Source organism: Sphaerodactylus townsendi, linkage group LG15 (genome assembly GCF_021028975.2).
Source record: "Sphaerodactylus townsendi isolate TG3544 linkage group LG15, MPM_Stown_v2.3, whole genome shotgun sequence".
NCBI lineage: Eukaryota > Metazoa > Chordata > Lepidosauria > Squamata > Sphaerodactylidae > Sphaerodactylus > Sphaerodactylus townsendi.
Genome location: NC_059439.1, coordinates 37,943,236 through 38,082,855, shown reverse-complemented (window position 1 = coordinate 38,082,855; position 139,620 = coordinate 37,943,236). Strand labels below are relative to the sequence as shown.

General features: G+C 57.1%; 4 protein-coding genes, 1 long non-coding RNA gene and 2 other non-coding genes across 7 annotated transcripts; 4 read left to right on the top strand and 3 right to left on the bottom strand.

Moving 5' to 3' along the window:
- The first annotated feature begins 23,032 nt into the window (after positions 1–23,032).
- Positions 23,033–24,074, top strand: LOC125444434 (solute carrier family 35 member G3-like). The gene is given in 2 exon segments (XM_048516844.1): positions 23,033–23,950; positions 23,952–24,074. Coding segments are annotated over 2 exon segments (1,041 nt in total).
- A 13,500-nt stretch (positions 24,075–37,574) lies between these two features.
- LOC125445351 lies at positions 37,575–39,125 on the bottom strand. Its single transcript, XR_007246288.1, has 2 exons — positions 38,844–39,125; positions 37,575–38,003 (listed from the first exon to the last, which is right to left on the bottom strand). It is a non-coding gene; the product is annotated as an uncharacterized LOC125445351 (long non-coding RNA).
- A 9,862-nt stretch (positions 39,126–48,987) lies between these two features.
- Positions 48,988–75,418, top strand: POLR2A (RNA polymerase II subunit A). The gene is given in 32 exon segments (XM_048517215.1): positions 48,988–49,370; positions 50,453–50,585; positions 50,677–50,813; positions 52,710–52,883; positions 54,568–54,849; positions 55,589–55,750; positions 56,383–56,603; positions 56,688–56,820; positions 58,168–58,292; positions 59,505–59,715; positions 59,972–60,181; positions 60,333–60,501; positions 61,518–61,612; positions 62,372–62,575; positions 62,670–62,892; positions 63,504–63,687; positions 64,561–64,732; positions 65,961–66,066; positions 66,234–66,439; positions 67,339–67,563; positions 68,554–68,800; positions 68,902–69,002; positions 69,948–70,052; positions 70,435–70,617; positions 71,241–71,375; positions 71,377–71,457; positions 71,574–71,760; positions 71,869–71,982; positions 73,131–73,280; positions 73,373–73,696; positions 73,753–74,269; positions 74,303–75,418. Coding segments are annotated over 32 exon segments (5,898 nt in total). The 5' UTR covers positions 48,988–49,280; the 3' UTR covers positions 74,595–75,418.
- A 1,757-nt stretch (positions 75,419–77,175) lies between these two features.
- Positions 77,176–77,247, bottom strand: TRNAG-UCC. Its single transcript has one exon. It is a non-coding gene; the product is annotated as a tRNA-Gly (tRNA).
- A 3-nt stretch (positions 77,248–77,250) lies between these two features.
- On the top strand, positions 77,251–87,197 carry TNFSF12 (TNF superfamily member 12). Its single transcript, XM_048516843.1, has 8 exons — positions 77,251–77,418; positions 78,335–78,982; positions 81,250–81,288; positions 82,718–82,802; positions 83,405–83,467; positions 84,265–84,300; positions 84,621–84,745; positions 86,042–87,197. Exons 1-8 carry the CDS (start codon positions 77,251–77,253, stop codon positions 86,291–86,293), a joined length of 1,416 nt encoding a protein of 471 aa, XP_048372800.1. The 3' UTR covers positions 86,294–87,197.
- TRNAL-UAG lies at positions 77,411–77,492 on the bottom strand. Its single transcript has one exon. It is a non-coding gene; the product is annotated as a tRNA-Leu (tRNA).
- Positions 87,198–88,982: 1,785 nt separating the features above from the next.
- Positions 88,983–118,746, top strand: WRAP53 (WD repeat containing antisense to TP53). Its single transcript, XM_048516841.1, has 7 exons — positions 88,983–89,717; positions 94,272–94,383; positions 96,533–96,680; positions 114,152–114,518; positions 115,580–115,683; positions 116,404–116,547; positions 117,506–118,746. Exons 1-7 carry the CDS (start codon positions 89,466–89,468, stop codon positions 117,678–117,680), a joined length of 1,302 nt encoding a protein of 433 aa, XP_048372798.1. The 5' UTR covers positions 88,983–89,465; the 3' UTR covers positions 117,681–118,746.
- Positions 118,747–139,620: the final 20,874 nt, after the last annotated feature.

Here is a 139,620-nt window from a genome sequence, read left to right as displayed (position 1 = left end):
TAGGGTCTGTCATGATAGAGCACAGGTGTCAACTTCACGGCCCTCCAGATGGTTATGGACTACAGCTCCCATCATCCCCTGCCAGCATGATGCTGGCAGGGGATGATGGGAACTGTAGTCCATAACATCTGGAGGACCGCGAGTTTGACACCTATGTGATAGAGAATATGAGTCAGGGGACAGATAGAAAGGCTGCATTGAAGACATAGGCTTGGTACAAAATCCCTTCATTTATACCCTACTTTTCTCTCCAATGGGGACCTTAAGGGGCTAACATGATTTTCCTCTTATCTTCCCCCGTGATGGAGGTTCAGTTGACAGTATGGGACCGCCCCAAGGTCGCTGGGGGGGGGGGGGATTCAAGCTTGGAGGGTCTCTTCCATCTTAGCACAGGGTTCCCCATCATTCTTTGACATGAGGATAGTGAGCAGAACCCCAAAATAGCTGCCACAGGAAATGGAACCAAACCCAAAGTAGCCCCAAATAAAACACCTGCCTGGCTTCCTCCCATAATGGAAATTATGAATGGGAAATGAAACCATCCACTGCACAGGTGTCAAACTCGTGGCCCTCCAGATGTTATGGACTGCAGTTCCCATCATCCCCTGCTAGCATGATGCTGGCAGGGGATGATGGGAGCTGTAGTCCATAACATCTGGAGGGCCGCGAGTTTGACACCTACGATCCACTGACTAAGGAAAGCCCAGGGGTTTACCAGGTCTCTTGATCCTACAGCAGAAGACCCTTTCCTATGAAAAGGAACAGCCGATAACACGTTCGCGAGGGTCCCACACGTTTTCTGAAAAGCGTGCAAAGCGCCAAGGAGGAAGTTGTGGGCATCGTGGTGCCCATGGGGACGACGTCGGGGAATGCTGGCTGACTCCAACACTCTAACCACTATGCCACACTGGCTTCCAAAAGAAAACAGGCACTACTGTATCTCCCGCCTCACTCATGAGGACTAGAAACAGGTTCTAAAAGGGAAGAAATTAATTTTAATTCCAGGTGTTTAGAAGATGGGAGACAGGCTACCCTGACAGGTAAAGACAGCGGCTTTTGAAAGGTTCAGCATCTTCATTTCACTTCTGTCAAATGAAACAGAGATAGCTAAATTGACCAGGAATTGTCTGTTCAATAGAATTCCTGGTACCCATTCTGAGATCTTTGACAAGACCGGATTAAAACCACAACAGTTTTGATAAAACAGAAGGCTAATATTTTCCTCTGACGTCGCGCGAAGAAAAAGTTTTTCTTATCACGTCTTCCGCCGAAATATTATGCCCGCCTGCCATTTTGTCAGAAAAGTTACACACGGTCACAAAGCCTACAAAACTTTCCACGTTTAATTAAATAATAAAAACTTAACCTTCTCCCACCCCCTGCCCTGACACGATAACCTCTAAATGCCAGTAAGTGGGAGCAGATTGGCAGGGGAGAAATAAGTCAACCCCAAAGGCTCCAATATTCAGGTCCCTGGAAAACCGTAGCTGTTGCCGCCGATATTTCGACGGCTCTACAAACATTGTTTTGTGCAGCTGCGTTCTCCAAGGTTGCACAACTGTTGTGTTCCGCAATGTCGCTCCTTCCACTTCGACTCTCTCGAGTCCACTAGTGCTTACCAGAGTGTGCCACGGGGAAGGCCCACGCACGGACTCTGCATGGCACGGAGAAACGTTCTCTGCAACCTTCGTTGTGCAGCGTCCACGGAAGACCAGCAATTTCATTATTCGCTCTGGGCCGCAAATCCCCCTCCAAACCGAAAGAAAAAGGAAACCGGAACAAATCCTGGGTTCCAATCCAGCCTCCACTGCTCGGTGCCAAGACTACAGGCCTCCCGTCCAGAGAAGAGCAGAGAAACAGATCCACGAACAAGCGACGTCATTCCACTTCACTGCAGGATCGGAAACGCTGGCTGCCGCCTCCTGCCAGAAGAGCCACCCCCTCCTGCCCGGCAGGAGCTCAGGCGCCCAGTCTTAGGGGGATGGCGCACGCCTGCCCCATTGCAGTCCATGCCCCCTGCAGCCCCCTACGAGTTTTCCAGCATCTCTGCACGGGCCGAGGCTCTGGGCTTGCACTGCAGAGGGAACCCGATCCCCTTCCATTTCCGGAGCGCCTGTGATCTCAGCGGAGCCAGCCGTTCGCTCGCTCCTCCCAAGCTTAGCAGCAGAAGAATGCAGCGGGCGGGGATGGTGGAGGGGGGGGGGCTTGGTAGCTGCCAACAAAAAGCAGGCCGCACTCTCCAAGAGCCACGGATGGCTGTGTTGGTGCGGCGTGACGCTTGCTGTGTAACGGATCTAGGTTGTGGGTTTACTCGGAGGGGCAGGCTGCTGCAATCCATTTGTGCAGGCGTCAGAAACCGGAGCCTCTTTCAAGTGTGTGTCAACATTACAGCTGGCTGTAACAGAAAACGGGGATGGGATCTGTCACGCTTCCACAATCTGGCTGGACTAAAGTCTGTGGTTCTCCGGTGGTAGTTAAACACTTTCAAGTCGGGGCCGACAAATGGCGGAAACGGCCTTGAAAATTGCAGCTGACTTGCGGAGGAGACTCTGTCGGGCTTTCAAAGCGAGAGGGACGTCTGCCTCTGCGTAGTGACTCTGGACTTCCTTCGCCGTTTCCCGTCCAAGTACTTAACAGAGCTGACCTTGCTCAGTTTCCAAGAACCGATGAGATCGGACTAGCCTGGGCCGTCCAAGTCACAAGTATAGGAAGGAAATATATTTCTACACGGAACGGGAAAACACTACTGAATCCAGGCACCATTGTGGATTCAGAGGAGGTTTAGGTTTGGGGGCCAAGCAAAGCGGAGACCGCCATGCTCCGTCAGGAATGCCCTGCGCGTACTGCACAATCACAACAGCAAGAGTTTGCACATTGTGTATCCAGAAGGCATGGCGTTATTGCACAGGGCGGCATGTGGTCAGGAACACAAGAGTCAGACAACCAAGTTATGTTGCGACACGCAAGCCACTGCGTCTTCCAGAATGTCTTGTACAGCGCACTAGACGCGACAAGCCTCGAGGTAGTTTGCGGCAGGGGAGAACGTACAGCAAGAAACGGAAGCGACCGAAATATACATGTCAACACAGTAAACAGACACCCAGCGCGGTATAGTGGTTGGGCCAGCAACACACTCTCAGGCTAACCTACCTCACAGGGTGGTTGTGAGGGTGAAATGGAGGAGAGGAAAATAATGTAAGGTGTTCTGGAGAGAAAGGAGAGGTATACAAATATCTCAATAGAAACGCACAGTGTGCCAGGGGGACGATTAAAAGCCATTTGGGAGAAACTGACAAGATCAGTCTGATCCGAGAGGTCTTATCCAAGGATCGGTCTGATCCAAGAGGAGCAGCAGTGGTGTAGGAGGTTAAGAGCTCAAGTATCTAATCTGGAGGAACCGGGTTTGATTCCCAGCTCTGCCGCCTGAGCTGTGGAGGCTTATCTGGGGAATTCGGATTAGCCTGTACACTCCCACACACGCCAGCTGGGTGACCTTGGGCTAGTCACAGCTTCTCGGAGCTCTCTCAGCCCCACCTACCACACAGGGTGTTTGTTGTGAGGGGGGAAGGGCAAGGAGATTGTCAGCCCCTTTGAGTCTCCTGCAGGAGAGAAAGGGGGGATATAAATCCAAACTCTTCTTCTTCTTCTTCTTAGACAACCCTGGGGTAAGTTCAGGGTGAAGGCCAAAGATCTGAAAGGATTTGCGTCTGGAGAGACTGCAAAGCCCTGAGTCAGAGCGAAGGAGAGCGTGCTTGCCCATGCGTGTCCAGGAGCGACCGGAGCAGCAACCGGCGGGCCGGGGGGAGGCGTCCAGCCCAACTCGATGGGACTGCAGCTGACCCAGGTGACATCAGCCACGGTCCGCCCAGCCGATGCTACTGCAAAGCTCATAAATGAACCTAGTGGATTTTTTTTTCTCTTTCCTTACAAACAAGAGGAGAAAACTGCTCTGAAGCCAAAGGAAGTGGCCGGGCATTCACAAATCATTAACCGAAAAACAACACCAGGTGTCACCATAGAAACACCAACACTGTTCGGTCTTTTGCTTCCCCGGCCCTCAACAGAATGACGGCTTTCTTTCCTTCCCCCCCCCCCTTTTTTTTCAACCCTCGCAAAGCCGAAGACGCAGCTCAGCCGTCTTCCTGGCAGCAGCAAACAGATTGACCGGCGAGGGACGTCAGCCGCTGCCACAGAAACGCGAGCTCTTGAACTTGGATCCTGGGAGGGCCGAGAAAGGGACTCGATCTCGTGACAAGCCGCAATTTGCAGCGCCGTCGCTCGAAACGCCAGGCCTTCCCGTGCCAAGGATCACAGCATCCGCAGCAAAGGAGCAAAGTCAAGGAAAAGGATTGAATGAGCCTGTTGTCGAAGGCTTTTAAGGACATCATCAACTGGCCGTTGTGGCTTTTCTGGGCTGCGTGGCCGTGGTCTGTAGTTTTAGTTCCTGGTGCAGGCAAAACGCTAGCAGCTGAAACGACCAGACCACGGCCACGCAGCTCAGAAAACCCACGCCTGAATGATTATCCGCTGAGTTGCCTAGGATGTCATCAGCCCCCTCCCCACTTTTGCAGTTCCAAAAACAATTAAAAAGACAAAACCCACCCGCCAGTCTTTAGAGGGACACGCCCTCTGCAAAACAGGGTACCAGCAAACACCAAACACACCGCTACACACAAACACTCAAACTTCCCCAGGCAATCATGAAACAAACAAGGGTGCGAAGAACCGGCAGAAGCCAAAATGGTCAAAGGTCTGGAATCCATGCACTACGAGGAGAGACTTAGGGAGCTGGGGATGTTTAGTTTGGTGAAGAGAAGGTGAAGAGGTGACATGATGATAGCCCTGTTTAGATACTGGAAGGGGCGTCATGTTGGGGAGGGAGCAAGCTTGTTTTCTGCGGCTCCAGAGACTAGGACCAGGAGTCATGGGTTCAAGGGGAAGGAAAAGGGATTCCACCTAAACATCAGGAAAAACTTCCTGACAGTCAAGACTGTTCGACAGTGGAATTCAGTACCTCAGAGGAGTGTGTGGAGTCTCCTTCTTTGAAGAAGAAGAGTTTGGATTTATATCCCCCCTTTCTCTCCTGCAGGAGACTCAAAGGGGCTGACAATCTCCTTGCCCTTCCCCCCTCACAACAAACACCCTGTGAGGTGGGTGGGGCTGAGAGAGCTCCGAGAAGCTGTGACTAGCCCAAGGTCACCCAGCTGGCGTGTGTGGGAGTGTACAGGCTAATCTGAATTCCCCAGATAAGCCTCCACAGCTCAGGCGGCAGAGCTGGGAATCAAACCCGGTTCCTCCAGATTAGATACACGAGCTCTTAACCTCCTACGCCACTGCTGCTCCTTTGGAGCTTTTTAAAGAGAAGGTGGGTGGCCATCTGTCAGGAGTGCTTTGATTGTGTGTTCCTGCATGACAGGGGGTTGGACTGGATGACCCTTGGGGTCTCTTCCAACTCTATGATTCTAAGCCTCCCCTCTCTTGCCCCTGAGTTCCATCAGCAACCCCAAAGGAAGCTCCAATGCGAATTCTACACCACCCAAAGCCCCCTTGTCAAATGCGCCTCTGTGCTTCCTGAACCCTACCCACGAACGTATGCTTTGTACACTGGTGCCATTCCGTGAGGTAAAATGGACTAGGGCCCGGGAGGGCCAGGTTTGAATCTTAGCTCCTTCATGAAAGCTTGCTGGACAACCTTGGGCCAGTTATTAGACTCCCAACCTAGCCCACCTCACAGGGTTCTAATGAGGATAAAATACAGAAGGGGCGAACTTTTCTGGAGGAAGGGCAGGTGGGAAGGTATCCAACGAATCTATAATAAACAGTAATGTATTCTGGATAGCTACGGATACGATATCTCCTGAGCTTTAGATGAATTCTGGTAACCATAGGTTCACAGAAGAGCGTTCGCACATTCCAGAAATTCAAGACTATTGCCCACCAGACAAAAAATTACATAGTAAGTTCAGCTGGACAGGGGCATTAATCTGTTTGTTTGTTTGTTTGTTTGTTGATTGTTTGTTTGGATTTGTAGACCGCCCCATCCCCAGCAAAAAATTGCACTCTATTAACTGTATTGTCAAAGGCTTTCACGCTATCGGATTCAATTGGATAGGGATTTTCTGGTTGTGTGGTTATGGAGCAGGGATCTTGTTCTTGACGTTTCAAAGGCTGTAATTGTGGCTTTTTTTTCGGCATCTTCAGAGGTGTATCGCAGAGGGAAGTCTGTTGCACACCGTGTCCACTGCAGTCCAGAAACAGACTTCCCTCTGCGATCCGCCTCTGAAGATGCCAGCCACAGATGCAGGCGAAAGGTTAGGAACAAGACCCACCAGACCACGGCCACGCAGCCCAGAAAACCCACCAGAATCAGTCTATTAACTGTCTGCATATACTCAGAGCTGGATAGCCCAGGTGAGCCTGTTCTTGTCAGATCTGGCCTTTGGGTTGGGCGCCATCTGTGCATGCATCTGGGCATGTATTTTTATCTGTAATTTCTGAAATTGCTGCTATAATGTATTTTAATGAATTTTAATGTTTTATCGTTATATTGTATTTATGAGACCTTATATTGTATTTGTTTTATGTCTCATTGTACACCGCCCAGAGCCCTTCGGGGGTTGGGGGGTCTATTAAGCTGAATAATAAATAATAAATAATCATCATCATAAGAACATAAGAACATAAGAACAAGCCAGCTGGATCAGACCAGAGTCCATCTAGTCCAGCTCTCTACTACTCGCAGTGGCCCACCAGGTGCCTTTGGGAGCTCACAGGCAGGATGTGAAAGCAAGGGCCTTCTGCGGCTGTTGCTGCTCCCGAGCACCTGGTCTGCTAAGGCATTTGCAATCTCAGATCAAAGAGGATCAAGATTGGTAGCCATAAATCAACTTCTCCTCCATAAATCTGTCCAAGCCCCTTTTAAAGCTATCCAGGTTAGTGGCCGTCACAACCTCCTGTGGCAGCATATTCCAAACACCAATCACACGTTGCGTGAAGAAGTGTTTCCTTTGATTAGTCCTAATTCTTCCCCCCAGCATTTTCAATGAGTGCCCCCTGGTTCTAGGTAGTATTGTGAGAAAAAGAGAGAAAAATTTCTCTCTGTCAACATTTTCTACCCTACGCATAATTTTTTTTATAGGACTTGGACTCATATCCCCCCTCAGCCGCCTCCTCTCCAAACTAAAGAGTCCCAAACGCTGCAGCCTCTCCTCATAGGGAAGGTGCTCCAGTCCCTCGATCGTCCTCGTTGCCCTTCTCTGCACTTTTTCTATCTCCTCAATATCCTTTTTGAGATGCGGCGACCAGAACTGGACACAGTACTCCAAGTGCGGTCGCACCATCATCATCATCATCATCATCATCATCATCATCATCATCATCATCATCATCATCATCATCATCATCACCACCACCACCACCACCACCACCACCATCATCTTGGAAGCTAAGCAGGAATGGCCCTGGTTCGTATTTGGATGGGAGACCACCAAGGAAGCCCAGGGTTACCATGCGAGCCAGGCAACGGCAAACCACCTCTGCATGTCTCCTACCTTCAAGACCCTAAGACAGAGGCCCACAACCTTGGTGAGCCTGCAGGCACATTTGGAATTCTGAAACAGCACGGTGGATGCAACAACAAAATGGCCGCCGCAGGGGGCACGGCCAGCCACAACATGACGGCCTCTGCTTGACTTCAGTACCACAGTGTAGATCAGGGATGGTAGACCTATGGTGCTCCAGTTGTTCATGGACTACAATTCCCACCAGCCCCTGTCAGCATGGCCAATTAGCCCATGAACATCTGGAGCACCATAGGTTGGCCACCCCTAATGTTAGATCCTTGTGGTGCAGCCGCAGCTGCAGTCAAAGCAACACGTTTAAATAAAGCTGCCCAGTCAAGCAAATCTCCATTAGCCAATCGGAAGCGCTACCTAGGCCCACGCACTTCCCAAGAACACTGGGTGGGAGCCAGAGAAGGTGTTGGCGGGCACTCCAGCGCCCACGGGCACCACTTAAGAACATACGAAGAACATAAGAACAAGCCAGCTGGATCACACCAGAGTCCATCTAGTCCAGTTCTCTGCTACTTGCAGTGGCCCACCAGGTGCCTTTGGGAGCTCACAGGCAGGAGGTGAACGCAAGGGCCTTCTGCGGCTGTTGCTCCCGAGCACCTGGTCTGCTAAGGCATTTGCAATCTCAGATCAAAGAGGATCAAGATTGGTAGCCATAAATCAACTTCTCCTCCATAAATCTGTCCAAGCCCCTTTTAAAGCTATCCAGGTGAGTGGCCATCACCACCTCCTGTGGCAGCATATTCCAAACACCAATCACACGTTGCGTGAAGAAGTGTTTCCTTTGATTAGTCCTAATTCTTCCCCCCAGCATTTTCAATGAATGCCCCCTGGTTCTAGTATTTTGAGGACTCCTGCCCACTTTGAGGACTCCTGCCCTACGGGGTCACCATAAACTGTCTGTGACTCAATGGCGCTGTCCACCAAGGCAGAATGGCACAAACCAGCCTAAATCTGGCCAGCTGACCCTCGCAAGCAGGCACTGGGGCGCATGCCAACCCAAGCACCTCGGAGGAAGGAGGGCAATTTAAGACTCATTCACTCATAACAACACTCTCAAGCCTTAATCTGACATCTATTCGTTGCTAAAAAATTTCCGCTGCAGTGGCTGCTGTGTTGGATTAGCTGTGGGGAAACCCAGGTGAAATTCCGTACTCCACAACTAAGTTCAACGGAACCTGTTACTCCCTGAGCCGGACCTACTTAACAGGGTTGTTGTCAGGATAAAAGAGGGAGGGGGAAACTATGTACAGCAGCCACGGTTCAGCGGCAGGCTATCTATTTTGCATGCAGGCTATCTCAGATCCAGTTCACCAGCACTTCCAACAAAAAGAATTGGGTCGCAGGTGGTGAGAAAGGTGTTTTTCCACCTGAGAGCCGCTGCCTGGCCAAGGAGACGAGGATGCCCTTCAGAGTCGGGGCAGAGAGGAAGGTGGTTTTTGGAAGTGTTTTGATGAATCTCTTGGCTTCGGGACGAGGCTCAGACGCAGCTGCTTTGGCTGCATTTCCTCTGGGCATCCAGCCCTCCGTCTTTTCCTTGGCTCCCTTGATTTCTCCCTCCCTATCTCGCTTTCTTCTCCGTCATACTAATTCATCCTACAAACCATCCCGACTGCAAATAACAAGGAGCCGAGCCACGGGCCGTGGAAACCGCCGCTAACCTACATCGGATAATTCTCACTCTCGGAGCCCATCGCTCCGGACGTAGGGCTGTGGCGACGGCCGGTCTGCAAGCGCCTATTCCAATCAAGCAGAGGCGTTCCTCCCATTGGGCAAAGTGGGCAGTTGCCCTGGGCACCGCCTTGTGGGGGGCGCAAAAACTGCAAGTTCGTTTGTGGGACTTTTTATATTTTCAGTGTTTTTCTGTTTTTGGCCTGCAGAGGGTGCGGTTTTGAGGATAGCAGCACCAAAATTTCAGGGGTTTTTCAGGAGAATGTCCTGATGATATCACCCAGGTTTGGTGAGGTTTGGTTTAGGGAGTCCAAAGTTATGGACTCCCAAAAGGAGTGCCCCCATGCCCCATTGTTTCCAATGGGAGCTAATAGGAGATGGGGGCTACACCTTTGAGGGTCCATAACTTTGGACCCCCTGAACCAAACTTCACCAAACCTGGGTGGTATCATCAGTAGGGTCTCACAAAGATACTCTGAAATTTTGGTGCTGCTTTCTTAATAATTGCACCCCTGACAGCAGGCACGTCCTGACAGCAGGCATTTCCCCAGATTTTCCTTTTAAATCCACCCCCTTCCTGCCAATGCTTGTTTTCTTTCTTTCTCAGGTTTTGCCCAGGGCTCCAGTTTGCCTAGGTACGCCACTGCAATCAAGGGCACGAAGGACGGTTCCGACGTGCCACGAGGTTCACTCCTCTATATGAAACAATCAGCTCTCCAACTGGGGGTGGGGGGTGGGATTCGTGCGTGACGGTCGAGAGAAAGAATCTGGGCCAGGAGCCCTCCCCGGGGCGTTCTGGGCCTCCCAGTTTCTGAATCAGGCCTGAACCGACACGCGGCTGGGAAGATTTCCACAGAGGAATGACCTTTTCCATCGGAGACGGGTTCCCGTTAGCAGCGAGAAGGCGGCCTGACTCACAGCAGTGGCAAGAAAGAGGCAGGACTCAGCCGACAAACAGAGGGGGAAAGAACAAGGGGGGGAGGCGGAGACGGCAGCGCGAGGAGGATGATCGGAAAGGCTGGTCGGGCTCCACAGGAGAGAGAGACGGCGCTGCCCCCCTGTCCCTGAAACTGCCCTCAGCCGAGGCTGGCATCTGAGCAAGATGGCTGCCGCAAGGGCTACGTCAGCAACGCTTGGCGGGATTCCCCGTGGGCATGTGCTTGCGCAACAGCGTTCTATCCTGGGAGCTTACGCACATTTTAGAAAAAAAACAACACAGTGTCTGGCAGCTAAGAAGCTTTCCAAAAATCTATCCTCCCATCCTACCTGTTTTCTTATTTTGTCTTCGGACTGAACTGCACGCAACCGACTGCTAGGATGCGAAATTCGGGGCGCTCATCTTGGGGGTGCGGAACAGAAATAGCGGAACACAGGCTGGACCGCAATAAAATGTACGGTGGGTTTTTCTCTAGCTGGAACGGCAACGTGTGTCTTGAAAGTTAAAGTTTACAACGTACTCCGGCCAAGAAGCGCCGGCCCTTGCGTGGAGCTAATTGGCTCATGTGATCCCAGGTGCGGCAAAAACTATTTTTATCTAAAGAATGGCTGCAGCTTCAAGAAGGCCTCTGATGAGAGCATGGACGCGCACACGCACGCATTCACACACACGCATCGCAACTGGTGCCTGAAAATGTTACGACAAGCAGCACGGCCGGCATGACGTAGCGGTTGGAGTGTCTGTCCAGGATGTCGGACAGCGAGGTTCGAAAACCCACTCTGCCAAGGAAGCATGCTGGGAGACCAGGGGCCAGTCACATGCTCTCACTCCAGCTTACTCCACAGGGGTGTTGTGACGGTAAAACAGAGAAGAAGAAAAGGAAGAAGAAGAAGAAGAAGAAGAAGAAGAAGAAGAAGAAGAAGAAGAAGAAGAAGAAGAAGAAGAAGAAGAAGAAGAAGAAGAAGAAGAAGAAGAAGAAGAAGAAGAAGAAGAAGAAGAAGAAGAGGAAGAGGAAGAGGAAGAGGAAGAGGAAGAAGAGGAAGAAGGAGAAGAAGAAGGAGAAGGAGAAGGAGAAGGAGAAGAAGGAGAAGGAGGAGAAGGAGGAGAAGGAGAAGAGGAGGAGGAGGAGTTTGGATTTATATCCCCCCTTTCTCTCCTGCTGGAGACTCAAAGGGGCTGACAATCTCCTTGCCCTTCCCCCCTCACAACAAACACCCTGTGAGGTTGGTGGGGCTGAGAGAGCTCCGAGAAGCTGCGACTAGCCCAAGGTCACCCAGCTGGCACGTGTGGGAGTGTACAGGCTAATCTGAATTCCCCAGATAAGCCTCCACAGTTCAAGTGGCAGAGCGGGGAATCAAACCCGGTTCCTCCAGATTAGATACACGAGCTCTTAACCTCCTACGCCACTGCGTAGGAGAATTATTGTCAAAAGCTTTCACAGCCAGAATCGGAGATGCCAGCCACAGATGCAGGCGAAATGTCTGGAGAAAGTGCCACTGGAACACAGCCATACAACCCGGAAACCCCACAATACCCTAGAGGAGGATTATGTTAGCCACCTTGGGTCCCCACTAGGGAGAAAGGAAGGATATAAAGGAAGTAAATAAATAACAAATAAGTCTTGCTTGCAAGTTTCCTTCTCCATTTGCTACGAGGCCCATATCACCCACACATTTCTTCCACTTAGAACATGGACCGGGAATGCGCGAGCTACGCATAGGTGCTGTACAGATTTCAAAGGGTGGGTACACGAAGCCGGCACCCACCCTGTGTAGTCAGGCACCGTCAGGGCGCCCTGAGACACAGAAGAGTCATTTGGACCTATTTCCCAAATCTAACGCCTCAGAAGTGAATACCGGACGGAGACATTTTAAAGCCAAAAAAGGGAGTGTTGCGCACATGGGTAAACCCATTACGGAACAGCGTCAGAAACGGTCCCTCAAAGAACAGGCACAACCGTTCCGTTGCTCACCCTTTACTTGCGTCACGAGCGGGGGGGGGGGGCAGGATTTTGTGTTGACGTCAATCCGGTCTTATTCTTTTCCCACCCCCACGCTCAAATCTGAGAGAAAAGCCCCCCCCCCCAATAACACACAAAACTAGGACCACAGGCAGCACCGCACAAAACCCACCTGACGCCTTGTTGTTTTGCTCGACGCAGCAATACAGCTGGGCATCGAGCGCAGCACACCGCGGCGCCGCTATGCACAAAACGCAAAGCACCGTTCGCAAACGTGTGCCCAACAGAGAGCATCGCGCACACACGCACATTACCCACCGCAGGCTGCAACGGTACGTCCACCCGAAACCGACTTCTCACAAATAGACGCATGAGCGCCGCTAGAGAGTAATTGCTAAATGTGACTCTTGTACGTGTGCGGCGTGGCCCCAATTTCAAACCTGGAGCCACCAGAGAGTCCTTGAAAAGTGTGCGTCGAAGGAATGGCAGGAGGAACAGAGAAAGAGGCCTATCTGAGGAACCCGGGCCACGGAAAAGCCGGGGCATTTGAAGGATAAAAGGCATAAGGAAAGGTTAGCAGAGGTCAGGCGTCGTGGCGGAAGACGCGCACACAAATAGCTTCACGCAGGAGGTGGAAGGCAGGGCGCGGCTCGCCGTAGGTGCCAGGTTCTGACAGGAGATCAAAATGTACCTGCGTGAGGGCAGTGGGGGGGCGTGGCTGCAGGGCGTGTCCGTGTGCTATCGGGGCGAAAATGCACGAAAAGAATGTGCTTGTGTGTGTTTTCGTGAGGAAATCTGGAGCAACCGAGAGCACAGAAAGCCAAAAAGGGCCCTACGGGCGTGAGAGATGCACACCCGGGGAAAAGCAAAACATATGTCAATAGAAAGCAAGTTCCGGGAGCGTGGCGGCGAGCCGTGGCAGGAAAGACAAGGGAGCAGTTTTCTGCGACGCAGCTGGCAAAATTCATGTGCCGAGAAAACGGGGAATGGCTCCCTGGAATCCAGGCCCACTTTACTCTCTCCCCCCCTCGGCCACGTGCGCCACAGCCTGAACACGGAAAATATTCCCCCAGTCCTGGCTCAGAAGCGCACGGCGGCGTGTCAGTGTGCCAAAAGCCCAACCGAGGAGAAGTAAACACCTTCCCACATGGCCGACCGGGCCCTCGAGAGGCAAATGTCGGGGGCCACGAAAGGCGGGAGAGCCGGGAGGCACGGGCCAGCTGTGGGCGCAAGCAACCCTCTTTCAAAGGCGCTCGGGCCACAGCTGGGTGGTGACCCACGCCAAAAACGACTCCTGTGGGAGGCGCCCCTTTGATTTCCTGCCTCGGGCGCCACAACATCTTAGGCCGAGGAAGAAAGATGAGGAGGAAGGCAGCTGTGTGGGGCACCCTGAGGTTCTCCATGGGGCCGGGGGCCTACACAGGTGTGAGTTGCTGAGCGGTGGGCCAGTGTGGGACACAGGTGGGGGCCAGCGAAGGCCACAAAAGGAACCACAGGGGGAAGGCAGGCCGTTCAGGATGCGGAAGGCTAATTCGGAGCGTACATGTGTGCGCATCATGCGGGCTCGGGAGGGGAGACGGGGTGCAGGGGAGGGTCTGTGGAGCGTGGCCGCGCAAAAGGAGCCTGACGTAGAGTTGCTGGAGTGCTGAGAGGCTACAGGGGGGAATAGAGTGTGGGAGAGGGGGGTGAGGATATGCAATTGAGGCATGAGGAGGGGGGGCAGGCTGTGAGAAACAGCCCTGGCCAGAGGTGTGTGTGGGGGGGGGGGCGGGGGGTGACAGCAGAATACAACACGGGCCAGGACTGCCCAGGGAGGTTGGGGGTCATCACAGGTCGATAAAGCCCCACAGGTGGGCGTGAGGGGGGCCCAAAGGAAAGGGGGGGGTCTGCAAAGGGGGCCCAGAATCGGAGAACTGGGGTGGGGGGGAGGAATGGAGCCCTTCTCCTAATGGGGTCACCCCTCACTGTGCCCCCCTCCCCCACCAGCCGTGTCCGAAGGCCTGTTGCAGGTTGCCCCCCCCCGCCCCAGTGAGCCTCGTTTGAAGCCCCCCGGAGGGAGAAGTCCCAGGCGCCCGCCCCCCCCGGCCCCCCCCCCGGCAACTTCCTCCCCAGGGGCCACAACTCTCTCCAAGGGGACACGGGGGCGCCCTCCTAGATCGCAGCCAGGAAGGGGGGGGGGGCTGTCAGGGATCCATCCCCCCACCCCACCCCCCACACACACAACCGTCCCCGATACACTTGCGCATCACTTGCCGGAATCTTCCGCCCCCCACCCCCGCCCCCCCGCCATCGGGTGGGGGGGGAATCAAAGAGAGGGGCGCTATGGGTCGCCGCCTTCCAGCTGGCCTGCCCCACCAGCGCGCCTCGCCCCGTCCCCAACGCGCATCAGCCCCAGCAGTCGCCCCGAGTGGACCCCGCGGCAGACCCCCCCCCCCGCTCGTCCCACCCCCCACCCCGAAGGCGCAGGAGAAACTTTCCACCCGGTCCAGGGCGCGCGGGCGGGGCAGAGGTCGGGCTTGGCCCGGTTGGACGGCTGGCTGCCTACCTGGTGGGTGGGGGCGCGGGGAGCGTCCGGGGGCTGCCCAAGATGGAGGCTTCTCTCCCCGCCATTCATGCTCGCAGCCGGCCTGGGCGCCCGGGCCCACCAGCCCCCTCCCCCCAAGACGCCGCCGCCGCCGCCGCCGCCGCCGCCGCCTTCAGCCCAGCCGCGCCGCCGCCGCCGCCGCTCGAGCCGCCGCCCCCTCTGACATCACCGCCGGCCTCTCTCGCTCGCTCTCTCGCTCTCGCAGGCCCCGGCCCGGCTCGGTGCGCAGCAGCTCCGCAGGACACCCCCTGCCGCCCCCGCCCCCCGTCGCCACGCCCACGTCGCCCCCGACGCCTCCTCCTCTGCCCCTGCACAGAGCGCCACGCCCCCCACCCCCACCCCCCGGGCGCGGGGTCACCTTGGGCCGGGCCTACCTCCCAGGGCCGTTGTGAAGGTCGCGCCCCTACCGGGGGGGCAGATGCGGGGCCGTCGTCGAGGCGCAGGGGAGAAGGGAGCGCGCCGCCTTTCTCGCTCGGGCGCCAGGCGGACTCTGGGAGCGAAGCCTCAGAGAGAGGGGGGGAGGGAGGGAGGGAGGGGGGTCAGCGCCCCCCCCCCGCCGGAGCAGACCCGCAGCCAGAGGCCCGATGGCCAGCGACGGGCGGAAAAAACCCGTCGGCCGCCTTCCCCGCCCCCCCCCCCCGCCCAAACCCAGGCGGTTGATGCAGCATGCACACAATGTAGTGCCGCCCCCCCCCCCCGCCCCGGGGACCTGGCTGCTCCCCTCTTCCTTACCTGGCACTTCTCTGTCACCTGTGCAAGAGCCCGCCAGCGGTTCGGGGCGCGGCACCACCTGCCGCCATCTGGAAACGCGCGGAACATTTTTGGGCCCTCCCCCCTCCCCAGAGGAGAAGTCTGGATTCTTTTCTTGTAAAAATATGTGGATATTATACAAGGCTCCGAATATTATTTCATGCGCTCCTGGACTTTCCCTGTGCCGCTGGCTTGCTGGCCTTCACGGGTCCCCTGCAGCTTCTGCAAACACCCCCCCCCCCCAAATCATTTGATTTATTACGCCGCCCCACAATATGTCAAAACTGGGGAAAGTCACAATGTGGCAGGAATAGCAGCAAATCTGTTTCCTCTTTCTGGGAGGGGGGGCGTTCCTTAAGGTGGGGGCTGTGGCACAGAAGCCACAAATGCAGGCAGTTGTCGATTTTGCCCAGTGGCCGAATGGCACCTGTGGTGGTGGAGCAGAGACACTCCTCCCGCAGATAAGAGGGACCGAGGCCATGAAGAAGAAGAAGAAGAAGAAGAAGAAGAAGAAGAAGAAGAAGAAGAAGAAGAAGAAGAGGAGGAGGAGGAGGAGGAGGAGGAGGAGGAGGAGGAGGAGTTTGGATTTGAGACCTCCCTCTCCTGCAGGAGACTCAAAGGGGCTGACAATCTCCTTGCCCTTCCCCCCTCACAACAAACACCCTGTGAGGTAGGTGGGGCTGAGAGAGTTCAGAAGAACTGTGACTAGCCCAAGGTCACCCAGCTGGCGTGTGTGGGAGTGCACAGGCTAATCTGAATTCTCCAGATAAGCCTCCACAGCTCAGGAGGCAGAGCGGGGAATCAAACCCGGTTCCTCCAGATTAGATACACGAGCTCTTAACCTCCTATGCCACTGCTGCTCCTTTGAAGGGCTTTGCAGGTTGATAGCCAGGGGAGGGTCTCCTGTGTGGAACCCGGTATTCTGGCCCACCAGTCACTTTCATAGAATCATAGAGTTGGAAGAGACCCCAAGGGGCCATCCAGTCCAACCCCCTGCAAAGCAGGAACACACCATCAAAGCACTTCTGACAGAGATGGCCATCCAGCCTCTCTTTAAAAACCTCCAAAGAAGGAGTCTCCACCACTCTCCGAGGCAGTGAATTCCACTGTCCAACAGCCCTGACCATCAGGAAGTCCTTCCTAATGTTTAGGTGGAATCTCTTTTCCTTCCCCTTGAACCCATGACTCCTGGTCCGAGTCTCTGGAGCCACAGAAAACAAGCTTGCTCCCTCACCAACATGACATCCCTTCAGATATCTAAACATGTCTATCATGTCACCTCTTCACCTTCTCTTCACCAAACTAAACATCCCCAGCTCCCTAAGTCTCTCCTCGTAGGGCAGTGGTTCAAAACCTTCCTAATGCCGCAACCCTTTAATACAGTTCCTCATGTTGTGGTGACCCCCAACCATAAAATTGGTATGTATAAAATATAAAAAGACCGTTTCCCGATGGTCTTAGGCCTTACCTCTTTTGTAAAGGGTCATTCGACCCCAAAGCGTCACACCCCCCCCAGGTTGAGAACAACTGTCGTGGGGCATGGATTCCAGACCTTTGACCATTTTGGTGGCCCTCCTCTGGAGTTGTCAATATCCTTCTTGAATTGCGGTGCCCACAACTGCACACAGACTACCAGGTGAGGTCTAACCAGTGCAGAATAGAGAGGGACGATCACATCCCTCGATCTTGACACCACTATTGATACAGCCCAGAATCACTTTGGCTTTCTTGGCCGCTGTAGCTTAATGCTGGAGAGTCCAGTCTCCAATGCCGCCATTTTCTCCAGGGAAGTTGGCATCTGACGTCCAGATGCTGTTCAGGAGATCGCTTATAATATTGGGACATCTCCAGGTACAGCCTGGAGGATGGCAACCCTAGTTACAGGGCAAACTGCTAGAGCCCAGGTCTCCAGATAGCCCAGGATCTACTCCCATCAGCCCTGCCAGCAATTGGCCGTGCTGGCAGGGGCTGATGGGAACTGTAGTCCACGAACATCTGGAGAGACGCAGGTTGCAGACTCCTGCATAGTGCCACAGAGAGATGTGGAGGCTGTGCTACTCCCCCCTCCCCCCCCGCATTTAGTTGCGCCCCCCAGGGGTAACTTGGCCATGAAAAGAGAATGCAAACTGCTCCTATGAGTTTACTGAGCTGCAACAAAGACCAGCTTAAAGGGCACCCCTACACTTGTGTGAAAAGGCCCCTTCCGGAACTACCCCCGTATACCTGATGGAGGAAACTTGAATTTGATTTGACTCATGTTACATTCTCGTATGTCAATAAGAGTTATTAAGGTTCAGAATAATGGAAAGGGGGTTTATTACATTGGGCATATTACCCTGCTTCCCCGAATATAAGACATCCCCTGAAAATAAGACTTGGTAGAGGTTTTGCTGAAGTGCGAAATATAAGGCATCCCCCGAAAGTAAGATGTAGCAAAGTTTTTGTTTGGAAGCATGCCCGACGAACAGAACACAGAAAAATAAGACATCCCCGAAAATAAGACATAGCACATCTTTGGGAGCAAAAATTAATATAAGACACTGTCTTATTTTTGAGGAAACACGGTATTACACGAGATTGACATTCCACTGATTTGTTTATTTGTATCTTTAAAGATTGACAAAAAATACTGATCAATGTAATGCATATCTTTTCTTTTTAAATTGTTTCTATTTTTTCCCTTTCTCTGGAACTTTTTTTTTCTTTTTAAACTCATTTTTCTTTCCTTCCTTTTCTTTAGTCTATATTCTTTGTAATTTTGACTTATTTGAGCTGTTTTTATCTTCTATGTGTTTTTGAAAACCTAATAAAGTTTTGTTGTAAAGCAGAATTACCTCTACAACAAGTTTAGCCTCCAGTCTGAAAAGCAACCAAAACATTTGGCCTCCAACTCTGGCACGTCTCCAGTGAAAATGAGCTCGGTCCTCCAGAGAACTGGACTCCACAGGTTCCCCAAGAGCAAGCCATGACGCCAAAACTGGTTTAAGCCCTAGTGTAAACATACACAGCACAGCCGCTACAACACTAGCCTGTGAGGCCCTCTCTCTGCGAGACTGCTACAACACTAGCCTGCGTGAGCAGCAGTGGCATAGTGGTTAAGAGCAGGTGCATTCTAATCTGGAGAACCAGGTTTGATTACCCCGCTCTACCACTTGAGCTGTGGAGGCTTATCTGGGGAACCAGATCAGCTTGTGCACTCCCACACACGCCAGCTGGGTGAAATTGGGCTAGTCACAGCTCTTCGGAGCTTTCTCAGCCCCACCTACCTCACAGGGTGTTTGTTGTGAGGGGGGAAGGGCAAGGAGATTGTAAGACCCTTTGAGTCTCCTTACAGGAGAGAAAGGGGGGATATAAACCTTCTTCCTCTTCTTCTGTTTGATTCACTGATCCTCTCTTTTCACTCAAGATTGCCAGCATCTGACCCACCTATTCTATGTCCACCCTTTGTGGTACCCATCTACTTCTCTGCTATTAAGCTGGTCATATTTTAACTTTGCTTTTTAATAGTTTCAACGTTGTGCGTCAGGAAGGCTGATTTTTAATGGTTTTAAACTGCGGTTTTGTTATGTCTGTTTTAAACTGCTAGCTGGCTTGGGCGGAAAGGGGAATACAGAATGTTGTAAATAATAAAATTATTTATGTATTGATGACAAGGACACTGTCTCATCGTTGCCATAAAGTATTCCATTTCATTGTTTTTTTAAGGCCCTTTGAAACTGCTCCTGTATACCAGTGGTTCTCAACCTGGGGGTCGGGACCCCTTTGGGGGTCGAACGGCCCTTTCCCAGGGGTCGCCTAAGACTCTCTGCATCAGTGTTCTCCATCTGCAAAATGGATAAATGTTAGGGTTGGGGGGTCACCACAACATGACGAACTGTATTAAAGGGTCACGGCATTAGGAAGGTTGAGAACCGCTGCTGTATAACTTGACCCCTCAGAATTGGGCAGGTGAGCTTTTGGTTACCTTGGTGAGCTCCCAAAGGCACCTGGTGGGCCACTGCGAGTAGCAGAGAGCTGGACTAGATGGACTCTGGTCTGATCCAGCTGGCTTGTTCTTATGTTCTTAAGGCCATTGCTTTCACCTCCTGCATGTGAGCTCCCAAAGGCACCTGGTGGGCCACTGCGAGTAGCAGAGTGCTGGACTAGATGGACTCTGGTCTGATCCAGCTGGCTAGTTCTTATGTTCTTAAGGCGATTGCTTTCACCTCCTGCCTGTGAGCTCCCAAAGGCACCTGGTGGGCCACTGCGAGTAGCAGAGAGCTGGACTAGATGGACTCTGGTCTGATCCAGCTGGCTTGTTCTTATGTTCTTATGTTCTTACCTTACCCTTAGTTCAATATAAATTTTTGATTTTTAAAAAATATTGCACTGGGGTAAGACAGATGGTAATTGAAAAGATACTGCCCCTCCTCCACCTTGGGAGGCTCTGTATGAACATTTCTATTTGAAGATGGCCCCTTGGTGGTCAGATTTTAAAATACTATAATTAGAAGAAGTTCAAACACTGAAGTCTTCGTCACTTTTTGGATTCCAACACTGCACACTCTTGTTTTCATAATCTTTCTAATCTCAGCATCACCTGTTGTTGAAATGTTTACAAATACTCAAAGGAGAAACAATTCCCACCTTCTAGCACAGTGACCTTTTCGAGACCGAGTGCCCAAATTGCAACCCAAAACCCACTTATTTATCGCAAAGTGCCGACACGGCAATTTAACCTGAATACTGAGGTTTTAGTTTAGAAAAAATGGTTGGCACCGAGGCGTGCGTTACTCGGGAGCAAGCTTGGTGGTAGTCGGTGGCTTTGCTTTGAAGGAACCGTGCAACTCTTCCAACGGGTGAATCACAACCCTAGGAGGGTTTACTCAGAAGCAAGCCCCATTGCCAGCAACCAAGCTTACTCCCAGCTAAAGGATCGCACTTTAGTTCTTCGCATGAAAATCAGTGGGGTTTAACAGGGCGACCTACACTGCCTCCCCAAAACTAGGTCTTAGGTTTAATACTAATAATCGAGCCCAGCAGCCCAGGCCAGCCTAGATGTGCGGGGAGTGGGGGCGACTCTGTTTGCGTGTGCCCACAGAGAGGGCTCTGAATGCCACCTCTGGCACCCGTGCCATAGGTTCGCCACCACTGTTCTAGCACAAAGGGCTTCCCAACCTTTTTTCCACTTGGCGTCTTCCTTGGCAATCCATTTCTCTAACATTGCACTCCCACACTAGCAACCCCATTGTGTAATTTTTTTTTGCATGCTCCCAAAAACTCTGGTGCATACCCCGGGGGTATATGTCCCCCAGGTTGGGAACCGCTGTTCTAGTAGATTCATGTTCTCATGAATCTACTAGACTTCCCCCCCCCCAATAATTATTTATGTTTGGTCTACATATGTGTGCACACACATGAATAGGCAGTGGTGGGAAAACACAACAGCTCCTATTCTGCCCAGTTTTCCATATCGCAAAACATTTCCTTTGCAAAAGACTCCCACAGATGTTAATACACAGTGAAATGCCCCCCCCCGCCCCCCCAAAAACCCTTCCCATATGATCTCAGCATAGAAAAAGGTCCCCATGAGCTCTTGGGAAGTGATGTCACAGAAACCTGTGTGACATCACAGTTCCTTCCAACAGGTGAGCTAGACCAGGTGTGGGGGGTTTGTTTGTACGGTGGCTGCAGAGGTAGGAGCTGGCTCTTCCGTCCCCCTCCCCTCCCTCTAAGCCCCACCCCTTCTAAAATTGTATTTAAGCAGCAGCAGTGGCGTGGGAGGTTAAGAGCTCGTGTATCTAATCTGAAGGAACCGGGTTTGATTCCCAGCTCTGCCGCCTGAGCTGTGGAGGCTTATCTGGGGAATTCAGATTAGCCTGGGCTCTCCCACACATGCCAGCTGGGTGACCTTGGGCTAGTCACAGCTTCTCGGAGCTCTCTCAGCCCCACCTACCTCGCAGGGTTTGTTGTGAGGGGGGAAGGGCAAGGAGATTGTCAGCCCCTTTGAGTCTCCTGCAGGAGAGAAAGGGGGATATAAATCCAAACTCTTCTTCTTCTGAAATACACTTGCTTGACAATGGCATGGGCGGATTGTAAGAGGTGGCCCTGAGACCCCAAACCTCCGAGTTTCCTCACAGGCATTTTGTGCCAATGCAGAGCGTTTCACCGGGTTGGCCTGCAGGAGAAAGGCAAGATCCAGTAGCCCCCATGAAGATCAACTGGGTTTCCCGGGTATAAGCCCTTGAGGATCTGACAAAGAGAGCTTTTGACCCCTTGAAAGCTAGTACCTTGGGGGATCTTGTTGGGCCTTTAAGGCGCTTTTGTGCAAGGGAACGAGGTTCCAGCTTGCAAGAGCCTTTTCAGGAAGAATTTTATTTTACTGTTCTTTGTTTATAGCCTGCCTTTCTCCCAGCAGGGACTTGACGCAGCTTGCGTCGTCCTCCATTTTTGTCCTCCCAACAACTCTGTGAAGTAGGCTGGGCCTGAGAGAGTGTGCGAGTGACCCTTTCCGTCCCCACAAAAGACACCTTGGGGCTTTCCCCACTTACCTTCTGCTGCGTGCTACTCCGGGAAAGTAGCGCGGGGTCCAGCGGCGCTCCCCACTTGCAAGGGCGGTAACCATGCAGCCGCCTCGACGCTGCCGCTCTTGCACCACCTCAGTGCGCGTCATTCCTGGCGCTGAGGAAACGGCACGCCAGGAATGACGCGCGCTGAGGGGGCGCGAGAGCGGCGCGCAGCAGAAGGTGAGTGGGGAAAGCCCCCTTGTGAGGCAGGTGGGGCTGAGAGAGGTCTGAGAGAACTGTGACTGGCCCAAGGTCACCCAGCAGGTAGCATGTGGAGGAGCGGAGAAGTAAACCTGTCCAGATGATAGTCCACCGTTCTTAAATATTGCATCTGCTGGGCTGTCTTCCACAAGCCTTCGATCATATGGAGAGCCGTTAGAAAAACCCACCACTAATTTGTGCTCTTCCAGCTGTGAACCGTCGGACAGGATTTGCACTCCAGATAAAGAACCACTATCAGTTTCGCCCAGCATGGCCAATTGGCCATGCTGGCAGGGGCTGATGGGAATTGTAGTCCATAACATCTGGAGTGCCAAAGGTTCACCACCACGGATCTGGGAGAATCCCCACTCTGCCATGAAGTCTGCCGGGTGACCTTTGGCCACGCCCTCTCGACCTTATCTACCTTGCAGGATTGTTGTGCAAGCTGCACCGCCACTCTGAATTAAAATTCCAAAGGTAGCTAGCTCCAAAAGGTTGGGGACCGCCCCCTGAGCTGCCAACACCCGAGTGGCTTCAGAGCAAAGTATTTAAGGGCCCAGCCATTTCAATTTGCTTTATTACTTGTAGAGCACGTTCGTCCCCCACAACAACCGCCCGAGGTAGGCCACTTTTAATTTCCATTCCACACATGGAGACTGAAGCACCCGAGACTACCACAGAACCCATGACAAAGGTGGGGTTGCAGGGCGGACCACGGATGTCTTGATGCTGTCCATTCTCTCCCCCCAGGGTGGCTGCGTGGTTCCACAGGGCACCGGGCCTGATCGTCCACCCTCTGCAGCAAAGGCCAGGATGGCACTAGACTTTAGGAGCCCCCTCCGAGTCGCTCAGTCTGTGACAGACCTCTTACGGTTTTCTCCTCCGTGCTCCCCCCCGCCTCCTCCCCCCCGCCCACCCTGGAATCGCTACCGCCCGTCGGAGAGCATGCAGGGCCTGCTGATCGCTCTCTTTGGGGGCGGCGTGCCAGCCGGTTTTGCCGCCTTGTTCACCCGCATGGCCAACGAGGCTTCGGGCATCCCCTCGCTGCAGATCCTCCTCTTCCGCTGCATCCTCCACCTGTTCTTCTTCGGCTGCATCCGCTTCCAGAAGATCCCCTGCTGCGGACCGCCCGAGTCCCGCAAGCGGACCTTCTACCACGCCTGCGTCAACATCATCTCCATCGGCTTCGCCTATACCTCCTTCATGGTGGTGCCCAGCGGGAACGCCACCACGGTCCGCAAGGGCTCCTCCACCATCTGCTCCACCCTGCTGGCTTTGTACGTGGAGAAGAACCACCTGACGGGCTACGACTGGTTTGGGCTGGCGGGCAGCACGTTGGGGGTGGTCATCATGGTGGTGCCGGACTTGCTGAACCTGGACAAGAGCACCCAACTCTACGACGCTCTGGGCTACCTCCTGGCTTGCATGGGAGGGGTGCTCTTGGCCTTGGGCCTGGTCATCTTCCGGAGCTTGGACTTCCCAGCGAAGCTGGTGACGGTGACGTTCCTCTTTGGCGCCGTGGGGAGCGTGCTGTGCCTCCCGGCCATGTTCCTGCTGCAGGATCCGGTCCTGCCCGAGGACCTTCTGACCTGGACTTGCGTGCTGTCTGCATCCCCGCCTGTCCTTCCCAGCGCCAGCTAATGGGTGATCTAAAACCCACCTAGTCTCTTGGTGTGGCCGCAGGTTGCACTCCAAGTGGTGGTGACTCTGCCGGCCCAGTACCACGTAAGCGTGGTGGGAGGTGGTGACCCCCTTCGACATCATGGGGGCCGGGGTCATCCTGGGAAGCATCGCCATCATCACTGCCCAGAATATCAGCTGCGACACGCCCCAGGATGACGAAGGGGTGGTGTGAACGCTCACGGCAGCAGCGTCACAAGGGAGAAGGCGGAAGAGCACGGAAAGGTGGCAGCCGCATGCACAGAGAGCAGCAAGCTGAGCGGCGTAGCAGGTCCTGGCCACTGTTTGCGGGGCCAAATCACAAGGCGTGTAGCAGTGGACGTTTCCGGTCTGGCCCAGATCACGAGGCAGCGTGTAGCAGTGGACGCCTCGCCCGGCCCAGATCACGCAGGCAGCGCGGCAGCGGGACGCTCGGCTCCGGGGCTGACCAGGCAGCGCAGGCAGTGGGACGCTTCCGTCTGGGCCAGATCAATGCAGGCAGCGTGGTAGCAGTGGACGCTTTCCGTCTGGGCCCAGATCACGCAGGCAGCGCAGGCAGTGGACGCCCGGCCCGGGCCCAGATCACGAGGCAGCGTGTAGCAGTGGACGTTTCCGGTCTGGCCCAGATCACGAGGCAGCGTGTAGCAGTGGACGTTTCCTCGGCTCCGGGCTGTATTCCCAGGCAGCATGTAGCAGTGGACGCCTCCGCCCGGGCCCAGATCACGGCGGGCAGCGTAGCAGTGGACGCTTCCGCCCGCCAGATCAGGCAGCGTAGCAGGACGCTTCCTGCCCGGGCCAGATCACGCAGGCAGCGCAGGCAGTGGACGCCTCGGCCCGGGCCAGATCAATGCAGGCAGCGCGGTAGCAGTGGACGCCCGGGTTCTGGCCCAGATCAATGCAGGCAGCGGTAGCAGTGGACGCTTCCGTCTGGGGCCAGATCACGCAGGCATGGCAGTGGACGCTTCTCCGGTTCGGCCCAGATCACTTGCGAGGCAGCGTAGCAGTGGACGCTTCCTCGTCTGGCTCCAGATCACGGGCAGCTGCGGTAGCAGTGGACGCTTCCGGGTCTGGGCCAGATCACTGGTGCAGGCAGCTGCAGGTAGCAGTGGACGCTTCCCGGGTCTGGGCCCAGATCAATGGTGCAGTAGCAGTGGACGTTTCCGGTCTGGCCCAGATCACGAGGCAGCGTGTAGCAGTGGACGTTTCCGGTCTGGCCCAGATCACGAGGCAGCGTGTAGCAGTGTACGCCTCGCCCGGCCCAGATCACGCAGGCAGCGTAGCAGTGGACGCCTGCCCAAGCACTCCACGAGGCAGCGTGTAGCAGTGGACGTTTCCGGTCTGGCCCAGATCACGAGGCAGCGTGTAGCAGTGGACGTTTCCGGTCTGGCCCAGATCACGAGGCAGCGTGTAGCAGTGGACGTTTCCGGTCTGGGCCAGATCACGAGGCAGCGTGTAGCAGTGGACGTTTCCGGTCTGGCCCAGATCACGAGGCAGCGTGTAGCAGTGGACGTTGCCGGTCTGGGCCAGATCACGAGGCAGCGTGTAGCAGTGGACGTTTCCGGTCTGGGCCAGATCACGGTGGGCAGCGTAGGCAGTGGACGCCTCAAATCTGGGCCAGATCACGCAGGCAGCTGCGGTAGCAGTGGACGCCCGGGTCTGGGCCAGACTTCCAGGGCAGCGGTAGCAGTGGGACGCCTCCTCGGGTCTGGGCTACAGATCACGCAGGCAGCGCAGCAGTGGACGCCTCCGGGTCTGGGCCAGATCACTCTGCAGCGTGTAGAAGTGGACGTTTCCGGTCTGGGCCAGATCACGAGGCAGCGTGTAGCAGTGGACGTTTCCGGTCTGGGCCGATCACGCAGGCAGCGCGGTAGCAGTGGGACGCCCGGCCCGGCCCAGATCACCAGGGCAGCTGCGGTAGCAGTGGACGCAGCCTGGGCCAGATCATGGAGGTGCTGTAGCAGTGGACGTTTCCGGTCTGGGCCAGATCATGAGGCAGCGTGTAGCAGTGGATGTTTCTGGTCTGGGCCAAATCACAAGGCGTGTAGCAGTGGACGTTTCCGGTCTGGCCCAGATCATGAGGCAGCGTGTAGCAGTGGATGTTTCTGGTCTGGGCCAAATCACAAGGCGTGTAGCAGTGGACGTTTCCGGTCTGGGCCAGATCATGAGGCAGCGTGTAGCAGTGGATGTTTCCGGTCTGGGCCAAATCACAAGGCGTGTAGCAGTGGACGTTTCCGGTCTGGGCCAGATCATGAGGCAGCGTGTAGCAGTGGATGTTTCCGGTCTGGGCCAAATCACAAGGCGTGTAGCAGTGGACGTTTCCGGTCTGGCCCAGATCATGAGGCAGTGTGTAGCAGTAGACGTTTCCAGCCCGGCCCAGCAACACCCAAACTAGGTGACAGGGTTGGACTCTCCGTCTTGATTACTAGGCCTAAGTTACTCAGCCCCCTAACCTGCCTGTAGTCTCTCCTGCAGAACTGGGACCGTGGGGAGAAATCCCCAGCCACAGAGCGGGAGGGGGCCACAGTTTTTTTTAAAAAAAATAGTAAAAAATAATAACAGATCTCAAACAGAAATTGAAAATATTGTAACAATGGTGGCAAACCAACTCAGAAGCATCTGCAAAGGGTTTCCAAATATGTTTTAAAAATGTCGAAGGCTTTCACGGCCGGAATCACTGGGGTGCTGTGTGGTTTCCGGGCTGTATGGCCGTGTTCTAGCAGCATTCTCTCCTGACGATGCCAGCCACAGATGTAGGCGAAACGGCAGGAGAGAATGCTGCTAGAACATGGCCATACAGCCCGGAAACCACACAGCACCCCATCTTTTAAAAATGTTCACGTGCAATCATCATCTCTGTGTAGGGTTCTCAGCCTCCGGCGGGGTGGGGGACTGGAGGAACTGCTGGAATTGCAACTGATGTCCAGACTACAGAGGTCACTGCCTTGGAGTGTGGTGGAGTCTCCTCCTCTGGAGGTTTTTAAACAGAGGCTGGATGGCCATCTCTGTCCAGAGCGCTTTGATTATGTGTGTCTGCATTGCAGGGGGTCGGACTGGATGGCCCTTGGGGTCTCTTCCAACTCTATGAGCAGCAGTGGCGTAGGAGGTTAAGAGCTCGTGTATCTAATCTGGAGGAACCGGGTTTGATTCCCAGCTCTGCCACCTGAGCTGTGGAGGCTCATCTGGGGAATTCAGATTAGCTTGTGCACTCCCACACACGCCAGCTGGGTGACCTTGGGCTAGTCACAGCTTCTCGGAGCTCTCTCAGCCCCACCCACCTCACAGGGTGTTTGTTGTGGGGAGAGAAAGGGAAAGAAGTTTGTAAGCCCCTTTGAGTCTACTTGCCTCCTCCTCCTCCTCCTCCTCCTCCTCCTCTTCTTCTTCTTCTTCAGGCCAATATGGCTGGCTTTGGTGGAAGCCGATTGGCCCTGCGGCTGCCCACCAGCACCTCCTGATGCTTCCTAGAATGGTAGAGTCAGCCTAGGGGAAGGCTTTCTGCGGCATCCCGCCATTCATCTGCCTCTGTTTAGTTTTGGTCCCTCCTCCCCCCTGCCCCCTCCCCCAAGAACACCTCAAACAAAATCCAGCGCCAAAGGGCTAAGGTCAGGTTCCCTGGACTGCGTTTATGTGGGGACTCAGCAAGTTCTGGATTCTGTGCAAACAATTGAGAGCGCCTCCGTTCTCTCTCGGTTCAGCTGCCTTTTTCTGCTGAATAAGATTCCAGCAGCAGCGCCAACATAATTCCACCTCGAGAAGGTTGCTAGGTGTGAAAGGAAGATGCCCCAATTTCACTGCCTGCCGCAGCTGGCTGCAGTCAAGAGGAAAGTTCTCTTCCAGCGTTGAAATTGGGGTGGGGGGAGATATCATATCAGCGGGCTTTGTTTGGATGCTTTGGAGCCTGGATTTTTGCAGAGGGGTCTTGCATGCATCCTGGAATGTCCTTACTACTACTACTAGTCCTTACTACAACACTCATGAAGGCAGGTGGGTGTACCCCCACCAGCCGCCAGACATTTAATTCAGAAATGCTTTTCTATGCCCTTCTCCTCTCCAGATCTGTGGGTGTGGATTTGTCCTTGTGAACCCACAGCCCACGGGGTAGATTCTGCAGGTACGCTGCGGGCAGAGACAACCTGGGAATCAGGACTGTACCACATTATCAACATCTCAACATATGGCATATGGGTTAGCACAAGCTAATCTAGTTCCCGAGAGAAGCCTCCACAGCTCAAGCAACAGATCAGGGAATCGAACCCGGTTCTCCAGATTAGAGTGTAGCTCTAACCACTACACCACGGTGTAGCTCTCCAGTCACGCTGGTGGGAGACTGGTCGAGCCACAGAGAATAGGGGAAGTAGAAGAAGAGTTTGGATTTCTATCCCCCCTTTCTCTCCTGCAGGAGACTCAAAGGGGCCCACAATCTCCTTGCCCTTCCCCCCTCACAACAAGCACCCTGTGAGGTGGGTGGGGCTGAGAGAGCTCCGAGAAGCTGTGACTAGCCCAAGGTCACCCAGCTGCCGTGTGTGGGAGTGCACAGGATAACCTGAATTCCCCAGAGAAGCCTCCACAGCTCAGGCGGCAGAGCTGGGAATCAAACCCGGTTCCTCCAGATTAGATACACGAGCTCTTAACCTCCTACGCCACTGCTGCTCCCCCTTTCCTCCCGTAGGTACTACGGTCCCAGACCACTCGAGGCCTTAAAGGTTAATACCAACAACCTTGAAAATGATCTGGAATTCAAGTGGCAACCCGCGCAATTGGTGGAGCACATTTCAAGTTCATGCTCACACTGGAGTCCCACAAGGACTCTCACAACCGCAATTTGGACCTGTTTCAGTTTCCGGAGCATTCTAAAGATTGGGATGTTGGGTTCCAAAGAATGCGAAACCTAAGTCTGGTTTTGGAAAAGAAGTTCTGTTCCCACAAGACTCTCCCCCGCCCCACACACACACAAAGAGACTCAGAGAAGCGTCAGCTGTCCCCAGAGAGCAGGATCCACACCTTTAGGGGGCCTTCGAGCCCACCTCTGCTCCCCAGAGCCCAGGCCGCCCTGCTCTGCACAGGGAAAGCGGCACAAGAAAAAAGGGGGGGGGAACTCTCCGGCCTTGTTTTGCCGCCACCCTGCCCTCTGGCGGCTCGCTGGCTCGGGAGCCGAGCGAGCCGGAAGAGCGCCTGACATGCACAGCCAGGCAGCGGTCTGGAAAGTTCACAATAAGCACTTCTGTTCTTCCTGGCATTTCATCTCTTCCCTGCAAGATCAGCCGCCGGGCGGGGCTTGGCGCGTCCTGCACGAGTTCCTCCCCCCCCCCCCCCGGAACCCAGAGTCCCTGCGCTGCTTTCCCTGCACGCTCTCAGGGCCTTGAAGAAGAAGAAGAGTTTGGATTTCTATCCCCCCTTTCTCTCCTGCAGGAGACTCAAAGGGGCTGACAATCTCCTTGCCCTTCCCCCCCTCACAACAAACCCTGTGAGGTGGGTGGGGCTGAGAGAGCTCCGAGAAGCTGTGACTAGCCCAAGGTCACCCAGCTGGCATGTGTGGGAGTGCCCAGGCTAATCTGAATCCCCCAGATAAGCCTCCACAGCTCAGGCGGCAGAGCTGGGAATCAAACCCGGTTCCTCCAGCTTAGATACACGAGCTCTTAACCTCCCACGCCACTGCTTTGGGTTGGAGAAGGGCTTCACGCCAGCTGGGTGACCTTGGGCTAGTCACAGCTTCTCGGAGCTCTCTCAGCCCCACCCACCTCACAGGGTGTTTGTTGTGAGGGGGGAAGGGCGAGGAGATTGTCAGCCCCTTTGAGTCTCCTGCAGGAGAGAAAGGGGGGATAGAAATCCAAACTCTTCTTCTTCTTCTTTTGCCAGGCAGAAGTTGGAGAAGGGGGAGTTCCAGGGGAGCCCCTAATCCCTGCCTCATCTTTCACTCAGGAACACCACCCACTGGACCCAGCCTCTGTGGCCGTGATCTGAAAATGCTAACCAGTCCTGCAATAATGGATCCCAGGTTGCTGAGAAAGAATATGAGAAGCGTGTCAAGAGATTTAGGGAGCTGGGGATGTTTAGTTTGGTGAAGAGAAGGTGAAGAGGTGACATGATAGCCATGTTTAGATATTTGAAGGGATGCCGTGTTGGTGAGGGAGAGAGCTTGTTTCCTGCTGCTCCAGAGACCAGGAACAGGAGGAATGGGTTCAAGGTGACGGAAAAGAGATTCCACCTAAAAAAACCTTCCTGATCGTCAGGGCTGTTCGATGGTGGAATTCACTGCCTCGGAGAGTGGTGGCGTCTCCTTCTTTGGAGGTTTTTAAACAGAGGCTGGATGGCCGTCTGTCGGGAGTGCTTTGATTGTGTGTTCCTGGACTGCAGGGGGTAGGATTGGATGGCCTCCTACGCAGCAGTGGCACAGGAGGTTAAGAGCTCATGTATCTAATCTGGAGGAACCGGGTTTGATTCCAAGCTCTGCCGCCTGAGCTGTGGAGGCTTATCTGGGGAATTCAGATTAGCCTGGGCACTCCCACACACACCAGCTGGGTGACCTGGGGCTAGTCACAGCTTCTCGGAGCTCTCTCAGCCCCACCTACCTCACAGGGTGTTTGTTGTGAGGGGGGAAGGGCAAGGAGGTTTTCAGCCCCTTTGAGTCTCCTGCAGGACAGAAAGGGGGGATATAAATCCAAACTCCTCCTCCTCCTCCTCCTCCTCCTCCTCCTCCTCCTCCTCCTCCTCCTCCTCTTCTTCTTCTTCTTCTTCTTCTTCTTCTTCTTCTTCTTCTTCTTCTTCTTCTTCTTCTTCTTCTTCTTCTTCTTCTTCTTCTTCTTCTTCTTCTTCTTCTTCCAACTCTATGGTTCTATGATTCATTGTGTCCATGCAAAAAGAGTTCTTGTCGCTCTCACATTTTGCAGATACATTTTGTGCAATGAGAACAGGAAGGGGCCGGCCCCGTCAAGTGGCCCTCAAGGGGAAGGAAAAGTAGTCTGTGGTTCACCGAAGCAACAGCCGAGCTCTGGGAGGCCCAGTCGGCCTGGACTGAGCCTTGCAGCAAGCAGGGGTGTGTGTGTGTGTGTGTGTGGGGGTATTTGCTGTGTGAAGCTATCTGTAGCTTTGGGGGGTTGCCTGAAATGTCATGAAGGATTTCCACTGGTTGCACCCAGCTCTTTCCTCGATCCAGGCCGCTCAAGGGGCTCCTCTAGGGAATCTACAAGAGTTCTTTAGCTGGAATGGCCAGAGCCTGAAGGTGGACCTGCCAAACTGGACCTCCTCTGGAGTTGCTACCTACAGTCCTGGGCCAGGCCTCCCGAGGGCCATCCCCACCAAGGGGACCAAGCGGTGGGCCTGAGACCCCCACAGAGCCCTGGAGAGGGTGGAAAAGATGGCTCTCTGCTGAGAAACTGAATCTCAAGGATTATGGGCCAATGACGAGCGTTAATCCTTGAGCACTCCCAGATACAGTGGACTGAGCACTCCCATCAGCCCCAATTGGCCATGCTGGCAGGGGCTGATGGGAATTGTAGCCCATAACATCTGGAGTCCCAAAGGTTCGCCACCATGAGTGAGGAAGAAGGAGGAGGAGTTTGGATTTATATCCTCCCTTCCTCTCCTGCAAGTAGACTCAAAGGGGCTGACAATCTCCTTTCCCTTCCTCTCCCCACAACAAACACCATGTGAGGTGGGTGGGGCTGAGAGAGCTCTGAAGAACTGTGACTAGCCCAAGGTCACCCAGCTGGCGTGTGTGGGAGTGCACAAGCTAATCCAGTTCCCCAGAGAAGCCTCCACAGCTCAAGTGGGGAATCAAACCCAGTTATCCAGATTAGAGTGCAGCTCTAACCACTACACCACGGTGTAGCTCTCCAGTCACGCTGGTGGGAGACTGGTCCAGCCACAGAGAAGAAGGGAAGAAGAGTTTGGATTTCTATCCCCCCTTTCTCTCCTGCAGGAGACTCAAAGGGGCTGACAATCTCCTTGCCCTTCCCCCCTCACAACAAACACCCTGTGAGGTGGGTGGGGCTGAGAGAGCTCCAAGAAGCTGTGACTAGCCCAAGGTCACCCAGCTGGCGTGTGTGGGAGTGCACAAGCTAATCTAGTTCACCAGATACGCCTCCACAGCTCAAGTGGCAGAGCTGGGAATCAAACCCAGTTCCTCCACGAGCTCTTAACCTCCTACGTCACTGCTGCTCCTACAGGGGCCTCTACAGCTGCCTTCTGCTGAGTCAGACTCTTGGTCCATTCAGCTCAGTATTGCCAACTCAGACTGGCAGCTGCTCTCCAGGGCCTCAGTCAGAGAGAGGACTTTGACATCCCCTCCTGCCTTCCTGGTCCTTTTTAACCTGGAGACGACAGCAGGCATTGAACATGGGATCCCTCTGCATGCTACCTCTGTGACACAGCCCCTTCCCACAGAAGCAGCTTTGGGGGGGGGGTCAGTCTCAAGGAGCAGCAGTGGCGTAGGGAAAGGAGATTGTCAGCCCCTTTGAGGAAAGGAGATTGTCAGTCCCTTTGAGTCTACTTGCAGGAGAGGAAGGGGGGGATATAAATCCAAACTCTTCTTCTTCAAAGCTCACGGCCCGGCTCTCCCCTCCACCCCGGCTTGCTTGCAAATTGTGCACCAGTCTGCACAGGCCTCGAGAAGCGGCACACCAACACACAGCCCAGTTGTGGAGAGGCAATTCTTGGCAGGTTGCGCTGCACCCGCCGCCGCCGCCGCCGCCGCCGTTCACCACACTGCAGCCCAACCAGCCGCGACCGCTGATCTTTTCCACATTCCAGAGTCATGACTCAGCACCTGGAAAGACTCGAGGGCTGGAAAACAACAACACGGGGAAGCTGAAGCGTTCGGCTTGCTTTCTGTTTGCCCCCCTCCCCCCTGTCCATTTTGGAATCATCCTTACAGCCCCCCCCCCCCATCCCCACCTCAGCCAAAGACTGGCTGTCTCTGCCAAGAGGACTTCTGGGCAGCTGCTCAGCAGGCCATGGGGCACAAGTTCCACCGGAAGGGCATTTGCTTGCAATTCTTGACTAGCACATTTCCACCTGGTGGGATGGGGGTTGCCGAATGGGGGCCCGGAATTGCCACCGCAGGGGCCTGGAAGAGGGTCTGGGGCTCCCAGCACCTCACTCCAAGAGAGCCAGCGTGGTGTAGTGGTTAAGAGCAGGTGCACTCTGATCTGGAGAACTGGGTTTGATTCCCCTGCTCTGCCACTTGAGCCGCGGAGGCTTATCTGGGGAACCGGATTAACTCGTGCACTCCCACACACGCCAGCTGGGTGACCTTGGGCGAGTCGCGGTTCTTTGGAGCTCTCTCAGTCCCACCCACCTCATAGGGTGTTTGTTGTGTGTGGGGGAGGGAAAGGAGATTGTAAACCCCGTTGAGTCGAGAGAGGGGGGTATAAATCCAAACTCTTCTTCTTCTTCAAATGTCACCAGCAGTACCGGAAGCCCCCCCCCCCCCGATGCTCTTTGGACCCAGGAGCCTGAATGGAGGCACGTGGCCCGGAGAAGTGGGGCCTTTGGCTCCCTGGGGGGGGGGGGGGACCCGGCCTTTACCTGCCCTCTGGGGCAGGCTTACAAAAGAGCAGGCCATAACAGGGCATGATGGGTCTCCTTCCTTCTCCTTGTAGGAGTCCCTTTGCAAGGACGGAGCTGGTTTCTCCAGAAACCCAGAATCCGAGCTCCGGACCGCACACCCAGGGGGGCCAGCGAGCGCTGGGGGCGGCCATTTGGGGGGTGGAGCTCGGGGAGGGCATCATGGCACAGTCGTTGTCCCCCCCCCCACCCGGAAGCAGCCCTAGTTTTTTTCCAGGGGAGGGGCGATGGGGGGGGGCCATTCCAACAGCTTTACCAAACCTGCTGCGGCCCCCTCCCTTCCCCTCCCCTGGGTCCCTTTCAGCCGGCCCAGCCCCGGGGGGGGGGGGGGAGAAAAACCCCGGACGGGCAGGCAGGGAGAGGAGGCCTCGCGGCCATTTGCAGGCTCGGCTGGGCTGGCTCCGGTCCAACCGGGCTGGGATGGCCGAAAGCTCCGCCGGGGCTTCTGCGGAGAGAGCGCGCCACCTGGCGGACAAAGGTGGGTCCGGCAGCGCCAGGGAGGGACGGAGGGGCGCTTTGGGGTCCGCCCCCGTCCTTGCGACCCCTCCGCTCGGTCCAGCTCCCCCCCCCCCCGCGTCCTGTCTCAGAACAGCTCCTGTCTGTCCTCCCCCAAGTGGGAGGGCTCTGCTTGGCCCCCTCATCCAGCAGGGGGCTCCTGCTCCCCCCTTTCTGCTCCCCCTCCCTCTGGCTTCCTCACCCCAAATCCCAAACCCCTTGGGAAAAATCCAAGAGCTCCCCAGAACTGTATGACAAAGATGCGGAAATCGGGTCCAGCGGACCCCCTCCCATAAAAGAAGAGTTTGGATTTATATCCCCCCTTCCTCTCCTGTAAAGAGACTCAAAGGGGCTGACAATCTCTTTTCCCTTCCCCCCCCCCCACAACAAGCACCCTGTGAGGTGGGTGGGGCTGAGAGAGCTCCCCAAAGAACTGGGACTAGCCCAAGGTCACCCAGCTGGCATGCATTGGAGTGCACAAGCTAAGCTGGTTCCCCAGATAAACCTTGAGTATAAAGTCAATAGATAATTCATACACCGTTCATAAAGATTATTCATAAAGATATATTGTGATTATTGAATTATCTATTGACTTTATACTCAAACTAATTGCCTATACCAATTAGTTCATTGCCTTGTGTCACTATATATACAGTCCATGTTTCCTAGGCTTGGCTGGCCTCAGATTTTTTTAGTATTGGTTTGACTGTATATATTTGCTGATCTGTTTAATATCCCCAGATAAACCTCCACAGCTCAAGTGGCAGAGCGGGGAATCAGACCCGGTTCCCCAGATTAGAGTGCCCTGCTCTTAACCACTACGCCACGCTGGCATACATTGGGATGGCACTCTCCTGAGGCTGGCCATTCCCCAAGGTTACATGCTCCTGGGTGGGTGGCAACTTCCTTTACTGGGATGGGCCCAGTACTTCCTTTACCTTTCACCCCAAACCCTAGAACTTTGGAGCCTCCAGTGGGGGGTGGGCAGCAGGTACCAGATGGGGGAAAGCAACTTTTTACTCAGCGAGGGATTAAAACGTGTAATAATTCACTGCCGGCAGATGTCGTGATGGCCGAAGGCGCTCAAAGGGGATTGGACAGATTGGGGGAGGATTATTATTTCAGCGGCCCCACATTCAGAGCGGACACCCTCCAAACCCCACAACCAGGAGGCAACCTAAGGGGAAGGCCTCAGCCCCCCTGCCCTGTTGCTGGCCCTCCAAAGGAACCGGTTGGCTGCTGTGTGAAACAGGATGTGGACTGAGTGACCCAAAGGTCTGATCCAGCAGGGCTCTGCTCTCATTCTTAGTGCTTTATTTAAGAACATAAGGACGAGCCTGCTGGATCAGACAAGACCATCTAGTCCAGCACTCTGCTACCCTGTTTCCCCCAATATAAGACATCCCCGGAAAATAAGACGTAGTAGAGGTTTTGCTAAAGTGTGAAATGTAAGGCATCCCCCAAAAGTAAGACGTAGCAAAGTTTTTGTTTGGAAGCATGTCTGACGAACAGAACACAGAAAAATAAGACATCCCCTGAAAATAAGACATAGCGCATCTTTGGGAGCAAAAATTAATATAAGACACTGTCTTATTTTGGGGGAAACACGGTACTCACAGTGGCCCACCAGGTGCCTTTGGGAGCTCACATGCAGGATGTGAAAGCAAGGGCCTTCTGCTGCTGCTGCTGTTCCCGAGCACCTGGTCTGTTGTTGGTCTATTTCAGAGGTAGGGAACCTGCGGCTCAAGAGCCACATGCGGCTCTTCTGCCCTTGCACTGTGGCTCCACGAGCCGAGCCGCCAGCCCCATCCTTGCCCGCCCTGCAGGCAGCAGGGCGGGCGCACCAACTGCCCGCTGTCGGCTGGGCCGCGCTGCAGGCTTCCCCTCTCGCCCGCCCCGTTGGAGCGGGGCGGGCACTTTCCCGGTGGCTGGCAAGGCCAAGCCGCCGGCTTCATCCTTGCCCGCCCTGCAGGCACAGGGTGGGCGCATCCATGCGCTTCTCAGAATGAGTGGAGTAAAAGGTAAAAAAAAACCAATATATATAGTGTTATCTTTATTTTAAATGTCAAAAAATTTTTTGCGGCTCCAAGTGTTTTCTTTTCCCATGGAAAACGGGTCCAAATGACTCTTTGAGTGTTAAAGGTTCCCCACCCCTGGTCTGTTGCACCTTTTCCAAGAATCTCTGGGCAGGTTCTCCCCCGGCCATTTTTGTTATGACCGCTCAAGTCTGCTATCAATTTTATCCCCATAATAGGTTAGTACCCCTAAGAGACAACGCCCCTCCCCCCCACACACCTCTCCTCCTGCTTTAACCCTTGTTCATTTGTGTTCTGTTTTGGATAACACATCCAAGATCAAAGGAGAGGTAATCTACAGGGACCTTTTAAGCAGCCCTGCTACATACAGATGCAGGCGAAACCTTAGGAACAAGCTCTTCCAGACCACGGCCACGCAGCCCGGAAAAGCCCACAACCACCAGTTGAGTCCAGCCGTGAAAGCCTTCGACAAAATATTGATAACTTTGGTATCTGACCAATGGAGCTTTTGACTCTTGAACGCTCATGGTCAGAAGAGCTTGCTGGCCTCCGTAAATTAAGGTACTGCTGACTTGAATCCAGCTAACGGTGCTCTCCTTTGGAAGCAGTTACACTATTGCCTGGAAGTTTCCTTGGCCCCATACAAAATCCCCATTCTTGTTATTTTTTTTTTTTTAATGCTGTGAATGGAGGAGGACTTGGAGCCCACAGTGGCGTAGGAGGTTAAGAGCTCGTGTATCTAATCTGGAGGAACCGGGTTTGATTCCCAGCTCTGCCGCCTGAGCTGTGGAGGCTGATCTGGGGAATTCAGATTAGCCTGGGCACTCCCACACACGCCAGCTGGGTGACCTTTGAGCCAAAGGTCACAGCTTCTCGAGCCTCCTCTCAGCCCTGTCACCTCCACTCCTTCTGACAGGGTGTTTGTTGTGAGGGGGAAAGGGCAAGGAGATTGTCAGCCCCTTTGAGTCTCCTGCAGGAGAGAAAGGGGGGATATAAATCCAAACTCTTCTTCTTCTTCCTTGTGTGTGAATTCACCACCTTTCCTCAAACTTCCAAACACGCCGGCATGCCCAGTGAGGCTGAGGCCCTAACCAGCATTAAATGCAAGTGGAACTATTCTGGATCAACATGTTGTAAGGGTGCAAAGCATACCACCCCACCCACCCCCAATCTCCACTCATTCTTTTCCAAATCAGTACTGGGCTTCCTTCTATCTGGCTCCATAGCATCCAAGCCAGGCTTTCATGGGCCTTTCTCCAGCTCCTGTTTTGCTCGAGGGAGCAGCAGGTTACAATAAGGAATTGAACAAAACCCATCTCTTAGCACAGTAAAGTGGTCTTTCCAGATCCAGCAACCGGCTTTAGCCCCCAGGTGACAGCATGGGGTCCAGAACTGAAGCATGTGACAGGAAGCAGGGGGGGAGCAGGGATGTGGGCACCAATCAGAAAGGGCCACATCACAGGAAGTGCCCTCTTTGTGAAGAATGAGCAAAGGAGGAATCATCTCCATTCACTGAGGGCCTCGTCGTTGCTGTCCTGCAGCCAGCAGGAGTCTTGTAACTGGGTGTTGTGCCTCTGCTCTCTCCAATAAAGCACACTCAAGGGTTAATGAAATTTAACGAGTTTATTGACAGAGAATCTGCGAAGGATTACACAACTGGCCGTTGCCAGGACTGACGCGCAGTGAGCATAGCGAAGAATAGACGCCTGGGTGAGTTCCCTCCCCCACCTCTCCTCCCCAAAAACAAAACCGTTGCTGGACACAGAGCTCTCCAAGGTCAGAGGAGAAGATAGCAGCATTCTCAGGTGCAAAAGCCGTTACACTAAAGCAGGGTGCCAACATATCCCCGGAGGCGTGGCAACACTGAGGCAGGCCTCGACAACGCACAGCTGCCCTAACTCAGATCTCCTCAAAAGGGACTGACTCCCTCATTGTCTGCCGCAAAAATACATCTGGGGGGCACTTTGTAACCCACCTCAGGGCTCCAGCCCGAGGGACAACGGCCACTGCTCTCCCAGGCTGCCCAACATCCGCTTTGAACCACAGAGAAAGGCAGGATATAAATATTTTAATAAGAAGAAGAAAAAATAGAAAGAATAATGGATAGCATGAAGAAGTTAAAGATTGAAAAATATGTGGAACTAGAAAGAAAGGTTTTACTTAAATGGTATAGAACCCCACTACAACTAGCCTATATGATTAAAGGACTAAGCCCAAAATGTTGGCATTGTGGAGAAAAAGGAGCATATTATATACATATGTGGATAGAATGCAAAGTAGTGAAAAAGTTTTGGGAGAATATTCTGAAATATGTAGAACTATTGGTAAAAGTAAAAATTGATGTAAATAAAGATTTATTAATTGTGGGGATAATAGAGGATATCAGAGAAGTTTGGAACCAATGTACAAAATAATGATTAGAGCAGCACACGCAGTGTTGGCGTTGGGCTGGAAAGATAATAAAAAATGGACAGTTTCAAAATGGTTGGAATATATTTGGGAACAAATACAGTTAGAGATATTTAAGAGACTGACAAAAAACATTTTATGGAAAGAAAAAATAGAAGATATCATGAAGATATGGGCAGTGTATGAAAAATGGATGGAAGAAGCCGGATTTAACGAAGAGCCATGGAGTAAAAGAATAAGAAGAATGAATCTCCTACTGCTTGCATGAAATAACCAACAGAAAGAAGGGGAGAGGGGGGAGAAAATGGAAAAAATGTATAGATGGAATAAAGATATTAAATGTAACAAATGTACAAATATACAATAAAAATTATTAAAAAATAAATAAATATTTTAATAAAAATATAAATGCATGAGTAGTCCCTACCCCCACTAGCCGCCATGCATTTAATCCACACACTCACCTCCAGCCCCACTACAAATTAGTCTGCTTTTTGGCTGCCTCTTCACCGAAGCCCCTGTGGTCCCAAACTTCATTCATCAATACCAGGAAGCGCTTTGATGTAACTGGCGCCTGTCCATCCGTGCTTGTGTCACCAAAGTATCTGACACAGCTGTTGCTTCCGCTCCTGCCAAAGAGCCGCAGATCACCTTGGAACGTCAGAGGGCGCACAGCTTCTGCTAAAATAATGCTTTTGAGTCGCTTGTCACCTGTTTGGATAAAGGCAGAAAGTATCTTGAAAACAGTTTCCTGGTTAGTTGCTGGGAATTTCGGTTATACATTTAATGCAGCATTCTCTCCTGACGTTTTGCCTGCATCTGTGGCTGGCATCAGATCCTCTGAAGATGCCAGCCACAGATGCAGGCGAAACGTCAGGAGAGAATGCTGCTAGAACACGGCCATACAGCCCGGAAACCACACAGCACCCAAGTGATTCCGGCCGTGAAAGCCTTCGACAATACAGTTTCCGCTTTCCTGCAGCAGATGGAAATCTCTTCCTTGGCACGCAGTAAGATCAAAGAAGTTCTCTCAAGTCTTGGGCAGAACCCAGGGCGAGATCTAGCAACATTTTCCCCTGGCACAAGAAATTGTCAACGGGCACAGTCAGCAAAAGGATCCTTCTGCCCAGGGAAAAGGACTGCAAAAATGGGCGTGCAGGATTCAGCCCCAAATTTTCAAGAGCAGACTGTGATGTGTTCATGGCACCTCTTGAACCTGCCGCCATAACGGTAAAGGTAACAAAGATGTAGGTAACGTCTAAATAAGCACTAGCACATTAAACAGGTCACCCACTAGGTTTGGTATTTCTTATTGAATATTGAACGGTATTGATTATTGAATAGAAAAAGAGAAAAATAATTGATGTGATGATACAACAGTGAATGATGAAATTCTGTTGATATGAGATAGATATATGATTACAATTGTATGTGATGAGCATTGTTCCTTAATATGTAAGAAATACCAAACCTAAATTGGCTGCCTAGTGGGTGACGTGTTTAATGTGTTAGTACCTCTTGAACCTTTCCGATAAAAATACCTCTGAGATATGGAAGCCCCTGGGCCTTTTTGGTGTGCCTTCAACTACATCTCTTTTAGCAATCATGGCTGTCGCTAAAGACACAAAAAAACAAAATGTCCCCTCTGTAACACACAATGGGCATAAAATCTCAAAGCCCTGTTGCCAATTTTAACAGCTTGGTCTCTGCCAAGTCCACTGATACTTTCACACAGAGCCGTTAATAAAAAGGTTTCCACTTTTCCATCCAACGGTCATTAATTTTTAAAAGCAGTCTATGTGACTGGTTTTCTTCCTGTCAATGGTACTGCCTACCATAGAAGTGCTTCTCTTTAAGTAGTGCCCCTGGCGTGGTTTGTGATCTAGGGCTCTCTTTTACTTTTGTTCCTCTCCTGCAAGTCTTCATATGCACGCCTCTGCAAACGCAGCAATGTACCCCAAAATTTCCTTCAGCCCTTCCTTTGGATAAGATCTGGTTGTTCTGCGGTTGCTGGTAGCCTATCAGAAGCACTTTGAGCTTGCTTGCACTTTTGAGTCACTTGTCACCTGTTTGGATAAAGGTGATGATCCCTAAATCACATGACCACGGCCACACGGCCTGGAAAACCCACCACAACCACCTAAATCATACGTTCTGCTCTACCTTGATTTGTGAATGTGTCAGTCTTCCAAGCTAGCCAGGCTGTGGAAATGGGAAAAGGCTTTCCCCCGACACTGAGAACAATTCCCTCAAACTGGTTCTGGCCGGATGACCCAGACGCAAGCTAGACCAGGGGTAGGGAACCTGCGGCTCGAGAGCCGCATGCGGCTCTTCTGCCCTTGCACTGTGGCTCCACAAGCCGCGCCGCCGGCCCCATCCTTGCCCGCCCTGCAGGCAGCAGGGCGGGTGCACTAACTGCCCACAGTTGGCTGGGCCGCGGCGCTGGTTTCCCCTCTCGCCTGCCCCGTTGGAGCGGGGCGGGCGCTTTCCCGACGGCTGGTGAGGCCGAGCCACCGGCTTCATCCTTGCCCGCCCTGCAGGCAGCAGGGCGGGCGCATCCATGCGCTTCTCAGAATGAGCGGAGTAAAAGGTTAAAAAACCCCTATATATATAGTGTTATCTTTATTTTAAATGTCAAAAATTATTTGCAGCTCCAAGTGTTTTCTTTTCCCATGGAAAACAAGTCCAAATGGCTCTTTGAGTGTTAAAGGTTCCCTACCCCTGAGCTAGACAGTCCACACGTGTCAATACATGTCAAAGGAAGCACATGTGGCAACAGTAGTTATTCCTTTTTTTCCCTTCATTACCAACATGTACGCTTATATACCTGCCGAATAAGAACCCATTTCACACATGTTACTATGGAGAGAGCCCTACCTACCTTGGTTCAGGCCTAAAAGACAAAAGGCAAATTCAGGTATTGTTACCCAAGGAGGAGACACGGTCTCTCAAGATAGTGGGGAATATTAGCTTAGAGCAGACTGCTGATTAATGGAGCAAGAGGCTGGGTATGGAATCTTTAGTAGCAGTGTACGTGGGGATCAGCTCTCAGAAGAAAATCCACAGAGAGGAATCGAATGCAAACCTGACCATTTTTAATTGTAGGGACAAGAGGTTCACAGGCAGTGGTGGGATCCAAAAATTTTAGTAACAGGTTCCCATGGTGGTGGGGTTCAAACAGTGGTGTAGCGCCAATAAGGCTGGGTGGGGCATGACGTGGGCATGGCCGGGCATTCTGGGGGTGGGGCTTTCCTGGGCGGGGCTGTGGCAAGGAAGCAGCCACTGTGCCAGTCCTTGGGCGGGAAACGAATGCACGCAGGCGCAGGCTGCCACGCACGCTGGTGCACCTCCTGCTAGACTGCTTCCATTTCTGTGTGCTACTGCTGAGAGGAGGGCCGTAACTAAGGCAAAAATCACGTGGCAAAATCACCAATTAGTAACAGCCTCTCGGCACACGCAAATAATTAGTAACCTACTCTCGGGAACCTGTGAGAACCTGCTGGATCCCCCCTGTTCACAAGCATTTAATTCAATTCAGCAAACATACACACACAGAGCTCCTAAGATATAGAGAGGATGGAAAACAGATTTGGAATACAAAAAGGGTATGGGATATATGGGTAATACGACCTGATCGTGAAGTGAAGAAGATCCAGGGTTCAGAGATCAACAGCCAGCATCTGGTTCCAGGGCGGTGCAACGCGTGGGGCACAGTAACAAAGACGGAAAGGGGTCAATGAAACTGGGCAAATGGCCCTTTGGGGGGATAGGATATTTATAGAGTGAAGGACCACCTCCGGGGGTGTCAGGACAAACTCTCTGAGGTGTCCGGATGGTTTGTTTGAGACACAATGGGATGTACTGTAAGGTTGTCAGAAGAAGTTTGTTACAAGAGTATCTGGGTTAAGATAATCAGGGGAAGCAATGACATCAGGAGTCTTCTTGTGGCTGAGAATGAGTATCTATTCAGCAGGATTACTGTATCATGTTGAGGACACACTCTTCCTTGGCTGTGTAGCTAAAAATGTGCTGATATAGCAAGCAGGCTGACAGCATGAGAACCGGAGGGCAATTCTTGTAGGTTTCTCATAAGTAGACCTGGCCATTGCCAGAGAATGGGCTCCCCGTCTCTGCAACACCTGCGTCACCCTTTAGGCTGACATGCGGGCAGAGTTACCTGTGAGTAAACATCTCCCCCTCACACTGCTATACCAGAACGGTATGGTAACAGTATCAGTTGGTGGACCATAATATGGAAGAAAACGGTTACTCAAAAGGGAAACAATTTCCCTATCCTACTCAGCCTTAAAGTCTCCTGCACACATTCAACAGCTAGATTGTTTGCTTCTGCCATTCGTTTTCGTTTAGTTCTTGTTCATCACAAAACCAGGGGCACCATCTGGAAGTCAGATATATGGTCAACTCGTAATATTACTTTTTTTCCAAGTCTGTGAGGCTCATAGAACAGGAAACCAGAAAAGACTTACTTCTTTGCACCCAGTTCCAGATCGAAATGTTTGCCTCCCTAGTGAAAAGGTTTCCATATTACTGCTTTGGGCAAAATCTGCAGAGTCCAAACAAAAGGGAACCCAGGTTGCCAAAAGACTCTCTTAGTTCTGTATAGAGCTTAAAGCACAAAACGGGATGCTGCTGCTGCTAGAAATGGCAAAGTTAATAAGAACATAAGAACAAGCCAGCTGGATCAGACCAGAGTCCATCTAGTCCAACACTCTGCTACTTGCAGTGGCCCACCAGGTGCCTTTGGGAGCTCACATGCAGGAGGTGAAAGCAATGGCCTTCTGCTGCTGCTGCTCCCAAGCACCTGGTCTGTTAAGGCATTTGCAATCTCAGATCAAGGAGGATCAAGATTGGTAGCCATAAATCGACTTCTCCTCCATAAATCTGTCCAAGCCCCTTTGAAAGCTATCCAGGTGAGTGGCCATCACCACCTCCTGTGGCAGCATATTCCAAACACCAATCACATCGCTAAGTGCGTGGAAGAAGTGTTTCCTTTAATTAGTCCTAATTCTTCCCCCCAGCATTTTCAATGAATGCCCCCTGGTTCTAGTATTGTGAGAAAGAGAGAAAAAATTTCTCTCTGTCAACATTTTCTACCCCATGCATAATTTTATAGACTTCGATCCTATCCCCCCTCAGACGTCTCCTCTCCAAACTGAAGAGTCCCAAACGCTGCAGCCTCTCCTCATAGGGAAGCTGCTCCAGTCCCTCAATCATCCTTGTTGCCCTTCTCTGCACTTTTTCTATCTCCTCAATATCCTTTTTGAGATGCGGCGACCAGAACTGGACACAGTACTCCAAGTGCGGTCGCACCACTGCTTTATATAAGGGCATGACAATCTTTGCAGTTTTATTCTCAATTCCTTTCCTAATTATCCCCAGCATAGAGTTTGCCTTTTTCACAGCTGCCATGCATTGAGTTGACATTCCCATGGAACTACTAAGTTTCCAGTATGTAAATAGCCCCCTTCTGTTCCTCATGTCAAAAAGCTTTGCTTACAGTCCCTCCAAAAACTTAAACTCCCCATACATGATAAGACTCTCAGGGCTGCTCTCTCCAAACTTCCCTACATGCAATTTGCTCCCTTGGCTTCCGAACCTGCCTTTCTAAGCTGACCCCAGGGCTTAATGCCAATGGACTTCCTCCTCCAGGCCTAGCAAAGCTGCCATGCCCCCCTCCCCCCAATACACAAACACACACGAAAGCAGGCAAGAGCCAAATGCTTCCAGTCTTCATTCTCTCTGCATTTTCCTCCTTGATTCCTTTCCACCTCCTCTACGAAGGCCAGGCACCCCCACCCCTTGAGTTGACTGGACCCCCCCTCAAAAAACCATACAGAAATCCATGGAAGGTTACAAGCACCCTGACCCCCACCCAAAATCTACCCCTCCTCCCCCTGCTTCCTTTATGCTTCCTCTGCAAAGCCCAAGAGACCCCCCCCCTCAAAAAACCATACAGGAATTCATAGGTTAAAAGCACCCAGACCCCCACCCTAGATCTACCTCCTCCTCCCCCTGCTTCCTCTGCGACTCCTCTGCAAAGCCCAAGAGACCCCCCTCAAAAAAACCATACAAGAATTCATAGAAGGTTACAAGCACCCTGACCCCCACCCTATATTTTCCCCTCCTCCCCCTGCTTCCTTTACGCCTCCTCTGCAAAGCCCAAGTGACCACCCCCACTCAAAAAACCACACAGGCACCCATGGAAGGTTACAAGCACCCTGACCCCCACCCTATATTTACTTCCTCCTCCCCCTGCTTCCTTTACGTCTCCTCTGCAAAGCCCAAGTGACCCCCCCCTCAAAAAACCACACAGGCACCCATGGAAGGTTACAAGCACCCTGACCCCCACCCTATATTTACTTCCTTCTCCCCTTTCTTCCTCTACACCTCCTCCGCAAAGCCCAAGTGACCCCCCCTCAAAAAACCACACAGGCACCCATGGAAGGTTACAAGCACCCTGACCCCCACCCTATATTTTACCCCCTTCTCCCCCTGCTTCCTCTACGTCTCCTCTGCAAAGCCCAAGTGACCCCCCCCCCCAAAAAACCACACAGGCACCCATGGAAGGTTACAAACACCCTGACCCCCCCCCCCATTTGCATTCCTCCTCCCCCTGCTTCCTTTACGCCTCCTCTGCAAAGCCCAAGTGACCCCCCCTCAAAAAACCACACAGGCACCCATGGAAGGTTACAAGCACCCTGACCCCCACCCTATATTTACTTCCTCCTCCCCCTGCTTCCTTTACGTCTCCTCTGCAAAGCCCAAGTGACCCCCCCTCAAAAAACCACACAGGCACCCATGGAAGGTTACAAGCACCCTGACCCCCACCCCATATTTACTTCCTCCTCCCCCTGCTTCCTTTACCGCCCTCCTCTGCAGTTCGCGACCCTCAAAACCATTAGGCACCATGAAGGTTAAAGCACCACCCCACCCTATATTTACTCCTCCTGCTTTTCCTTTACGCCTCTGCAAAGCCCAAGTGCCCCCCCCTCAAAAACACACACAGGCACCCATGGAAGGTTACAAGCACCCTGGATCTCTTAATTCTATATTTACTTCCTCCTCCCCCTGCTTCCTTTATCGCCTCCTCTTAAAGTTTTAAGCGACCCCCTCTCAAAAAACAACACAGGCACCCAAGCGAAGGTTACAAGCACCCTGACCCCAATCCCTATATTTACTTCCTTCTCCCCCTGCTTCCTTTACGTCTCCTCTGCAAAGCCCAAGTGACCCCCCCCTCAAAAAACCACACAGGCACCCATGGAAGGTTACAAGCACCCTGACCCCCACCCTATATTTACTTCCTCCTCCCCCTGCTTCCTTTACGTCTCCTCTGCAAAGCCCAAGTGACCCCCCCTCAAAAAACCACACAGGCACCCATGGAAGGTTACAAGCACCCTGACCCCCACCCTATATTTACTTCCTCCTCCCCCTTCTTCCTCTACACCTCCTCTGCAAAGCCCAAGTGACCCCCCCCCCAAAAACCACAGGGTAACCCATGGAAGGTTACAAGCACCCTGACCTCAATTCTATTTACTCCCTCCTCCCCCTTCTTCCTTTACGTCTCCTCTGCAAAGCCCAAGTGACCCCCCCTCAAAAAACCACACAGGCACCCATGGAAGGTTACAAGCACCCTGACCCCCACCCTATATTTACTTCCTCCTCCCCCTGCTTCCTTAACGCCTCCTCTGCAAAGCCCAAGTGACCCCCCCCCTCAAAAAACCACACAGGCACCCATGGAAGGTTACAAGCACCCTGACCCCCACCCTATATTTACTTCCTCCTCCCCCTTCTTCCTCTACACCTCCTCTGCAAAGCCCAAGTGACCCCCCCTCAAAAAACCACACAGGCACCCATGGAAGGTTACAAGCACCCTGACCCCCACCCTATATTTACTTCCTCCTCCCCCTTCTTCCTCTACACCTCCTCTGCAAAGCCCAAGTGACCCCCCCCTCAAAAAACCACACAGGCACCCATGGAAGGTTACAAGCACCCTGACCCCCACCCTATATTTACTTCCTCCTCCCCCTGCTTCCTTTATTGCCCCTCTGTAAAAGCCCAAGTGACCCCCCCTCAAAAAACCACACAGGCACCTATGGAAGGTTACAAGCACCCTATATTTACTTCCTCCTCCCCCTGCTTCCTTTACGCCTCCTCTGCAAAGCCCAAGTGACCCCCCCTCAAAAAACCACACAGGCACCCATGGAAGGTTACAAGCACCCTGACCCCCACCCTATATTTACTTCCTCCTCCCCCTGCTTCCTTTACGTCTCCTCTGCAAAGCCCAAGTGACCCCCCCTCAAAAAACCACACAGGCACCCATGGAAGGTTACAAGCACCCCTGACCCCAATCTCTATATTTGCATTTCCCTTCCTCCCCCTGCTTCCTTTACGTCTCCTCTGCAAAGCCCAAGTGACCCCCCCTCAAAAAACCACACAGGCACCCAAGTGAAGGTTATAAGCACCTTGACCCCTAATTTATATTTACTTCCTCCTCCCCCTGCTTCCTTTACGTCTCCTCTGCAAAGCCCAAGTGACCCCCCCCCTCAAAAAACCACACAGGCACCCATGCATAAGTTATAAGCACCCTGACCCTCACTCCTATATTTATTTCCTCCTCCCCCTGCTCTCTTTTTATTGCCCTCTGCAAAGCCCAAGTGACCCCCCTTCAAAAAACCACATTAGGTACTCCATGGAAGGTTACAAGCACCCTGGACTCTATATTTACTTCCTCCTCCCCCTGGCGAGCTTTACGTCCCCTCTGCAAAGCCCAAGTGACCCCCCTTCAAAAAACCACATTGGCACCCATGGAAGGTTACAAGCACCCTGACTCCCCAATTCTATATTTACTTCCTCCTCCCCCTGCTTTTCCTTTTTACGCCTCTTCCAGAAAGCCCAAGTGTTCCCCTCAAAAAACCACACAGGCACCCATGGAAGGTTACAAGCACCCTGACCCCCACCCTATATTTACTTCCTCCCCCCCCTGCTTCCTTTACGTCTCCTCTGCAAAGCCCAAGTGACCCCCCCTCCCAAAACCACACAAGCACCCACGGAAGGTTACAAGCACCCCGCCCCCCACCCTATATTTACTTCCTCCTCCCCCTGCTTCCTTTACGTCTCCTCTGCAAAGCCCAAGTGACCCCCCCTCAAAAAACCACACAGGCACCCATGGAAGGTTACAAGCACCCTGACCCCCACCCTATATTTACTTCCTCCCCCCACCCCCGTCCTAACTTGTCTCGGGCCCTCAAATGCCATTCCTGGACATCTCCAAGTCCCACAGAAGATTGTAGTATTTTTTAATCTCACCTCCCCGCAAAAGGCTCCTCAGTCCCTGTTCCCCGGTCCCTAATTTCTCCCGCACCAGTGGCGAAATTATACCGCCCCATATCAGACACCCCCCCCCCCCCCGGTTTCCCGTGCCATTAGACCCCCGCCCCGCACCACGACCCCCCCTGTCACGCTTCCGACCTGGCCGTTTCTCCCGGGCCAGCCGACCCACATTCAACCATCTCCCCCTTCAGCTGCCCCGCGCCGTACCCCCAAGACGGTTCCGGGGCGCCTCGGCGCGACACTCGGACCCACTCCCCGAAGTAGGCCCTAAAGCCGCGCCCTTTCCTCGACCGAGCCCCGGCAGCCGCGCGACACCCGTCGGCCGACGAAACCACGCGAGCCGGAGGCTTTCCAGGCCGCTCGCCGGAGAGTTCCATCCGCCTCGGCTTCGTTCTCGACCAGAGCTGGCTGTGATAGGACGCCCGGCTTTCCCACCCTCGGGCCTGTTCGGAAACCTCCGGCAATTTCCGTCGCTCAACCCACATCCCTCCGCCCACTTATCTTTGGGAGGCAGGCCTCTTTTCCCCGCCCCTGCGGCGAGCTTCTTTGCAGACTGTACCATTAGCAAGGGGAGGGGGAGAAGTGTAGAGGGACCTCTTCTCCCCACCCCCCTTTAGGGGTGCCAGAAACACAATGCAACCAAAATAAAGGAAAGAAAGTCTGCGTGCAACCGGTGGGTCTCGCTGTCCATGCATAGGATCGGGACTGTGCAGAACTGCACGTGTCTGGAGATTGTCCTGGAAAGCATAAAATTAATGCAACGACTTGTTAGAATTAAATGATCCCCAGTTTCGAAGTTGCAGGAATGGGGGCTGGGAAGGGTGAGTGTCTCGGGAAACACAAGTTGCAATGCATTCGACCGTACAAGTCGCTGTCCAGCACTTGCTTCCAAGCACAAAAAGCACCAAAGGGATCTGGCGGAAGGAGCTTGCAGTAAAAGCTCCCGTCCCCGATCGCCTTGTGGGTCTGCAAGATGCTGCAATCGAACAAAAAGAGACCTGCCGAAACAGAGAAAAACACAGAAGGCTTCCAGCGGCCCCCCTCCCTCCTGGACTTGGTACGGTCCTCTACTCCTCCAGGGGACGGCCCCCGTTCTCTTTCCTCGTTCCTTAACGAATTTAGCATAGTCACGCCTCCTTGAGGACGCAACTGCAGGACCGCCCCCTTCCCCTTGCTGCTTGGCTCCGGCGGCCCCGTGGAGGGGGGCGAGTCTATATAAAGCGACGCTTGAGCCCGTCTCCTCTCAGTCGCTCTGAGGAGCGCCGCGGAGGAGGACCGGGGGAGGGGGAGAGGCGGCCGGACGTGGTCGCGCGCGGGAACCCGGCGGCGGACGGGCGCCCTTTTTCCCCCTCCCGGGGGCGGAGCGCCGCCTCTCTGCGTGTGACGAGTTCCGTCCGCGAACGGCGGCGGGTTCGGTCTTCGGCGGCGGCCGCCGGGAGCGGAGCGGACCGGGCCTCCTCGGCTGAGCGGCGGACAGGGGGCGGGGCTCTTCCTGCCAGCGTCTGAGCGGCGCCCGCGTCACGTGACCCGGCGCCGGGAAGAGCGCCAAGATGCACGGGGGCGCGCCCTCCGGGGACAGCGCGTGCCCGCTGCGCACCATCAAACGCGTGCAGTTCGGCGTCCTGAGCCCGGACGAGATGGTGGGTGGCCCCCTCCGGAGCCCGGGCTCGGGGCCCGCCGGCCCTCCTTCGCCGTTGCATTGGGAAGCATCCACCGGGCGTCCAGATGGCTGTGGGGTGGCTGGAGAACAAGGGGATTCGCGCCCAAGTCAGGGGCTTTGTGGGGGGGGGGGTTGCCAAGGGCTCGCTCTTGGGCCACTGGAGCAGTGCCACGTGCAGCTGCATCTTGGGGGAGCGGGGGTGGGTGGGCGCTGTTGGAGATGGTCTGTGACCCCCCCCCCCCGCTTGTGAAAGGGCCAGAAGGTTTGTACTGTATATCCAATGGTCAGCCCCTTGCCCCAAGTTGTATCTCCAGTGGTCAGTCCCTTGCCCCAAGTTTTGTATCTCCAGTGGTCAGCCCCTTGCCCCAAGTTTTGTATCTCCAGTGGTCAGCCCCTTGCCCCAATTTTTGTATCTCCAGTGGTCAGTCCCTTGCCCCAAGTTTTGTATCTCCAGTGGTCAGCCCCTTGCCCCAAGTTTTGTATCTCCAGTGGTCAGCCCCTTGCCCCAATTTTTGTATCTCCAGTGGTCAGACCCTTGCTTGCCTCCAATTTTTTGTATCTCCAGTGAATTGATCCCTTGCCTGCCAGTTTTGTATCTCCAGTGGTCAGCCCCTTGCCCCAAGTTTTGTATCTCCAGTGGTCAGCCCCTTGCCCCAATTTTTGTATCTCCAGTGGTCAGTCCCTTGCCCCAATTTTTGTATCTCCAGTGGTCAGACCCTTGCTGACCCGTCTTGTAAGCCCTGCCCATGCACAGCCAGATGTGGCTGTTTGCAAACTGTTGTCTTTCTTCACCCCTTTAAAACAATTCCACAGTTTACGCGAAACACAACAGAAACTGACGACTCTTCAGTAGGGGCACAGCTGGACTCAGCCGTGTTTCTCGTCTACTCTTATGGGCCTTTTTGTACATATGGAATTTGTGGGTCCCATTTTGGGTTGAGCCCCTCGGGAACGTGATCTGAAAAAAGGGTTTTTCCCGGCAGAGCGATCCCATTTCTGAAGAGGCTGTCACCATTGTTGTGCCTTGATGTACAATCCTGTTTTTGTTCTTCCGTTGCTTAGAAAAGGATGTCCGTGACTGAAGGGGGAATTAAGTACCCTGAGACGACAGAAGGGGGTCGCCCCAAGCTGGGGGGCTTGATGGACCCTCGCCAGGGGGTCATTGAAAGGACCGGACGCTGCCAGACATGCGCAGGTGGGTGGCTTGGGATTGTTTGGAGATGGGTGGGTGGGACTGTCTCCCTAGATGTCGCCTGATGGTGCCCCCCTACTTTCTTCTTGGGCAGGTAACATGACTGAGTGCCCCGGCCATTTTGGACATATCGAACTGGCCAAGCCTGTCTTCCATGTGGGCTTCTTGGGCAAGACGATGAAGGTTCTGCGCTGCGTCTGCTTCTTCTGCTCCAAGCTGTTGGTTGACTCTGTGAGTGCAAACTGTCCTCGGGATGGGGCTGACCCTTGGCCTTTTAGTGACCCACTCGCCTTACTTAGTGCCATTCGGCAGCTTAAAGAGGAGGAACCAAAACCATGAGTGGCCCAATTTGCAAAAGTTTTTTTTGCCCGGCTGCCTTTGGTGATTCTTAATGGACCAACCACAGCCAGGTGAACGAACAGGTGCTCATGCATCCAGTGTCCAAGTCTTGAGGTTGTCCGTTCCTTTCTCTTTATAACTTCTGAATCTGCTGTCTTCATATTGTCATGCCGAGCCCATTTCTATCTCCTCATTGTTCTGTCTTGGTGACAGCCTAATATATGTGAGAAGAAGAAGAGAAGAAGAGTTTGGATTTATATCCCCCCTTTCTCTCCTGCAGGAGACTCAAAGGGGCTGACAATCTCCTTGCCCTTCCCCGCTCACAACAAACACCCTGTGAGGTGGGTGGGGCTGAGAGAGCTCCGAGAAGCTGTGACTAGCCCAAGGTCGCCCAGCTGGCGTGTGTGGGAGTGTACAGGCTAATCTGAATTCCCCAGAGAAGCCTCCACAGCTCAGGCCGCAGAGCTGGGAATCAAACCCGGTTCCTCCAGATTAGATACACGAGCTCTTAACTTCCTACGCCACCGCTGTGAGCCCAGTTAGAGCTTCCATTTTCCCCATCAACTGCCACTCTAGCAGACATGAGGAGGAAGGGTGGATGGCTTCTTCAGTGGAGTGGTTGTTCCTGTTCCTGGTTTGTTTGTTTGCATGATCAGAGTAGATCCTTATCTCTCCCTGATAAGTGCTTTCCAGTCAAAGACGAGTTCTGAAGAAGCCTAGGAGATCCTTGTATGTTCTCACTGATTTTTTTTGGATAGGGATTGGGGAGTGCTACTCTGCATACACAAACAGCACATGGACAGTCCCAGAGGTGACGGGAAGGAATGAACTTTTGAGTGATTTTTCAAGACTTAATTGATACTGGTGGGTTCAGTTCAGGCAAATATGGCCCTGAATTATCTTTAAAAATTTAATTTCCTGCCTATTTGGTGCTCAGAGTATTTCTTTAAAAAAGTAATGCAGCAGGAATATGACGAAGACATACTAGTGGCAGAAGGAGGGAAAATATTCACAAAGGGGAATTGACACCAAATCCTCCACAAACTGTCTGGGGACAGTATAGCAGCAGGCTCAGGCCTCTGGGAGGTCAGGTTCTATACCCTGGGCTTCTCTGGAGCTTTGAGAGCAGGGCCTCCAGAAAGCAGCAGGGGTTTGGCAAACCTCAACCCTGCATGACTCACAAATTCACCTTAGTGAGGGTTCTTGTATTCAGCTGTAATTTTACACTCAATCCACAAATTCACATAAAGGATCAGTTTAGCGATAGGGCATAAGGAACCTGGTTTGGATGATTCTGAGGGTATAAGAACACAAAGACATTGCTGGACCAGACAAGAGAATGTCTTGTTCAGGATGTTTTTGTCGGGATGGGGGAACCAACAGGGGCCAAATAGTCCACCAGGAATTGGCCAGTGGGCCACAGCAGAGACCACAGTTTCCCACAAAGTTCCAGGAGCCAGTTCTGAATGCACACGTATGGGCAAGGCAAGGTGGGTGATAGGTGTAGTGGTTAGAGTTGCAAATTAGGATCCTGGACAAACTCGGGCTCAGATCTCCACTTCTGCCATGGAAACTCTCTGTGGCTGTCCTGAGCTGGCCTACCTCATAGGTCTGTTGTAGAAAAATTGGGGAGGGAAGAACGCTATTCTAAAAGCAACGTTGAGTCCCAGCAGTGGAGAAAAGTGGGATAGAGATAAATTTCAAATGCTTGTTATGTGGTATTGTGCGGGGCGCAAAAAAATGAGACTGGGAGAGTTCTGGCTCTGACTTTGATCCCCTGTTTTGCAGAATAATCCCAAGATCAAAGACATCCTGGGCAAATCCAAAGGGCAGCCCAAGAAGCGCTTGACCCACGTCTATGACCTCTGCAAAGGCAAGAACATCTGCGAGGGAGGAGAGGAGATGGACAACAAGTTTGGAGTGGAGCAGCCGGACGTAGATGAAGACATCACCAAGGAGAAGGTCAGAGGCGGAGGGAAGAGGGGGGCCTTAATTGGAATACCGTATATACTGGTGTATAAGTCGACCCGCATATAAGTCGAGGCACCTAATTTTACCACAAAAAGCTGGGAAAACTTATTGACTCACGTATAAGTTGAGGGTGGGAAATGCAGCAGCTGCTGGTAAATTTCAAAAATAAAAATAGATACCAATAAAATTACATCAATTGAGGCATCAGTAGGTTAAATGTTTCTGAATATTTATTTCAATGTTTTTGAATATTTATTTTAAAGAAAAACAGTAAACTGGCTCTGTAAGTGGAAAAGAGGGTCAACAAGAACAATATAGTATCAACAAAAACTTTAAAAGTACAAAAATCTTAGCTCAATCAGCAACCAAGCTAAAACACAAGAGTTAAAATCCTTCAAAACTGGATTCCTCATCATCATCTGTATGTCCAAATGTAACTCAACTTAGATTTTAAGAGGGATATTATCAGAAATGGAAAATCTATTAGCTTCCATTGTAAACAATGGGGGATCGGGTACCCTTTTGGGGATCAATAACTTTGGATCCCCTGACCCAAACTTCACCAAACCTGGCTGGTATCATAAAGAGACTCTCCTGATGAGACCAGCCAGGTTTGGTGAAGTTTGGTTCAGAGGGTCCAAAGTTGTGGACCCTCAAAAGGGTAGCCCCATCTACTAATAGCTCCCATTGAAAACAATGGGGAATGGGGGCACCTCCTTTGGGGGTCCATAACTTTGGACCCCCTGAACCAAATGTTACCAAACTTGGCCGTTATCATCAGGAGTGTCTTCTGAGGGTACCCTGAAAATTTGGTGTTGCTAGCATAAAAGCTGCGCCCCCTGCTGGCTGGCAAAGTAAAAACACACAAAAAATGTTAATGACCCGCATAATAAGTAGAGGGGAGCTTTTTCAGCATTAAAAATGTGCTGAAAAATTCGACTTATACATGAGTATATATGGTAATATATTCTTATACTGGAGCCATAAACCTGTGCTCAAAATATTTTGGTCACTCACAAAGCTGGAAATGGCTCTGTTACTGTTTATAGAGAATCATGATTAGTTCCTTCCTAGTTTAGCCCTTTTAGCTTCATAATTATCTTCATTCATGATGTCTAGAACCACGCATAACTAATGCTTTTGTTTGCCTTTCACTCCTCAAACGCTAAACATTCCTGCAATAGGCTACCTAAAACGGGACCGTGTATTTTGCATTTTCAGTAAGACAAAAAATGAACCTCGCGTGATCCCCTGAGGTTTTGTTTGTTTTATTTGAAATGTTTATAAGCCACTCCAGGTGGTTTACGTTGCGGATCATAATGGAATATAATGGAATACATAAAACACATTAATTAAAAACACTCCGATAAAATTGCTGACAGGCTGAAGAACTAATCAGATGCCTTCATGCATAAAATTGCCTTCAGCAGCCTTCTAAAGGTTGAGGGGACTGGGCCTGCTTCCCTGGGGAGGGTTTTCTGGGACTTCCCCTAAAAGGAGCCATTTCAATTATGTTTTGGTGTGCTGCCTCAGATGTGTGTCTGCCTTTTTGTGAATTCTTCCGTTTGAGAAACTGAATCGAGCATCTTCCTGAGGTCCAACGCGTGAGCGGCTTCTCGGGGGACCGAGTGTCACTTATCAAACTGCCACGTCGGTTTCGTTTCTCATCCCCCAGGGTCACGGTGGTTGTGGGCGTTACCAGCCAAGGATCCGACGTTCCGGCTTGGAGCTCTACGCTGAGTGGAAGCACGTGAACGAGGACTCCCAAGAGAAGAAGATCCTGCTGAGCCCAGAGCGCGTGCATGAGATCTTCAAGCGCATTTCCGACGAGGAATGCTTTATCCTTGGCATGGACCCCAAATACGCCCGACCCGAGTGGATGATCTGCACGGTGCTCCCGGTCCCTCCGCTGTCCGTTCGGCCTGCTGTTGTCATGCAGGGCTCTGCCAGAAACCAGGTAGGTGCCTGGCTGGACTGAAGTGGAAAAGTGTTCATTTTAGTGCCTACCGAACACCCAAGGTAGCCTGCTCTTATCAGATTTTGGAAGATAGCCAGGGGCAGCCCTGGGAGTCCACCAAGGAAATCCAGGACTGCTACACAGAATCCGGCAATGGCTGGCCGTCTCTGAATGCCGCTTGTCTTGAGGAACCCTCCTGGGGTTGGCTGCAATTAACATTACTTTCCACCATTATGTTTCAGTCTGGGCACAAGAAAATTCAAATAACCATTCCTTGCTAGTAATCGAAACTGACAAGGAAACTCTATGAAATGAATGTGCTACGTCCAAAACAATATAAGATTCACGAACACACGTGGCACATAGGTGCTGGCTCAAGCAATTTATATTACCTGTTAGTTACTTGTAAAGTATGCCAAATTGTTGGCTATTAGACTTATCAAACTATTATATCTCCATAACACAGATATATCTCCACTTTAAATCCAATTCATGCAACAATTTTTTACAAGACAACCTTCTCTCAAGTCCATAATCCTGTATTTGTTAAACCAACAATGTCCATAATCTTGTAAATATTATTGCGTCATGTCTCTTAGTTGTGAATTTTTTTTCCCCAGTTGATCTTCAGAGCTACACAAATCTCTGGTTAATCCTTGGGGGTGGGAGAAGAGTGCTTGAGGTTTGCTTGGCTAGGAATACCCTTCTGCAGTTGATCCTCCCCCCCCCCCTTTCACAGGATGATCTGACTCACAAACTGGCTGACATAGTGAAAATCAACAACCAGCTGCGGCGGAACGAGCAGAATGGGGCGGCCGCGCACGTCATCGCGGAAGACGTGAAGCTGCTGCAGTTTCACGTGGCCACCATGGTGGACAACGAGCTGCCTGGGCTGCCACGAGTAAGTCTCCTGGACCCCCGAGCCAGCAGAATCATTCACCATCCTGAATGAGTTGATATCTGCGCAGGTGGTCACTATACCGCTCACGCCCAGTTCCGAATCATTTTACGAGCCGATTGAATAGCACTGGACCAAACAGCGATCCTTGTGGGACCCACGCTCCAGATCGTTTCCTTGTATTGCAGGAATTATCTGTCTGCTTCCTGCCATTTAACTAACTCTTCTATAGGTGTCAAACTCACGGCCCTCCAGATGTTATGGACTACAGTTCCCATACTGTAGTCCATAACATCTAGAGGGCTGCGAATTTGACACTAATCCATGGGAGGACCCATCCTTTTATCCCATCACTGCTGTTGCTTGCTTAAGATAAGAAGATAAGAATTAGCCTGCTGGATCAGACCAGAGTCCATCTAGTCCAGCACTCTGCTACTCGCAGTGGCCCACCAGGTGCCTTTGGGAGCTCACGTGCAGGATGTGAAAGCAAGGGCCTTCTGCTACTATGTGGAAGTTCCTTGTCACAAGTCCTTCCCAGACTTGGTGTACCAGGATATTCCCGTTAAAAGTTGTGCTTTATCAGAGATGGCTGCTTTGCCCTCGATTATCTCTGTACCTTCCCTTTCGTCTCGTAGGCGATGCAGAAATCAGGGCGGCCCCTGAAGTCCCTGAAACAGAGGCTGAAGGGCAAGGAGGGGCGCGTGCGGGGAAACCTGATGGGCAAGCGGGTGGATTTCTCCGCCCGGACAGTCATCACGCCGGATCCAAACCTATCCATCGACCAGGTGGGCGTGCCCCGCTCCATTGCCGCCAACATGACCTTTGCTGAAATCGTGACGCCCTTCAATATTGACAGGTGAGGCGTCTCCAGCACTGACATCAACCTGTTGGGGCGCCGTTTCTGGCCCGCGTGTCCGCTAACGCCTTTTGGCCCTTCTAGGCTGCAGGAGTTGGTGCGAAGGGGCAACAGCCAGTACCCCGGGGCAAAGTACATCATCCGAGACAACGGGGACAGGATCGACCTTCGGTTCCACCCCAAGCCCAGCGACCTCCACCTTCAGATCGGCTACAAGGTCAGTGTGGGGCAGCAGTTTTGGGCTCAAGGGGGGAATTGAGAGGAAATATCGGTGGATGCCTGACCAGGGGGAGAATTGGGGAGCCCACGTTGCTTTCCCTTGCGAGCTTTTTTGTCAAGAAAGAGAAGACTTGCCAGAAAGTGGTAGATCTGTGTCTCTAGGGCCCCTTCCGCACATGCAAAATAATGCGTTTTCAAACCACTTTCACAACTGTTTGCAAGTGGATTTTGCTAGTCCGCACAGCTTCAAAGAGCACTGAAAGCAGTTTGAAAGTGCATAATTCTGCATGTGCGGAATGAGCCTAGGTCTGTGGTGGCGAACCTTTGACACTCCAGATGTTATGGACTACAATTCCCATCATCCCCTGCCAGCATGGCCAATTGGCCATGCTGGCAGGGGATTATGGGAATTGTAGTCCATAACATCTGGAGTGCCAAAGGTTCGCCACCACTGGCCTAGGTAAAGAAAAAGGCAACCCTTTGAAATAACGTCTAAATAAAGTGCAAGGGTTGCGGGGAACCAACAGGCACTGCAATGGAAAACGTATTTTAAAGTGTTCTTAAGGAATTCAGTTGTGTGGGAGAAATCTATACACCAGGTTGCAAATAAATCCAATTACTACTTACAAGAAAATATGAACGGGAGAATATGGAAAATCTAGACAGCATCGTAGCAAGTCAGCCAAAAACCAACAAGTGGGAAGCCAGACGAATAAGACGCAATGGCTTCTAGCAGGACGTTTTGACTTCTCTTCTTCAGATGGATAAATGTTATTTTTCTCTTCCAATATGAAATGTGTTTTTTTTTTCCCCTTGGATTAAATTGCTGGTAAAACTAAGAGCAGAACATTCTAGTTTTTGTCTGATAGACTCGCACATTGTTTTCTTGCCGGTAGTGATAAATTTTCTCCCATGCAATTGGGAGAATGTTTTCTGAATAAATTTTAAAAATATTTTCGGCTGCAGTCGGTACCCCCCCCCCCCCTTTAGATCTGTGTTCCTGCTACTCGGCAGCATTGAAATGCATCCCACACACTGTAGCTGTGGCGCTTTTGAGGCGCAGCTCTTCCGTTCCTCCAGGTTTTGTGGTAGACTACGCAAAATAATTTTGAATAAAGACTCTTTCCATTGCTGAGCGTGCTGTTCTTGATTAGTTTCCGTTACTCTTTGTGTTGAAGATGCGTTATAAATGTGCAGTTGGTACATCAGGTACGACATTGGCCGAGACCCGACTGAGTCCCTTTCTGCTTGGCTTGAGAGATGAGCCAATGTATTCTCTGCTCCCGTGTCTGTTCCTGCCCTTCTGAGTAAATAGCCACGCTCGTCTTGGCTTATCCCCTTCCAGGTGGAACGACACATGTGTGACGGAGACATTGTCATTTTCAACCGGCAACCCACTCTGCATAAGATGTCCATGATGGGGCACAGGGTCCGGATTCTCCCCTGGTCAACCTTCCGCCTTAACCTCAGGTGAAGGAAAGAAGTCTCTGTTCTTCTGTTCACCTTTTACACCAGTTGTTTTGGGAGGAAATGAAGAGGGAATACAGGTGGTTCTAAGAAGAACTTGGGAATCGGAGAGCTAGGAAAGAATGCTGAAGGGAAATTTGGGGGGCAGCAGCTGAACTTTCAATCTGGTATTTGTCTCAGTACAGCCAGGGTGGGGTGAAGTCTAGTCTGATGCAAAATTGAAAGGAATTCCCTTTCTGGATGCTGTGCACACTTATGTTAAAAAGAGTTGGTAGAAACACACCTGAAGAAGGTAAAGAGTAAGAAGAATTTGGATTTATACCCCACCTTTCTCTCCTGTAAGGAGACTCAAGGTGGCTTACAAGCTCCTTTCCCTCCCCTCCCCCCACAACAGACACCTTGTGAGGTAGGTGGGGCTGAGAGGGTTCCAAAGAACTGTGACTAGCCCAAGGTCACCCAGCGGGAATGTAGGAATGGGGAAACAAATCCCGTTCACCAGATAAGAGTCCTCCGCTTATGTGGAGGAGTGTGGAATTGAACCCAGTTCTCCAGGTTAGAGTCCACCTTCTCTTAACCACTGTGCCACACTGGCTGTGAAAAAGAATTAACAGTGCATCAAATTTCTCCACAGCACATAAGCAAGCTAGAATTATGTTTTACATCAGAGTTGCTGTACAGACAAGGGAATTGTCCTTTTGGAGCTGAATGTCCAACTTTTTGGTATCTTGTGTAGATCCGTCTCCTCCCACAGAGGGCTTCCACAGATTTGCCTTCATAACCCACTCAATTCTGTGTCCCACTGAAGGGAATTGTACCTTTGTCAAGTGTTGGTGCTCAGAGTAGGAACAAAAACCACAGGTCCTTGGCATGCACAAAGTTCCACTTTCGCCCCCCAACGACCGGGTCTCCGGCTGCAGGCCTTGGGAAGCATTTTTCCCTGCCTGGCTCCTTGGAGAGCGGCTGCCAGTCTGTGGAGAAAACACATGGATCTGTTTTATATTGGGTTCGGCCTGTGTTGTCTGTTCAGAGCGGCACCCTCACTCTGGGATCTCAGGCAGAGATCTCTCGTATCACCCACTGCATGGCTCTTTCACCGGAGATTCCAGGGGTTGGACCTGGGACCTTCTGTATGCCAAGAGGATGCTCTACGCTGAGCCACAGCCCTTCTTTGCTGGCCAGAGCTTCGCTTTTGACACTTGTCTTCCCTCCCGACAGCGTGACGACCCCGTACAACGCTGACTTTGACGGCGACGAGATGAATCTTCACCTCCCGCAGTCCCTGGAGACACGGGCCGAGATCCAGGAGCTGGCCATGGTTCCCCGCATGATCGTGACGCCGCAGTCCAACAGGCCGGTCATGGGTATCGTGCAGGACACCCTGACGGCCGTCCGCAAGTTCACAAAGAGAGATGTGTTCCTAGAGAGGGTGAGTAAGACAGGGGAGGCATCTCCTGATATGCTCGATAAACACACGATCCCGTTTGCGGAAAGAGTGTGGCTTCTTTGCAGAAAGAGCCTGTGGTGTTTTCCCACACAACAGGCGTTATTGCTAATAAATAAATTTGCAGGTGGGCACCTGTGGGAGTCTATTCTGAGATGAGCGGTGCCATCTTAGCGGGTGGGTACCTGTGTGCTGAGCACGGACCCTGTTAGCATCCCCCATATTCTCTTGTCTTCTGCAGGGGGAGGTGATGAACCTCTTGATGTTTCTTTCCACCTGGGACGGCAAAGTGCCGCAGCCGGCCATCTTGAAGCCTCGCCCCCTCTGGACTGGGAAGCAGATCTTCTCCTTGATCATCCCGGGCCACATCAACTGCATCCGTACCCACAGCACCCACCCAGACGACGAGGACAGCGGGCCTTACAAGCACATCTCTCCTGGGGACACCAAGGTACTGCCTCAATAGGCAGGTGACTGGGGTTGCTGGCCTTGTGGCCCACGTCTAGGAGGCCCGTACGGCCTGGCACACCACAGCGGCTGTGGAACGTTTTCCTTGTGGGCCCGGACCCAGCGTTTGCCTTCTTGCCCCTCTTCCCCCGCAGGTCATTGTGGAAAACGGAGAGCTGATCATGGGGATCTTGTGCAAGAAGTCGCTGGGGACCTCGGCCGGCTCCCTGGTCCACATCTCCTACTTGGAGATGGGCCACGACACCACCCGCCTCTTCTACAGCAACATCCAGACCGTCATCAACAACTGGCTACTGATTGAAGGTGAGGCGCCAATGATGGGTGGTGACTTCTTCCACAGCGCCCTGGGGATCGGGGCCCTGAGGGTTTGAAGTAGTTTGTTGAGATGGATTATTACAAGGGCCAGATGCAATACTTTCCCATCGGTCATTACCAAGGGTCGCTACCTATCTGTCCTCCAGGATCGGGTCTGTCCACACCGTAAAAACCAAGTGGAGACTTTTGCTCACATTATACGTGACTGTCCGAGATATGTGGGTATTAGGAATTTCTCTCCTGGGCTGGTCTTTAGACAAACCTGAAGGAGACTCTGACAACTCTGTTGTGGAGCTTTTGTTAAATAATACAGAGGAAAAAGTAGCAAAATTTCTTTTACAAGTGACAGAACTTTCTAAGTAATGTCCAATGCTAGATACAGTTTATCTGTGTTTTGAATGTACTTTTGATTTGTACTTCAGAAATGTCTGTAACGCTCTGGAGCCTATTTTAATATGCCGAATAAAGGTTGTTGTATTGTATCGTAAGTGGTCTGTTGTGGGTCCCCCAAAATGCCTTTGGAATCGTAGTCTGGAGGGTTTCAAGTGGCCTCTCGTGGCTTCCTCCACAGTTGCCTTGGGAATTGTAGTCCTAAGGCAGTGGTGGCGAACCTTTGGCACTCCAGATGTTATGGACTACAATTCCCATCAGCCCCTGCCAGGATGGCCATTTGGCCATGCTGGAAGGGGCTGATGGGAATTGTAGTCCATAACATCTGGAGTGCCAAAGGTTCGCCACCACGGTCCTAAGGGTATAAAGTGGCTGGTTTTTAAAGCTGAGGAGAAAAGCAGGACATAAGCAAATGCGAACACGTACGGGTTGAGAGCCAGCAGGAGAAAAAGGAGGCCCACGTTGAGAGTTGGGTTCTGGGGCCACCCTCTCCAGCGTGGCCAAATAGGTACAAGCTACGCTTTGTGACTTGACACTCGCGTAAGAATGAGGAATTAGCTGCCAGCTGTCTGCCTCCCCACACAGCTGAGTTTGACGCTCGTTTCCTTTCCCAGGTCACACGATTGGCATCGGGGACTCCATCGCTGATGCCAAGACCTACCAGGACATTCAGAACACCATCAAGAAGGCCAAGCAGGATGTAATAGAGGTGAGAACGAGGAAAGGGAGGGAGGCCCTTCCGAGTGTCCTGTTGGTCAAAGTAGAAGAGTTTAGATTTATATCCCCTTTCTCTCCTGTAGGAGACTCAAAGGGGCTGACAATCTCCTTGCCCTTCCCCCCTCACAACAAACACCCTGTGAGGTGGGTGGGGCTGAGAGAGCTCCGAGAAGCTGTGACTAGCCCAAGGTCACCCAGCTGGCGTGTGGGAGTGTACAGGCTAATCTGAATTCCCCAGATAAGCCTCCACAGCTCAGGCAGCAGAGCGGGGAATCAAACCTGGTTCCTCCAGATTAGATACATGAGCTCTTAACCTTCTACGCCACTGCTGCTCTTTAGGTGGAAAGCTCATTAGGTGGATACAAGAGAAAGGGCCTTTTTGGGGGCAGCCCCGCAATTATGGAATAGCCTCTCCAGGGAGGTGCACCAGCCCCCCCGCTTGTGGATCTTCAGGAGGCAGGTAGAAGAAGGTATTTCATTAATGGTAGGTGGAGGGAAAGATCCTAGATGCCCCAGACTGTTGTGTGCTGCCTCTGCAGATCCCTTTACTCAGCTCTTGGGGAGGGTCTCTTGTGTGGCCGACACAACAGGGGCCCACAGAGCCAGGTGTAAAACCAGGTAGAATCAAGGCAGGAAGAAATGAATTGGAGAACAGGTAGGCTTTTCCAGCTGGGCTGAGACAGGACGGGGTGTGCTTTGCAAAGAAGCGCCAGTCCTTAAAAAAGCTTTTGCTTCTTTTCCTTGCTGAAAGGTCATTGAGAAAGCCCACAACAACGAGCTGGAGCCCACGCCCGGCAACACGCTCCGGCAGACCTTTGAGAACCAGGTCAACCGGATCCTCAACGATGCCCGAGACAAGACCGGCTCCTCTGCCCAGAAGTCCCTCTCCGAGTACAACAACTTCAAGTCCATGGTGGTGTCTGGGGCCAAAGGGTCTAAGATCAACATCTCACAGGTAAAAGCCTCGGCCTGCTTTCCGGGTCGGCTGGCCTGCTGTCACCAGAGCTCTGCCTTTGCCCGTCCTACCTTCCTCCGTTGCCGTTCTACAGGTCATTGCCGTGGTGGGCCAGCAGAACGTTGAAGGGAAGCGCATCCCCTTCGGCTTTAAGCACCGGACGCTGCCCCACTTCATCAAGGACGACTACGGCCCAGAGAGCAGAGGTTTTGTGGAGAACTCCTACTTGGCTGGCCTCACCCCGACCGAGTTTTTCTTCCACGCCATGGGGGGCAGAGAAGGCTTGATCGACACAGCCGTCAAAACCGCAGAAACCGGTGATTATGCGGACCCCGGGTGGGGGGCGAAGCCCTATAATGTCACAAAAGGGAGTGGCTGTATTGATTTTATTTATTTATTATTTCAATTTTTATACCGCCCTATCCCCGAGGGGCTCCGGGCGGTGTACAACAAAATTAATACAGTGAATTAGGGCAAACCATACAAATAAAACAGCAGTAGCCCATAAAACTCCAACATTAAAACATACTGAGTTTCATTAAAACAGCGGTAATTTCATAATAAAGGCACCCGGAGAATCCTTTCCTTTAAAACCCTCCCCTAGGGAGCAGTCGGACTCCTCCATAGGAGGATTATCTTGATGGAATTGAACAGGGGCGCCATGCTCAGCGGCTGGTTGCTCCAAAGGCCCGGCGGAACAACTCGGTCTTACAGGCCCTGCGGAACTCACCGAGATCCCGCAGGGCCCGGACAGCTGGAGGGAGAGTGTTCCACCAGGCCGGGGCTAGGGCCGTAAAGTCCCTGATGAGAGAAATAATCTTGTATCTTACATTCTCTCTGGTGACAGTTTAATAATTGCAGCAGGGAATTCCTCCCGTATCGATGTCAGTTCTGGTTTGTGACTTGAAATCCGCCTTTGCCTTCCCAGGCTACATCCAGCGTCGGCTGATCAAGTCTATGGAATCGGTGATGGTGAAGTACGACGCCACAGTGCGCAATTCCATCAATCAGGTGGTGCAGCTGCGTTACGGGGAGGACGGCCTGGCTGGGGAGAGCGTGGAGTTCCAGAACTTGGCCACTCTCAAGCCCTCCAACAAGGCCTTTGAGAAGAAGTGAGTTCTGTGTAGAGTTTGCGGGGTAGAGGGGCTTCCTGCTGTACTTTGTAACTCCCCAGTTTGAGCATGAGTTGCTCTCCCAGTTGTGCACAGCTGCGAGGGGCCAGCATAGTCTAGTGCCGTGGTGGCGAACCATTGGCACTCCAGATGTTATGGACTACAATTCCCATCAGCCCCTGCCAGCATGGCCAATTGGTGGGATCCAGCAGGTTCTCACAGGTTCCCGAGAGTAGGTTACTAATTATTTGTGTGTGCCGAGAGGGGGTTACTAATTGGTGATTTTGCCACGTGATTTTTGCCTTAGTTACGCTCCTCCTCTCAGCAGTAGCGCGCAGAACTGGAAGCAGTCTTACAGGAGGTGCACCGGCGTGTGTGGCAGCCTGCACCTGCATGCATTCGTTTCCTGCCCAAGGACCGGTGCAGCGGCTGCGTCCTTGCCACAGCCCTGCCCAGGAATGCCTAGCCACGCCCCCGTCGTGCCCCGCCCAGCCTCATTGGCACTTCGCAATCCCACCACCATGGGAACCTGTTACTAAAATTTTTGGATCCCACCACTGGTTCTGGGAGGCCCAGATGACTGGGCTAGTCAGCTCTCTCTGGTTTATCCTTCATTATGGTGAGGACAGCATGGGGCAGGCAGAACCAAGCGTTCCACCATGAACCATTTGTCAGAAAGACGAGGTGAAAAAGTTCTGCGGAGACAAGATAGAAGCCGTTGTTTCAGAGCGGTCGTCCTCTCGAACTCTGCTCTTTTTAGCACACTTAGAAGGCCCAGAGTCCTTTGCCGGGTCTTGCTTCAGTCCTTCTAAGGGACAGTCGGGTGTCTAGAGTCTGTGATCTGAAGCAGGAACTGCCCTCCTCTTTTCCCAGGTTTAAGTTTGACTACACCAACGAGCGGGCCCTGCGGCGCACCCTGCAGGAGGAGATGGTGAAGGACATCCTCAGCAATGCCCACATCCAGAACGAACTGGAGAGGGAGTTTGAGAAGATGAGGGAGGACCGGGAAGTGCTGAGGGTCATCTTTCCCACGGGAGACAGCAAGGCGAGTGACGCCCGGCCCTTTTTTCTCTTGAACCCCCTGCGTAGAGCTGGGGTGTGCCCACCCGTGTGTACTGGGACTCTCAGTTTCCCTGCACTGTCTGCAGTCCTGTGATGGGGCGGGAGGGGGGGCTGCTCTCTCATTACCCCCCTCCTTCCCCCCAGCTGCAGGAGGAGAAGTACTAGAGCAAATGTCTGGTCTGCTTTGCTAGTAGTAGCTGCACACCACGTTCCCTGCAGTATCACTGAAGCCAGAGCAAGATGTGCCCTTATGTCCCTAAATATACATAGGTCAGGGGTCCCTAAACTTTCCGGGCACCTTTGTGTGGTGTGCGCAGCCACAAAATGGATGGAGAAGAAAGGAGTTTGAAGAAGAAGAAGGAGTTTGGATTTATATCCCCCTTTTCTCTCCTGTAGGAGACTCAAAGGGGCTTACAGTCTCCTTGCCCTCCCCCCCACTCACAACAAACACCCTGTGAGGTGGGTGGGGCTGAGAGAGCTCTGAGAAGCTGTGACTAGCCCAAGGTCACCCAGCTGGCGTGTGTGGGAGTGCCCAGGCTAATCTGAATTCCCCAGAGAAGCCTCCACAGCTCAGGCGGCAGAGCGGGGAATCAAACCCGGTTCCTCCAGATTAGATACACGAGCTCTTCACCTCCTACGCCACTGCTGCTCATACGCCTATGTGTATAACCTCATATGCCACTGCTGCTCCTACCTATGTATATTTAGGGACATAAAGGGCACATCTTACTCTGGCTTCGGTGATACTGCAGGGAAGAAGCTGTGCAGCGGTGGCGTAGGAGGTTTGGATGCATACCCTGCCTTTCTTTCCTGTAAGGAGTCTCAAAACGGCTTGCAAATTCTGCCAGAGGTGGAGCCAGCCACAGAAACACAGCCACCTGTAGTCATGCAGGGAAGATCCTTGTGTTGTGGCGGCAGCTGTTGCCACAGCAACGGTTCTGAAAACCTGGAGACCCACTCAAATCTCCAGTGGCCAATCACTTGCTGGGCAAAAGCCCCCCACCCTGCCTACTTTAGGAAAAAGTCCTTTGGTTGGTACCAGGAAAGGTATTGGTGGGCCCTGTGGTGGCACCCTTGGGCACCCCATTGGGGTCAGTTCCAGAGGTGAAGGAGCAGGAGGCTGCCCAAAGGGGCAGAAGCCTCCGCTGTGGGGATGAGGCCAGCTCTGTTCTCGCTTGCCCTGATCAGCCCTCTTTCCCTCGCCCCCACAGGTGGTTCTGCCGTGCAACTTGCTGCGCATGATCTGGAACGCCCAGAAAATCTTCCACATCAACACTCGGCTGCCCTCCGACCTGCACCCCATCAAAGTGGTGGAGGGTGAGTAGCGTGCTGGGAGACGCCCGTCCCTGGTGGGGGGGGCGGGGCGGTGAGGGCCAAGTGCTGGGGGGCTGGGGGTAGAACAGAAACTGCTAACTGAAGAGTGTCACGTGCCCGTCCGCGTGTCCAATTGGCCTTCCCCTCCCTCTCCCCTCCTCCGGGCGCAGGCGTGAAAGAGCTGAGCAAGAAGCTGGTGATCGTGAACGGGGACGACCCGCTGAGCAAGCAGGCGCAGGAGAACGCCACGCTGCTCTTCAACATCCACCTGCGCTCCACGCTCTGCAGCCGGCGCATGATCGAGGAGTTCCGGCTCAGCGGGGAGGCCTTCGACTGGCTGCTGGGAGAGATCGAGTCCAAGTTCAACCAGGCCATTGTGAGTGGCGCGGGGGAGCCGTGAAAGTGGGCGGGATTAGGGGCAGGAGCTCCGAACAAAACAGCCGGGATTCAGGAGAGCTAGGAAAACGCTTACCCGGGGGGGGTGTGGGTGTGGGTGTGGGTGTGGTGTGGGTGTGGTGTGGGTGTGTTGTTTGTGTGTGTGTGGTGTGGGTGTGTGTGTGTGTGTGTGTGTGTCAGCCACGGGCAGCAGGATGGGAAGTTGTTTTTAGGTACTCTGAGAATTTAATGTAATATCGTTTGTTAGGCTTAATAGCTGCCTCTCCCCATTTGGCCTTGAGGGGGTGGGTTACAACATAATGTAAAAACGCACTGCTGCTAGTGTCGAAGGCTTTCACGGCCGGAATCACTGGTCAGCCTGTAGGGTTTACCGTAGTTAAGGAAGCAGCATTCTCTCCTGACGTCTTGCCTGCATCTGTGGGTGGCATCTTCAGAGGATCCAGCCACAGATGCAGGCGAAACGTCAGGAGAGAATGCTGCTAGAACACGCCCATACAGCCCGGAAACCACACAGCACCCAACTGCTGCTAGTGTTTTAATGTTTAATTTATTTATTGTTTTAATTGAAACTATTTGCTGTATTCAAATGTTGATTGTTTTGTAAACCGCCCTGAGCCCTTTGGGGGTAGGGCGGTCTATTAAATTTAATTAATAATAATAATAACAATAGCAACAATAATAACAACAACAACAACACATATAAATAAACGTCTTAAAAGTATTAAAACACTCCAGTACTGTTGCAGAAGGCGAAACACCCCAGAATTCTCTTCCTGTAGCCATCAAAGATTATTTATGGGAAACAAACAGAATGTGCTTGGGGGTGGGTCCAGCTTTTGGCCGGCCCTGGTCTCTCACCTGCCTCTTCTTCCCCTGCAGGCCCACCCAGGCGAGATGGTGGGGGCGCTGGCTGCCCAGTCGCTGGGGGAGCCTGCCACTCAGATGACCCTGAACACCTTCCATTACGCCGGGGTCTCGGCCAAGAACGTGACGCTGGGGGTGCCTCGTCTCAAAGAGCTCATCAACATCTCAAAGAAGCCCAAGACTCCCTCGCTGACCGTCTTCCTGCTGGGCCAGTCTGCCCGGGATGCTGAGCGGGCCAAGGTGAGGAGGGCAGGTAACGGAGGGGTCCAAACACTGCACATCTGGCCGAGGAGAATGAAAAGAGTAGGAACCGGAAACTCAAGGGGCAGGCGTAGAAACCTACAGCTGGACGCGTGGCTGAACATTTCTGAATCAGTGTCATGGAATTCAGTCTCTCAACCTCATAGGCTCCTCCTGTTGTCTGCAAATGATCCTGCCGGCTTTTCTGAGCTGCAAGCCCCTTTCTATCCAAAAAGATAAGAACATAAGAAAGAGCCAGCTGGATCAGACCAGAGTCCATCTAGTCCAGCTCTCTGCTACTCGCAGTGGCCCACCTGGTGCCTTTGGGAGTTCACAGGCAGGATGTGAAAGCAATGGCCGCCTGCTGCTGCTGCTCCTGAGCACCTGGTCTGCTAAGGCATTTGTAATCTCAGATCAAGATTGGTAGCCATAGATCGACTTCTCCCCCATAAATCTGTCCAAGCCCTTTTTAAAGCTATCCAGGTTAGTGGCCATCACCACCTCCTGTGGCAACATATTCCAAACACCAATCCCACGTTGCGTGAAGAAGTGTTTCCTTTGATTAGTCCTAATTCTTCCCCCCAGCATTTTCAACGAATGCCCCCTGGTTCCAGTATTGTGAGAAAGAGAGAAAAATTTCTCTCTGTCAACATTTTCTACCCCATGCATAATTTTATAGACTTCAATCATATCCCCCCTCAGAGGTCTCCTCTCCAAACTAAAGAGTTTGGAGCACCAGCGTAGCACCTGAGAGAACAACAAGATCTTTAGGGTATGAGCTTTCAAAAGTTGGGAACTTTCATGGTTGTAAACTCGTACCTCAAAAACCTTGCTGGACTCTTAAGGTTTATGGAAATAGAAGGTAGTGGAAAATACACTGAAAGATGGCAGGATTGCCCGGATGGTAAGCTCTGCCCGTTGCCGCCGGTTTCTTCTCCACTCTCCCCCTTGATCAGCTCCGTCACCCGGTTCCCTTTCCCATCTTTCCAGGACATCCTTTGCCGCCTCGAACACACGACTCTTCGCAAGGTGACGGCCAACACAGCCATCTACTACGACCCCAACCCGCAGAACACGGTGGTGGCCGAGGACCAGGAATGGGTGAACGTCTATTACGAGATGCCCGATTTCGACGTCACCCGCATTTCTCCCTGGCTGCTGCGCGTGGAGCTGGACCGCAAGCACATGACGGACCGCAAGCTCACCATGGAGCAAATTGCGGAGAAGATCAATGCCGGTGAGGGGCGTGAGGAGGGAGGCGGGCGCGGCATGTAGACCACCACGGAGACGCATTTAGGCAGATGTGAAAAATAAAATTCCATGTCCTCTTCCACGCAGGCTTTGGGGATGATCTCAACTGCATTTTCAATGATGACAATGCCGAGAAGCTGGTGTTGCGAATTCGCATCATGAACAGCGATGAAAACAAGATGCAAGAGGTGGGGAGCGTGGACGTGGGGGGCGAGGGAGGAGCCAGCGGGGTACCTTTCTGGGCAGTGGGCTGCTTGGTTGGTCGTTGTGGCTGGATGTCTCCTGATGCAGTTCCTCAGGAAGGGGGCATAGCCTAGGGTGGGGGACCTTCCTGACCGAGAGAGAGAAGTGTGTGTGTGAGCTGGCCCTGTTTTTTGCTAAAAGGCCAGAGCAATCAGGTAGGTCAGGATGACTTCCTTCCTCCGGGTACCGAAAGGGTTGGATCCTGGCATTGGGAGTCCAGGAGCTGAAATGTTCCAAACTACCTTTCCTCGTTGGATGGAAAGTCACTTGGCTACTTCAGGCGACTGGCAGTCTTGGGATACCTCGTGTGAGTTAGCGGCGGTCGTTCCGCACCCACATGTTTATTTTTATTTATTATTTATTTTATTTATTAAATTTATAGGCCGCCTCATCCCCGAAGGGCTCGAGGCGGCTCACAACATGACTGTTTCCAGAACAGTAAATCAATATAACATAAAATCTTAACTCATTAAAATTCAGCAGCAATTAAAACAATAAATACAGATTAAGCAACAAAGGTTGTGTAAAAACACACACACAGGCGCCCGGTCTAAAGGCCAAAGGAGAAGGGAGGAGAGGCAGGGCCCAGGATGGAATCAGGGCCCTACCAGGATGGAAAAGGCAGCTTAGTTCTGGTTTCAGTGGGGGGCAATAGAACCGCGGCCAGCCCCTCCAAAAGCCCAGTGGAGAACTTAAGAGGTTAGACTGCTGGAACAGGCCAGGTGGCCACCCAGAAGTGGCTGACCAAGAGCAGTGGTGGTTTGTTTGGCCCTCTTCCAGTATCACTGTGGTTAATATGTTGAGGGCTCGGGAGGCCGGTTGGAGTAAGCGACACATGGGCCTGATTCCGTGGATGGGGCTAACCCTTCCTCCTTCCCCTTTCTGTCCAGGAGGAAGAGGTAGTGGATAAGATGGACGATGACGTTTTCCTTCGTTGTATCGAGTCCAACATGCTGACAGATATGACCCTTCAAGGCATCGAGCAGATCAGCAAGGTAAGGATGGAGGAACTACCTCTGGGACTTCCTGGCGCCCCCCCCCCCCTCGTCCCCAAGTCTGGAGCCCAGGGGTCCTCAACCTTTTTGAGCCTGTAGGTGCCTTTGGAATTCTGATTTGGTGCGCTGAGCACAGCCACAAACTGGATGCTGCAGCTTGCCTTCGGGCACACAGTGAAGATCTTTGTGCTGTGCTGGCAGCTGCCGCCAAAGTAACATTAAAAAAAACCTGTGCAGCCAGTAGAAGCCCCCCTTGAGCATTCCCCTTTTCTAAAAACATTTGGTGGGCACCAGGAAAAGTGCCAGCGGGCGCCACGGAGCTCACTGGCCACTGCTTGCAGGGACATCCCTGACCTTCTCCCCGCTCCCGTGTCCCTTCCAGGTGTACATGCACCTGCCCCAGACAGACAACAAGAAGAAAATCATCATCACCGAGGACGGGGAGTTCAAGGCCTTGCAGGAGTGGATCTTGGAGACGGATGGCGTGAGCCTCATGCGGGTGCTGAGCGAGAAGGATGTGGACCCCGTGCGCACCACCTCCAACGACATCGTGGAGATCTTCACGGTAGGGGGCTGGCGGGACCCTGAAACAGCTGAGAAAGGGGGTGGGGAAGGCCTTTGGGCCAGTCTTGCTGTGACCTGGAGCCCGATGATAAGGAATTTGGAAGATCATATCCCCAGTGACCAATCAGAAGCTGTGCTCGGCAACGTCCCCTCCTGGCCCCACCAACTTGGTGCAGTCCACAGAAGCTTTTTGGGTCCCTACTGCTTTATTTTCCTGGGCAGCCATTCTCAACCAGGGTTCCGTGGTACCCTGGGGTGTCATGTCCCAGGGGTACCGCAGCAATACTACCGCCCCCCCTCATTTTTGTGGTGTCTCCCACTGGTACCAGCAAGGACATGGAGCTGGCCCATGGGGCAGGGCCTGCCACAAGGTCAGCAGCCACCACCACCCCCAGTGCTTCCCTTCACCCTGGGAGGGGAAGGTGGGGGGTGTGGCAAGCAGGGGCAATGGGAGGGGAAGGTGGAGGGTGGTGGCAGGGTGAGATATGAAGAGTGAGGTCAAGGGTACCCTGACCTCGAAAAGGTTGGGAAACACTGCTCTAGGGAATGCTGTCGAGAGGGTTGGCCCGGCATGGCCTTGGGGGTGCGTCTCTGCCCTGCTGGAGCCTGGTTTCTTTTGCGCAGGTGCTGGGCATAGAGGCCGTGAGGAAGGCCTTGGAGAGGGAGCTGTACCACGTCATCTCTTTTGACGGCTCCTACGTCAACTATCGCCATCTGGCGCTGCTCTGTGACTAATTTCTGCTGACGTGCTGGGTGCATTTTGATGGTTATCACTTCGCCATTTGGCGCTAACCGCCAAGACATTATCGGGCCCACGGCGAAGTGTTCCTTTGAGGAGACGGTGAGCGGCGGGGCAGGAGGGGAGTGTCTTCATGTCCTCCAGGTGTGGTAGAGGGGAGAGGGAGGAGAGCTGTGAGTAACCGCGGGGTCCTTTCTTGTCTTGGCCACCTGCCGCAGGTGGACGTCTTGATGGAAGCAGCCGCGCATGGCGAAAGCGACCCCATGAAGGGCGTCTCGGAGAACATCATGCTGGGCCAACTTGCCCCCGCCGGCACCGGCTGCTTCGACCTTCTCTTGGACGCAGAGAAGTGCAAATACGGCATGGAGATCCCCACAAACATCCTCGGCCTGGGAGTGGGCGGCCGTAAGTACTGGGTCGGGGGCAAGCAGGGAGCAGAGCCCTCCCCCCCAACTCACACCCACACGGTGGGGGCCTGTTCATTGTCCTCTAATCCTTTTCCTTCCCTTGCAGCCACTGGCATGTTCTTTGGCTCGGCTCCCAGCCCCATGGGTGGAATGTCCCCTGCCATGACTCCGTGGAACCAAGGTGCCACGCCAGCATATGGAGCATGGTCCCCAAGCATTGGTACGTATCGGAGCTACGGGTGTGTGCTTGTGAGCACAATAAAGTTTTCATCGGGATATATTTCTGAGCGGACTTTTTTGCTTGGTTGCCCTGCTGCCATCTTGCCCACCAAAGATTTCCCGGATGCAACTGGAGTATGCAGTTTAGAAGGGGTGCCCGTCCCGGCACCCCGAAGCTTCCCTTGTAAAGCTTATATTTATGTTTGTTTACATTTCAAATTTGCTATACCGCTCGCCCGCCCCGAAGGGTTCTGGGCAGTGTACAAAAATCAAGATAAAAACAACAGAAAAACCTTAAAACAATCCTATAAAGCTAAAACAAGGTGTTTAGGGATGTTCTAGCAACCAAAAATTCAGTACGTGAATATACTCTGCCCATTTTTAACTGCATTAGTCTGTCCACTTTGTGGTCTTAAGCACAGGATTTAATTCCCTGTGCAATTGTCTAGGTTCCAACTTGTAGTTGCAAAAGGGGGAGCTCTTCAGTCTCTTGCAGTAAAAGTCGTAACTGAAGAGGTGGCAGAGGCTGAGTAAAGAACTTTTAAAAGTCCTCTCGCCCACAATTTGGGGGGAGGGGAGCGGAAATCTGATGGAGCACAAACGAGTCACGAGATGTCTAAGCAAAATCCCGTGTACAAAAATAACACAAAGTGTTGCAGCTTCCTTAAAACACAAATCTCCCCTCGGTTCACAAATATGAATCAGTTGCCTTTTAGCAGCATTCAGATCTTTGGTGCTTAACAGCTTTGGAATGCAAAGTAAAACTGCGTTCATTATCTCCATAGAAGTATGGACTCTGCAGAAAGGGTAGCAGTTAGAGATTTTTATGGTGTATTTGTTTTCTGCCTATATAGAACACCAGATTTTAAAAAAGATTTTCTCAGTGAACAGACCCCACGTGTTGCAGAAGGCAGCACAGGTGATCTAGCCAAAAGCAGTTTGAAACAAGGACTCTCAACCTCATGGGGTTACAAGCTCTGCCAAAGGTGGGGTGGGTGGGTCTCACAAGCGATTATCTTTTATTTTTTCTGTCTTTGCTTTCCCCAAAGCACCACCATCTCAGTCAGGCACGAAGAGTCTCGTTCCTGGCGTACCAGGGCTGCCCTCCCCTCTAGTCTGTTTTCAACATCTTCCTTTGTTCCTATGTAGGTAGCGGAATGACCCCGGGTGCTGCTGGATTTTCTCCCAGCGCTGCCTCAGACGCCAGCGGCTTCAGTCCAGGCTATTCTCCAGCCTGGTCTCCGACTCCCGGCTCTCCTGGGTCTCCCGGGCCTTCCAGCCCGTACATCCCTTCGCCAGGTGAGCAGTCAGGTTAATGCCCCTCTGCACGCAGTCCGTGGCCCTTAAAAGATGGATGGTTCACTCATCGCTGTTCTCTTCCTCTCCTCTAGGTGGAGCCATGTCTCCTAGTTATTCCCCAACGTCTCCTGCTTACGAGCCCCGTTCGCCTGGGGGGTATACACCACAAAGCCCCAGCTACAGCCCCACGTCTCCTTTGTACAGCCCAACATCTCCCTCGTACTCTCCCACAAGCCCAAATTACAGCCCAACCAGCCCAAGCTACAGCCCCACATCGCCCAGCTACAGCCCAACCAGCCCTAGCTACAGCCCAACGTCACCGAGCTATAGCCCAACCAGCCCGAGCTACGCCCAACGTCACCTAGTTATTCTCCCACCAGCCCCAGTTACAGCCCAACGTCGCCCAGCTACAGCCCCCAATCCAGCCTCGAAGCAGGCAGCCCGACAAGCCTATCCAAGCTATAGCGCTCCAATCCAGCCCGAAGCTACAGCCCAAATCTCAGGCCCGAAGCTAAGCAGCCCAATCCAGCTCTGAAAGCTATAGTCCCGACGTCACCGAGCTACAGCCCAACATCTCCGAGCTACAGCCCCACCAGCCCCAACTACAGTCCGACATCTCCAAATTACACCCCGACTTCTCCTAGCTACAGCCCGACATCTCCCAGCTACAGCCCGACATCTCCTAATTACACACCTACTTCTCCAAACTACAGCCCGACTTCCCCTAGCTATTCGCCCACTAGCCCCTCCTACAGCCCGACTTCGCCCAGCTATTCTCCCTCCAGCCCTCGCTACACCCCACAGTCACCCACTTACACCCCCTCATCGCCCAGTTACAGCCCCAGCTCCCCCAGCTACAGCCCAACCAGCCCCAAGTACACCCCGACAAGCCCGTCTTACAGCCCCAGCTCCCCAGAATACACCCCGACATCCCCCAAATACAGCCCAACCAGCCCTCTAAGTATACAGCTCCTCGACCTCGGCCAAAGTGCACAGCCTCGGGACTCCTCAGCTTAAATACATACAGCCCCACCACGCCCAAGTACAGCCTCACTAGTCCCGGACACTCTACTCGCATTGACGCGTCGCTCTGTCTATACTGCCGACTTTCTCTCCGGCATACAGCCCGACAAGCCCCACTTACTCGCCGACGTCCCCCAAGTACAGCCCGACTACCTTACCTATCTCACTGACCTCTCCCAAAGGCCATTCCTACAAGTGACTCTCCAACTCTCCACCTGGTTGCTACAGCCCAATCTTCACCTATCATCGTACAGCTCCTTCACCAGCTCCGCCATCAGTCCAGACGGCTGAGCTAATGTAAGACAACTGAGGTCCATCAAGGCGGCATCTCTCTCCTAACGATCTCTGGGGGCGCAGAGGAGGGATCCGGTTGTGTGGGGAGACCTTCCCTCCTGCCCTCCGCATTAGTTTTTTTTTTCTCAACAGGGGGTTTTAAGCTCCATCCACTACTGCCACTTTTTGGCATTTTTACCTTAAAAATAATCACTCAAGACTACCTAATAAAAGCTACACCAGTACCTACAGGAGGTGACTTCAGTTGCAACTTGAGATCAAGGGCGGCACAACACGCCCGCCCTTCGCCATCAGCAAGATGAAGAAACCAAACCTCTGATCTTTCAGAATCAGGGAGCAACGCCTGGCTCCCCGAAACGCTTGCTTTTCTAGCTGCAAGTATACTCGTGCTTTTTTTCGTATCCGCCAGGAATTATTTATGTTGAAAAATTTACGAAGTTTCTTGACTTTATATGCTTTCTCTGTGTGTGTTTTTTTCCCCTTTTGATTGAGAAATAAAAAGCTCTGGAAAGTGTTTTTAACTCTTAAAACATTTGTCAAGTTGGCAGAATGATTTCTTTCCTGCATAGCATGTTAAAAGTTGAGCCATTTCCTGGGTCCCTTTCTGTTCCCATGGGGGTGGACGTGTGTATGCAGTCTGAGATTACTTTCAGTTCCACTTTGTGCTAGGCAGAGCAATTTAAGAGGACAAACATGTGACTGTTGTGTTGGTTCGGGGGCTACTTGAAATGTCATTTTGTTGGGTGTTTGAAATTCTCGCTTTCTGGCAGTGCAAAACCTGTACCTTTCAGGAAAAAAAAATAAAAAAACTTTTTTACTAATTTGGACTGTGCCAACCGCAGACTTTTCTTGTAAATCTTTTGACCTGCGTTTCTACTGTTTTAAAGTTAGCTTGCAGTAGGTAGTATTTAAGAGTTTCTCAACCCAAAACCTGCTTAAAGAACATCAGCAAAAAAATTTAGCAGTTTGAGACAAAAGCTGTACAGGGATCCAGTAGAAACTTAGAAAAAATGGGGGAGGGTAATGAGCTTTCAAAAGGCATATTCCCTACCTTTGACCCCCCCAAAGGACATGTTCTAAATCTCGTTGGATCCTAAGGAGCTATTGGACTCAAATCTAGCTGTTGCAAAAAAAAAAAATATTAGCAAATCCACAGCTGTGATTCTGTGTGTGACACTATCGGAAAGATGATTTTTCAGGCCAACTTGGAGCAATTTAAGCGCTTGTTCCTCACACGTGACCAGCGAGGAACTGGGAGCCGCTCTAAGCTTCCTTAACTTGTGGGGCAGAGGTTGGCACCTCCTTTGCCTAAAACAGTTCATAACAGAAAGGGATGCCCTGGGTAGCTGACGGTCCCCCAAAGGAGGGGCTGAGGCCTGTTTGGGGGACTTTGGCAAAGGAAGAGCGGGGCGCAAGCTTCAATAAGGAGGAAGACTAGTTTTTAAAAGGAGCTTTTAGATACTGAATGCCTAGTCTTGGCACAATAGAACCAGGGGGCATTCATTGAAAATGCTGAGGGGAAGAATTAGGATAGCTTTAAAAAGGGCTTGGACTGGATAACTAACCTGGATAACTAACCTGGATAGCTTTAAAAAGGGCTTGGACTGATTTATGGAGGAGAAGTCGATCTATGGCTACCAATCTTGATCCTCCTTGATCTGAGGTTGCAAATGCCTTAGCAGACCAGGTGATTGGGAGCAACAGCCGCAGAAGGCCCTTGCTTTCACATCCTGCACGTGAGCTCCCAAAGGCACTGTGAGTAGCAGAGTGCTGGACTAGATGGACTCTGGTCTGATCCAGCAGGCTAGTTCTTATGTTCTAATTCCCGAGTTATGGGAGTCCCTGGGTTTAGCGGGAGAAGAATAGTAAATTGCACACAAGAGAGGCTCCCTGGTGTATCTTTGCCTGACTCATAGTCCTCGCCTCCTGCCAATTATTAGCCGGGGGGGGCGGGGGGGGGAAGGCAGATTAGAGAATCTCGTCCTGTTTTTGTGCTGGGGGTAAGTGTGGCCTTCAACCGCCCTTGCTCCAAAGTGGCTACAGAATTAACTTCCTTCCCAGAGGGAGGCTCTCCCGTGCATATCTGCAGGATTGCCTGTTTCCATTCAAGATGAGAGGCAGTTTGACCCTCAAAAGCTGGTGCCCCCCCCCCCCCAAAAAAAAAACTCTGGCTGATCTTGAAGGGGCATTGAATGCAGCTTGCTCACTGCAGACCAAGGCTGGAACAAACACTCTGCAACTCCCTGGAATTGTGATTGGGGAGGGGGCGGGGGTGTCTGGCACAGACAAACATACCGCTGGTCATCACATGTCTACTTTGAGTCCTGAAACGGCTCCACTTCCCAGATTCAGGAAGCTGCGCAGGCCCCGAAGTTAGCCGGGGACTCGTTCACACACCCACACAGCCTGGGTTAAAATAAAGCTACCAGCCAGCGTTACATAAAATCTCATTTTCAGCCAGAGTTTGCCCATCTGGGTCAAAGGCAGATCCTTTGCTTTTTTTTTTTATAACAAATTAGCAACTCAAAAAGGTTGGACGGTGAACAAAAAGGAGGAGGGGGGAGGGGAAAAATGCAGATGCGTTGGCCGGGAATCGAACCCGGGTCAACTGCTTGGAAGGCAGCTATGCTCACCACTATACCACCAACGCTGGATGGGGAGAGAGGGCTGCTGGAATCTAGAAATGCAGGAATCCACAGGGGTTGGGCAAAGCAGAGGCAGCCGCAAGAATCTCTCCTCCCCTCGTCCACCCCCGTGGGACGCTGCGCCGACTCAGCAAAATCCAACACTGGCAGCAACCGAGGAAAAAGGTCTGGCAGCGGTGGGATTCGAACCCACGTCCCCGGAGAGACTGGAGCCTAAATCCAGCGCCTTAGACCGCTCGGCCACGCTACCTTAAGTGGGGGTGTGGGGCATCTGAGTGAACCACGGAAAGGTGAAAGGAGGTAAACCCTCTTTGACCCCTTGCTCAATAGAGACAACACTTAAAATTATCTGGTGATTTCCCACAGAGCAACATGGAAGCAGCCCCCCCACCCCCATTTTTTTATCCGAGGGAACTTCCAGGTTTCCAAAAAAAATTCCATAATAATAATAATAATAATAATAATAATAATAATAATAATAATACACATAACACAGCACAAGTGTCTGGAATTCATCTCTGAATATCGAGTCCTTCCCAAGGACCTAGGATATTAGAGATTATTATTATTATTATTATTAATAATAATTAAATTTAATATTCCCAAAGGTGGGGTATAAATCCAAACTCCTCTTCCTCTTCTTCACCACTGCTTGGCTGCTGATTACGAAGGAGAGGCAGATAAATATCGAGTTTACGCAAAACCGTATAAACTGGATTGCACCTGGTGTCACGTGGTGGTCAAGGTATCTGACCAGGTCTGAATCTCCCCCCCCCCCTCATGCCACGGAAGCTCCCTAGGTGGACTTGAGCCAGTCAACCGCTCTTGCCTACCTCACAGGGTTGCTGTGAGGATACAATGGAGGAGAAGAGAAGGATGTAAAAGCTGGTTCGTGTCCCCTCTGGGGCGGAAGGCAGAATATAAACAAGACGTGCAAATAAGAGGGGACACAGAAGTGGGGTGGGCGAGGTGGAACTTCTGGGGGACATGATGGGGGGCACATCTCCAGACGCGGGCAGGGAAGTGTGTGTGCGTGTGGGGGGGGGAGGGGTCTATTCTTGGCCTCATTTGTCCTTTGCTGTCCCAATCCAGGGCGACAGGTGCCGGCGGGGCAGTGAGGCCTTGGGTTCGAGTTCTGGCTCCCAAGCAGCGGGGCTCGTTTTTGGAAGAGGGGCGCGCCGTGTTTCGAACCCCGGCACGTCTGCATGCCCTCCCCGGGACTCCTCCGACGCGCAGCGCAACCCCGCCTGCTGTCGCTTTGTTTTGGCTTTCTGGGGCCATTGGGGGGGGGGAAGGGCGCCCCCACCTTGGGCTGAGCTGGCGCGGGAGGGGCGGGAGGGGCGCTCCTCTGTTGCCGGCCCCCGGGGCGGCCACGTGCGCGGGAGGGCGCTCCAAAACACGGCTCCCTCCGCCCCGTCCGGGCCCGTGGCTGGCTGGCAGGGGGCCGAGCGGCCCGACCGCGGCCTCGCCCCTCCGCCTGCTGCTCCTCCCGCTCGCTGGCTCGCCCGCCCGCCCGCCCAGCCGCGCCTGGCCCGGCCCGCGCCCGCTCCAGCGTCCGCTCCCGGCCCGGCCATGGGGAGGCGCCGCCGGTCCCGGGAGCCGCCGTCCCGCCTGCCGCCGGGGCTAGTGGTGGGGCTGGCGCTGCTGCTGCTGGCCTCGGCCTCGGCCCTCCTGCTCGCCTCGCTCAGCCTCCTGCTCGCCGCCTCGCCGCGACCCGCCGCCGCCGCCGCTGCGCCACAGGTGAGCCACGGGGTCCCCCTCGGGCAGGGCGCGCCCCCGAGCCTCTGCATGCATGCCCAGCCCAGCCCAGCCCAGCCCCGGGGAACGGGCGCTTGCAAGGAGGCGGGGCGGGCACTCTCGTCTGTTTACACTCTCAGCAGGCTGAAATCCAACCTGGGGAAGGGAAGCTCCCTGCACGTTGGATTTCTGCCTGGTGCGCGCAAAAGGGCCAGCCTGGGCGCTTGAGAAACCAGGGGTGGGGATGGGCCCCCTTGGCGGTGCGGGGTGGGGGGCCTCCCGAGCTGGAAGGCTCCCCCCAGACATGCCCACCCCCCCGTGCACAGAGTTGCATGCCAGCCCTGGCGGAATAATGCTTCTTTGGGGTGTTGTGGGGTTTCCGGGCTGCACGGCCGTGTGCCGGGGGCTTTTTCTCCTAATGTTTTGCCTGCATCTGTGGCTGGCAGTATCTACTATCAAGAAAAAAGGCTACCGGGACACGTGCCTGGCTGCAGCCCAGAAACCCCACAACACCCCAGTGATTCCGGCCTTGAAAGCCCTGGACGATAACGCCGCTTCGCTCGCGGAGGGTACGGAAGGTCACTGCCGAGATTCCTTCCTTCCAAGCACGCAGGCCTCCCAAGCCAGCCCAGCTGTTGGGTGTGAAGAGAGGGAGGGGGGGGACAGAGTCCCCAAGGGCCCCCCCTCGCCCATTTTTCAGGTCAGGAGGAAGCAGCCGGCCTCACTCGGGGCCACCCAGGCGCCTCCTGGCCACTCTCAAAGGTCGCCCCGGTTTGCGCGGAGACTTGGTGAGGACCTGCGAGCAGATCGCACTGCAGGGATAGTTTGTTGGGACAGCCATGCCGTTGCATTTCGGCCAGCAGTGTGTTGGAGCTGACAGCAGAGGCCCCGGAGGGGGGAACACACACACACACCCGCCATCCTTTTCTTTCCCACGCCACCCAGCACAGCACACCCAACATCTGGATTGGCCGCAGAAGACGCCCTGGACCATCCCAGCGGCCGCATTCTGACCGCTGCCTCCCAGGGGGTCAGCGATCACTGCAAACGTTCACAGCTGTCAAATGGGGTTGGGCAGGTGCGGGGGGGGGGGGGCGAGGATCCCCGACTGAGGCATCCTCTCTCACCCTGGGACAGCTGAGACCGCTTTGGAGCATGTGCAGAGTACGTTCCCTTTACGGTGGCATAATGGTGAGAGAGGCTGGGCAGCCGGCCCTTCAGTCGAGAGGGGTGTCTTGTGCTTTGGAGATCTTTCTCCCTGCAAAACTGGGGCTCTGGGGGCAAAGGTCAAGAGGAACCAGAATGAGATATCCTCTCTCACCCTGGGACAGCTGAGACCGCTTTGGAGCATGTGCAGAGTACGTTCCCTTTACGGTTGCATAACTGTGAGAGAGACTGGGCAGGCAGCCCTTCAGTCGAGAGGGGTGTCTTGTGCTTTGGAGATCTTTCTCCCTGCAAAACTGGGGCTCTGGGGGCAAAGGTCGAGAGGAACCGGGCGGAATCAGCCAGGCAACCTTGCTTTTCCTGCTCTGGAGGCCTGGGACCGATGCGGGGAGTTGTTTGCTGTGTTTCCGTAGCAACTGCCTCCAGGATGAAACCCCCCCAGGCACATTCCAGCTCAGCGCTGCTGGACATTTGCCAGTGACCCCCCCCCCCTCCCGCCCCTCCAACCCAGGTACAAAAGCAATAAATCAGCCCCAGACGTTTATGCTGCTAAAATGTTGCTTCCTCACATCAAACTTGCTGAGAGCTGCCCTCACTGTAACCCCGAACCTGTTGGGATTCAAGAAGGTTCACACGGCCGTGTTTTGCCTGCATCGACGTGCATGGACCCAAAACTGCAAATTTGCCAAGCACGTGCTCTGCCACTGAGCCACGGCCTCTCCCACGTGGGTCCGCGTGGCTCATGCAGGGCAACTTCCGGGGGCCCTTCTCAGCCAGTACCCTCCATCTGTGGTCCACATTGACCCTCCCGTGCCTGGCCTGCTGGCCTCTGACCCCACAATAGCCCCCTTTGAATCTTGGCGGGCATTTGTGTGGCAGTAGCCCACTCTGCTGGGCTGTTTTGCTTGATTCTGCATTGTGTACGGATCAGAAGAGGGTTCACCGCTCCAGTGGGAACAGAAGCCTCAGAGGGGAGGAGCGTTTCTCACGAGGAGTGCTTCCAGCCGGGGGTCTCATATCCTCGCAGTTTTGGAATGTGACCCTCCCATATCTCTCTTTCTTTCTTTCTTTCTCTCTCTCTCTCTCTGTCTCTTTCTGGTTCTCAGGATCTCCTTTCTGCAGACGATGCTGAGGAAATGGATCCAGTAAGTGGCTTTCTTTACAATACAACAACCTTTATTAGGCATATTGAAATAGGCTCCAGAGCGTTACAGACATTTCTGAAGTACAAATCAAAAGTACATTCAAAACACAGACAGATAAACTGTATCTAGCATTGGACGTTACTTAGAAAGTTCTGTCACTTGTAAGAGAAATTTTGCTACTTTTTCCAAGAGCACGGCCTCTGTGTTATTTAACAAAAGCTCCACAACAGAGTTGTCAGAGTCTCCTTCAGGTTTGTCTAAGACCACGCCCCAGGAGAGAAATTCCTAATACCCACATATCTCGACAGTCAAGTATAATGTGAGCAAGAGCCTCCACTTGGTTTTTACAGTGTGGACAGACCCAATCCTGGAGAGGGATAGATAGGTAGCGACCCTTTGTAATGGCCGACGGGAAAGTATTGCATCTGGCCCTTGTAATAATCCATCTCTGTTGGGGTTCAGTTAATAGTTCGAGATATTTGGCTAGGTGCCCCTGTTCTGGTACTATTCCGACAGAAAGGAGTGAGCATGATTTATTTGCTTGGCCCAACAAGATATGGTATTCCTGTTCTAAAAGTCTGCTTTTTAAGGTTTGCAGAATCTCTCTGGGTGACAGCATACAGAGATCTTGTGGCTTGCTTTCTCAGAAGCACTTGAGGCTCCGTCTTGGGGTGATCGACACGCATGCCAGTGAACTGTGCATGGTGAGGGGCTGACAATCTCCTTGCTCTTCCCCCCTCACAACAAACATCCTGTGAGGTGGGTGGGGCTGAGAGAGCTCCAAGAAGCTGTGACTAGCCCAAGGTCACCCAGCTGGCGTGTGTGGGAGTGCCCAGGCTAATCTGAATTCCCCAGAGAAGCCTCCACAGCTCAGGCGGCAGAGCTGGGAATCAAACCCGGTTCCTCCAGATTAGATACACGCGCTCTTAACCTCCTACGCCACTGCTGCTCCTCCTGGATGGGCGGCATCTCGCCTGTCCTTGGGGGGAAGGTTTGGTGGTCAGCTCTTTGGTGGTCAGCTCTTCGGCCATGTTTTGTAGGTGTCTTACTGTATTGGGTTCGGCTGTGTTTGCCTCCACAAGCTTTTTTGTTTGGGCGGGGACTGTAGTTTATTAAGACTTCCCCCTGGCCCAGAGCTGCATACCTTCAGTGAGGCCACAATGGCAGCCTCGGACTTCTAGCCTTCAGAGTCCAGTTCCATGCCACAGCTGCCCTCCCCGACCACTATGGGTTTTTTTTAAGTCAGTTTATGGACTTGGGGAAAAGGAGGAGGGGTGTGGGGGTGATTTTCCGCCCCCCCACATGACTAAAAGGCCGCAGCCCGGGGACATTTGACCCCATGTGGCCCCCTGGGCGCTACGCCACTGTTCTTTTCCCGCCCTAATGACATCTTCTTTCTGTGCCCTGCAATCTCCTGTTGCCCCTCTAGGTGGTGCTTTCTGCCAGCTGGAGCAGCCAGGGCAAGTTGCTACACCATTTTGCCCAGGAGGGGGCGCTGCGGCAGCGAAGGCAAGGTGAGTTGGACCTCAATTGGCAGGATGTCTCGGGGTGGGGAGGGGGCAGGAAAAGAGTGTCCAATTGTGCCAGGGCTGCTGCTGTTTGGAGTCAGTTCTCTGCCCAGTCTTATTGCTGTTGCAAATGCACTCAGGAAATTCAGTAGTTTTTTCTCTGTATCTTCATCTTCCACCAGAGGACTTTAAAAATTAGGCGCTGCTAGATTGTTATAACCTTTTAACACTCTGTTGCAACTATGTACTAGGTTTTTTTTCTTTTTCAAAGTATGTTTCTAGCCCTTTTCATTGTGGACTTATAGAGGGAAAGATGCATTCTCCACCTTTTCCCTTATAACTGCAACAAGAAAAGGGTAGGGCATTGCTTTTTCTTCTGCTTAGGGGGGTGATATTAATCTGCCCCCCTCTGCCTCGTTTTAATCAAGTCTGGGGGAGCGTGGATGGTTTCCTGTTCTCCTTGCCCTGAGCATTGGGAGTCTGGGCGGCACTCCCAAGCGATGTTCCTGGTAGGGTCTGTTTGGCAACCCCCTTCCCTGTATAAAACCACAATAAAGGTCACTGCTGTCTCCTGCACCCTTAACCACGCCTCCCCCTCTCCCTTTCAGCTACTGGCAGAGGGAAGCGACGGTCCTCCAAAGCCGGCACAGTCTTTGCAGCGCACTACGAAGGTGAGAGAGAAGGTGTTTGTACGTGGGTCGGCTGCTCCTTTCTGTCCCTGCAGGTGACCTAATTTCTGACCCTGCTGAATCAAGTCCCCTGGCACTGCCTCGGTGGAGCCCGCTTCCGTTCCCTAGAGAGCAGAACCCCCAATTTCCTTCCTCCCTCGTGGAACACAGACTCACACAGGGAAGGCAGGCTCAGAGCAGGCCCAGAAAACAGAAACTGTGACTTGTTATTAAGTCTGTGCGTCCCAATCCCTTGTCTGTTGCACCGTGTTATGTTGCTTCTGACACCTGCATGTTACACAGTTGTGTATATTGGGGTCCCCCACCCTTTTTGAGCCTGAGGGCTCTTTTGGAATTCTGACACAGAGTTGGGCACCACCACAAAATGGCCGCCAGAGGAGGCGGAGCCAGCTACTCGGGAAGCTTAAATGCATGGGAGGAGGAGGGATCCTTTGGAGCGCTGTGCATTCCCATTATGGTTGCACAATTGCATTTCTGTAGTTGTGACAGGGCAGCAAGATAGGGCAGCATTCCTATAGTTGCGACAGGGCAGCAAGACCCTGAGTTAAGAGGGTTGTCTTTGGCTGTGAATATTCCCCTCTCTGCAAAATTGGGGTACAGGGGCAAGTTCTCCTGGAGGAGATCAACTCATTTCTGAAGCCTGGGGATGAGCTGTGATTCCCGGGGGGTCCCCAGGTCCCAGGTGGAGGCTGGCGTCCCTAGTTGTGTTCCAGCATGCAGCCACAAAGTGAAGTGGTTATGGGCCCAGCCCGTCTCACTCACCAGTGTCTGTTTTCCAGTGCACCCCCCAGAAGGACGCGGTGGCATCCAGGCAGGTAACACCATTTTGTCCGGGGCCTGTTTTGGGTGTGCGGGGGGGGGGGGGGGAAAGCGTCAGGAATTTCCTCTCTGTTTTCCCACCAAGGCATGTGGTGTTGGGATGTGGGGAGGGGTGTGCCCTGTTGTTTGAAGCCCGAGGGCATCTTTGGAATTTGGACACAGGGTCATGGGCGTCGCCACAAAATTGTGGGCTCCGGGAAAGATGGCAGCAGGTGCCACGTTGGCGTAACGTTGGAGACTCCTGGGCCAGGTGGGCAAATTCTAGGGTTCTTGTTTTTGACCCAGAGACTCAGCCCCCTCCCCTCTTCCTCCCCAGATGGCAGCGGCATCATCCGTGGCTGGGGAGAGGCCAAGCTGAACACGAGCAGCCCCCTCCGCTACAACAGCAGTCGAGGGGAGTTCACCGTGCTCAAGAGGGGCCTCTATTACCTGTACTGCCAGGTGAGGGGGCTTCTTGGAGAAGTCTTAAAATAGGACTCTTAGGCTCTTTGTGAGGGTGGGGGTGGCAGGGGAGGGGAGGGTGTACAGTTGTGGAGAGCTTTGGAAGAGATTTTCCTAGGAGGGGCAAGGAGGCGGGTGGATGCAAGGGGGACTGACCGGAGCTGGGCCTTAAAATTCCTGTGGAGGACAGGTGAGCACTTCCCAGGGTCTTAGATCTTTCACATTACCTTTTTACTAGAGATGATCTGCCACTATGCCTTGATACCTCCCCATGCAGACACTAAGGCAGTGATGGCGAACCTTTTCGAGACCGAGTGCCCAAATTGCAACCCAAAACCCGAGGAGCAGCAGTGGCATAGTGGCTAAGAGCAGTGGCTAAGAGCAGGTGCACTCTGATCTGGAGGAACCGGGTTTGATTCCCAGCTCTGCCGCTTGAGTTGTGGAGGCTTATCTGAGGAATTCAGATTAGCCTGTGCACTCCCACACACACCAGCTGGGTGACCTTGGGCTAGTCACAGCTTCTCGGAGCTCTCTCAGCCCCACCTACCTCACAGGGTGTTTGTTGTGAGGGGGGAAGGGCAAGGAGATTGTCAGCCCCTTTGAGTCTCCTGCAGAAGAGAAAGGGGGGATATAAATCCAAACTCTTCTTCTATTTATTGCAAAGTGCCAACGTGGCAATTTAACCTGAATAACCCCCTCGAGCAGGGGCCAGCCTGCTGTAGCCCCCAGCAAGTCCCACATCTGCCACTCTGCGCATCTCTAGCATCTCTGCCGCCCCCCCCCCCCCCCCCCCCCCGGGTAGCAGCCACCTGGAGCACAGGTACCAGGCCCACCAGCCGAGTCCTCTCTGCTCGCTGCATGCACATCAAGTCCAGCGGCCCAGGCCAGCCTAGATGTGTGTGTGTTTGGGAGGGCGATTTCAAGACAAACTCTGTGTGTGCGTGCCCACAGAGAGGGCTCTGAGTGCCACCTCTGGCACCCGTGCCATAGGTTCGCCATCACTGCACTAAGGGTTAGTCGACGGGCTTTGCCGGGAAAGTCTCCCGGGAACGGCCAGGCAGAAGTGCACAAACAGAACCAGGAAAGCAACAAGCCACAACTGTTCTCCATCTTTGTTATCTGGCATTTCAAGATACATTGCCCCTAAACATGGAGGCTCTGTTTTGGCAATTGTGCCTGACAGCTGTCGCTAGGCCGGTCCTCTGGATTTTTCCCGGTCTTTGCCGCTAGCCACCTCTCTGCTGCGTATTGAGTTCCATACATTTATTTTCTCTCCCCTCCCCGTTTGGCCTTCAGGTTCACTTCAACGAGGACAAGGTCAATTATATGAAGCTGGACGTGGTGCTGGGGGGCCAGCTGGCGCTGCGCTGCGTGGAAGAGTTCCGCCCCACCAGCTCCGGGCCCCAGAAAGCCGAACTGAGGGTGTGCCACGTCTCGGGGCTGGTGCTGCTAAGACCGCAGGAGACCATCCGGCTCCAGACCATCCCCAAGGTCCAGCTGAAGGCTGACCGCTACCTCACCTACTTTGGCCTCTTCCAAGTCCACTGACAGCCTGGACAGTGGGAGGAACGGAGGGTTCCGGGTCCTGGCGGGGGGGCAAAGGGGATCTAGTTGTGGGGAGAGGAAGGAAATGGGCGCTGGGTGTACTCCGCCGGCGTTCTGTGCTTCTAGCTGCACCGGATTCAACCGCGAGGGACCATCACGTCCCACGGACTCTTCTCCGAGTTCGGGTTGTGGTCCCCCCTTCCTTGTTGTGACCCCCACCCCCACAAAAGACTCCACGGTCCCGTTTGCAGCCTGTGGGAGGGGAACCTTAGCCCAGCTGCATCCCTTTCGTTGAATCACACAGACCACATCTGGACCCTGTCAGCAGCTATCAGCCCAAAAAGGCGTGTTCCCGAAGATCTGTGGACTGCCTGCGTGGTCGCCACGTGTCCTTTGCGGATTATATTGTCTTCCAAGTGCTGCTATGCTTCTCTTCTCTGCCGGGCACCGTGCCGTGGTGAATTGCTACGCCTCATGCTATTCTGCCGTTTCCTTTGGTTTGTTGGAAGTGGCCGAACTCTTCCAGAAATCTCGCGCCGACGCTCAGGAGCTAGCAGGCTCATCTGTATATACAGGCTGCAGTTCCAGTGGCAGCCAGCAGGAGGAGGAGTGGCGAGACACAGAAGGACAGGGAGTGGCCAGCTTTGACTAATCCCGCCCAGCCGAACCAACGAACAGCCAATGGAACGACAGGAACCTTCCCCATTGGATGAGGAAAAGCCCTTGGGGCATATTGGTTGAGGGCAGCCCTTGGGGCATATCTCACCTGTTCAGCTGTTGACTGATTTAAGGTGGGGCAGGAGAGGAGAGAAAGGTGATGTTTGTGAAGGAGGAGTGGAGACAAGGTGGCAGTTATCATTATTAACACCGACAGAAAAATTTTAATGAAAATTTCTTGATAATAGAAGTCTTGTTGCTGAGTAATTCTGTGCCTAGATACTTCCGGTTCCCAAATGTTGGGGGGGAACCATTGTGGCGTAGTGGTTAGAGCGTCTTGACTGCGACTTGGGAGAACAAGGTTTGAATCGCCGGGAAGCTCTCAGGGCGGGGGTTTGGGGAAGGGAGGAGCCTCAACAGGATTTAATGGTACCGAGTCCACCCATTTGGTCCAGGGGGACTCATCTCTGTCGTCAGAAGGTCAGTTGTGATTCTGGGATATCTCCAGGTCCCACCTGGAGGCTGGCAACCCAGAGTTTCTAGTCTACTCGGGTTTTGAGGGCCATCCCCCCTACTGGTAAGTAGCCAAAGTTGTAGCTAGCCCCCAGCAAGAGGAGCAGCAGTGGCGTAGGAGGTTAAGAGCTCGTGTATCTAATCTGGAGGAACCGGGTTTGATTCCCCGCTCTGCCTCCTGAGCTGTGGAGGCTTATCTGGGGAATTCAGATTAGCCTGGGCACTCCCACACACGCCAGCTGGGTGACCTTGGGCTAGTCACAGATCTACGGAGCTCTCTCAGCCACACCCACCTCGCAGGGTGTTTGTTGTGAGGGGGGAAGGGCAAGGAGCTTGTCAGCCCCTTTGAGTCTCCTGCAGGAGAGAAAGGGGGGATATAAATCCAAACTCTTCTTCTTCTCCCTTCCTTCCCTACTTCCTCCCCCCCTCCCTTTGGGCTCTTTCAGTGTGGCGCAGTTCTTAAGAGCAGGTGCACTCTAACCTGGAGAACCGGATTTGATTCCCCACTCTGCCACTTGAGCTGTGGGGACTTATCTGGGGAACCAGATTAGCTTGTGCACTCCAACATGTGCCAGCAGGGTGACCTTGGGCTAGTCACAGTTCTGTGGAGCTCTCTCAGCCCTTACTCACCTCACAGGGTGTTTGTTGCGTGGGGGGGAGGGAAGGGAAAGGAGGTTGTCAGCCCCTTTGAGTCTCCTACAGGAGAGAAAGGGAGGATATAAATCCAAACTCTTCTTCCTGCCCCCCTTCATCCGCCCGGCTGACCCCCTTTCATCCTACCTGTTCTCTCTCCCTCTTGAGCCTAAACTCGTGGCCCCCGGATCTGGGCTGCCCCTCCAACCTCCAAGGGATGAAGTCCTGCCTGTGAGAATGGAAGGAGAGTCCCGGTTTCAAGATGATGGGGAATGCATGGGGGCAGTTGGGGGGGGGGAGAAGGTGGGGGGGGGCTGACAGTCAGTATTCAGGGTTTGTGACCCTGAAGTCTCGACCCTGGTTTGAAAAGGGGTGTGTGTGTGTGCCGGAATGAGCCTGGCCCGGCAGAGAGGCAGGCGGGTAACACGAGGAGGCCTTCCCCTAGTTCTGCTCTAGTGGCGTAGGGGGTTAAGAGCTCGTGTATCTAATCTGGAGGAACCGGGTTTGATTCCCCGCTCTGCCGCCTGAGCTGTGGATGCTTATCTGGGGAATTCAGATTAGCCTGGGCACTCCCCCACACGCCAGCTGGGTGACCTTGGGCTAGTCACAGCTTCTCGGAGCTCTCTCAGCCCCACCCACCTCACAGGGTGTTTGTTGTGGGGGGAAGGGCAAGGAGATTGTCAGCCCCTTTGAGTCTCCTGCAGGAGAGAGAGAAAGGGGGGATATAAATCCAAACTCCTCTTCTTCTCTTCTAGGTGCACAAAGGCTAAATAGGTTGGCTCGGTTCCACGCTGGGCGGGTACGTTTGGCAGCACTGGGCACAGAGCAGCTTCCCCTTCGGTTCTTGCACAATCCACCCCCTCCCTTGGCACGGGCTCAGATCCCGCTAGCCAGAAAGCAGGCCGCCGTTACCAACGCCAGATGCTGCCGGTCTTGCTGGGCAGGGCGTGTGGAGCTGCGTTCCTTCTGGCGCTGAGCCCCTTCCAAACGGGCACGGACGGAGCTGGACAGGCCGCGAGGATAGCACAGGGTGAAATGGGCAGAATGGGCAGGGCCAAGGCGTGCGGGCTGCTCGGGCATGGCTTTGGCAGAAGGGGTTGGTAGGGTCTAGGGGGGAGCATGGGGCGTGTTGGGGGGCAGCTTTCCAGGCTGGAAGATTCTGGCAGGGCGGAAGGGGTCTTGCGGCAGACAGGTGGGATATAAAGGCCAGGCCTTGTGACCTCGGCAGGCAGAAGTGGGGGGGGAGCCGACTCCCCAGCGAGTCCTTGCACATCGGGGGTCCGCAGTTCCAGAGGGAGGTCGAGGGGTCTAGCAATCGGATACAGGAGGCTGCAAAGGGGTCCCTGAGAAGGACTTTGTAGGAGCCGAGATTATGCTAACTCCAGCGGCTCCTCCGGGCCCCCAAGCCAACGCAGGGCTGAGCCCCGAGCCCCACCGATACACCTCCCTTCTTGGGGCCCTCTGGGTGGGCGGGGGCGCCGTGGGGGTGGGGGTGGTCGCCTGCCTGCTGGCCGTCTTCTGTGTCCATCACCACCTGGAAGTCCTGCGGGGGGAACTCTCTCAGCTGAGGGAAGAGCTGCGGTCCCAGACCCGTGGAGACAGAAGACCCCTCAGAACCCCCCAGGTAAGAGTGGGCCTGCTTTGCTCCGACACAGAAGCAAGGGGTGCTACAGCGTGGGGCAGTAGGGTCCAGTGGGTAGGGACGAGGAAGATGGGGGCGGGTCCCAACTTCTCAGCAAGTGGACGCTGTCCGTCCCGTTCTGGTTTACAGCTGCCGGGCTTCAACAGCTCCCACACGAGCCAGCCCGCCCAGGCCCAGAAACGGAAATAGGGAGCAGCAGTGGCGTAGGAGGTTAAGAGCTCGTGTATCTAATCTGGAGGAACCGGGTTTGATTCCCAGCTCTGCCGCCTGAGCTGTGGAGGCTTCTCTGGGGAATTCAGGTTATCCTGTGCACTCCCACACACGCCAGCTGGGTGACCTTGGGCTAGTCACAGCTTCTCGGAGCTCTCTCAGCCCCACCCACCTCACAGGGTGTTTGTTGTGAGGGGGGAAGGGCAAGGAGATTGTCAGCCCCTTTGAGTCTCCTGCAGGAGAGAGAGGGGGGATATAAATCCAAACTCTTCTTCTTCTACTTAATAAACAAGTATGCCTCTGAGCATATGCAGAGTGCTTGGGGATTTGGAAGAAGGATTGCAACTCTTGTGGCCTGTGCTAGAGCTTTGGTAAATGTGCGGTTGAGTACCAGACGGATGCAGGGGGCACCTCGAAATAGCCAGGCCTCCCCTCTCTTCCAAGACAGGGTGAGACCCAAGGACAGGATCTCACCCTGGAACGGAAAGGACAGCCTTACAAATGGAAAGGACAGTGTTACGGGTTCATCTAGTGACGGCCGAGTGGAGGAATGAAACAAGGGTGTGTTTGTTGCAAAATGCTACGATCCGAACAGTTCCTGGGGGTGGGGGGGTCAAACAATCTTCACGATTTGAGACTGAACATTCCTGCTTTTTTAAAAAAAAAAATCCTTTAAGCAAACTTGCTTGGCTAGAAATTGGATTTTTGGTCCGTCCGCGCCCCCCCCCCCCCAAACCATTCATGAGAAGTGTCCTCTTGGCTCCCAGCCTTCCCCTTGTGCTTTCCGAGAAAGCGGATTAGTTTATTTTGCTCGCCAAGAAAGCCGGCCTCCTCTCGACAGCGGAGGGTTGGCCTTTCCAAATCCCAGCTGGGCACTCGGCCAGAGCTGGGAAGCGAAACTAGTCCCCCGCACACTGCCAGGAATCAATCCTTCGGGAAGGGATAGAAAGGGAATCCCCCCCCCTCCCAATTAGTTGACAATTGTCACACCGAGAAAGGCGGTTTTGACGATGCGTGCATGGGCTGTGCATTGAATCTCAAACCAAGTCCTGCAAGAAATACTGCATATCTGCAGAGAGCTTCCTCACCCAAGCACACTTGGATTCAAACCTGCTGGGGAGAGCCGCCCTTCTGTAGGGAGAAGCTTAAATGAACTCTGCACATGATCTGTGGCACTCTGTTTTCCTTCAGTAGAAGATTAGCTCCATGAAAGCTCTTGAGTTTGAGCTAAGGCTGAGAAGAGAACTCTGTGCTCCCAGCCTCCCGATTTACGGAGACCTACCAGTCTCTATCCTGCCTCTTTTCCCATATCTGATGTCCCCCTTTGAACTTCCTGTTCATTTACTGTCAGTAATGAGGAAAAACCCGCATTGTTGTCTGCCTGCAAAACGGAAGGCACCTTCTGATCACCTGCCAATTAGCAGATCAAAAGGCCGGGAACCTGCTTCCAGGTGTGTATTCTCTGCCCCTCCCCCCCTCAACAGCTTGATCAGTCTTTTCTACCTGGGCACTTTATCCAATAACTTTATTGCATTTTTTAATTCACATATATGTTACAACCATGCTTTGAACATACACAGAGAAAGGAAATGCACCCCTACAGGCAGAGCCATTCGGGATCTGCAAGATTTAAATGCCATCAAATGACTCAGCCTGCTGTACGTCCTTTTCGCTTCTTGGCGCTGTTCATATCATCTGTTTACAGGTTTCTTTGTGTTTATCGATCAATCTTGGATTTGAGGAACCGTTTCCTGTTTCCAGGGCCTTGCAAAAAACAGTTCTGGCAGCTGCTATTAAATGCAAAATAGCTGTGATGCCGTCAAGTAGCTTTCCGCATCTTGGGTAGCAGGGGGAAAGGCACAGTGAGTCTCTCTGAGCTTTTGGTTTGCCAAAAAAAGGGGGGGCGGTGAGTAGGGGGCTTGGGATCTGAGATTACAAAGCCTTTTGTTCTGCTCCCACCCCCTGCCTCTGGTTACCAACTTTTTGGAAGCCAAGGCTGCTGTGCTTTTAAAAGTCCTGCAAAAGGAAGGGGTGGGATTGTCTATACCAGTGGTGGCGAACCTATGGCACGGGTGCCAGAGGTGGCACTCAGAGCCCTCTCTGTGGGCACGTGCAAACAGAGTCCCCCCCCCCCCCCCTACACACACATCAAGGCTGGCCTGGGCCGCTGGGCTTGATTATTAGCATTAAACTTAAGACCTAGTTTTGGGGAGGAAGTGTAGGTAACCCTGTTAAGCGCTGTTAAACCCCACTGATTTTCATGTGAAGAACTAAAGCATGATCCTTTACCTGGGAGTAAGCTCGGTTGCTGGCAACAGGGCTTGCTTCTGAGTAAACCCTCCTAGGGTCATGATTCGCCCGTTGGAAGAGTTGCACGGTTGCTTCAAAGCAAAGCCACCGACTACCACCAAGCTTGCTCCCGAGTAACGCACGCCTCGGAGCCAACCGTTTTTTCTAAACTAAAACCTCAGTATGCAGGTTAAACTGCCGTGTTGGCACTTTGCGATAAATAAGCGGGTTTTGGGTTGCAATTTGGGCACTCGGTCTCGAAAAGGTTCGCCATCACTGGTCTATGCTGTTGGTCCCGGGGCTGTAGGCTGGGCCATATCCCATTTGCATTGTGACCTGTCAGGGCCTGGGCTAGTGTGACCAACCTTCAGGTGGTCCTGGATTTCTCCATGAATTCGAACTAATTTCCAGATAGTAGAGCTCAATTCGGCTGGAGGAATCGGCTGCTTCAGAGAGCAATCTCTTTGCTATGCCAAAGATTGCAGGTGAATTCCCTCTGCAGATTTTCTCGCCCCCAAACCTCCAGGAACTTCGAGACCGCATCACCCCATATGTTCCCACACGGCCTCTTCGTTCAGCAGAGGCCAATTTACTGGTGGTCCCCGGCCCCTCGATGATGCGGCTGGCCTCCACACGGGCCAGGGCTTTTACAGCCCTGGCCCCAGCCTGGTGGAACGCTCTCCCACCAGCTGTCCGGGCCCTGCGGGACCTTGGCGAGTTCCGCAGGGCCTGTAAGACGGAGCTGTTCCGCCGGGCCTTTGGAGGGACCAGCCGCTGATAGTGCCCCCCCCCCTTCTTCTGGCCCCTACACCTGGGCCTATAACATCTGAGGGGATCTGCCGTTCCTCCTTTGGGAGGAGGATTTGATATTAGGTATCGGACGTTACCCATGCTTTTATTTATGCTTTATTTTAAGTGTTAATGTTTAGATAGTCTCCGCTGCTTTTATAAGTTTTAGCCAATTTATGATGATTTTATGATTGTATTTATTATATGCTGTACACCGCCCAGAGCCCTTCGGGGACGGGGCGGTATAGAAGCTCAAAGTATGTATGTATGTATGTATGTATGTATGTATGTATGTATGTATGTATGTATGTATGTATGTATAAATAAGTAAATAAGTAAATAAGTAAATAAGTAAATAAGTAAATAAGTAAATAAACTCCCCAGACCACAGCTGGCAACCCTATAACCTGGTAAGTTCCCAGTATGATGCACCCGGGTTGAGAAACTAAGTCAATTCAATAAGCCTTTATTGGCGTATACACAATAGTATAAAAATACAGTTCCAGTTAAAAAGCGAATAGTATAAAACTTCGCGTTTGTCATACATTCAGTTTACAAACTTCTGACAAAAACTTTGCCACTATAAGGCAATGATGAAAATCCTGGCAATTTAAAAGCGTAACTACTTTATCTGATTCAGTACAATCAATCATAGAGTCTATGGCTTGGGATAACAGACTGGATCAGAGTTCTTGGTATACCCTGTTTCCCCTAATATAAGACATCCCCGAAAAATAAGACATAGTAGAGGTTTTGCTGAAGTGCGAAATATAAGGCATCCCCCGAAAGTAAGACATAGCAAAGTTTTTGTTTGGAAGCATGCCCGACGAACAGAATACAGAAAAATAAGACATCCCCTGAAAATAAGACATAGCGCATCTTTGGGAGCAAAAATTAATATAAGACACTGACTTATATTCGGGGAAACACGGTAATAAGCAGTTCAGGAGGATGTGTGGGATGAAATCCAGCTGTCCTATGCTACAGGTACAGAACCTCTTCTCGCTTGGAAGACCTTTAAGTCTTCCTCTATGTAGCGGAGATGGCATGATGTTAAATCTAGCCAGCATATAGGCTCTCCTGTGTATGGGATTTGTGAGCGCTGTAAGATCATAGGCTGGGTATCCCTGCGTGAAAGGAATTGACATATTCGTTGGTGAACAAGATTTATTTGCCAAGCTCTGCAGATGTTGTAGAAACTAAGTCACTGCAGAGCCGGTCCGGCATTCCTCTCTGTTTTGGTTTCAGGGGGGTGAGGATCTTCTGGCTGCCTGGCCTCTGCAGGAGAGGTCTCCCACACTCCGGGAAAGGTGGAAGAGGGACTTGAAGAACGGCCCCCGTGAGCCCACCTGCCCATGCAGTAAGTAGGCAATCTCAGAGTGCCCCTTCCTGCAACCCCGAGTCCCCGGCCCTCTGCAAGCCAATGGCAAGCAAGCGAGAATGTCAGTTCACAGATGCGGCTGCAAATACTGCCTTAAGCAAACACTCAGGAATTGCTGTTTCTCCTTGTCCTGGTGTTTATTTGTTTACTTCATTTAGACTTTGCCTTCTTCCACAACAGGAACTCAAAGCAGCTCGGCCGTTCTCCTCCATTTTGTCCTCACAACATTCCTGTGAGGTAGGCTAGCTTGAGATAGGTCACCCAGCAAGCTTCTATGGCAGATAGGGGATTTGAACCCAATAGTCTAACCGTGACGCCATGCTGGTAGAGAGCTGGCGTCCTTCTCTCCTCTGCAGCAGGCAAACTCCAGAAGAAAAGTCCTGTGGCTCCTTAAAAGCAATTAATTAATTAGCTTTACAACTAGGACAGAGTTCAGTAGCACCTTAGAAACCTTTGACTCTCGAAAGTTTGTACCCCAAAAATCTCTTTGGTCGCTAAGGACTATGGCAACTAGGTATTCTCCAGCAAACTGACACAACCGCCCTCTGAAACTGTCTTCTTGTTCTTGTTCTTGTTCTTGTTCTTGTTCTTGTTCTTCTTGTTCTTGTTCTTCTTCTTCTTCTTCTTCTTCTTCTTCTTCTTCTTCTTCTTATTATTATTATTATTATTATTATTCTTTCTTCTTTCTTCTTTCTTCTTCTTCTTCTTCTTCTTCTTCTTCTTCTTCTTATTATTATTATTATTATTATTATTATTATTATTATTATTATTATTATTATTATTTAATAGACCACCCTACCCCCGAAGGGCTCAGGGCGGTTCACAAAACAATCAGCATTTGAATACCACAAATAGTTTAAGTTAAAACAATAAATAAATTAAACATTAAAACACTAGCAGCAGTAATCTTCCACAAGTGTGATGGGGCTTTTCCTTTTTTGCACAACAGACAGGAAACCAACAGGTACAGAATTGCGGATGTGGTGAAAAATCTACATCTGTTGGACTCCTGTCTTGCTGTGAAGGAAGGAAGGCAGGCAGTGTGAATCTTAGTGATGCCAGAGGGCTGAATCGGTCACGCGGTCCTTTTTTAACAGGGTTGCGAGGATGTAAACAAAGAACTTTCAAGCGGACTTGTGTAGCTGCAGAGTGGTTGAGATTGTTCTGGTTGTTCTGAAATGATCACCAGAGGAAGGGGGTTTGCGCACACACGTTCTGGGCTTCAGGCAGGACTGGCACAGGTGGCAGAGCAAGAGGGGCGCCCCAGAGACCTCTGCAGCGTCCTCGTAAAATACTGGCTGTGCAGCGCATAGACCCGTGCAATGTGCACAGGACGAATCGACCAACCGCTTCCGTCTGTTGGCCTGGCAGAGGGGTGAAGGGAAGGGAGGAAGGACGCGTGGGGGGCTTTGCAGGGGAAGTGAAAGCGCCCTGGGAAGCAGCCGCGTGTGCCGGGCCAGAAAAGAGACCACGTTTTGGGCTCAGCCTGTCAGGGGAGAACAAACGTGGCAGCTGATCTAATTAGGGTGAGCTTTGGGGCGGAGGGGCCCTTTCATATAGACTTTAGAACCTTATATCCAGAGGTGGGATCTAGCAGGTTCTCACAGGTTCCCGAGAGTAGGTTACTAATTATTTGTGTGTGCCGAGAGGGGGTTACTAATGGGTGATTTTGCCATGTGATTTTGGCCTTAGTTAAGCCCCTCCTCTCAGCAGTAGAGCGCAGAACTTGAAGCAGTGTAGCAAGAGATGCACCGGCGTGCGTGGCAGCCTGCGCCTGCATCCATTCATTTCCCACCCAAGGACCGGCGCAGCGGCTGCATCCTTGCCACAGCCCCGCCCAGGAATGCCCTGCCCCGAAATGCCTGGCCACGCCCCCGTCGTGTCCCACCCAGCCCCATTGGCGCTACGCCACAGTTTGAATCCCATCACCATGGGAACCTGTTACTAAAATTTTTGGATCCCACCACTGCTTATATCACACTTTTCTCCTCAAAGCGGCTTATGTCATTGCCCCTCCTCCCTCCCTCCCTCCTCCCCCCCAGCCCTGCCCTCCCAGGCCCCACCACCAAATCTCCGGGAATCTCCCAACTTGGAGTTGACATCTTGCTTTTCTCTCTCTTCCTGCTAGGAAAACAGTCCCTGCTGCATTTGGTTCCCGTCCGCCAGTCCAGTAGCAGTGAGTATGGGTGCCCTCTGCCAAAGGGCAGGAAAGGGTTATTTATTCTTGTGAAGGTCTACAGCAGCTTCAGTGTACACGCGCAGCAGGGCTGGCGTTAGTATCCCCTTAAGTGGGGTAGTTACCGGGACCCAGCACTGATGACCCCCCCCCCCAATATGCCCTTTCTCTGCCTGCTCCCTTGAGAATACCCCCCCCCCCCAGGCTCCCAGACTGCTCAGTGCCATCAGGGAAGGGGCTGCAGGCAGTGCCAGTGACGATGGTTAGCAGTGTGTGTGTGTGGGGGGGGGGGTGGTTTAAGGGTTTTGAGCCGGGCACAGAAAAGGGGCACAGGCAGGCAGTGAGTGGGTGTGAAGGAGCCCCCTGCGAATGGCTGCCTTGGAAGGTAGACTGCAAGAAGAAGGAGAAGAAGGAGAAGAAGGAGAAGAAGAAGAAGAAGAAGAAGGTGGAGGAGGAGGAGGAGGAGAAGGAGGAGGAGAAGGAGGAGAAGGAGAAGGAGGAGAAGAAGAGTTTGGATTTATATCCCCCCTTTCTCTCCTGCAGGAGACTCAAAGGGGCTGACAATCTCCTTGCCCTTCCCCCCCTCACAACAAACACCCTGTGAGGTAGGTGGGGCTGAGAGAGCTCCGAGAAGCTGTGACTAGCCCAAGGTCACCCAGCTGGCGTGTGTGGGAGGGCACAGGCTAATCTGAATTCCCCAGAGAAGCCTCCACAGCTCAAGCGGCAGAGCGGGGAATCAAACCCGGTTCCTCCAGATCAGAGTTTACCTGCTCCTAGCCACTACACCACTCTGCCATTACACTCTTCTGGGGTGTTCCCCTTCCTACACCCCACTCTCCCCCAGGTTGCCCTCCCCAAATCTGCAGGAATTTCCCAACCCAGAGTTGGCAACCCTATCTTGCTCCTTATCCCCTCCCACTTTAGAGACGGTACATTCGCTTTCAGGCATGCCTCTTCCTCATTTCACCGTCTTCCTTCTGTTCTTGGTGTGTTCTATGCTGTCAGGTCCCTTCTGACTTAAGGCAACCTCTAGACTGTCCAGTTGTTAAGAGTCTTGCTCCATTTCAGAGAATCTGCATAACAGTTAGGTGAGAACCATAAAAACATGGAGCTGGAAGGGGCCTCAAGGCCCAAGGGCCATCCAGTCCAACCTCCTGCACAACAGGAAATTCACAACTACCTCCCACTCTGCCCTCGTTCCATGCCCAGAGGAAGACTTTTGACCAAAGTTCCTGGTCAGTGTAGCCTGGAGGAAAATTATTTCCTGACCCCAAAGGGGCAATCAGAAAGACCCCCAGAGCCGAGCACTGACCCATGATCTGCCTAAATTTGCGGAATCTCTGGTCTTGCAAACCGAAGGTTGCTGCGTTCTTGTTTTTCTGTATCTCCTTTCATGAATGTTAGTGCTTGATCATATTTTCATTGGCCTGCATTTCCTTATTGAAGTCAAGCAACACACATACCCCCGCAACGTTGTGGGTTCTGTTCCAGGTCTCCTGCACGTTTCTGTGGCACTTCCCCCATTTCTTGGCGTCTCTGTAATTATTTACTCTGTCCACCTCTTCTCCCAACCCTTTGGCCACAACCTTTCTTACAGCATGAGCAGTGGGTGGGGCTTTTGGATATAATGCCTTGAGAGCCAGCCAGCGTGGTGTGGTGGTTTAGAGCAGGTGGATTCTAATCTGGAGAACTGGGTTTGATTCCCCACTCCTCCACCTGAGCAACAGAGGCTTATCTGGTGAGCCAGGTGTGTTTCCGCACTCCTACATTCCTGCTGGGTGACCTTGGGCTAGTCACAGTTCTCCAGAATTCTCTCAGCCCCACCTGCCTCACAAGGTGCCTGTTGTGAAAAGGAGCTTGTAAGCCACCTTAGTCTCTTTACAGGAGAAAAAGGTGGGGTACAAATCCAAACTCTTCTTCTCAGGAGCAGCAGTGGCGTAGGAGGTTAAGAGCTCGTGTATCTAATCTGGAGGAACCGGGTTTGATTCCCAGCTCTGCCGCCTGAGCTGTGGAGGCTTCTCTGGGGAATTCAGATTAGCCTGTGCACTCCCACACATGCCAGCTGGGTGACCTTGGGCTAGTGACAGCTCTTCTGAGCTCTCTCAGCCCCACCTACCTCACAGGGTGTTCCCCCCCCCCCACCCCCCCCCCCCCCCACCCCCCCCCCCCCCCACCCCCCCCCCCCCCCACCCCCCCCCCCCCCCACCCCCCCCCCCCCCCACCCCCCCCCCCCCCCACCCCCCCCCCCCCCCACCCCCCCCCCCCCCCACCCCCCCCCCCCCCCACCCCCCCCCCCCCCCACCCCCCCCCCCCCCCACCCCCCCCCCCCCCCACCCCCCCCCCCCCCCACCCCCCCCCCCCCCCACCCCCCCCCCCCCCCACCCCCCCCCCCCCCCACCCCCCCCCCCCCCCACCCCCCCCCCCCCCCACCCCCCCCCCCCCCCACCCCCCCCCCCCCCCACCCCCCCCCCCCCCCACCCCCCCCCCCCCCCACCCCCCCCCCCCCCCACCCCCCCCCCCCCCCACCCCCCCCCCCCCCCACCCCCCCCCCCCCCCACCCCCCCCCCCCCCCACCCCCCCCCCCCCCCACCCCCCCCCCCCCCCACCCCCCCCCCCCCCCACCCCCCCCCCCCCCCACCCCCCCCCCCCCCCACCCCCCCCCCCCCCCACCCCCCCCCCCCCCCACCCCCCCCCCCCCCCACCCCCCCCCCCCCCCACCCCCCCCCCCCCCCACCCCCCCCCCCCCCCACCCCCCCCCCCCCCCACCCCCCCCCCCCCCCACCCCCCCCCCCCCCCACCCCCCCCCCCCCCCACCCCCCCCCCCCCCCACCCCCCCCCCCCCCCACCCCCCCCCCCCCCCACCCCCCCCCCCCCCCACCCCCCCCCCCCCCCACCCCCCCCCCCCCCCACCCCCCCCCCCCCCCACCCCCCCCCCCCCCCACCCCCCCCCCCCCCCACCCCCCCCCCCCCCCACCCCCCCCCCCCCCCACCCCCCCCCCCCCCCACCCCCCCCCCCCCCCACCCCCCCCCCCCCCCACCCCCCCCCCCCCCCACCCCCCCCCCCCCCCACCCCCCCCCCCCCCCACCCCCCCCCCCCCCCACCCCCCCCCCCCCCCACCCCCCCCCCCCCCCACCCCCCCCCCCCCCCACCCCCCCCCCCCCCCACCCCCCCCCCCCCCCACCCCCCCCCCCCCCCACCCCCCCCCCCCCCCACCCCCCCCCCCCCCCACCCCCCCCCCCCCCCACCCCCCCCCCCCCCCACCCCCCCCCCCCCCCACCCCCCCCCCCCCCCACCCCCCCCCCCCCCCACCCCCCCCCCCCCCCACCCCCCCCCCCCCCCACCCCCCCCCCCCCCCACCCCCCCCCCCCCCCACCCCCCCCCCCCCCCACCCCCCCCCCCCCCCACCCCCCCCCCCCCCCACCCCCCCCCCCCCCCACCCCCCCCCCCCCCCACCCCCCCCCCCCCCCACCCCCCCCCCCCCCCACCCCCCCCCCCCCCCACCCCCCCCCCCCCCCACCCCCCCCCCCCCCCACCCCCCCCCCCCCCCACCCCCCCCCCCCCCCACCCCCCCCCCCCCCCACCCCCCCCCCCCCCCACCCCCCCCCCCCCCCACCCCCCCCCCCCCCCACCCCCCCCCCCCCCCACCCCCCCCCCCCCCCACCCCCCCCCCCCCCCACCCCCCCCCCCCCCCACCCCCCCCCCCCCCCACCCCCCCCCCCCCCCACCCCCCCCCCCCCCCACCCCCCCCCCCCCCCACCCCCCCCCCCCCCCACCCCCCCCCCCCCCCACCCCCCCCCCCCCCCACCCCCCCCCCCCCCCACCCCCCCCCCCCCCCACCCCCCCCCCCCCCCACCCCCCCCCCCCCCCACCCCCCCCCCCCCCCACCCCCCCCCCCCCCCACCCCCCCCCCCCCCCACCCCCCCCCCCCCCCACCCCCCCCCCCCCCCACCCCCCCCCCCCCCCACCCCCCCCCCCCCCCACCCCCCCCCCCCCCCACCCCCCCCCCCCCCCACCCCCCCCCCCCCCCACCCCCCCCCCCCCCCACCCCCCCCCCCCCCCACCCCCCCCCCCCCCCACCCCCCCCCCCCCCCACCCCCCCCCCCCCCCACCCCCCCCCCCCCCCACCCCCCCCCCCCCCCACCCCCCCCCCCCCCCACCCCCCCCCCCCCCCACCCCCCCCCCCCCCCACCCCCCCCCCCCCCCACCCCCCCCCCCCCCCACCCCCCCCCCCCCCCACCCCCCCCCCCCCCCACCCCCCCCCCCCCCCACCCCCCCCCCCCCCCACCCCCCCCCCCCCCCACCCCCCCCCCCCCCCACCCCCCCCCCCCCCCACCCCCCCCCCCCCCCACCCCCCCCCCCCCCCACCCCCCCCCCCCCCCACCCCCCCCCCCCCCCACCCCCCCCCCCCCCCACCCCCCCCCCCCCCCACCCCCCCCCCCCCCCACCCCCCCCCCCCCCCACCCCCCCCCCCCCCCACCCCCCCCCCCCCCCACCCCCCCCCCCCCCCACCCCCCCCCCCCCCCACCCCCCCCCCCCCCCACCCCCCCCCCCCCCCACCCCCCCCCCCCCCCACCCCCCCCCCCCCCCACCCCCCCCCCCCCCCACCCCCCCCCCCCCCCACCCCCCCCCCCCCCCACCCCCCCCCCCCCCCACCCCCCCCCCCCCCCACCCCCCCCCCCCCCCACCCCCCCCCCCCCCCACCCCCCCCCCCCCCCACCCCCCCCCCCCCCCACCCCCCCCCCCCCCCACCCCCCCCCCCCCCCACCCCCCCCCCCCCCCACCCCCCCCCCCCCCCACCCCCCCCCCCCCCCACCCCCCCCCCCCCCCACCCCCCCCCCCCCCCACCCCCCCCCCCCCCCACCCCCCCCCCCCCCCACCCCCCCCCCCCCCCACCCCCCCCCCCCCCCACCCCCCCCCCCCCCCACCCCCCCCCCCCCCCACCCCCCCCCCCCCCCACCCCCCCCCCCCCCCACCCCCCCCCCCCCCCACCCCCCCCCCCCCCCACCCCCCCCCCCCCCCACCCCCCCCCCCCCCCACCCCCCCCCCCCCCCACCCCCCCCCCCCCCCACCCCCCCCCCCCCCCACCCCCCCCCCCCCCCACCCCCCCCCCCCCCCACCCCCCCCCCCCCCCACCCCCCCCCCCCCCCACCCCCCCCCCCCCCCACCCCCCCCCCCCCCCACCCCCCCCCCCCCCCACCCCCCCCCCCCCCCACCCCCCCCCCCCCCCACCCCCCCCCCCCCCCACCCCCCCCCCCCCCCACCCCCCCCCCCCCCCACCCCCCCCCCCCCCCACCCCCCCCCCCCCCCACCCCCCCCCCCCCCCACCCCCCCCCCCCCCCACCCCCCCCCCCCCCCACCCCCCCCCCCCCCCACCCCCCCCCCCCCCCACCCCCCCCCCCCCCCACCCCCCCCCCCCCCCACCCCCCCCCCCCCCCACCCCCCCCCCCCCCCACCCCCCCCCCCCCCCACCCCCCCCCCCCCCCACCCCCCCCCCCCCCCACCCCCCCCCCCCCCCACCCCCCCCCCCCCCCACCCCCCCCCCCCCCCACCCCCCCCCCCCCCCACCCCCCCCCCCCCCCACCCCCCCCCCCCCCCACCCCCCCCCCCCCCCACCCCCCCCCCCCCCCACCCCCCCCCCCCCCCACCCCCCCCCCCCCCCACCCCCCCCCCCCCCCACCCCCCCCCCCCCCCACCCCCCCCCCCCCCCACCCCCCCCCCCCCCCACCCCCCCCCCCCCCCACCCCCCCCCCCCCCCACCCCCCCCCCCCCCCACCCCCCCCCCCCCCCACCCCCCCCCCCCCCCACCCCCCCCCCCCCCCACCCCCCCCCCCCCCCACCCCCCCCCCCCCCCACCCCCCCCCCCCCCCACCCCCCCCCCCCCCCACCCCCCCCCCCCCCCACCCCCCCCCCCCCCCACCCCCCCCCCCCCCCACCCCCCCCCCCCCCCACCCCCCCCCCCCCCCACCCCCCCCCCCCCCCACCCCCCCCCCCCCCCACCCCCCCCCCCCCCCACCCCCCCCCCCCCCCACCCCCCCCCCCCCCCACCCCCCCCCCCCCCCACCCCCCCCCCCCCCCACCCCCCCCCCCCCCCACCCCCCCCCCCCCCCACCCCCCCCCCCCCCCACCCCCCCCCCCCCCCACCCCCCCCCCCCCCCACCCCCCCCCCCCCCCACCCCCCCCCCCCCCCACCCCCCCCCCCCCCCACCCCCCCCCCCCCCCACCCCCCCCCCCCCCCACCCCCCCCCCCCCCCACCCCCCCCCCCCCCCACCCCCCCCCCCCCCCACCCCCCCCCCCCCCCACCCCCCCCCCCCCCCACCCCCCCCCCCCCCCACCCCCCCCCCCCCCCACCCCCCCCCCCCCCCACCCCCCCCCCCCCCCACCCCCCCCCCCCCCCACCCCCCCCCCCCCCCACCCCCCCCCCCCCCCACCCCCCCCCCCCCCCACCCCCCCCCCCCCCCACCCCCCCCCCCCCCCACCCCCCCCCCCCCCCACCCCCCCCCCCCCCCACCCCCCCCCCCCCCCACCCCCCCCCCCCCCCACCCCCCCCCCCCCCCACCCCCCCCCCCCCCCACCCCCCCCCCCCCCCACCCCCCCCCCCCCCCACCCCCCCCCCCCCCCACCCCCCCCCCCCCCCACCCCCCCCCCCCCCCACCCCCCCCCCCCCCCACCCCCCCCCCCCCCCACCCCCCCCCCCCCCCACCCCCCCCCCCCCCCACCCCCCCCCCCCCCCACCCCCCCCCCCCCCCACCCCCCCCCCCCCCCACCCCCCCCCCCCCCCACCCCCCCCCCCCCCCACCCCCCCCCCCCCCCACCCCCCCCCCCCCCCACCCCCCCCCCCCCCCACCCCCCCCCCCCCCCACCCCCCCCCCCCCCCACCCCCCCCCCCCCCCACCCCCCCCCCCCCCCACCCCCCCCCCCCCCCACCCCCCCCCCCCCCCACCCCCCCCCCCCCCCACCCCCCCCCCCCCCCACCCCCCCCCCCCCCCACCCCCCCCCCCCCCCACCCCCCCCCCCCCCCACCCCCCCCCCCCCCCACCCCCCCCCCCCCCCACCCCCCCCCCCCCCCACCCCCCCCCCCCCCCACCCCCCCCCCCCCCCACCCCCCCCCCCCCCCACCCCCCCCCCCCCCCACCCCCCCCCCCCCCCACCCCCCCCCCCCCCCACCCCCCCCCCCCCCCACCCCCCCCCCCCCCCACCCCCCCCCCCCCCCACCCCCCCCCCCCCCCACCCCCCCCCCCCCCCACCCCCCCCCCCCCCCACCCCCCCCCCCCCCCACCCCCCCCCCCCCCCACCCCCCCCCCCCCCCACCCCCCCCCCCCCCCACCCCCCCCCCCCCCCACCCCCCCCCCCCCCCACCCCCCCCCCCCCCCACCCCCCCCCCCCCCCACCCCCCCCCCCCCCCACCCCCCCCCCCCCCCACCCCCCCCCCCCCCCACCCCCCCCCCCCCCCACCCCCCCCCCCCCCCACCCCCCCCCCCCCCCACCCCCCCCCCCCCCCACCCCCCCCCCCCCCCACCCCCCCCCCCCCCCACCCCCCCCCCCCCCCACCCCCCCCCCCCCCCACCCCCCCCCCCCCCCACCCCCCCCCCCCCCCACCCCCCCCCCCCCCCACCCCCCCCCCCCCCCACCCCCCCCCCCCCCCACCCCCCCCCCCCCCCACCCCCCCCCCCCCCCACCCCCCCCCCCCCCCACCCCCCCCCCCCCCCACCCCCCCCCCCCCCCACCCCCCCCCCCCCCCACCCCCCCCCCCCCCCACCCCCCCCCCCCCCCACCCCCCCCCCCCCCCACCCCCCCCCCCCCCCACCCCCCCCCCCCCCCACCCCCCCCCCCCCCCACCCCCCCCCCCCCCCACCCCCCCCCCCCCCCACCCCCCCCCCCCCCCACCCCCCCCCCCCCCCACCCCCCCCCCCCCCCACCCCCCCCCCCCCCCACCCCCCCCCCCCCCCACCCCCCCCCCCCCCCACCCCCCCCCCCCCCCACCCCCCCCCCCCCCCACCCCCCCCCCCCCCCACCCCCCCCCCCCCCCACCCCCCCCCCCCCCCACCCCCCCCCCCCCCCACCCCCCCCCCCCCCCACCCCCCCCCCCCCCCACCCCCCCCCCCCCCCACCCCCCCCCCCCCCCACCCCCCCCCCCCCCCACCCCCCCCCCCCCCCACCCCCCCCCCCCCCCACCCCCCCCCCCCCCCACCCCCCCCCCCCCCCACCCCCCCCCCCCCCCACCCCCCCCCCCCCCCACCCCCCCCCCCCCCCACCCCCCCCCCCCCCCACCCCCCCCCCCCCCCACCCCCCCCCCCCCCCACCCCCCCCCCCCCCCACCCCCCCCCCCCCCCACCCCCCCCCCCCCCCACCCCCCCCCCCCCCCACCCCCCCCCCCCCCCACCCCCCCCCCCCCCCACCCCCCCCCCCCCCCACCCCCCCCCCCCCCCACCCCCCCCCCCCCCCACCCCCCCCCCCCCCCACCCCCCCCCCCCCCCACCCCCCCCCCCCCCCACCCCCCCCCCCCCCCACCCCCCCCCCCCCCCACCCCCCCCCCCCCCCACCCCCCCCCCCCCCCACCCCCCCCCCCCCCCACCCCCCCCCCCCCCCACCCCCCCCCCCCCCCACCCCCCCCCCCCCCCACCCCCCCCCCCCCCCACCCCCCCCCCCCCCCACCCCCCCCCCCCCCCACCCCCCCCCCCCCCCACCCCCCCCCCCCCCCACCCCCCCCCCCCCCCACCCCCCCCCCCCCCCACCCCCCCCCCCCCCCACCCCCCCCCCCCCCCACCCCCCCCCCCCCCCACCCCCCCCCCCCCCCACCCCCCCCCCCCCCCACCCCCCCCCCCCCCCACCCCCCCCCCCCCCCACCCCCCCCCCCCCCCACCCCCCCCCCCCCCCACCCCCCCCCCCCCCCACCCCCCCCCCCCCCCACCCCCCCCCCCCCCCACCCCCCCCCCCCCCCACCCCCCCCCCCCCCCACCCCCCCCCCCCCCCACCCCCCCCCCCCCCCACCCCCCCCCCCCCCCACCCCCCCCCCCCCCCACCCCCCCCCCCCCCCACCCCCCCCCCCCCCCACCCCCCCCCCCCCCCACCCCCCCCCCCCCCCACCCCCCCCCCCCCCCACCCCCCCCCCCCCCCACCCCCCCCCCCCCCCACCCCCCCCCCCCCCCACCCCCCCCCCCCCCCACCCCCCCCCCCCCCCACCCCCCCCCCCCCCCACCCCCCCCCCCCCCCACCCCCCCCCCCCCCCACCCCCCCCCCCCCCCACCCCCCCCCCCCCCCACCCCCCCCCCCCCCCACCCCCCCCCCCCCCCACCCCCCCCCCCCCCCACCCCCCCCCCCCCCCACCCCCCCCCCCCCCCACCCCCCCCCCCCCCCACCCCCCCCCCCCCCCACCCCCCCCCCCCCCCACCCCCCCCCCCCCCCACCCCCCCCCCCCCCCACCCCCCCCCCCCCCCACCCCCCCCCCCCCCCACCCCCCCCCCCCCCCACCCCCCCCCCCCCCCACCCCCCCCCCCCCCCACCCCCCCCCCCCCCCACCCCCCCCCCCCCCCACCCCCCCCCCCCCCCACCCCCCCCCCCCCCCACCCCCCCCCCCCCCCACCCCCCCCCCCCCCCACCCCCCCCCCCCCCCACCCCCCCCCCCCCCCACCCCCCCCCCCCCCCACCCCCCCCCCCCCCCACCCCCCCCCCCCCCCACCCCCCCCCCCCCCCACCCCCCCCCCCCCCCACCCCCCCCCCCCCCCACCCCCCCCCCCCCCCACCCCCCCCCCCCCCCACCCCCCCCCCCCCCCACCCCCCCCCCCCCCCACCCCCCCCCCCCCCCACCCCCCCCCCCCCCCACCCCCCCCCCCCCCCACCCCCCCCCCCCCCCACCCCCCCCCCCCCCCACCCCCCCCCCCCCCCACCCCCCCCCCCCCCCACCCCCCCCCCCCCCCACCCCCCCCCCCCCCCACCCCCCCCCCCCCCCACCCCCCCCCCCCCCCACCCCCCCCCCCCCCCACCCCCCCCCCCCCCCACCCCCCCCCCCCCCCACCCCCCCCCCCCCCCACCCCCCCCCCCCCCCACCCCCCCCCCCCCCCACCCCCCCCCCCCCCCACCCCCCCCCCCCCCCACCCCCCCCCCCCCCCACCCCCCCCCCCCCCCACCCCCCCCCCCCCCCACCCCCCCCCCCCCCCACCCCCCCCCCCCCCCACCCCCCCCCCCCCCCACCCCCCCCCCCCCCCACCCCCCCCCCCCCCCACCCCCCCCCCCCCCCACCCCCCCCCCCCCCCACCCCCCCCCCCCCCCACCCCCCCCCCCCCCCACCCCCCCCCCCCCCCACCCCCCCCCCCCCCCACCCCCCCCCCCCCCCACCCCCCCCCCCCCCCACCCCCCCCCCCCCCCACCCCCCCCCCCCCCCACCCCCCCCCCCCCCCACCCCCCCCCCCCCCCACCCCCCCCCCCCCCCACCCCCCCCCCCCCCCACCCCCCCCCCCCCCCACCCCCCCCCCCCCCCACCCCCCCCCCCCCCCACCCCCCCCCCCCCCCACCCCCCCCCCCCCCCACCCCCCCCCCCCCCCACCCCCCCCCCCCCCCACCCCCCCCCCCCCCCACCCCCCCCCCCCCCCACCCCCCCCCCCCCCCACCCCCCCCCCCCCCCACCCCCCCCCCCCCCCACCCCCCCCCCCCCCCACCCCCCCCCCCCCCCACCCCCCCCCCCCCCCACCCCCCCCCCCCCCCACCCCCCCCCCCCCCCACCCCCCCCCCCCCCCACCCCCCCCCCCCCCCACCCCCCCCCCCCCCCACCCCCCCCCCCCCCCACCCCCCCCCCCCCCCACCCCCCCCCCCCCCCACCCCCCCCCCCCCCCACCCCCCCCCCCCCCCACCCCCCCCCCCCCCCACCCCCCCCCCCCCCCACCCCCCCCCCCCCCCACCCCCCCCCCCCCCCACCCCCCCCCCCCCCCACCCCCCCCCCCCCCCACCCCCCCCCCCCCCCACCCCCCCCCCCCCCCACCCCCCCCCCCCCCCACCCCCCCCCCCCCCCACCCCCCCCCCCCCCCACCCCCCCCCCCCCCCACCCCCCCCCCCCCCCACCCCCCCCCCCCCCCACCCCCCCCCCCCCCCACCCCCCCCCCCCCCCACCCCCCCCCCCCCCCACCCCCCCCCCCCCCCACCCCCCCCCCCCCCCACCCCCCCCCCCCCCCACCCCCCCCCCCCCCCACCCCCCCCCCCCCCCACCCCCCCCCCCCCCCACCCCCCCCCCCCCCCACCCCCCCCCCCCCCCACCCCCCCCCCCCCCCACCCCCCCCCCCCCCCACCCCCCCCCCCCCCCACCCCCCCCCCCCCCCACCCCCCCCCCCCCCCACCCCCCCCCCCCCCCACCCCCCCCCCCCCCCACCCCCCCCCCCCCCCACCCCCCCCCCCCCCCACCCCCCCCCCCCCCCACCCCCCCCCCCCCCCACCCCCCCCCCCCCCCACCCCCCCCCCCCCCCACCCCCCCCCCCCCCCACCCCCCCCCCCCCCCACCCCCCCCCCCCCCCACCCCCCCCCCCCCCCACCCCCCCCCCCCCCCACCCCCCCCCCCCCCCACCCCCCCCCCCCCCCACCCCCCCCCCCCCCCACCCCCCCCCCCCCCCACCCCCCCCCCCCCCCACCCCCCCCCCCCCCCACCCCCCCCCCCCCCCACCCCCCCCCCCCCCCACCCCCCCCCCCCCCCACCCCCCCCCCCCCCCACCCCCCCCCCCCCCCACCCCCCCCCCCCCCCACCCCCCCCCCCCCCCACCCCCCCCCCCCCCCACCCCCCCCCCCCCCCACCCCCCCCCCCCCCCACCCCCCCCCCCCCCCACCCCCCCCCCCCCCCACCCCCCCCCCCCCCCACCCCCCCCCCCCCCCACCCCCCCCCCCCCCCACCCCCCCCCCCCCCCACCCCCCCCCCCCCCCACCCCCCCCCCCCCCCACCCCCCCCCCCCCCCACCCCCCCCCCCCCCCACCCCCCCCCCCCCCCACCCCCCCCCCCCCCCACCCCCCCCCCCCCCCACCCCCCCCCCCCCCCACCCCCCCCCCCCCCCACCCCCCCCCCCCCCCACCCCCCCCCCCCCCCACCCCCCCCCCCCCCCACCCCCCCCCCCCCCCACCCCCCCCCCCCCCCACCCCCCCCCCCCCCCACCCCCCCCCCCCCCCACCCCCCCCCCCCCCCACCCCCCCCCCCCCCCACCCCCCCCCCCCCCCACCCCCCCCCCCCCCCACCCCCCCCCCCCCCCACCCCCCCCCCCCCCCACCCCCCCCCCCCCCCACCCCCCCCCCCCCCCACCCCCCCCCCCCCCCACCCCCCCCCCCCCCCACCCCCCCCCCCCCCCACCCCCCCCCCCCCCCACCCCCCCCCCCCCCCACCCCCCCCCCCCCCCACCCCCCCCCCCCCCCACCCCCCCCCCCCCCCACCCCCCCCCCCCCCCACCCCCCCCCCCCCCCACCCCCCCCCCCCCCCACCCCCCCCCCCCCCCACCCCCCCCCCCCCCCACCCCCCCCCCCCCCCACCCCCCCCCCCCCCCACCCCCCCCCCCCCCCACCCCCCCCCCCCCCCACCCCCCCCCCCCCCCACCCCCCCCCCCCCCCACCCCCCCCCCCCCCCACCCCCCCCCCCCCCCACCCCCCCCCCCCCCCACCCCCCCCCCCCCCCACCCCCCCCCCCCCCCACCCCCCCCCCCCCCCACCCCCCCCCCCCCCCACCCCCCCCCCCCCCCACCCCCCCCCCCCCCCACCCCCCCCCCCCCCCACCCCCCCCCCCCCCCACCCCCCCCCCCCCCCACCCCCCCCCCCCCCCACCCCCCCCCCCCCCCACCCCCCCCCCCCCCCACCCCCCCCCCCCCCCACCCCCCCCCCCCCCCACCCCCCCCCCCCCCCACCCCCCCCCCCCCCCACCCCCCCCCCCCCCCACCCCCCCCCCCCCCCACCCCCCCCCCCCCCCACCCCCCCCCCCCCCCACCCCCCCCCCCCCCCACCCCCCCCCCCCCCCACCCCCCCCCCCCCCCACCCCCCCCCCCCCCCACCCCCCCCCCCCCCCACCCCCCCCCCCCCCCACCCCCCCCCCCCCCCACCCCCCCCCCCCCCCACCCCCCCCCCCCCCCACCCCCCCCCCCCCCCACCCCCCCCCCCCCCCACCCCCCCCCCCCCCCACCCCCCCCCCCCCCCACCCCCCCCCCCCCCCACCCCCCCCCCCCCCCACCCCCCCCCCCCCCCACCCCCCCCCCCCCCCACCCCCCCCCCCCCCCACCCCCCCCCCCCCCCACCCCCCCCCCCCCCCACCCCCCCCCCCCCCCACCCCCCCCCCCCCCCACCCCCCCCCCCCCCCACCCCCCCCCCCCCCCACCCCCCCCCCCCCCCACCCCCCCCCCCCCCCACCCCCCCCCCCCCCCACCCCCCCCCCCCCCCACCCCCCCCCCCCCCCACCCCCCCCCCCCCCCACCCCCCCCCCCCCCCACCCCCCCCCCCCCCCACCCCCCCCCCCCCCCACCCCCCCCCCCCCCCACCCCCCCCCCCCCCCACCCCCCCCCCCCCCCACCCCCCCCCCCCCCCACCCCCCCCCCCCCCCACCCCCCCCCCCCCCCACCCCCCCCCCCCCCCACCCCCCCCCCCCCCCACCCCCCCCCCCCCCCACCCCCCCCCCCCCCCACCCCCCCCCCCCCCCACCCCCCCCCCCCCCCACCCCCCCCCCCCCCCACCCCCCCCCCCCCCCACCCCCCCCCCCCCCCACCCCCCCCCCCCCCCACCCCCCCCCCCCCCCACCCCCCCCCCCCCCCACCCCCCCCCCCCCCCACCCCCCCCCCCCCCCACCCCCCCCCCCCCCCACCCCCCCCCCCCCCCACCCCCCCCCCCCCCCACCCCCCCCCCCCCCCACCCCCCCCCCCCCCCACCCCCCCCCCCCCCCACCCCCCCCCCCCCCCACCCCCCCCCCCCCCCACCCCCCCCCCCCCCCACCCCCCCCCCCCCCCACCCCCCCCCCCCCCCACCCCCCCCCCCCCCCACCCCCCCCCCCCCCCACCCCCCCCCCCCCCCACCCCCCCCCCCCCCCACCCCCCCCCCCCCCCACCCCCCCCCCCCCCCACCCCCCCCCCCCCCCACCCCCCCCCCCCCCCACCCCCCCCCCCCCCCACCCCCCCCCCCCCCCACCCCCCCCCCCCCCCACCCCCCCCCCCCCCCACCCCCCCCCCCCCCCACCCCCCCCCCCCCCCACCCCCCCCCCCCCCCACCCCCCCCCCCCCCCACCCCCCCCCCCCCCCACCCCCCCCCCCCCCCACCCCCCCCCCCCCCCACCCCCCCCCCCCCCCACCCCCCCCCCCCCCCACCCCCCCCCCCCCCCACCCCCCCCCCCCCCCACCCCCCCCCCCCCCCACCCCCCCCCCCCCCCACCCCCCCCCCCCCCCACCCCCCCCCCCCCCCACCCCCCCCCCCCCCCACCCCCCCCCCCCCCCACCCCCCCCCCCCCCCACCCCCCCCCCCCCCCACCCCCCCCCCCCCCCACCCCCCCCCCCCCCCACCCCCCCCCCCCCCCACCCCCCCCCCCCCCCACCCCCCCCCCCCCCCACCCCCCCCCCCCCCCACCCCCCCCCCCCCCCACCCCCCCCCCCCCCCACCCCCCCCCCCCCCCACCCCCCCCCCCCCCCACCCCCCCCCCCCCCCACCCCCCCCCCCCCCCACCCCCCCCCCCCCCCACCCCCCCCCCCCCCCACCCCCCCCCCCCCCCACCCCCCCCCCCCCCCACCCCCCCCCCCCCCCACCCCCCCCCCCCCCCACCCCCCCCCCCCCCCACCCCCCCCCCCCCCCACCCCCCCCCCCCCCCACCCCCCCCCCCCCCCACCCCCCCCCCCCCCCACCCCCCCCCCCCCCCACCCCCCCCCCCCCCCACCCCCCCCCCCCCCCACCCCCCCCCCCCCCCACCCCCCCCCCCCCCCACCCCCCCCCCCCCCCACCCCCCCCCCCCCCCACCCCCCCCCCCCCCCACCCCCCCCCCCCCCCACCCCCCCCCCCCCCCACCCCCCCCCCCCCCCACCCCCCCCCCCCCCCACCCCCCCCCCCCCCCACCCCCCCCCCCCCCCACCCCCCCCCCCCCCCACCCCCCCCCCCCCCCACCCCCCCCCCCCCCCACCCCCCCCCCCCCCCACCCCCCCCCCCCCCCACCCCCCCCCCCCCCCACCCCCCCCCCCCCCCACCCCCCCCCCCCCCCACCCCCCCCCCCCCCCACCCCCCCCCCCCCCCACCCCCCCCCCCCCCCACCCCCCCCCCCCCCCACCCCCCCCCCCCCCCACCCCCCCCCCCCCCCACCCCCCCCCCCCCCCACCCCCCCCCCCCCCCACCCCCCCCCCCCCCCACCCCCCCCCCCCCCCACCCCCCCCCCCCCCCACCCCCCCCCCCCCCCACCCCCCCCCCCCCCCACCCCCCCCCCCCCCCACCCCCCCCCCCCCCCACCCCCCCCCCCCCCCACCCCCCCCCCCCCCCACCCCCCCCCCCCCCCACCCCCCCCCCCCCCCACCCCCCCCCCCCCCCACCCCCCCCCCCCCCCACCCCCCCCCCCCCCCACCCCCCCCCCCCCCCACCCCCCCCCCCCCCCACCCCCCCCCCCCCCCACCCCCCCCCCCCCCCACCCCCCCCCCCCCCCACCCCCCCCCCCCCCCACCCCCCCCCCCCCCCACCCCCCCCCCCCCCCACCCCCCCCCCCCCCCACCCCCCCCCCCCCCCACCCCCCCCCCCCCCCACCCCCCCCCCCCCCCACCCCCCCCCCCCCCCACCCCCCCCCCCCCCCACCCCCCCCCCCCCCCACCCCCCCCCCCCCCCACCCCCCCCCCCCCCCACCCCCCCCCCCCCCCACCCCCCCCCCCCCCCACCCCCCCCCCCCCCCACCCCCCCCCCCCCCCACCCCCCCCCCCCCCCACCCCCCCCCCCCCCCACCCCCCCCCCCCCCCACCCCCCCCCCCCCCCACCCCCCCCCCCCCCCACCCCCCCCCCCCCCCACCCCCCCCCCCCCCCACCCCCCCCCCCCCCCACCCCCCCCCCCCCCCACCCCCCCCCCCCCCCACCCCCCCCCCCCCCCACCCCCCCCCCCCCCCACCCCCCCCCCCCCCCACCCCCCCCCCCCCCCACCCCCCCCCCCCCCCACCCCCCCCCCCCCCCACCCCCCCCCCCCCCCACCCCCCCCCCCCCCCACCCCCCCCCCCCCCCACCCCCCCCCCCCCCCACCCCCCCCCCCCCCCACCCCCCCCCCCCCCCACCCCCCCCCCCCCCCACCCCCCCCCCCCCCCACCCCCCCCCCCCCCCACCCCCCCCCCCCCCCACCCCCCCCCCCCCCCACCCCCCCCCCCCCCCACCCCCCCCCCCCCCCACCCCCCCCCCCCCCCACCCCCCCCCCCCCCCACCCCCCCCCCCCCCCACCCCCCCCCCCCCCCACCCCCCCCCCCCCCCACCCCCCCCCCCCCCCACCCCCCCCCCCCCCCACCCCCCCCCCCCCCCACCCCCCCCCCCCCCCACCCCCCCCCCCCCCCACCCCCCCCCCCCCCCACCCCCCCCCCCCCCCACCCCCCCCCCCCCCCACCCCCCCCCCCCCCCACCCCCCCCCCCCCCCACCCCCCCCCCCCCCCACCCCCCCCCCCCCCCACCCCCCCCCCCCCCCACCCCCCCCCCCCCCCACCCCCCCCCCCCCCCACCCCCCCCCCCCCCCACCCCCCCCCCCCCCCACCCCCCCCCCCCCCCACCCCCCCCCCCCCCCACCCCCCCCCCCCCCCACCCCCCCCCCCCCCCACCCCCCCCCCCCCCCACCCCCCCCCCCCCCCACCCCCCCCCCCCCCCACCCCCCCCCCCCCCCACCCCCCCCCCCCCCCACCCCCCCCCCCCCCCACCCCCCCCCCCCCCCACCCCCCCCCCCCCCCACCCCCCCCCCCCCCCACCCCCCCCCCCCCCCACCCCCCCCCCCCCCCACCCCCCCCCCCCCCCACCCCCCCCCCCCCCCACCCCCCCCCCCCCCCACCCCCCCCCCCCCCCACCCCCCCCCCCCCCCACCCCCCCCCCCCCCCACCCCCCCCCCCCCCCACCCCCCCCCCCCCCCACCCCCCCCCCCCCCCACCCCCCCCCCCCCCCACCCCCCCCCCCCCCCACCCCCCCCCCCCCCCACCCCCCCCCCCACATAAGCATTTTTATTGTCATTGTGCACGCACAATGAAATTTACAGCAGCATTCCTCGATGCACACAATTCCAGACTCATACCCCATCCTCACTTTCCCCTTCCTCCACCCATCCCTACACAGCCCCAAACACATCGACACGAAGCCGCGGAGTTCAGCATCGCCACAGCTCTAGAGTAGAAGCTGTCTCTAAGCCTCTTTGTCCTAGTTTTGATAGACCTGTATCATCTGCCAGATGGTAACAGTTCAAAAAGAGAGTGTGCTGGATGAGACGGGTCTCTCAGAATATTTTGGGCTTTCTTTAGGCTTCAGGAACTATAGAGTTCTTCCAAGGAGGAGAGAGGGCAGCCGATAGTCCTCTGTGCAGTAGTGATCACCCTTTGGAGCACCTTCCTATTAAGAGAGCTCCGAAGAACTGTGACTAGCCCAAGCTGGCATGTGTTGTTGGAGTGCACAAGTTAATCTGGTTCCTCAAGTGGCAGAGCGGGGAATCAAACCCAGTTCTCCAGATTAGAGTGCCCCTGCTCTTAACCACGACGCCACGCTGGCTGTCTAGGAGAGGCCCACGTGGACCAACGCACCTCCCTCTCCGCTTCCCAGCAAAGAAGCAAGGGCAGAGCGGCATCATTTCCTGCATCGCCTTCAGCCCCACCCAGCCGGTCTACGCCTGCGCCTCCTACTCGAAGACTGTTGGCCTCTACTCTCGAGCAGAAGGGGACCCCTTGGCTTTGCTCCACGGGCACCGAGGAGGAGTCACTCATGCCCAGTTCTCCCCTGAGGGCTTCCATCTATACACTGGTGGCCGCAAGGTAAGGGCTTACCACGGGAGGGGGGAGAATGAGGGGGTGGGGCTTAGAGTGGCTGAAGGCGGGACTTATAGAGCGGTGAGGGGTGTGGTTGTGCCAGGGAACCTGGGATTGGCCAATGACCCTGCGCTCTCCAGGAGTGGTGGGCCTTGCCTCTGATTACTGTCCAGTGGGTACGTAAAAGAAGACGAAGAAGAGAAGAGTTTGGATTTATATCCCCCCTTTCTTTCCTGCAGGAGACTCAAAGGGGCTTACAATCTCCTGTCCCTTCCCCCCTCACAACAAACACCCTGTGAGGTGGGTGGGGCTGAGAGAGCCCCGAGAAGCTATGACTAGCCCAAGGTCACCCAGCTGGCGTGTGTTGGAGTGCACAGGCTAATCTGAATTCCCCAGATAAGAAGAAGAGTAGAAGAGTTTTGGATTTATATCCCCCCTTTCTCTCCTCTCTGCAGGAGACTCAAAGGGGCTTACAATCTCTCTAGTTCTTCCTCACAACAAACACCCTGAGGTGGGGCTGGCCAGAGAGCTCCTGGGGTGCTATGACTAGCCCAAGGTCACCCAGCTGGCGTGTGTTGGAGTGCACAGGCTAATCTGAATTCCCCAGATAAGCCTCCACAGCTCAGGCGGCTGAGCTGGGAATCAAACCCGGATCCTCCAGATTAGATACACGAGCTCTTAACCTCCTGCGCCACTGCTAAAACAGGACCTTTTTGGTGGAAGCCCCCAAGAGTATGTAACAGCCTCTCTCCAGGGAGGTGTTCCTCACCTCTCCCCTTTAACGACCACTGCAGTTGGTTTTACTTAGGACTACATTGGACTGAGTGAGTTTTTATTTATTTGCAGTCCTAATTGGAGTTTTTAAGCTGTCGTCTCTTCATGAGCTTTGATCGTTGCTGTTTTATTTGCATCGTGAGCTGCCTTGAGTTCCACAAGGGAGAAAAGCGACCAATAAAAGTTTTAAGTAAAACAAATAAAATAATGCTGGGGAAACCCTCCTCCGTTCGCTGAAGTCGGCTAGGACTGTTAGGGCGCGAGTTGAGCTGCGTCTCTCCCCACCCCTGCAGGACTCAGAGATCCTCTGCTGGGACCTGCGGCAGCCCGGTGAAGTCCTCTTCTCCATGTGCCGAACGGTGGCCACCAACCAGAGACTCTACTTCGACTTGGATCTGTAAGTGATGGCCTGGATGAGAGGTATCCAACTCTGGTGCGTCAGATGCTCATGGACTGCAGTTCCTATCAGCCAATTGGCCACGCCCACAGGGGCTGATGGGAATTGTGGTCCGTGAACATCTGGAGGGCCAGAGTTGGACACCCCTGGACCTAGATTCTGTTTCTTGACATCCTGCTCTGCCTTGTGTCTGTCTTGGTTTGTGGTCCCATCGGGGTGGTTTGAAGACCGGGTTTCCTGGGTTTGAACAGGGACAATGTGGACTGAACTAACCTGGATAGCTTTAAAAGGGGCTTGGACAGATTGATGGAGGAGAAGTCGATTTATGGCTACCAATCTTGATCCTCTTTTATCTGAGGTTTCAAATGCCTTAACAGACCAGGTGCTCCAGAGCAGCAGCAGCAGAAGACCATTGCTTTCACCTCCTGCCTGTGAGCTCCCAAAGGCACCTGGTGGGCCACTGCGAGTAGCAGAGAGCTGGACTCTGGTCTGATCCAGCTGGCTTTTTCTTATGTTCTTATGAAACACAGAACAAGAGAAGCCTGGGGCAGAATTCAGGGGGGAAGTGGAGTCTCCGTGGGAAGGGAGGGGAAGGCACACCACACAAAATATCCTCTGCTGGTCTGGCAGTGTTGTTTGGGACTGAAAGGGTGACGTCTGCAGGAGATTATTCCTGTCCTGGGACAGACTTGCATGGAGCTCTTGGGCTTTCCACCACAGGAGTGGGAGATACCTGGTGAGCGGAGGCACGGAAGGACTGATCACCGTCTGGGATACCTCCCAGCCGCCCAGCAGCGGCCCCCGCCCGGTCCTGCAGCCCGTCCTCCAGTTCCAGGCCCTACAGGACTGCATCAATGGTGTCAGGTACTGCTGCTCTAGGAGGCGCCTTGCTTTGTGGCGGGAATGGCTTCTTGGTTGACTTGGTCAGGCTCTGAGGTGGGAAGAAGAAGAAGAAGAGTTTGGATTTATATCCCCCCTTTCTCTCCTGCAGGAGACTCAAAGGGGCTTACAATCTCCTTGCCCTTCCCCCCTCACAACAAACACCCTGTGAGGTGGGTGGGGCTGAGAGAGCTCCAAGTAGCTGTGACTAGCCCAAGGTCACCCAGCTGGCGTGTGTGGGAGTGTACAGGCTAATCTGAATTCCCCAGAGAAGCCTCCACAGCTCAGGCGGCAGAGCTGGGAATCGAACCCGGTTCCTCCAGATCAGAGTGCACCTGCTCTTAACCTCCTACACCACTGCTGCTCACTGGGCCCCGGGTCTCTTGCGGGTGAATCCCCGGCTTTTACAGGGGTGGGGGTCATGGTGGATTAAACATCATCCCCATCGCCCAAGAATTCCCAGATCTGGAAATGTACAAAAACATAAACAGCTGGATGAAACCAGTGAGTGTCCATCTAGTCCAGCATCCTGTCTCACGAGTGGCCAACCATTACTCTAGAGCAGGAGTGTCCAACTCTGGGGCTTCAGATGTTCATGGACTACAATTCCCATCAGCCCCTGCCGGCAGGGGCTGATGGGAATTGTAGTCCATGAACGCCTGAAGCCCCAGAGTTGGACACCCCTGCTCTAGAGGACCACTCCTTCACGTCTCTCACAGCTGAGGTGCTCCTGGCGTGGCCGTTACGCCCCTCTTTTTTGACTGGTGCTTACAGTGCCTGTACATTTGAGGCAGTCTAGCCCTGGGCCACCCCTTGGCCGCTGGGAACAAGGGCACTGAAAGGGGTGCATGGGATCAGGGGGTTTTGATACTCGACTGGGCGCCTGTCGAGCTGGACTCTGCTCCTTTCCCATCTGACTCTCTTCTCCTCATCCTGTTCTCAGCCTCCACCCCAGTCTGCCTATTCTGGCCACAGCCTCCGGCCAGCGCATATTTCCTGACCCGTGGGACAGCGGAGACGAGGAGGAGGCCCATCTGCCCGATTCCCCCCAGGCCTGCCGGAGCAACTCCCTCTCGCTGTGGCTCTGCTCCTCAGCTACCGGAGCCGATTTGCCCTAGACCAGTGGTGGCAAACCTATGGCACTCCAGATGTTCATGGACTACAGTTCCCATCAGCCCCCCCATTCTGGCAGGGGCTGATGGGAATTGTAGTCCACAAACATCTGGAGTGCCATAGGTTCGCCACCACGGCCCTAGTCTGTCGAGGGAACGGCTGCTTCTCAATGCAGATCATTGGAGTCTCGAGACCTTCTCGGGAGTCCGTGAGGCAATGCTGCGCACGGTGTTGTGTAGTGCGGTTGAGCGTCCCCAGCAAGGTTGGTTGGGGCCTGTGGGAATGTGTGTGTGTGTGTGTGTTCGTGGAGTTTGTATCAAACAAAGAGAGCGTGGGAAAGCAGAAATGATTGTGTCAAGTACCATAATTTGGTTTGTTGACCTTTTGTGGCACAGATGGGCGTGTCTGTTGTGATAGGCACACCCCACCAGGACGGGAGCAGGAAAGCCGTAGGACTGTTGTATTTCAGGAGGAATTATGCCCGAGGGGGGTCGACGGCAGCCCCTTCCTCCAATGGCAGCTCCCATCTTCCGGATTTGTGGCACCCCCTCACTCCTTTCCTGGTTTAGAGAAAAATCTTCCAGATTTGTGGCACCCCCCCCCCTTTCTCTCTGACTTGAATCACGTGTCGATGCTTGCCCCCCAGAGCCCCCACTGGAAAGAACTCTGGCTGTCCGGGTGAGGGCGGGGCAGATAGTGAATTGGGATCTGCGTGGGGCATTCTGGAAGGGGGTAGCAAGAGTGTGTGTGTGTGAGACCCCCCACGGGTGGAGCGGAGGGTCCTTTTTAAACAAAAAACCCCAACATGAAATGAAAGGTAAATTGGTTCTTTCGGGGGGGGGGGGGGTTAGTGGGTCTTTTCTTCTCTGCTGTGTGAATTGTTTTCTATTTGACTGTCTGGCTGGACAGATGAATTATTGTGACGGAGTCTGGCAGGGGAGGGCTTTTGTGGGAGGGGGGAGTCTTCCGAATATTACTCTTCAGTACCTTGTTTTTTGTTTTGTAGAGAGTACAACCTTTTGGCAATCAGTCAACGTTACAGATGTTTAATAAAAATTTATAAATATTGCACTTCTTGCGGTCTCTTTCTTCTCTGGGCGCCCAAATAAACTCTGGAGTTGGCGGGGCTGAGAAGTGTTTTTTTATTCACTTTTGGGGACATGCTTGTTCCGAGTGTGGGCTGACTTTGTGATTTCAAGAAAATAACTTGCCAGTTTTCACTAATTAATGTGTTCTGGAAAACACACACGCTCTGTTAACACATTTATCCCACGGAGCAAGACAAGCCGGAACAAGATGTCGCGACCTTCCAAGCTGTCAGGCTTTGACGGACTCTCCCGCCATCTTCGCACGCCTTTTCATTCCCGGGGGAAAAAAAGCAGGAGTAGAAACTCCCGGCAGCTTAAGGATCGCGCCAATAAAAGGCCTCTGAGCCCCTCTGAGTGTCCGGTCCGTTGTTTCCGATGATGTGAGGAACAAGAATATTCTGGACCTGTAGAATCTCTGCATCGTGGGGAAAATCCCCGCTGGATGGTTTGCTCCGAAGGGCTGTGGGGAGGCTGTTGTACCGCCAGAGGGCAGCCTGCTCCTACACTCGGCTCTGCGTAGGCCTCTTCCAGCTTCTGGCTTTGGGATTTTTCAGGGTGTTGAACGTTGCCTTCCCCTTCTTGGTTTTGCAGAACTAGGAAAAGCAAGAGGATCTGTGCAGCCCTTTTTGAAAGGTGTGGCAATCTGTCTACGCAGTGGCGTAGTGGCTAAGAGCAGGTGCACTCTGATCTGGAGGAACCGGGTTTGATTCCCAGCTCTTCCGTTTGAGTTGTGGAGGCTTCTCTGGGGAATTCAGATTAGCCTGTACACTCCCACACACACCAGCTGGGTGACCTTGGGCTAGTCACAGCTACTTGGAGCTCTCTCAGCCCCACCCACCTCACAGGGTGTTTGTTGTGAGGGGGGAAGGGCAAGGAGATTGTCAGCCCCTTTGAGTCTCCTGCAGGAGAGAAAGGGGGGATATAAATCCAAACTCCTCCTTCTTCTTCTTTGTGCTCAAGATGGGTTATGAATGGTTCAAGATCACCTTTGGTCTGATGTTTCCTGCCGAGGTGAAGCTATAGCCCCTTTGACTTCTGCATGCAAGAGATTCTGAGTTCAAAAAAAGCTAATGGACTCAAGGTTGCAAATCTAAGGGTGCCAGCAGTCTGGGGAATTCCAAAGGGGTCATCGGTGCCTGCATGTCAAGGCAGCCGGCCTCGAGAGGGGATTCCTCGTGAGTCCAGCGGACCAATGCCAGGCCGGTAGGTCACTGGAGACCCCATTTGAGAGGCTGTTGCACCTGGCCTACGCCCTGGGGCCTCAAGCATTACAGACCATAATGTATCTCTTTTCAATCCACTTCGTTTATCCTCCAGCTTTCTCGTCAATGGGGAACAAAAAGAAGAAGAGTTTGGATTTATATCCCCCCTTTCTCTCCTGCAGGAGACTCAAAGGGGCTGACAATCTCCTTGCCCTTCCCCCCTCACAACAAACACCCTGTGAGGTAGGTGGGGCTGAGAGAGCTCCGAGAAGCTGTGACTAGCCCAAGGTCACCCAGCTGGCGTGTGTGAGAGTGCACAGGCTAATCTGAATTCCCCAGAGAAGCCTCCACAGCTCAGGCGGCAGAGCTGGGAATCAAACCCGGTTCCTCCAGGTTAGATACACGAGCTCTTAACCTCCTACGTCACCGCTGCTTCCCTCATTTCCCTCTCCCAAGTTTTGCTCTTATAAACACCCCGTGTTCTAGGTTAGGCCGAGAGTTTGTGATTGGCCTGAGGTCACCCAGCAAGCTTCCAGAGAAGAGGTGGGAATTTGAACCCTGCCATCTCCCAAACCTGGTCCAGCACTCTGACCACTACACCACGCTATCAGTCCCCTGCTCTCCTGATTCTGCAAGGCTGGAAGACTCCACCCTGACTCTCTTTCCATGGAAATCAGATACATAAATTGGTCTTTTGTTTCATAGCTTTGAATGTTTTCTTTACTTGCGGGCAGGGAATGCAAACATTTGGTTTTTGCAGACAACCGTCCAGATCTCCGCTGCCCTCAAGAGATTCTGGCTTTCAGTTTGTCCAGATCTGTTTCTTCTGCAGGAATGTCAGACTCCTTCTTCCCTTCACTTTTTTGCAGAACTCAGTCTTGGGGGAAAGACATACATACATACATAAAACCTTTATTAGGCATAATACCAATATAACAACCAGCATTATCCAGACAAATGTTCCATACATAAAACCATCACAGGTATTATTCCAAAGTTCCTAAAAGGAACCTAGCTACAGAATTTAAAATCACAGAAGAAGAGTTTTTTAGTAGGAATGCCACCTTCCCAGCAACAGAGTATTCCTTAAACTCAGCAGGAAGAAGAGTCAAAAGCCTGGTCCTAGCTTGGGGCAATTAAGCATTATATGTTCCATAGATTGCACCGCTATAGAACAGTGGGGGCATTTCCGCTCTTGCGAGTCACCTACAAAACCTCCCTTGGAGCACAGAACCGCGGGAAGGCACTACAACGGTGCCTCTTGTGTATATCCATTCAAGCTTTGGGCTCTTGGAGCACTCAGATCGGCCTGCCATTAGATTGGTTTTCCAACTCTGAGCCATGTTGAAAAAGAAGGGGGGAACAGTTACTTCGCGCTTGGTCTTGTAGAACTTGTAGCTCCTGGTCAAGGAGTCACCTTTTTAGTTGAAAAAAGAGTTCGGAAGGTGGGGGAAAGACTGTGGCTCAGTGGGGGGAGCATCTCTGTACGCAGAAGGGCCCAGCTTCAAGTACCGGCAGCGTCTCCCGCTACAAGGACCAGGCAATAGATGATACGAAATACCTCTCTGTGCCCAAGGCCTTGGAGAGCGTCTGCCAGTCTGAGCGGACAATACTAACTTCGATGGTCTGATTTAGTACAAACTAGCATGGTGTAGTGGTTAAGAGTAGGTGCAGTCTAATCTGGAGAACCGGGTTTGATTCCCCCGCTCTGCCACTTGAGCTGTGGAGGCTTATCTGGGGAACCAGATTAGCTTGTGCACTCCAACACACGCCAGCTGGGTGGCCTTGGGCTAGTCACAGTCCTTCGGGGCTCTCTCAGCCACGCCCACCTCACAGGGTGTTTGTTGTGAGGGGGGAGGGGAAGGAGCTTGCAGGCCACCTTGAGTCTCCTTACAGGAGAGAAAGGAAGGATATAAATCCAAACCCTTCTTCATATATGAGATGGCACAATTGCATTGGAGGAGCCTTCAGTCTTTCTAGAGACTGCTTAAAATGTCCTTGTGCGTTGGAAGTTAAGGTTGGTTTGAATGTGTTTGGATACAGTTTTTAGCCAACTCTGTACCTTTCCACTAAGGAGTAAGTTTCTCTGTGCCTGCTGGTACCGTGTTTCCCCGAAAATAAGACAGTGTCTTATATTAATTTTTTGCTTTCAAAGATGCGCTTTGTCTTATTTTCAGGGGACGTCTTATTTTTCCCCCGCTCCACAGCTGCATGCTCTGGTGTTCTGTTTGTCGGGCATGCTTCCAAACAAAAACTTTGCTACGTCTTACTTTTGAGGGATGCTTTATACTTAGCACTTCAGCAAAACCTCTACTACATCTTATTTTCAGGGGATGTCTTATTTGGGGGGAAACAGGGTAGTAGACAGGCCTCCAAAAACAATAGGTAGACCCTCCGGCTGCGATGCTTACCATAGAGTTGTGCTTAGAAGAGCCTCCATTGCCGGGGCTGCAGAGGAAAATGGACACCTTTCAGAGCAAGAGACCTTTTCTTGTAAAAACGGCAATAAAGCTAGTGTGAGAATAAGTGTAGCTCCAAGCTGGGGGGCGAGGGGGGGGTGTTCAGCCGTCGCTGTCCTCTTTCTCTCCTCTCCACCCCACCAGTCCTGGCCCTTTCAGCTTGGGTATAAATAGTTCCTGCTAATGGCCCCAAAGTGAATTCTCGCAGGGAGAGCGTGTTGCCTTGGCAACCGTGTAAACGGAACAGGCCCCAGAGCGCCAGCCCGGCCGTGCATTTCCCTCTGCTCAGGAATATTTCCCCTCCTGGCCGCCCGAGTCTTTTAGATACTGCCCTGCTTCACCGTGAAATAAATGCTAAATGCCGGGTGCTTGTTAGGAATTCTGTCTCTGATGGCCACGGAGTCGGCCACCTCCAGAGAAGGCTCGCATACCTTCAAGAGGACGGAAGCCCTTCTCCTGGCTTCGTTCAGAGTATCAGGATTGGGACCCTGATAGTAGTCCTGCATCTTCTAAAACTTGCTGCAGTTGTGACTCCAAGAGGGAAAAGGTGGCTATTCTGCTTTGGACAGAACAGACCAGGGGTGTCCAACTCTGGCGTTTCAGATGTTCACGGACTACAATTCCCATCAGCCCCATGTTGCCTCCTGGTACTGGGATTCAGAGGTTGACTGCCTCTGAACTTGGAGGTTCAATTGGTAACGCTTATTATACCATAGTAAGGACATCAGAAGGGCCCTGCTGGATCGGGCCGCTGAGAGCCAGCGTGGTGTAGTGGTTAAGAGCAGGTGGATTCTAATCTGGAGAACCGGGCCGATGCCCCCACTCCTCCTAGCCTGACATGGAGGCCTCCACCCCTGCAGCCAGGATGTGCTTCCCAAGACTCTTACATTCCTTGCTGGGTGACTCCTGGCTAGCCACAGTTCTTTCTGTGAACTCTCTCGGCCTCACTTGCCTCACAAGGTGTCTGTTGTGGGGAAAGGAGCCTGTAAGCCACCTTGAGTCTCCTTACAGGAGAGAAAGGTGGAGTATAAATCTAAACTCTTCTTCTTCTTCTAATCCAGCATCCTGACTCACACAGTGGCCAGCCAGTTCCTCTGCAAGGCCAACAACTAGACCTTCCCCTGATAAGAACATCCACAGTCCTGTGTCACACAGTGGCCTACCAATTCCTCAGGAGGGACCAGAGGTCAAGGGGAAGGTCACGCCCAGCCTAAGAGCACTCCAGATGGATCTCTTGTGAGCACAGTTGCAGGGAATGCCGGAGCAGAAACGTGACCCCAGTTTAGCAGAATACTTGGCGTGCGCACCCGGTATGCACACAGAAAGCGAAGGGAAGCTGTCGGAGGCCAGACGGATGCAGGAGGAGAGACTGCACCAGATGAGCGAAACTGGATTTGGGCTGAGTGCCGGGGGCTTCCCTGGTTCGTGTTGGGTTTTTCCCCCCCTGTTTCTTGTCAACAGTTTCAGAATCTCTGCTTTTCACGGCTGGTTTTGTCGATTTGATTCTCTTGCCTGCGCAGTCTGCAGAAAGAGTGTGGGAGTGGGAGAGAGGAAATGGCTCGGAAATGGAGAATCGAGTGTGATTTGCACAAGAGACGTGTGGAATTTCTTTCTCTCTCTCTTTCTTTCTTGTTTTCTTTCTTGCTTTCTCTCTCTCTTTCTTTTGCTCTTTCTTTCTTTCTTTCTTTCTTTCTTTCTTTCTTTCTTTCTTTCTTTCTTTCTTTCTTTCTTCCTTCCTTCCTTCCTTCCTTTCTTTCTTTCTTTCTTTCTTTCTTTCTTTCTTTCTTTCTTTCTTTCCTTTCTCTCTCTCTCTCCCTCCCTCTTTCTTTTCTTTCTTTCTCTCTCTCCCTCCTCCCTCTTTCTCTCTCTTTCTCTCTCTCTCTCTCTCCCTCTCTCTTTCTTTTGCTTTTTCTTTCTTTCTCCCTCTCTTTCTCTCTCCCTCTCTTTCGCTCTCTCTCTCTCTCTTTCTCTCTCTCTCACTCTCTCTCTCTTTCTTTCTCCCTTTCTCTCTCTCTCTCTTTCTCTCTTTCTCCCTTTCTCTCTCTCTCTCTCTTTCTTTCTTTCATCTGGGACAAGAAGCCGGGAATTGTTCTGAAACCAGAGTAACAAGAAGAGGAGTTTGGATTTCTATATCCCCTTTCTCTCCCCAGAAGACTCTTGCTTACACTTCCTCTTTTCCCTCCCCGCCCCACAACAAACACCCTGTGAGCTGGGTGGGGCTGAGAGAGCTCCGAGAAGCTGTGACTAGCCCAAGGTCACCCAGCTGGCGTGTGTGGGAGTGCACAAGCTAATCTGGTTCCCCAGATAAACCTCCACAGCTCAGGCGGCAGAGCAGGGAATCCAACCTGGTTCCTCCAGATTAGAGTGCACCTGCTCTTAACCACGACGCCACTGCTGCTCCTTGATTAGGAGCCTGGCCAAAGTGCTTGGTCCTTATCTGGCAGTTCGTGGAGACCAGTCTGTGACATGTGGGTAGGGTTGCCAGCCTCCAGGTGAAACCTGGAGATCTGCTAGAATGACAACTGATCTCTGAGGATCCGTTCCCCTGGAGGAAATGGCTGTTTTGGAGGGTGGACTCCATCGCAGTGCACCTTGCTGAGATCTCGCCCTACCCCAAACCTGCCCTCCCTGATCTCCAGGATGGTTTCACCCTGAAATTGGCAACCCTGTGTGTGGAGCTGGTGGCTCTGCAGGAGCAGCAGCCAAGAAGGAGACGCCTCCTTGGCCAGCATTATGTTGAAACGGAGCCCAAGTGGGTGGGAAGGGAGTGTTTTTTGTTCCGGCCGTGTTTCTGATGGATGGTTTTCAGCTGCCGTTGCCCACAAGAGAGAACATCCTGTTTTTCAGGGAGCCGGGCGAGGCTGCTGCTGCTGGGCCGGCAAACCTCCCCTCTGGCTCGAGCCATCTTGGAGTCGCTGCCCGGGAGGCTGGTGGCGGCAGCAAGCGGGGTGGGTAATTGTGTTGCGTGGTTTCCGGGCTGCATGGCCGTGTTCTAGTAGCATTTTCTCCTGACGTTTCGCCTGCCTCTGCGGCTGGCGGTATCGACGCGGTATCTACCGCCAGATCCTCTGAAGATGCCAGCCACAGATGCAGGTGAAACGTCAGGAGAAAATGCTACCAGAACACGGCCACGCAGCCCGGAAACCACACAACACCCCAGTGAATCTGGCCGTGAAATCCTTCAACAACACATTGGTTCACGCCATTTCTGCCGCACCTTTTCTCCGCTGCTTTGGCAGATTTGTTTTTTCTCTTGTTGGACATTAGCACTCAAAATTAAGGCAGAATAGAAAAAAATAAATGCAGAATAGAAAAAAATTAATGCAGAATAGAAAAATAAAAGTCACACAAAGTTGTTGTTGTTGTTGCTGTTGCTGCTGCTGCTGCTGCTGTTGTTGTTATTATTATTATTATTCGGCTTAATAGACCGCCCAACCCCCGAAGGGCTCTGGGCGGTGTACGACGAGACACAAAACAAACACCATACAAGGTCTCACAAATACAATATAACGATAAAACATTAAAAGTTCCAGTAACGGTTGAGCTCCTAGTTTCGTGTACCTGCAGATTTGTTCTTTCTCAACCCCAACCCCTATCTGCAACATGGGTTTGTCCTATTGGCCTATCGTACAGGGCTGTTGTACACTCAAGGAGTAAAGGAGCCATCTTTCCAGTCCAGGTGTGTGTGTGTGTGTGGATACAGGGGTGGGGGTGGGGATGAACTCTAGGCTGCATTCGCCAGTGCGAATGCAGTGGGTGGGGGTGACGGCAATTCTGAAGGTCTCAGAACTGGGGCCACAGATGTTGGAAGAACTGAAACTTATAAATGAGAGTTTAGTCTGCAGCGAGGAGTGTCAAGGGGCCCGTGATGTCTGTGGGCAGGGCCGGGGTGTGTGTGTGTTGGTTTTGCAGCTCCAGTCCGTGAAGCACCTTCAAGCTTTTCTTCTGCTTCTGGGTTCAAGTTTGCCTGGCACTTCTACCCTCTCGACCTGGAATCCCCCCTGCCCCTGTGCATGCTGTAGTGAGAAGAGAACACTCTGTACGTGCACAAGAGCACCTGGCATGTTCCAGGGCTGTGACTTCCTTTGGTGGAAAGTGATGTGGCTGGATTCCAGTGAGCCAAACTTGGCGGTTCCTTTTCCAACCAATCCTGAAAGATCCCAAAAGTGGGGATTTGGAACGAGTAACCACCCACCCACCCCCACACACACACACTCTTTCTTTCTGTCTTTCTCTCCCACCAGTTGTTCTGTGGGTGCTTAAACCGCACCACCGGGAGGTGCTACCTGGATTCTGTTTTTTTTAGGAGGGGGCACAGCGGAAACTCATCTTTTATTCTGATTGCTACTTGGCTACCGCAGCGGGGGCTCCCTCTCCACTGCCCCCCCCCCTTTAAACATACAACCTCATTCATAAAGAGTGGGGGATCTGCTTTTAGAAGAGAGCTTTTCGCTAGTCTCTGCAAAGGGCGCTGTTGGGCTTTCATTAAGGATATTTTTAAAAAGTCCTTCTGTGGTCTTGGCCTCCAATATCCACTGTTCCGCTGAGCGTCCAATTCAAAGAAGCGTTTGGTGTGAGCTGGAAGCTTGCACCCTACAATTTTGAAAGCTCGCTGGTCCAAGTGAACTATCTGCTCTGCACATTTTGAAACGGGGGCGTGGGGCGTGGGCGTGGTTCTGCGCTGACCTCTTGTGAGGACGGAGGCACGTCAACACAGCTGCGTGTGTTCCCAGACACGCATGAAATTTGGGTCTAAATGGAACGCTCCCAAGACAGGCTGTTATTATTAGCTCAGCGTTCTTCTTTGCTTTCCACATTTTTTCCCTTAACAAAGCAAGTTTCTACCCTGAGAGTTTAAACTGAGAGTGGGGACAATGCCTTTGGCGAGCTTGCCGGTTAGAACAGAACTAGGAAGTGTGGAATAGTAGCTAAAGATCCGAAGGCCCAGTCCTCTGTGGAAGTTTTCTGGGTGGCCTTGGGCTAGTTGCCTCTTCTCAGGCTAAGGAGGATGATTGAGGGATTGGAGCGACTTCCTTATGAGGAGAGGCTGCAGCATTTGGGACTCTTTAGTTTGGAGAGGAGACGGCTGAGGGGGGATATGATTGAAGTCTATAAAATTATGCATGGGGTAGAAAATGTTGACAGAGAGAAATTTTTCTCTCTTTCTCACAATACTAGAACCAGGGAGCATTCATTGAAAATGCTGGGGGGAAGAATTAGGACTGATAAAAGGAAACACTTCTTCACGCGTGTGATTGGTGTTTGGAATATGCTGCCACAGGAGGTGGTGATGGCCACTAACCTGGATAGCTTTAAAAAGGGCTTGGACAGGTTTATGGAGGAGAAGTTGATCTATGGCTACCAATCTTGATCCTCCTTGATCTGAGATTGCAAAGGCCTGAGCAGACCAGGTGCTCAGGAGCAGAAGCAGCAGAAGGCTTTCACATCCTGCATGTGAGCTCCCCAAGGCACCTGGTGGGCCACTGCGAGTAGCAGAGAGCTGGACTAGATGGACTCTGGTCTAATCCAGCAGGCTCGTTCTTATGTTCTTAACTTACTTCCCAGGGATCGAACTTGTCAGTCAATGTCTGAATCCCAGGGCCAGGAGACAACATCAGGGGAAGGCCTCCAGGAGTTTGCCCTGTTGTTGGCCCTTCAGAGGAACTGGTGTGAGACCGGATGCTGCAGTAAACGGCTCACAAGTCTCATCCAGCAGGGCTCTTCTGATGTTCTCAGAAACCTGCATTTATTGCTGCGGGTGCCTCCGTCTCACAACAGCTTCTGCTGCAACAAATGTGTTTCTCTTTAGGTGCCACAAGACTCTGCATCAGTAAATCCGAATTAATTGCAAAACGTGGCTGTTAGGAATGGAGTTGTGGGAAGCAGACCATTAGAAATAGGGCACGGCCGAATCTGGGCAACTCCGCAAGGGCCGCACCCTATATGGGGCTGGCTGAACTGTGCTTTTCTCTCCCTTCTCAGTCTCGAGACGCATGTCTCTGGAAGCTGATGCAGCACGAATTCGGGCCATCAGCGTCCGCGTCTGCCGGGAGGGGGCTTGTCTGGCACAGTGGGGGCAGCTGGTTTTTACACAGCCGGCAGGGGGCCCGGCGTGCCCAGGCGTTCTGAGCATATTTATGGGCAATTTGCATCTAAATGGCCTGACTTCCTAAGGTGAGCCCAGGTACAGGACAATTATCTGGCAAGCTGCAAGGCAGACATGCTGAATTCGCGGTCCTCTTGCCAAGGGGAGCAGAGTCCGGCGGTTAGGGAGAGGAAAGGGGCAGGCCCCAAAGCTTGCGGGTTGTGTGTGTGTGTGTGTCCAAATTTATTCCAGATTTTTCTTATCCAGTCTTCAGCATAAACATAATTCACTGTCAATTCTGGCAATAGTCAAAACTAGCTACCCTTTTAGATAACTCAGCAGCATTACAAGAGGTTGAATCCAATACATCATATCTATAATAGTCAGTGTGGTATACTGATTATAGAACCGCACTAGAACTTTGGAGACCAGGATTCAAATCCCCATTCTTTGACCTCAGAAGGAAACTTCAGAAGAAGAGGAGTTTGGATTTATGCCTTTCCTTTCTCTCCTGTAATGAGTCTCAAAGTAGCCTACAAACTCTTTCCCCTTCTCTCTCCACAGCAGGTGGGACTGAGAGAGTTCTGAGAGAAGCATGACTTGCCCAAGGTCACCCAGCAGGCTTCATGTGCAGGAGTGAGGGGAAAAAATCCAGGTTACCAGATAAGAGTCTGCTGCTCGTGTGGAGGAATAAGAAATCAAACCCGGTTCTCCAGGTTACAGTCCACTGCTCTTAATCACTACACCACACTAGGCCCATCACTAATTGGCCTCACAAGGGTGTTGTCAGGATAATATGGGGAGGAAGTACATCATCCTAAACTCCTTGGAGGATGAGTGGGATAAAAATAAAAAATCAATACATCCTCAATAACGCTAAACACTGTACACCAAGAGACTGAAATGCAAAAAAACTCAAGACACAGTAATTATCCTAACAGTAATCTGAAATTATCACTATACATTGAGACAGTATTTCCAACAACACCTTACCTTTATATGGTATGTGTGTGTGTCCGTCCGTCCGTCCGTCCCCCCTGGATATTGAACTTTAGTTTCTACATAAAACTGGATATGAACTGGATATTGAACTTTGGTTTCTACATAAAAATTTGAAATATATTTATCGGGTGTAAATAGAACCCAATTCTTAGTTGGTTAAAACCGTGGATATGGCCTTCTTATTTTTGAATGTTATATACTCATACCTTATGAATTGTTATACTGAAATCTGTTGAAAATAAATCATTTTACATATTATATTGGCTAAGTGCAACCTCCGTTTAAGTGTGTGACGCGTTTTTTGCTTTCCATTCCTTACGTCACACGCAATTGTTGTTGTTTGTTGGTCTGTTTTCTGTTCCATCAAGAGTGGTCCCGGCTACCTTATGCTGCATCAAGTCTGCTCAGACTGGCAGCCACTGTCTGGGATCCCAGGCAGAGAGGTCTTTGATATCGCCCGCTGCTCAGCCCTTTTAACTGGAGGTGTCGGGGTCTGAATCTGCGAAGTTCTGCATGCCTGTACCCCTGGTCTGTCAGGCCAGTACTGACAGCGGCTCTCCTGGGTCCCAGGATGAGGCCTTTCACATCACCCCCTGCTCTGTCCTTTAAGTGGCGATGCCGGGAATTGAACCGGGGATGTCCTGGGTGCTCAATGGCCCCTCTGACTTGGCTTGCAATTTCCTAGTGACTGTGGAGGTGGCTCCCTGCTGGGCGATGGAGGGGGTGCCCTGGAGTTGGCAAAAGGGCCGGTTAGGCGGGAATGCAGCAGGTCTGGCTCTTGGCTCTCCCCCTCCCTGCCTGCACTGTGACCCATCCCCAACCGACCGGCCGGATGGAGCCCTAGGGTCGCCAACCTCCAGGCTGGGGCTGAAGATCTCCTGGAAGTTGGAGCTGCAGCCTCTCTCTGGGGGAACAAGATCTGTCCCCCGAAAGAAAGAGACTACTTTGACGGGGTGACTCTTGCAAGGAGGGCAAACCTGTGGCGCTCCAGATGTTCATGGATTACAATTCCCATCAGCCCCTGCCAGCGTGGCCAATTGTAGTCCATGAACATCTGGAGCGCCACAGGATGGCCACCCTTGCTCATGGTCCCCCAAATCCCCAGGCGTTTCCACCCCAGAGTGGCCACCCCCCTCCTGAGCCAGCTTCGGAGACTTCGGAGCCAGCTTCATGGACTACAGCTTCGGAGCCAGCTTCATGGACTACAGCTTCGGAGCCAGCTTCATGGACTACAGCTTCGGAGCCAGCTTCATGGACTACAATTCCCATCAGCCCCTGCCAGCATGGCCAATTGTAGTCCATGAACATCTGGAGCGCCACAGGTTGGCCACCCTCGCTGTGTGGCGTCGTGGTCCCCCAAATCCCCAGGCGTTTCCACCCCAGAGTGGCCAGCCCCCTCCTGAGCCAGCTTCGGAGACACCTGAGTCCCCCTTCATGCCCAAAGCCCACCTTTCAAGGGAAGGGAGGAAACAGGAACTGCCCCCCCCCCCTCACAATTTGAAAAATGTGACCTTCTCCAAGCAAGGACCCAGATTCTAATCACCCCTTCTGTCCCAGGCCGGGCCAAAATGATGCCACCGTGGAAATAAAGCCCAGGCCAGGCTTTTTAATCCAGAGCTCTCAGATCTACCGCCGACCCCCCCTCCCCCGCCCGGGTTTCTGTTTGTGTGTTTTTTGGCGTGTTTTGTTTCTGCTCTTTGTTTTGAACGCGTTTCGCTCCTCTTTTGTTCCCCGCTCCCTTTGGCTGCCTTCCCCGCACTCGCCTCTAGAGGGCGCCCCTTCGCCGCTGCAACAGGCGGCCGGGAGGGGAGGGGCCGCTGGCGCTCCGAAGTAACTTCTCAGAAAACCGGGAAAAAAGAGTCTTTCGGACCGAACCGGACCCTCCAACCCGAGGGGGGGGGGGGGGCTCTGCAAGCTGGGGGGTGAAGCCCGGCCGGCGCCGAGAGTGGCCCGCTTGGGGGTGTCTCCCCCAGTTTCAGCGTGACGTCGCTTGGGGGTTTGGACTTTCCTGCAACGGGAGTGACTTCGTGTTGCATTTGCTGCAGGGAAGGTGAAGGGTTAAATTCCTGGCCAATTGGGGCGGAGCCTGAGAGAAGGGAAGAAGTTGGGGACCTCAGCGGGGTATAATCCTATACTGTCCACCCAAGGTTGCCAACATCCAGGTGGCGCCTGGAGATCTCAAAAAATGACAACCGATCCCCCCCAACTCTTGCAATGGGCTCTTCTGGATAAAACGCTTCGGAGAGTAGGTAGATATCTATCTATCTATCTATCTATCTATCTATCTATCTATCTATCTATCTATCTATCTATCTATCTATCTATCTATCTATCTATCTATAATTTATTTATGGGTTTGTTTGTTTTTTACCCCGCCCATCCCCAAAGAGGGCTCAGAGCGGCAATACAACAGACTACTACATTTAAAACAACTATAAATATCCTATGACACACACACAAAAACCCCAACTTGTACAGCATAAAGCAGCTTGAAACAACCAACGTGGCGGCTTAAAAACCCCCACTTATCCCCTGGGCGGCCAGAAAATAGATATCATCCCGGCTGGTCTCCAGGAAAAGCCCAGTGCAATAGCTCCGTCTTACGGGCCCTGCAGAAGCGACTCAAGTCCGGCAGGGCCCTGATCTAATTCAGGAGCATATTCCACCAAGGAGGGGCCAGGACCAAACAGGCCCCGGTCCTTGTTGAGACCAGCCGGATAGTTTTGGGGCCAGGGATCACCAGAAGGTTCTCCTCAGAGGAGCGGAGGGACCTACTTGGGCAATATGGGGAAAGGCAGTCCCTAAGGCAGTGATGGCAAACCTTTTTGAGACCCAGTGCCCAAACTGCAACCCAAAACCCACTTATTTATCACAAAGTGCCAACGCGGCAATTTAACCTGAATACTGAGGTTTTAGTTAGAAAAAACAGTTGGCTCTGAGGCGCGCGTTACTCGGGAGTGAGCTTGGTGGTAGTTGTTGGCTTTGCTGTGAAGCAACCGTGCAACTCTTCCAATGGGTGAATCACAACCCTAGGAGGGTTTACTCAGAAGCAAGCCACATTGCCAGCAACTGAGCTTGCTCCCAGGTAAAGGATCACGCTTTAGTTCTTTGCATGAAAATCAGTGGGGTTTAACAGCGCTTAACAGGGTTATCTATACTGCTTCCCCAAAACTAGGTCTTAGGTTTAATGCTAATAATCAAGCCCAGCAGCCCAGGCCAGCCTAGGTGTGTGTGTGTGGGGGGGGATTTCCCCCCCCCACACACACACACATGATGAACTCTGTTTGTGCGTGCCCACAGAGAGGGCTCTGAGTGCCACCTCTGGCACCCGTGCCACAGGTTCGCCATCAATGCCCTAAGGTATGCGAGTCCAAGACCGCTCACAAGCTTAAAGGTCAAAACCTTGAAGTATCTTACCCCACTGAGACCCCTCCCTCCCCCAAACTCCGCCCTGTCTTGGCTCCACCCCCGTCTCTGGGTGTTTCCAAACCCAGAGGTAGCACCCCAGCCCTGACGTGGCTTTCTGCACTGTATGGTTTGGAGAGCAGCGGCAATTTTGGGAGATCTCCAGGCCCCGGGTGGAAACTGGCAAGTTGGCCCCGTTCGGCTCTTACTGGCTCCTGCACCTGCCTTGGAAAGCCCACCGGTTTTGTATCCAGCCGCTCTTCCCCTTCGCTTCAGGCTTATTTAATTGCGGTCCGAGCCTTTCAGATGGGCAGCGGAGGCTCCCAACTGGAAATGCATTTATTACGATCCCGCTGCGTCCTTTTCCTCCGAAATGTTCCAGGCCGCTGAGACGACGGGATGCAAACACAGCTCAAAAACAACGAAACGGTCAGCTACAGGCAGGTGATGGACCAGGACCCCTTGTAGTGACCGTTCGGAGTGGCTCTTTGCCAAGGCGGCCCGCCTGCAAACGTGGGAAGCGGTCTTTCACCGGATCGGACCCTCGGGGTCAGTCTTGGCTGCTCAGGTTGGCCGAGGCTCTTCCAGGCCTCAGGCAGAGATCTTTCACGTCCCCTAACACCTGGTCTTTTCATCTTGAGGTGCTGGGGATTAGAACCTTCCACGTGTGTCCAGCAAACGTTCGGCCAGTGAGCTACAGCCCTTCCCTGTAAAGGTCTTCCCCCGCCCGTGGCACCGGAGAGTTGAAGACTCCCAGCTCTCCACCAGAGCCTTCTGTCACAGGCTCCTTTCTGGATCTTTGTTCTGGGGAAGCCACCGTGGTGGCAAACCTTTGGCACTCCAGATGTTATGGACTACAATTCCCATCAGCCCCTGCCAGCATGGCCAATTGGCCATTCTGGCAGGGGCTGATGGGTATTGTAGTCCATAACACCTGGAGTGCCAAAGGTTTGCCATAACATCTGGAGTGCCAAAGGTTTGCGATTTGGCCATTCTGGCAGGGGCTGATGGGTATTGTAGTCCATAACATCTGGAGTGCCAAAGGTTTGCCATAACATCTGCTGCTCCCGAGACCAGGTGCTCGGGAGCAGCAGAAGGCCCTTGCTTTCACATCCTGCACATGAGCTCCCAAAGGCACCTGGTGGGCCACTACAAGTAGCAGAGAGTTGGACTAGATGGACTCTGGTCTGATCCAGCAGGCTAGTTCTTATGTTCTTATGAGTGCCAAAGGTTTGCCAATTGGCCATTCTGGCAGGGGCTGATGGGTATTGTAGTCCATAACATCTGGAGTGCCAAGCAGTGGAACCCCTGGGTCTCCAGCTGCGGCATCATGGCCGGGCCGATCTGACATCATGAGGCCCAGGTGAGGCCTTTCGGGGTCTGGTGCCAATTTGCCGCTGGTGGGGGTCCTAGAACAGACCCAGTCCTGCCTTCTGCGCACAGCCTGTCTGCGGAGAGGAGACATGTGTGGGCCATAAGATAAGAGCCCCTCGCTGCCTTCGTCAGCTTCAAGGCTCATGATTGCTTTTGCCACCGGGGGGGGGGGGGGCGGTCTTTGAGGTTTCAACCCCATCCCTCTTATGTTAGCCAGGAGGGTTGGAGTCTCCATGTTCCCCTGGGAGCTGAGAGGGCCTCCTCCCCCCCCCCCCGCTTGCAGGGAAAGAAGAAGAAGAAGGAGGAGGAGGAGGAGGAGTTTGGATTTATATCCCCCCTTTCTCTCCTGCAGGAGACTCAAAGGGGCTGACAATCTCCTTGCCCTTCCCCCCTCACAACAAACACCCTGTGAGGTAGGTGGGGCTGAGAGAGCTCCAAAGAACGGTGACTAGCCCAAGGTCACCCAGCTGGCATGTGTGGGAGTGCCCAGGCTAATCTGAATTCCCCAGATAAGCCTCCACAACTCAAGCGGCAGAGCAGGGAATCAAACCCGGTTCCTCCAGATTAGATATACGAGCTGTTAACCTCCTATGCCAGGGTGGACAGGGTGGTCTTTCAGGGGAAATGGATCCCTGTGAACCGGTCTAATCAAGAGACCCTTCCGGAAACCTCTAAGGACCTCCCTCTTCAAATCCCTGGAGCCGGACTGGAAACCCTGCTTTATTTTTGGGCTGGGCTCTGAGACGGCAAGCGAATCCTAGATCAAATCAAGCCTGAACTGTCTGTGCCCGGAAGCTCCCACCCCTGGCTGTGTTTTAGAGGAGTGGGCTGCAAATCTGTGAGCTGAAATTGCTCCTGTGTCCCCTTCACCACAAGAAGGGCAGAAGCATCAAAGCTGACTTTTGCAAGCAGAAGGACGGGCGGTGGGCCGTGCTGAACACCGGAAATTCCCTTGTACTGAAGGAGCCCGTTGGCCCATCGAAGCTGGTATCTTTTGCTCTGACTGGCAGCCGCTCTGCGAAGTTTTTCCCATCGTCTACTACCTAGTCCTTTTAACTGAAGGTGCTCAGGCTTGAACCTGGGACTTTCCGTATGCCAAACAGAGTCTTTGCCGCTGAGCTGCAGCCCCACGTTCTAGAGGCCGTGCGTGTCCTCCTGTGAATTCTTAAAACAGTTTTGTCCTTTCCTCTCCGGAGCGCCGGCTGTGAGTAGAAAAATGTAGGAATATTTTGTGAATGAAGTCAGGCCCATTAGCTCTCTTAATTGAATGCCGTCAATACAACTAATGTCCTGATATTGATCTGATCTTCCTTTCTCTTTGTGGCTCTCTTTTAAAGTCTAATATGAATAGCCGTCATAACATCCTGTGGCGGAGTGTTCTGCCGGGCGAATTGTTTTGTTGTGTCTGGCAAATAAATAAGCTGGTGGCTTTCTGATGGCGGAGGACGCGGAGCTGCTCAGATAAGAAGAAGAAGAAGAAGAAGAAGAGGAGGAGGAGGAGGAGGAGGAGGAGGAGGAGGAGGAGTTTGGATTTATATTACCCCTTTCTCTCCTGCAGGAGACTCAAAGGGGCTGACAATCTCCTTGCCCTTCCCCCCTCACAACAAACACCCTGTGAGGTAGGTGGGGCTGAGAGAGCTCCGAGAAGCTGTGACTAGCCCAAGGTCACCCAGCTGGCGTGTGTGGGAGTGTACAGGCCAATCTGAATTCCCCAGAGAAGCCTCCACAGCTCAGGCGGCAGAGCTGGGAATCAAACCCGGTTCCTCCAGATTAGATACATGCGCTCTTAACCTCCTACGCCACTGCTGCTCAATTAAGGAGATAAGGAGGGTCTTCCAAGGCTTGAGGTCTCAAGGCAAATTGTGGGGTCGTAAGAAAAGAGGGAGACCCACTCTGAGCTGGGCTGACTCGATCAAGGAAGCCGCGGCCTCCGCCAAGCAAGGCTGTTAATGACACGACATTTGGGAGGTCCTTCACTCGTAGGAAATGCCTTGATGGTACATAACACACATGCTGTTCACTGTGAGGGATTCCCCATTACTTTCCCCTTTTCTATCAAGCATGCGTGGGTTTTCCACATGGGAGCCAGTGTGGTGTGGTGGTTAAGAGCAGGTGGATTCTAATCTGGAGAACTGGGTTTGATTCCCCACTTCTCCACCTGAGTGGCGGAGGCTTATCTGGTGAACCAGATGTGTTTCCGCATTCTTGCATTCCTGCTGGGTGACCTTGGGCTAGTCACAGTTCTCTCAGAACTCTCTCAGCCCCACCGCCCTCACAAGGTGTCTGTTGTGGGGAGAGGAAGGGAAAGGAGCTTGTCAGCCACCTTGAGTCTCCTTACAGGAGAGAAGGGGGGGGGTTATAGATCCAACTCTTCTTCTTCTTCTTCTTCTTCTTCTTCTTCTTCTTCTTCTTCTTCTTCTTCTTCTTCTTCCTCCTCCTCCTCCTCCTCTGCCACACATGCTCTGAAGTGCTGTCACCATTCACATAATTTACTTGATCCGGAGCAGAGATACGCCCTGTCTTAAGTCCAGGCCTTTGAGACCATGTGCTCCAGTGACATAGCTAGGGGGTGTGAGGGAGCTGGAGTACTGGGCACCACTTCCTGGGGGTGCATTGAAGGTGGCCCCTCCAACAACTGTGCCTCCCCATGGAGTTTGGAGTAGGAGTGCAGTTTTTTAAACAGAGACCATCAGACTCATCCACCCTTCCCCTCATCTCTATGTGATTGGGGGCAGAATTGAGCTGCTGCCCCAGGTGCCGTTTTATGAAACTACGCCCCTGATATGCTCCACTGAGTTTGGAGTTTCTTTTAAAGGTGTATTTGGGAACTTTTACCTTCTGTGTCAGTATGAGAAAGCACAGCACGAGGATCTTTGAAACCCAGTTCCCGAAATTGCTCTGCCTTGAAACTTGCTTGGGGATGCCCAGTTATACCACTAGCAGCCTCAGCCACGTCACAGGGTTATTGTGAGGATAAAATGGAAGAGAGGTGAATTATGTAAGCCATCTTGGGAGGAAGGGGGGGTATAAATGAGGTAAAATAAATAGATACCGAATGGGGTCTGGCCAACAGTCGAACTCTTCTCTTCCCAGCAGAGAGCTGTAGTAGCCTGGAGGAAACTTGCATTCTTCTCTTGGTATTGAACCAAATTCAGCTGATATGAAAGGGTGTCAGCTTTTGTCTCCCACAGCCATCTTCCTCTGCAGATCTTAAGGGCCTGTGTCTGCCCCTCCTCCTAGTGACGTTCCGTCAACACAATCAAAATGCAATTCTGGCTACTGGATATCTTACCGAGAAGAAGCTGTTTTGTCGGCCTGAGCAGCTCCTAAAACAACTTGCTCTGACATCTCCTGCGTCTAAATCCCGAATTTCTCTTGGCACAGATAGGCAGAGATGCTGGATTTTGGCTTCTCCTGTAGCTGTCGAGATGAACCAAAGCTTTGCTAGGAATAAAAGGGAAAAAACCACACACACACAAGCGAAGGAGTCGAATCACATCCCCTTAAGGGCTACCGGGAAATAGTTTGGCAGTTTCTGCTGAAATCAGACAGGCCGGTGGAGAGATTCCTTTCTGGATGGAGGACTTCCTGCTACTCTGACGTAGAAGAAGAAGAAGAAGAGAAGAAGAAGAGTTTGGATTTATATCCCCATACTCTAGGGAGACTCCAAAGGGGCTGACAATCTCCTTGCCCTTCCCCCTCACAACAAACACCCTGTGAGGTAGGTGGGGCTAGAGGCTCCGAAGCTGTGACCAACCCAAGGTCACCCAGCTGGCATGTGTGGGAGTGTACAGGCTAATCTAGGGCCCCAGAGAAGCCTCCCACAGCTCAGGTGGCAGAGCTGGGAATCAAACCCAGTTCCTCCAGATTAGATACCTTTGAGCTCTTAACCTCCTAAGCCACTGCTGCTCCAAAGAGGTGGACAGGGCCAGTTTGGGCCTTTACCTGTGATTAATTTGTTACCTGTTGGGTGGGGGCACAGTGCCTAGGTTGCCTACCACAGATTCCCTGAGAGACGCAAAGGCAGGGGCGTGAGAAGGGGCCTAGGGAATTTCTCAGCCACCACCATACCGTTGACAAAGCTGGTGTGTTCATGTAGTCCCGTCCCTAGGGGCAAGAGGAGAACTTCCCAGTGGATCCACAGCATGAGGTATCCATAGCTGCCCCTCTTAAAGCCGTGCTGGCGTTACCCCTGGAGAAGCTGCCCGGCTCACGCCCAGCCTGGCTTCCCGAATCCCAACCGTTGTGCCATCTGATTCGTCCTCTCTCTCTCTCTCTCTCTCTCTCTCTCTTTTTCCTTCTATAAATAATTATGCTGACTCCCTTGAAAACCATCTTTGCCATTTATCTACCTCTGTTCATGGCACCTGGGAGGAGGGAGGGGGGGGAGGCAACTATGCTCGTGCAGGCCCGTATCCTCAAAAAAGTGTTCACAGCCGGAATCACTTGGGGTGCTGTGGGGTTTCAGACTGCATGGCCATTATCCAACCAGCCTTTTCTCCTGACTTGTTCCATACTGCATCCTGTGCGTTCAGCATCATCTTCAGAGGGATCCTGGTGGTAAAGTACAAAACCCGGTGGAGTATATATACATATCACGAGGAATAAGGATAAGTAGGGGCTACCAGGAGATCCCCTGAGACGCAAACCTTGCATGGTGGCCAGGCGAAGCAACAGGCTTCTTTAACAACAGGAGAGAAGAATGCTACTGGAGACCTCTGGCTCATCTAGCCTGACCCCTGGGTAGTTACCCCATTGGAAAAAAATTGCCCTTTTCTGCATCCCAGAAGGTGGTTGGGAGGCTGAGAAAGGGAGAGGGGTCTCTGGGGTGGGGGTGGGGGGGCAGATAGGCCTCCCCCCCCCTGCCTGTCTGGCTGGAGTCTGGCCTCCCTTGTTCGTTTTTTTGGCGGCGCCCGCCCCTCCCGCCCCCGATCCGGCGTCCGTATCTTCCCGCATCTCCTCCTGACTCCGCTCCCCGGTGGCGCTGGGAGCGCGTCTGGTCTCCGGTCTTTCCCGTTCGCCGGTTCTCTCCTCCTCCTCCTCCTCCTCCTCCCTTTTTTTCCTCCCCGAAAGAAGAAAAAAAAAAAGAGAGAGAAAAGGGCTCTCTCCCCCCCCCCCGCCCCGCTTCCCATTCTTTTGCCTTCCTCGCCGGAGTTATTCATTGCTCGCCTTTGCAAAGGGGGAGAGGGGGGGGGGCGCCCCAGCCTTAAGTGCCATCCCAAGGAGGAGGAAGAGGGGGGGGGCGGAGAGAGAGAGAGAGAGAGAGAGAGAGAGAGCGCCAGCGGGGTGTGGGGGGCACCCTGACCGCCTGGCTCGCCCATGCCTTTTCC

What these genes read in the sequence shown, in the direction of transcription:
- TNFSF12 (XM_048516843.1), top strand. Translation starts at nt 77,251, where the DNA reads ATGGGGAGAGAGGGCTGCTGGAATCTAGAAATGCAGGAATCCACAGGG. An exon ending in CCGCCGCCGCTGCGCCACAG is followed by an intron (nt 78,983 to 81,249) that starts GTGAGCCACGGG and finishes TCTGGTTCTCAG; the next exon opens with GATCTCCTTTCTGCAGACGA. An exon ending in CTTTGCAGCGCACTACGAAG is followed by an intron (nt 83,468 to 84,264) that starts GTGAGAGAGAAG and finishes TCTGTTTTCCAG; the next exon opens with TGCACCCCCCAGAAGGACGC.
- WRAP53 (XM_048516841.1), top strand. Translation starts at nt 89,466, where the DNA reads ATGCTAACTCCAGCGGCTCCTCCGGGCCCCCAAGCCAACGCAGGGCTG. An exon ending in GACCCCTCAGAACCCCCCAG is followed by an intron (nt 89,718 to 94,271) that starts GTAAGAGTGGGC and finishes TTTTGGTTTCAG; the next exon opens with GGGGGTGAGGATCTTCTGGC. An exon ending in GCGCAGCAGGGCTGGCGTTA is followed by an intron (nt 96,681 to 114,151) that starts GTATCCCCTTAA and finishes GCTGGCATGTGT; the next exon opens with TGTTGGAGTGCACAAGTTAA.